The sequence below is a fragment of the Oenanthe melanoleuca genome, chromosome 4 (assembly GCF_029582105.1).
Source record: "Oenanthe melanoleuca isolate GR-GAL-2019-014 chromosome 4, OMel1.0, whole genome shotgun sequence".
Lineage (NCBI taxonomy): Eukaryota > Metazoa > Chordata > Aves > Passeriformes > Muscicapidae > Oenanthe > Oenanthe melanoleuca.
Genome location: NC_079337.1, coordinates 20,601,485 through 20,724,884, shown reverse-complemented (window position 1 = coordinate 20,724,884; position 123,400 = coordinate 20,601,485). Strand labels below are relative to the sequence as shown.

At 39.7% G+C, this 123,400-nt stretch overlaps 2 protein-coding genes across 3 annotated transcripts in view; both read left to right on the top strand.

The window, feature by feature from the left end:
• EIF4E (eukaryotic translation initiation factor 4E) overlaps window positions 1–13,913 on the top strand; it is a 19,977-nt gene extending 6,064 nt beyond the window's left edge. For both annotated transcript variants that reach the window (XM_056490941.1, XM_056490940.1), the window contains exons 2-7: window positions 2,948–3,054; window positions 4,670–4,765; window positions 6,717–6,780; window positions 8,614–8,727; window positions 11,172–11,311; window positions 13,180–13,913. In XM_056490941.1, the coding sequence (XP_056346916.1) occupies window positions 2,948–3,054; window positions 4,670–4,765; window positions 6,717–6,780; window positions 8,614–8,727; window positions 11,172–11,311; window positions 13,180–13,294 (636 nt within the window). In that variant the 3' untranslated portion in view covers window positions 13,295–13,913. The remainder of the gene's footprint in view (window positions 1–2,947; window positions 3,055–4,669; window positions 4,766–6,716; window positions 6,781–8,613; window positions 8,728–11,171; window positions 11,312–13,179) is intronic.
• Window positions 13,914–41,878: 27,965 nt separating this feature from the next.
• Window positions 41,879–123,047, top strand: TSPAN5 (tetraspanin 5). Its single transcript, XM_056490939.1, has 8 exons — window positions 41,879–41,962; window positions 99,279–99,329; window positions 109,845–109,991; window positions 111,804–111,974; window positions 113,831–113,956; window positions 116,976–117,023; window positions 117,173–117,289; window positions 117,811–123,047. The coding sequence occupies exons 1-8, from the start codon at window positions 41,882–41,884 to the stop codon at window positions 117,874–117,876; spliced, it is 807 nt and encodes a 268-aa protein (XP_056346914.1). The 5' UTR covers window positions 41,879–41,881; the 3' UTR covers window positions 117,877–123,047.
• Window positions 123,048–123,400: the final 353 nt, after the last annotated feature.

Here is a 123,400-nt window from a genome sequence, read left to right as displayed (position 1 = left end):
CAGAATAGTGAGATACAGGTAAGATGAAAGGAAATAGGAGCTGATAATGGTTAACAAGCCAACAATTAAAATGGTTCTTTTTCTGTTTTGCTTGATGGCTGTGGGAAATTGAAGAAAGTGAAAATTAGCTACTTTAGGCTTTTCTCTGAGACCAGCCAGAAATAATGTTTTTTAATAATAATTTCTACTTCCAACTTTACACCTGGGTAGCTATCCTTGATGAGGCAGCCTGGTGCCGAACAAAAAGTCGGTTCTGGTGTCACAGTTTTTGTGGGGGGAGTGACACAGTCCTGGGCCAAGGTCATAGTTAGCTGGGTCTTGGAACTGAGCTGTTGTTCTCTCTGCTTTGGACAGGAGCTTGAATAATGGTTAGTCAGAGTTTCATTAATGCCCTGTAGCTTTCAGAATATCTAAAGGGATTTAATATTGTGGTGGCTTAAGTAAAATGCTTGTGCTGAGTCAGATGTCTTCTGTTTGTCCAAAAATAGAATTTCATGTAGTTGTGTGAAGGATGATCATCAGTGTACCAGGCAGGTGTTGAGGCTCATTGCATTTTTCTTTTTGTCTGAATGTGCTACCTTAATTCTTCCTAATGTTGTCTTTCATTAGAAATTATGAAACAGTTTGGCCCTTCATGTGCTCAGTGGCTTTGTATTGATTCTTCCATTTTATGTAGTTGTGGTGATTTTGGGAGACTGACCAGGGAGCCCTTGGGATTAGGTCTTTGTATATTGAAAGCTAGTCACTGAGCAAACATGAGATTCTCAGCTGAAATTGTTTTTGGAAGATACTCTGCATCTGCATTCAACAAGAGTGAGTCTTTTTGATGTTAAAATTCCTAGTGTAATAGCATTTGTAAATCAGTTGTGAATATTAGATGTCACAACTGCAGAGTATTGTGACTGAAAGCAAGCTGTAGCACAAAACCGCGTTTTTTCAGAATATCAGCAGAATTTTTCTTGTAGAGTTACTGTATTTGCGCATAAACTTTTCTGAATTTTCTGTTCAGAAGCCCCTAAACGGGCCACACTTAATATTTACTTGTCTATGTTTGTTTCTTTGTAATATAATACAGATAATGTGAAGGAGGAAATATTAAAGTTCTTCGTGGGTGAATTCTACAGCTTTTGTGCACTGTCTGTCTTGAATTGTTCAGTGGGATGGTTTTGTGTGATTAAAGTTGAAGGATACAAAAAAAAAAAGTGGGGGTAACACTAGAAATTCTATTTCTAGATAGAATTTGAAGAACTTACTGAGATTTTTTTGAAGGTCTGCTTAGCTTTTTATAGTATTACACTGGAGGAGATGTGACAGATTGTTCAACAGTGTGTTTCTGTGGGTTTGTTAGTGATGATCCCTTTGGGGAATCCTCAGAAAGCATTTAGTTTTATTAAGAGAAAGGGAATTGTGCTATTGTACTGTGTAAATCAAAGCACTGGCCAAGTGTTCTTGTTAGATCTTGGCATTTCAGTCTCTTTGCTGTGAATGCAGGTGCATGTGAGTGTTCTTGAATGTCATGAGCTGTTTTTCTAGGTGGGCTATTAAACTAAAGCATACTTGATTTTTTTTCAACCATAAAGGAGTAACTTCTCTGATGTAAAACATATCATGCTAATAATGCTAAATATATTGATAACGAAAAAAAAGCCCTGTTAAGATGGATCTTTAGGTGTTATCCAGAAAGGTTTGCCAGCTTGGTTGTGAAGATTGAACAGTGTTACCACTTCAAATCCATTCCTTTTTTCAACAGCTTTGGTGTGATAAATGTATGTGGAAGCCTGCAGTAAACTGTTTTGTTAATTACATTACTTAACATTACTTAATTCAGTCCTATGTTAATTTGTTCTGTTAAAACCACAAAATTTAAATTAATTTTTAAATACTACTCTGTTGCCACATTTGGAAATGTCTAGAGTCTTTAAGTCTGCTGTAGTTAGCTTTTATTTATACTATTGAAGTGCTTTTTCTTTCATGGGGTCAGCTGTATAGGCATTTTTGTGCTAGCTTTTGGGTAGGAGCTACAGTCCTCACTCTGTGTTTTTGTAATATTCTAGCATGGATTGCAGATCAGGGAGGGATGGTGGTAACTGGCAGGGATACTTGGCCTCACAATAAAGCTTTGTATTCCCTGGTTTGAAGGAAAGGCATTAGAATTTCAAACCTGACACAGTGACTTCTCGAACTGAATGACAAGCCCGGGTGGATTTGCATGCAAAGAGAACATAATTTACTACTTCATGTTAAAGTATATTTAATGTTTCTAGAGCTGTCTCTATAAAGTTGAAAAAAGAACTCTTTAAATCAATCTAATACATACTAAACCAGTAAGTACATTTATTTCAGTTGGAAATTTGAGAGCTGATCTGTGTTTAAATTCTGCTGTTTTGTTCACGATAATGTTGCAAATAAAAAGATAACTACACACTGGCTTGGCTTCTAGCTGCTTGCAGTAGCTGATTTTAAGATCTAAGAACTTCAGTTTTATCTTCTATTTGTATAAATAGATGCTTTCCTAAATAACAGAGCCTGTACATCTGTTTCAAATGATGCTCTGTCAGACGCCAATACAAATAATTTTAATTCTGAAATTACTACTCTGAATTTATTGTAGACATGCACATAGATTGTTTATTTCTGAAATAGCACTCAAAAGCATTTCAGAATTAGACAAGTATGTATAGTAAACCATTTTGGAAACAAATTGCATGGGAAGCAAATCACTGAACAGCAGAATGTGAATTCCTGTAGTTAGTGTTTATTGTAGGGCCTGTTCAGATGTTGAAGAATAAAGGGGTACAAATTGTGTTTCTATGATGTGATTTGAGCCTCTAACCAAGATAAATTATAGAGACTCTTAGCTTTACCCTTTCTAAAGTAACTTCAGAGACTTAAATTACTTCAATAAAAATTGAGAAGGAATGTATTAATAACTCCTTTCTTCAAACAGGAAACCACTCCCAACCCCCAACCTACAGAAGAGGAGAAAACTGAGCCAGCACCTAGTCAGGAGGTTGCCAGCCCTGAACAGTATATTAAACATCCACTACAAAACAGGTAAATGCTACAGAAATGTGATTGTAGTTTTGCCAGGGATAGAAAAATGCCTGTGGCTTTACAGCTGTTACTGACCTTGCATTCTCTAGCAGTATTTTAGGAGTTCTGAAGTTAGTTCTTTTTAAGAGTTTTGCAGTGAAGTTGCAGAATAAGGAGACTCTGATCCAGATGTTAATATTCAGAGTCTTCTTCAGATAGTGTGTTAACAGAATCTGAAAATATTTGCAAGTTTTCAAAATGCAGCCAGGTGCTTTGAAGGAGCATGGCTTTGCTTTTAGTTGGAGGCAGGCAGAGCTTTTGTTGCTTATGTCTGGTGTATTTTAAGAGGCTGACACTGAGGTGAAGCTGATGCCAACTAGAACTGGAAAACCTTGCATTCTGCCTTGTACTTAGGTAAGTTAAGGTGTCAGTAAAATTATATTTCAAAGTTAGTGAAAAATTCATGCCCTCTTAACAGCTTCAAAAAGACCAGTTTGGAAGTAATTTTCTCTAAGTGAGCTGATGAGTTACTGTGAAATGCTCAGTACTTATTGTTGGGAGGTACCTTTTACCAAATGATACCTTACTCTTTTTCTAACTTTTGAGCAAGTGTGGAAAACAATGCTTCCCTGTGGTGCTATACTGCATGCATTCCATTTTCTTTGTTGTCTTTCAGCTTTCATCCTCCCTTCTTTCTTCTAAACCCCTTGATTAAATTGATGCTGACACTTCTTTACAAGTGTAGTGAGGCTATTACTGGAAAGGAGCAAACTTTTAAAACTAGATTTGCAATGTCAGTAAGGGTCTCAAAACAATAGATTGACACATAGTGACTTAAAGTTTTCTGCTGAGAGAAGATAAATCTAGTCTAGTTCTAACCTGGGTTATTTTAATACTACTGAAATGATCAGAGTGGAAGAAAAACCCCAACTATTTGATTAAATGCCTCATTAGGTATCCTCTTCCAGCATTTTAAATTGCTGCAGTGATGCTTTTTAGATTCAGAAAGAGCTTCTTTATGTGAAAGCTTCAATTTTGTCTTGTTACTTGTACTCGGCAGAGAGTTTTTTTCATTTAGTCTTGTCTTTATATAGGCTAATTTTAAAACTTGACACAACCAATTTTTGGGGTTTTGAGGTGGTTGTCATTAGTAAGCTTAATGCAGCTTCCATTTTAAAATTTATGCTTTCCTAGTATGTGAGTGCTTGGGAATCTTTCATGTCATGCATAGCTTTGGAGTGATACAATTTGCTTATGTAACCTTTACAAGGAAATTACTGGCCAGGGAGCCTAGTTTGAACAGTTGGTGTTGTTTTACATAATCAGTTGTTTGTGGTAGGGGATTGCAGTTTAGCAGTGACAGTAAGGCGAAACATCTGAGGTTTAGAGTCTTAAAAGAATTCCAAAGCTTTTTAAAATATTTACCTAATGGTTTGATAAAATCTGTCATGTTTCTTGTAACGAAAGGACAAACATTGTTGATTTTTAAAGAATTGATCACGTAGCTTATTGATGAAAATTGACCTCCATGCTCATAATATATTAAGGCTCGCAATTAGTTTGAATATAACAATGGAAATAATTGCATTTTTAATATACTTTAATTTCTAGATGTTTTTATTTTGTTCCCCTTTAGATGGGCACTCTGGTTTTTTAAAAATGACAAGAGCAAAACTTGGCAAGCAAATCTTCGTCTTATCTCAAAGTTCGATACTGTTGAAGATTTTTGGGCGTAAGTAAAGATTTTTCAATCTGCACAATAATTCTGGGATTTCTTGGCTTATATCCAAGTCAAAAAACCCATGAAGTATTCGGTTAACTGAAAATTCTTATGTTTAATCTGCAATGTTTGCAAAATTGAAGGTGAAGTCTTTTGAAGAAAATGTAAATGGAGAAGTTTCCTTTCAATGCATGTTGTCTTGTTGAAATACTACACTGCTTATATTCACATGTACGTGACAGACATGTAGAACATTTAATTTTTATCTCATATTAATATGAACCTGTAAATTCTGGTGGCCAACTGATTGCCACTTCCATGGCCCCACAACTTCCTCCTTGATTAAACTGACCACTGGCTCATGTCACATGTTCAAGTGTGCCTGAATCTGGAGTGTAGTACTTGAGATTCATGCAGATTAATGGCATCCTTGAAAAAAATTCATTAGAGGTTACAGAAGAAATTACCTCCATTCTGAGTTGAAGGTCTATGAGAGTGATTTGCCTTCAATAGCAATGCAAAGCCTTTGAATGTGGACCTGTGCTTCCTAAGCACTTGCTTCAGTCAAGATTTTGCCTGCCATAATGCTGAAACATGGAAGGAATGCAAGGGCTGTAAAATTGAAAAAAGTGCTTTATGTATTTGATCTTGGTGTTTCATGCTACATTGAGTTGGTAGGGTTCTTATTTTTGTTACATACTTTTTTTTGGGATGTGATCCCCATGGTGGGAGTTGGGGCCTGAGTGTAGTAATAGTACCCATCAGTGACCCATTGGCACCGGGAGGAAAAAATGCTTCAGCCTTTTCATGAACTTTATTGGTGCAGCCCTGGCAGGGGAATGGGATTCTGGGCTTGTAACCAGTTTGCCTTTCCTTCTGTGGGTGTCACTGCAAACTCTGGTTCGCTCAGATGAGTGGTTGGGGGTATGTGATGGGCAGCTGAATTGTTTGAAGCTCACTACTAAAGTTAAGTGTGAGTTTTTGAGCTTTTGTAACCTAGAGTGTCTTGGTAATTAAAAAGTGCTTAATCTAGATGTGTGCAGTGAAGGTATAAAATCAGCCACCAGCAGTTTAGTTACACCTCCTTTGTGGTTGGAGTGGGAAATAGGTGTGTTGTTCTGGGGAGAAAATTTCAGTGTCAAAGTAAACTTCAAAGAGGCAAAATGTTAAATTTGTAACTGGTGTTATAAATTCCTGTGCGTGACTTCTCAGTGTTAGAAAACATCATAGTAATCAGTTTTGTTTTTGATCCTGAACTGTGCCTCAGTATTAGTTAGTTTTGGGCTACAGTTTGCTATAATATGTCTAGTACTCTTTCTGAAGTCTGACTCTAACAGTGCAGGGGTGAAAAAACACATCTATCTCCTTGTTTGAGGAGGAGACACTGTGTTCTCCTTTGATTATTTTTCTGAGTGGCACACTTGTAAATTTAATTCTGAGTATATGTTTTCTCTATCATCTTGCATTTTGAGTCCTTAATTTGAATTATCAGGCCTACAGCAGTCATACCTAGAGTACTCTATCAAATAGCAAGGTTGAGCATTTCTCCTAAAAAATTCTCAGTGTGAGAGTAGCCCTAGAAATAGAAACAGTTACCTTATTTCATTAATGTATGGAATACATATGGACACTGAACCTGTTGCCATGAAAGCCCAGTGAGTTATGTTCCTAATAACTTTGAACTTCAGTTCTAAACCTTAGAACTAGTTTTAAAGAAGCATAGAAAATGTGTTTAAAAGCAATTATGGGGTTCTTACTCCATTCTGCTGCTTTAAGCCTAAACGATCTTAATACTGATACTTTTATATGGTTAAAAATACTTTAGAAATAGAATTGCTTCTGAAAAAACTTTTATTGCCCCTTAATTTTTGTGTTTTGTTTGGTCATATGTCTTAAATTCTTTAAGAATTTTGTACCTTAAAACAATGCTTAGTTTCTAATCCCGCTTTTTTCCTTCCAATAGTTTATACAACCATATTCAGCTCTCTAGTAATTTAATGCCTGGCTGTGACTACTCGCTCTTTAAGGTAGGCTTGCTAACATTTTGTTTTTATTAGTTAAGGATGTTCATGTATGGTTTCCTGACTAAGCAAGACACTGTCCAAATATTTCACTTAAGATGTTTAGGAACACGGTTGGGAATATCATAAAGGTGTTAATTTTTTTGAGGCAGTCCCAAATAGGTGCTGTCTGAAAATCAGGTTGTCACTACTTCTGAAATTGCAAGCACTTAAGCTTTAACATGTAGCACAGATAGATCTTAATCTGTGACTGTATTAGTCTTCATTCTACATTTGAGATGCTTGTGCAAGCAATTAAGTGTAAATTTTTCTAATGTGAAACATTTCACTTGATGTGAAATGAGTTAAAATGTCTGTGGGAGGCAGCAATGTTGCCAAGTATTCCTTATGGGTACTACTAGCCAGATGCACAGTACTCCTGTTATATTTTGTACTACCAGTTAAATGCTAAATTACTTATGCATGAAATAGAAAAGTGCACACAACATAGACAATTAGAACATGCTGAGGAAGTGTGCAGGCTAGCGAATAGGAAATGCTGATAGGAAAGTGTACATGAAAATATGCCTCAGCTGGGGTGGAGATAGGATTTAGCTTAGAGCCCCACTTCATAACCTTAATAGTATTTCTATCATCCAGTTTCCTTCTGGATTCCAGCACCTGAATAGTCCCTGAAGTGCTGGTATGTTGTTCCTCCTTTGCTCATAAAATGTAGCCACAGGCTGGGCCTCCTCAGCAGACTCTGCACTGTTTGTAGACCCAGCAGCTTTTTGTAGTGAAGAGGTGACACTGCTTGGGTTTGGGAAGGTTATGGTATTGTAGGTGACTGAGAAACCTTACCAGAATTTTAAGAAGCTGTAGGCCCTTCAGAGATTAGGATATCTATGGATAATGCTTGTATTTTTTGCATGAATCCTTAATTTGGTAGTAATTAACTTCATGAAGCAGGTATAGAATTGGCAGCTGTTTCAGGCTTTTAGGCTCTCTTACCGCTTGTCCTTCAGTTGTGACCTCTTAAGAGGTCCTCTTAAAGGTGATGAAGTAGTTTAAGCTCTGCAGCTGCCAGTGAGGGTGTTATATTTCAAGTGAGAAGACACCACTTTATCCTGCATGTTGATCACTTGGTTTTCACCCATAAGTTCTGTAGTGCAATTCTTAACAGAATTTCTTCATTTCATTTTTTAATGACTTTATACAGTGCAGCAGAGCTGGTTGATATGGGAGCAGTAGCTGACTGCTTTGCTGTACCAGCACATGCAGAATCATTTATTTCAGTGCAGGGTCACTGGCAAAATGTGAATAAGATCTTGTTTGGAAGGTGTATCTGGATTTTTTTTTTTTTTTTTTTTCTCCCCAACGATGAAAACCCTCTTATTTTCACCTTGTATGTGAAGGAAGTTGTTGAGAGACTGCCAAAGTTGTCTGTTTCAGTGAAAAAAATCATGCACACGTGAAGTACTTGGCTGATCTTGCACAGAGTGCAAGACATAAAATAAGGACTCCAGATAAAATTAGCAGCTGCATTCTGGTTTCATGCAGGGCAAAGCAAGTGGTTGTCTTTGCCTGTTGCCTCAGGGTTATTTTAATGTAATATGTAGCTAAGACTTTTGTTTTGCCTGGACTGTGATGCTTCTGTATAACTAAAAATTCATTATTAGTGTGTACTTGTTGTTTTGGAAGTTTGATATTGGTGTGAGACAGTATTTTTGGACATTCTTGTCTGTATCTTCAGCTGTATCCTTCTTTTTAACATACTGTTCCAGTTATCACTGGCCTTTTGGTGGCTCTTTAGGAAAAACAGAGATGGAGTCTGATTTAACTTGTGGCCTTTCTTTGCAGGATGGGATTGAGCCCATGTGGGAAGATGAAAAAAACAAGCGAGGAGGCCGATGGCTAATTACACTAAACAAGCAGCAGAGACGAAGTGACCTTGATCGCTTCTGGCTAGAGACAGTAAGCACCAGTGGCAGCTGAGAAGTGTTATGTTTGTGTGAAAATATATTTAACTGATTTGGTATTTGTGTGCTACACTGTTCTAACTTCTTGGCAGCAGTGTCCTGTAGGGTTTTATTGACAGGCTGTATTTGAAACATGTTTTTTCAATAGTGATCCTTCGTGTGGGTGTATGCTGCCTAATACTTCCTTGTAACAGGCAGCAACAGAGAGAGTTCTGCAGGACAGATAAAGCTTTTCCTGTGTAATGTACAGAACATTACTGTTGAACTACTGTGAAAATAATATATTGTCCTGAGTGCAGCTTGCTGATTCAATTGATAAAACAATTTGATCTACAAACACTTTTTTTAAAAAGCGAATAGTTTTCAAGTTTTGGCTTTATTGAACAAGATACATTGAAATTTTTTTCTATATTTATCTTAATGCTGGGATAGGCAATAATAGCACATTCATCCTGTATGTACACACCATAAAAATACTTTTTTTCCATAGCTGTTATCTCTCTGGAATAGAATTGAGTGGTAAATATATTTCTAGTGTGGATGGCAGTAAATGTATTAGAGAAATTGTTGTGTTGTCTAGGAACTGAGACAGAATAGCCTAAGACAGTCTAGTGCAGTTTAGGATTTAGGGACATGGATTGCAGACAGAACAATGCACAGCAGTCTTGGCAAATCTCTCTATCTTTCTGTCCTTGTTTTTGTGAGAGGCAAGGAGTATTGCACCCCTTTGAAAGGGAGAAATGGCCTTCAGAATCAAAGCAGAGGTGTCTAAGATGTCAGAATTTTCTGGATCTTTGTAGTTGTTGTAGTTGTGATTTGAAGAGAGTATTACAGTACTGGGCAGTGTGACTGCATATGAGCAAATTAACATCATGTTGCATGTACTTGGCATAATGCATGTGTGACTCCTGACTGCTCATAGCCATGACATATGGCTTGGAAACATGTAGATAAACTGTAAACTGAAGGCTAGAGGGCTCTGCTTTTTGCTTAGCAGTGAGCAATGGCACAGAGCCTAAATACCCAGGTGACTGTGATATGTGCCCTAAAACAACCCTGTCACCTCTAATTTCAGTAATTATATGCAACCAATTTTCTGCAATAGAAATCAAAGCCTTTATAACTCCCTTTTGGAACAAATTTTTATTACAATATAATAATCTTAACAGTAAACTAGACTTCATTTGAGAAGACTTTTTTCCCTGTTGTGCAACGTTCACGAGAAATGTACCCAAGTAGTGTTTATTAAGCATGGTAGTCATCTTTGCTTGTATGTGAACTAAGACAGTTGATATTTTGCATGTGTGTGTGGTTTGATCTTAACTGTTTATGGCTTGAATTACTCAGTGATTGTGAGCAGCCTGCAGTTGGGTGTAATGTTTAAAGCATGTCTAATTATATCTGATTTATTCATTAGCACTCTTTGTCCTTTTTGTATTTCCTCGAGTAAGCCAGCCCTTGTGGGTCTTATGGGTACTGGAAGACCTGCTTTGTTTGAAAAGTTACAAACATGTTGAATTTCCAAGTGTTATAAGTGATACCAGAAAACTGATATAACAGCAGTGTATTTAATATACTGTGGAAGTGAAGGAAATGAGTATCCATTTGCAGATTTAATGTGCAGAAAGAATTATTTTTTAATTCAACATAGTCTAGGTGAATCTGTCTCAAGCATAAAAAAAACACTATTTTTGAATATCAGGATTGCTTGCTTTCAAGTTGCAAGCTGAAGATTAAATACTACTTCCACAGCTAGCATGTTGTGCAGGGCTGTGACCCTGCTCAGTCTGATGTTCCTGGCTTATTCCAAACATCACTGCTAGAAACCTGGGAGGAAGAATCTTGTGTTATTTGTGCACTTGCATTGGTGCATTGTATTAAACCCTCCCGTTGAGGTCCACTTTAGAGTTTATGGAAATGCTGTGTCAATAGGAAGTAACACTTCATTGGATAGCACTATCTGGCTGTGGTCAGATTTACCTCTAAATTGATAAACTTCAGCATTGAAGTTAAACCTTATGTACGTGATGTGCAAATAGTCCTTAACAGGTTTTTCCTAGATAATGGATGGAAACACCTAAAATTTCAGATTGGTCCATCTGTATTAAGTATTCTCTAGAAAGAAGAATAGTGCTTTAATTCTTGTTTTGGATTGGGAAGATGGGGTGGAAGGCAGCAGTGTGGAAATGATCAGCTGTGTCAGAGCTTGCAGCAGGTGGCAGAGGAGGAGGAATGGAAAATTCAGAATGGAAGAAAGATGCCCTACTAGAGTATGCTTGCTTGTAAGATTTGAAAATTCGAGAAGGCACTGTAATAAATAGAAAATGATTGTTGTATGGCAAGTGGCTTTAGGCAGTAAAATGTGTTCCTCAGTCCTTGTGTACACTGAGTGTTTGCCTACAGATCAGGATTCTGACTGAACTGCTTTCTCTTTCACAGCTGCTGTGCCTTATTGGGGAGTCATTCGATGACTACAGTGATGATGTGTGTGGTGCTGTTGTTAATGTTAGAACTAAGGGTGATAAAATAGCAATATGGACAACTGAATGTGAAAACAGGGATGCTGTTACGCATATAGGGTAAGTAATGTGATCGGTGCCTCTACTGTGAGGTGTAACTGCATGTAAAGCCAGTTGGCTAGATACAGGAGGCATTTCAGGCAACTGGAGCCTGTGCAGGGCTGTATGCCCAGCTTAAGTAACTGTGCCAAATTGTGTTCAAGCCTTCATTTCAAAACTACAGTGGAGGTAGTGCAGCAGTACAGAGTAGTTACTAACACATGCCCATAGACAAATCTTGGCAAAAATTCTCATTTCACAATGAGACATTGTAATTAACAGCTATAGGTAATGTGCAATCTGTTCCAGCCTGCCAGTTTGTAAAGGTGAGTAGTCAGAGTAGAGCATTGGTAAGATTTTTTTCCAGGAAAGTGATGCTTGCAAATAAGATAGGAACAGAAAGGTGCTGTAAGTCTTAAGCTCAGAAGGATGTTCTTAAATTTGGAAAAAGAAAAAGAAGGCTGTACAGTGATGTGCTGTGAAACTCTACAGATGTTTTCCTACATTTTGCCTCTGTTTAGGTACAGATAAAGCATTGCTGAGATTTATGAACTATTTGACCTGTGTACTAGCATGATGTAGACTTTAAGTAATCAACAGTAGTTATCTCAGATTGAGTCTGTGCTTTGAAAAATGCATGTTCTGCTCTAGTGTGTAGCAAGTATTACTGATTACAGAGTTATTATTTGCACCAATATGTGATTACAATTACTAATTAGACAAGTATTTATTGGATTCTGTAGTACTGATGCTTTGAAATAACTTGCTGTTAAATTTATCATTGTAGGCCATTTACCTTATGCAAACCAATGAAAATACTTATCTTCCTGGCTTAGAGCATCTGTCTTAAGTCAAACTTGAACTGTCAGGCATAGCAGCTTACTTTTTTCACTTCCTGATGACTCGTTTGACACATGCCTTTTTTGGGCCTTTAAGAATTTGTGTCTGCCTTCTACTAACATTTTTATTATACAGTCATGTTTTCAGGCTTCAGGGGTAAGTGTTTAATAATAAACAAGCAAAACTATGATATTCATCTACTACTACCAGAATGTTGCAATAGACCTAGTAGGCATCAGACAGCATTTTAGAGTGGTCTTAACCATTCACTAAGGAGTTGACTCCTTTAGAGAACTGTGAAAAAGTTAAGATTTTTGCAAACTGATACAAGGACCAAGGTAAGTTATTTTGCCTGCTGGCTCCCATATTACCCTAACTCCAGACAGGAGTGGCCATTAGTGACTTGCATCTCATACTGCTACTTCTTTGTCTTGAGACATAAGATCCAAGCTGGTTTTTCTTAAAGCTTCGGTAGGGTAAGGTGCCTGTGACCATGTCTGTGGGGCTCTGCTTTCTATCAGTAGTTAAAGGAAAGACAGCAGCTCTCTGCAGCCACAATGTGTGGGGTGATTCAAATTGACTGTACCAGGGAATTGCTGTTTTTCTTTGGTTGAGGTGACTTTATCATCTCAGTAGTTCTGGAATTGTGAACCTTGACTTCTTCATAGGTGTTTTGTTTCTGTGTGTAGAAATGCAGCTTTCTGGTATTAATGATACTCACATGAATGCAATATAGAATCCCTGCATTTGCATTTATTTAGGCCTGTGCCTGTTAATTATTTTTTGCAAGAGCTTGTCCTATTATATGTGGTAAGTAATTTTACAGAACTGTAAGTGGGTTTGAGATGCAATACACTAGAAAAATCATATTTTCAAGTCCTGTATTCATATTTGAAAATTTTTTCTAAATAGGCAACTCTTTTTTTTTTTTTCTTTTTTTCTTTTTTTTTTTTTAATGGTATCCACATATCTTAAAAGCAAATGTACTGATACTATTTCCTTCCTAAGGACTTTGCTTATACTGTTGTTTTATTTCTTTTCCTCTCCAGGAGAGTATACAAGGAAAGATTAGGACTTCCTCCAAAGATAGTCATTGGTTATCAGTCCCATGCAGACACAGCTACTAAGAGCGGCTCCACCACTAAAAATAGGTTTGTTGTTTAAGACGACACCTTCTGAGTATTCTTTCATAGGAGACTGCGTCAAGCAATCGAGATTGGGAGCTGAACCAAAGCCTCTTCAAAAGCAGAGTGGACTACATTTAAATTTGATTTCCATCTAAATGTTGCTAAGATTTGTGAGAAGTCTCATTCGCCTTTGTCTTGTACTTCTATGTTCAATTTTTCTATTTTGGCTGAAGTAACAGTTACCAATTGGAATTTTAGTACACTTCACCCCCAAATCCATAAGTGTGTTTCTGGCCCACTCTGTAATAGCTTGGTAGAAACATTACTATTGCAAAAAATAATTTGTTTATCCACAGTATTCAGAAAAGAAGTTGCATTTCTGTACCTGCAGGAAATTACTCTGTTTTACATTTGTATTGTATGCAGTAAGATTTTGCTGGTTTGGAAAAAGAGTATGGTGCATACAGTTTTCTAGCAATTTTTTTATACAGCATCATCTTTGCTGTAACCTCTGCTGATGGCTGCTAGATTAATTTATTTGTTTTCCCTATTTGATAACATTAGTGATATTTTGATTTCAGTTGTTTTTGCTCATGTAACATTTGGTGAAGAATCTGGGAATATGACAAAGGTGGAATAAACGTTAATTTTGTGCATTCTTTGGTAATTTTTTGGTTTTTTTGTAACATCAGAGCTTTGCTACAGATTTATGCATTTCAGTCAAATCAGTGATCTTTTTTGTGTGATTTCCTGAACATAAATGTGGAATTTTTTTTTAATGTAACACCATAATTTACATTCCTTACTAGAAATAGTATGTCTGTTTTTGTATCTTATGCTGTATTTTAACACTTTGTATTACTTAGGTTATTTTGCTTTGGTTAAAATGGCTCAAGTAGAAAAGCGGTCCCATTCATACTAAGACAGTGTACAAAACTGTAAATAAAATGTGTACAGTGAATTGTCTTTTAGACAACTAGATTTGTCCTTTTATTTCTCCATCTATACAGCAAGTATTTGTACCTCTTGTGACAAGGCAGTCTCTACTGTGGCTTCTATTGTAGTGTCTTCCTAGAAAGATAAAGTCTGGAGCTATAGTCTGTTGAAACTGTTAATAAACCTATGAGATAGCACCCTAAATCAAAGTGGAATTCTATCAATGTGGCTACTGTTCTTTCTTAGTGGTTGGTCTAATTGATCATGGTTTGTGTTGTTTCTCTTTTGACTTCTGTTTTATGCCCAAGTAAGAATTTCAAGGGTACACAGAAAGCTGTTAAGTTTCAGGTAGCTACAGTAAAAGTGCTTTAGTGAGTGATTCTGCTCTAAGGATATAATACATAAAGTACAGGTAGAGCATACCAGAGACATGGCTACAAATAAAAGTGTGAGTATCTAGATAGCTTGCTATTACATGTCTGATTAATCGAAGCTGTGTTTCATTGTTTGAAAATTACTCCAGGAGAGCTCTAAGTCTACTTAGAAGTTCATAGAATGGAGGAGATTTTGAGGGTTGAGTTCACTTATTTTGGGCAAAAGATGAGAGACTTTTTCTTTCCACCTCTTAAAGCAGAGCATGCAGCAAAATCAGTGCTTTATTGCTGATTTCTTGCTTTTTTAAAGTGTGTGATGTACTTAAAGATCTTGCCAGGACTATGGAGCCTTTCTTCAGCTAAGTGTCAAGGCAGGTGCTTACTGTGGTTTTGATCTTTGTGATAACTTATTAAAGCAAGTTTAGTCACTGGCAGTGAAGCTTCAGTTGAATCTGCCTGATGAAGGCACTGAAGTGTCTGTGTGCTGAAATAGACTTGAACAGTCTTCTTGCACATTTGATCAGAAATGTGTCATAATGAGCATATCAGACTATGCCAAAAATGTCTGTATCATTATTGCAGCTGTTTAACAGAAACACCTAGAGATGACATCTCTATCTAAAGATACTATGCCTTCAGTATTGGTCATTAACCAGGATAGCTGGTGAATGTGGAGAGCGCTGTCGAGGCTGTTTGTGTGCTGGTTTCTGTGGATTCTTGTGCAACTAGTTGCCTGTCCTCATTCAGCAGGTGTGCAGAGCAAGTCAGGTTTGTTTAATAGGTTTATTGATAGCAAAATATAGCAGTCCATGCCTGTTTTCCAGGTTCAGCTAATCATCAGTAATGCTTGCATGCATGAGGCTGTGAAGATGAATCAGCCTCCTGAGTGGTGACTGTGTGTGTGTAATTTGGGAGCACGGTGGCCAGGCTCCCTCAAAGGAGTATCACTGGAAACAGTGATAGTGCTGCCCTTTTGTAAAGAGCACTGACTGAGTGCTGTTGTGAGAGCTACATAGTATTGGGTTTGCTCATTTCACTACAAGACTGACCAGAGTATTATTTAGGGTAGCAGCATTTTGTTCATCTAGAAAAGCAATTGATAGGTTTTTTTTGGTATAGCTTCAGATTTTTGAGCCTGGACCTATTGAAGCAGCCAGAAAATGTGCACTGTAGTATGAAAACTGCAGGCAGGTTAATTTGAGGCTCTTGCTGCTAACATAACAATTGCAGTGTTTCTAGAAGACTTGAGATTAGCTGGCATGGTTGCTTTATCAGACATACAGCCTATGCCTTTAATTCATTTTTAGAGGAAACAAATTACCTCGAACCTTGTTTTCTCCAGCTTGCAAGTCACTTTGTGCTGCATACTAATGTTCTTCTGATTATAATGGTGTAGTTTGTATTTGTGTGCTAAGGGAGAAAGCTGAGAGCTCTCCATTCTGCGTATTAATATAACAGCCACAGGCTCAGGAGAGGATAAAGCAGTAAATGTTGAAGTATCTTGTATTGATGCAGAATATTCAGTGTCATTAAACTCCCAGCTAAAGGGGTGGCTGTTGTCAATACATGATTTTAGTAAGCCTGAGAGGACTACAGAGTGAATGTCTAAAGCATCTTTTAGAAGTGGGGTTATGTGGTACAAAACCAGCAGAGCAAAGAAAGCAAAAATTGCTGTGTCAGAAGAGGTGTAAGAACGTGCCAAAATACAGCCTGTGAAGATGGGGCAACAGATGAGGAATATGTGTGAATTGTCAGTTTCTGGGTATAATGTTAAGTCTTGGGCTGTGCAATGCTTTTCATTGTCACTTCTGTTTGTCCTACTGCAATGTCATTGTCTTATGTATCAAGTTGTCTCTAGCTCAGGAAACTTTAATGTTACCCAAATTCTGGAAACTTGGAGTAGTGGCTTTTAGCCAAGCTTGGAGTGAGGATTCCTAATGGAATCTTTTCTTACTAAATTGCTTGGGAAAAGTACTCTGAACTCCATTCTGGAACTCTTACTAAATGCAAAAAAAACCCCTAAAACATTGCATTTTAGTCTCTGAAAGTGACGTGGATCTTCCCTTTGATATCTGACCTCCCACGTTTCCAAGAAGCTTTATTTTTGATTCTTGGCCTGATGGTTTTAAAACTAGTTTTTAAGAATATCCTGCACTCAAGTAACTGTCTACCAGACAGTTAAGCTTGATAGTTAAAACCATAAAGCTTTCAGGCTGCCTGGCACTTAACTTTTAGAAGACTTTGCCCTCTTAAAAAGTCAGTGGTTTCTGAAAAATTTTGTTGTGAATAGGTTTTACTTAGGTCTTAAAATATTTTTTTTATTAGTGCAGAATTTGTGCCTTTTCCTATTGGGCAAGAAACAGGCAAATGGAAATGGCATTACCAAGAAGGAAATAGGTATAACTATTTCATTTTGAGACATTTCATACCTGTCCATCTAAATTCTTTGGAGGGCAGAAGTGCAGAGTGCATTAGCAAGCAGTGTGGAACCAGTCCTGAGTAAGGCACCTGCTGCACCTCTCCTTCGTAGCTTCAGAGCTCAGGAGCTGGTCCATCCCAAAGCTTGCCCTTTTTGATCTCTTTGTGGGACACCCATTCACTGCAGTTGCTTGGATAGATTTTCTGCCTTTTAGCTCCTAGAAGTTCTGTATTCTGCCAGAATTTGTTTTCAGGTATCTGGCTCTGGCACTGCAGCAAAGCCTTTAAGCACTTAAATTCCTTCCCCTGTGATAAAAACCATGGTCACTTTTCCTCTTACCTGGTGGCTGCCAGTACTTTCCCAGAAGACTATGGGATTCCCTCCTAGCCTTTCTATTTTGAAATAAAGCAGGTTCTGATGTCCAGAGCTAAATGTGAATTATGGCTGTGCACATGATGGTTGTTATGCTTCCCAGCATTAACTTGTCATTTTGTGTGATGCCTTAAATGTAAAAAGATCCTAGCTGAAGTCTGTCTGTGGGGTATCACTTTGCCTGCTAACCAAACATAACTCAAATTTATTTTTTTTAATTCCCTGCTAGTACTGAGCATGTGACAAGCTTAGCTGTGAATTTGTGGGGTTTATGACTGCGTGGGGTTTGACTGCCTATGCTTTTCTTGTCTCCGATTTTCTAAATCCTGATGCTTTTCAAGCCTTACTAAAACATGTTTAATAAAGGGAAAAATTACACTGAGTCTAGTCACTGCTTTTTTAGTCACTGTGATACCGTGGAGAATTCCAGGTGTTGCTAAACCCAGATAAAGACCGTGTGTGACTTCTTTGGCATAATAATCTGCTTATGGGATTTCATTTTTTTTATCTCTAGCCATGTAAGTATGATAATAGTGAAAATGATACTTGAAAGTGTGTGTGAATATACCGTATATAAAGCAAAAATGACTCATCTATTTTTTCAAAGTAGAAAATTGTTTTGTTATTTCTAAAAGGTTTCTTTGACTTTCTGTAATGAATATTGGATTTTGCTTACAATAGTTAGTTTAGATCAATCTTTTTTCCTATGTTGTGCCTATTATTGTTATCAAAGAGTTGGAACCAACCTCATAGGTAAGGTTTGGCATTCTTTGAAGTAAAGCTAGTTTTTGAGCCTTATCTTCCTCCACATGTACAGGGTAGTTTATCCTAGTGCATCTTGCCCTGAGCCGTACAGATACGCAGAAAATATAATGGGAAATTGGAAGGTACTATTTTATTTCTGTAGTTTGAATGAAAATAAAGTTTCTGAGGAACTTATGTCTCAGCTTCTTGACTCTGTATGGGTTGTAGAAAAATGCAGATCAAACATAAATGAGTATGGAACTACTTTGAAACCTGTTTGCTGTTCAGTTTGTGTGAGAGTTTGTGTTGCTGGGGCTGCTGCAGCTCCCCCACACATCAGCCTGGTTCTAAGCAGAACTGGTGTAACATGATTGCAAAATCACTGCTCTTCCCTTGTTTACCAGAGTTTCTTCAGTAGGAAGGAGTAGCCTAAACACGGTGTAGCGGATCAACCGGCAGGAAAGTGCAGCTGAACCCTTAATGGGAGCTCTGGTCATGCCCCTGCAGTGACATCAAACAGCTGGAGACAGCGCCGGGACGTTGCAGGAGGGATTTGGTCTGCCTGTGCTGTCCAGTGGGGGCTTCAGGGCCAGAAAGAAACTGTGTAGGTGTCATCACTGCACAGCTGTGCACTTCAGTGCCAGAGAGGTTTTCTGATACAAGAGTAGATGTTTGTGGCTGTAAGTGGACCTCACTACACAGCATCAGTTCATATTGTGTGTTTGAAATGGGAGTGCTCCTGCACAGTGAGGAAATGGTGACTGCCAAAGTCCAGAGGGGGAGATGCTTCAAAGTTTCCCTGGGCCTGGAAAATTCGTCCTTCAGTATATTCACTAAAAGTGAGGGAGAAATTTGCAGGCTGATATGTGGGGACAGATGCATCCCAGATTGTTTGGGTAAAAAATGGAAAAAGCTTAGAAAGGTCCCTTAAGTGTTTGTTTCAGCAGTAGAGGTGTCTTCCTGTACCTGCCAGCTGGAGGGAGGGCAGGGGAAGGTGGGCATCTGAGGGCAGATCTGAGGTTTGATTATTTTTTTCTGCCTCAGGCCATGAGGGGCTTTCAAAGGTTGTTTGGGGAGAAATAAAAATTTGCAACTAGTTTCAAGCACTGACACTTTTATGGAATTTTAAGGTAAATTCCCCTTCAAGGTTCTGGTATTTCTTTATGGCTAAAGTAGCCTCAAACCATCAGTGCAACTTAAAGTTGGTGAGTGTGACAAGGCCATGTGACTGTCTCTTTTTGTCTTCGTTAAACTGGTGCTTTGCCAATGTTTTGTGGGGGTCATAACAATGGTGCAGAGTAGTCATAAGCTGTAACAGCAGTAACTATTCGAGTAACATGCTGGAAAAAAACGCTGTTTGGATATGGGTGACTTCTTAAACAATAGATGATTCTTTCACATTTGTGCGAAATGTGAAAATTATACTAAGGGAAAAATTGTATTTTGTAATGGATTTGATACTTTTCCTTGGCCATTGTTTCTCAGTAGAGGCAGTGCTCTCCAGCTATCCCTGCACAGCTGTGCACAGCTGTCTCATGGCAGCAGGAGCCATGGCATTGCTGAGGGGACATCTGAGGCAGTTCTCAGCAGCTGGGAGCTGCTTCTCTTTTCTGAGCTCGTGCTATGGCTGCTCGCAGTTATCTCCAGCAAGCTCCAGGACTGAGAGATGAGATTTTCACTTCTACCCTCCGACCTGATCTCCTCAAACTGCATTTCTGCAATGTGCAAACATGCTCCTGCTTCTGTGCACTTGATGTTGTAGCACTGACCCTGGCCCTTGTATGAATTTCAAGATGGGTATTCAAGTGAAATGCTAGGTGTTCTGCCAGAATGGGATTAATTCATTCTTTCTATGCTCTTGAGGCTACAACTTAATTGCACTAGAAGTAGCATGGTTTGGGATCACTTCTAGTTAAGTTACCTTGAGGCAACTCAGTCCTACTCATTATCTTTTAATTTTAGGGTTTTTCTAGGTTTGAATGACAGAGAACCAGCTCCTTGGAAATGCTGGAGTGTAGCATGCCTTTGTTTTAATACAGATAATCTTGAACTATGGCTTAGGTCTGCCTTCCTGTCCCCTAAAGGAATTTGCAGCAAAGTTGGCATGTGTCAGCAAGGGAATAAAATACCTTGGCAGTGTGAGGTGTTTGCAGTGAGATCATTTGCTGGTTGTCCTGTTGCCAAGTGCTGTGCCCTGCAGTGCTGGGTCCAGACTTTGTAAGGAGGTTTGTACAGGTCTTAACTATGTTTGAGAATACTTCTGTCTTAAAATCTTGGTTTCTTCCCTGTGTTGTGTCAGTTTTGAGAGGATTTATTTTTGTCACTTTATAACAGTTTCTGAGGATCTCCCCAGCATAGCTGAGTTGTGCTCAGTGGTAACTATTACTGACATTATTAACTATTTTATATATATGTAACTGTTATTGGAGTGCTAACATTTTCCAGCAGTTCTGGAGCACCATGCTGGTTAATGTACATGCATGTTGGCTGCAGCTGGGTTGGTTTGCTTGGAGTAGAAGAGAAAATAGATTCCTAGCTGCCTAGTGCATTTATTTAGAGTTAGTTTGAGGAGGTTTTTCCCAAAGCTGAGCCATAACCTTAAAATGGAGACTGCAGATAGTAAAGGCATTCTTTCAGTTTGCCTGTCAGTGAGAGGAGGTGGCCAGCAGCAGATAGAGGAGCATCCTCACAGGAATGTGCCAGAGGACAGTGAAACAATTACTCAAAAGCAGCTGAACTACTTGGGCATGAAACAGCTTCTCTTGGATCTAAAGTGGTCAACTCAAAATGCTGTTCATATCTGTAGGTTTTGTCCTAAACATTGTAATTCCTCCTTTGCAGCTGCTCTGTGAGGTCACTGCTGTGCACAGTTCTATTGATTACTTACCTTAATGCAGCATTTTTGGTCTTTCCAGTTCACCCTGTGCTGCTCCCTTACTAGTGGGCAGAAAGCAGAGCTTCTGAAAAAGTTTTGTTGGACAGGGCAGTGCATACTTTCCAGTTTGTAATCTGAGGTCTCCTTTGGGACAATTGACTGTAAAGGCCTTTTTACTGCAAAAGACAAAGTGGAGAAGAAATAAGCTTGCAGCTCTGTGCAGCAAATTCCCTGTGTAAAACATCAAGCAGACAAGAAAAGAAAGACTTTTGCTCTCTGGGCAGAGTTTGCTGTAGCATTGGTCCAATGTTCAGCTCAGGTGTTAGCAGAAGGCTCTGGGTGATGTGAAAGGAAGAAAGGCAGAGAAAAGTTTGTCACTTCCTGATAGTCTGCCCAAGTCCATCCTGGCCTTCATGTCTGTGTGGGGAGTGCTGGGGTAGAAAAAGCAATCACAGGGCTTCCCTACCTTTCTTCTATCTCTGTGATATTTTACAGAAAAGTAATTCAATTGAGTCTGAGGCCTTGTAGAAAGGGAAACAAGTCAGATAAGCTGCTACTTAAATCTTTTGTTTTGGTTGTCTAGTGAGACCTAATTGTTTGGGGTTTTTTACAAATTTCTGTGAACACTGAGGACTGAGTTCTTATTTTCCAGTAACTTCAGCCCTGTGGCATTTGTTATGTTCCATTCTTGCCACATTGTTCCCATGGAGAAAACAGTCATTGACAACTTGAAAAATTTAGTTTATTGGTTTGGGTTTTTTCCTTTCAGCAAAGTTTCTTTTTTGCTTTGTCGTTAAGCAACATGGGGACAATCTATCGTGGTCTAGATTTTGCTGCAGAGGCTCTAGAAAGAGTCAGGGAAAGGAATGTGTGGTTTAGGAATTTTGCCCTGGGAGAAGGAACTCCTCAATGACACAGAACTGGCAGATATTAGGAAAATCCAGCAGGATGATGTGCTTGCTTGGGCAGATGGTTTGCCAGACGCACAGAGAAGAACAACTCTAGTCCACCCAGACTGCAAACTCCCTGACTCCAGTGCCATCCTGGCTTTTATGCATCTTCTTTTCTGCTTTGTGCAAGGCTGTTCTGAGGGAATGTGGCCACATTTCCCTGCAGCAGGTTGTGGATCACACGTACAGAAGTGTTTGGGAGTGCTACCAGGTGTGTGTTTTATTTACAGATAGGCTCTGGAAAGGTTTGACAGCTGGGCCTGTTCCCACCTCCTTCCTGGATGAAATTATTGGATGCTGGCTCAAATACTTGCAAGTGTACATTTCCCAGGTGCTGGCTTCCAGCTGCCATCTGCCCTCAAGCAGCAATAAGGTGATTCTGTAAAAACTTCAAGCGGTGACACACGAGGAAGGAGACATTTGGCAATACAGCAGTAGGCAGCATATCCCAAATGGAGCTCCAGTAAAAAAACGACACAAACCAGCAGTGCCCTGCCATTTCCCAACAGCTGGTATTGTGTTTGCTATGTTTAGGATCACCTGAAAACACCTTCACTGTGTTTTCCTGTAAAGCTGCTCCTATCTGCCCCACCAAGAAGGACTTAACACATTTGGAAAAATCAATAGGCTTCTGCTGCAGGGGGCTGTGGCATGGGCTGGCTTTTGCAGTGAGCCTTGAGAGAGCTTATTTCTTTTATCTAGTGGCAATGAGATGTTCAAAAGGAAAATAACTGTTGCAGAAATTGTTCTTGTGCCTTGCCACAGTCCAAAGCTGGAAATGCCATAGTTAGAGCAGTTTTCTGTAGCTGTCTGGATTAAAGGTAGCTCATAAACCATGGTGGATATTTTTGCAAATGCTGATAGTTGTTTTCAGCATGCAGTTTGACCTTACTGTTGTTCTCCTTTCAGTGTAGGAGGATAAAAATGTAATCTATTTATTAATTCTAATCTATTACTATGAGTTGTGGTACAAGTAGGAAAAATGAATTATATGTAACTGTAACACTGAACTGGGCTGATAGGAACTTGTGTTCTGTAGACTCAAATATCACTAAATGGGATATGCTTTACTTGTCTCCATGTGGTAAAATCCAGGACCTGTTTATTCTCTGGAGGCAGTTTAAAACCCCAAAATTTCCTCAAATGCAGGAATTTCATTGCTGCTAGTAAAGCTTCAAAGATAGTTTATTACTTGGAGCATTCCATACAGAAAATTACTTTTCTGGCTCACTTGGGAACCAAGAGCTCTGCTGTTTGCCTTCCTTTGGCACATACTATATTTTCAGCCATACTTATTTTAAACCTGAGGCTGACAGCAAAGGTGTCCTACTGACTTGGTTAAATTATTGACTGAACTTTGTGTCCTGTTTCCAACAGTGGCCAGTGACAGATGATTAGGAAACAGTTTGAGGAGTGAAAGATCCATAGTGTGATTTTTCCTTTGAGACACCTTGTCCACTTTTGGCAAAAAACTGTGCACCTAAGACTGCTGTATTTAATATCTCCTAATTGATCTGCCTCCATTAAATTTAGTGAGTCCCTTTCTGAATGAATTTATAATATAGTTTTTTGAAGATGACACAGCAGTTGAATTTCCAGCACAGTAATGCATTGTGAGAAGGCATTTCCATTTGTGTCATAGTAGCTTTCCACAAAAAAAAAAATCAGATTGAGCATCCCCTTTCAATTCAATCTGGTGGCAGACATGTCAGAACTACCACTTAACAAAAGGGAGTGGAGATACCTTTGGTTTAGTTTTGTTTGGTTGTGTTTTTTTTAACTGTGCTCTCTGCCAGCCTTGTTTGCAGTTTAGCTTACATATTTTTTGTGGGTTTCATTTGTTGAGTACTGGAAGACTGGTTAACAACTTAATATCTTCCTAGGGCCATGCAAACCATACTGTGTTATAGTATGTAAATAAAAGTCTTGCAATTTAGCCATAAATACTATAAAAATAATGGAACTACAGAAGCCAAAAATCTGATTGCAAATTAAAAAAAAAGAGCAACTCTTGATAATTAGCACTTTTCCAAAGTAGTGTATGTGACCCTCTCCAATCACGGAGATCTGATCAGGGTTGTTTCAAATGCAAGCACCCTGATAATAGTTAAATCACTAAGTCCAGATGTCACTCGGCAGAGCTGTCTGTAGGTACTGTGTGATTTTCACTTTGCTGATGCTGTAAATCCTTTCAGTTAAAAGTAACCAAATGCAAATGGTGCATATTTGCAAAGGAACCTTCTCTGCCCGTGCTCTGGCCTCGTGTCTGTGTTTTCAAACAGCCCCATGATGACTCCAGGAGCCTCGTGACCTAATAAATGAAACAGCCAGAAACAAAGGCAGCCTAATCTCCTCACTCAGGCATTTTGCCACGGAAAGTCAGTGTTTGCTGGCTCAACACTGTCAAATAGGAGAGGCACTGGGAGAGAGGTGACTCATCATGGAAACTCATCTTTCTCTGTCACAGTGAGGGAGCTTTGTGCATTCCCTCTGCAGATCAGGACCCACAGCAGCCCGAGCAGTGGGACCCAGCTGTGGGGCACGAGCTGTATTTCCACGGGAGCATCTCCCTGGGTGAGCACGTGCCTGTCTCTTCCTGCTGCCTTCCAGAGTTCAGGCTCCCTCCTCCACCGAAAAAAAAAAAAAAAAAGCTTCACAGTCTTTTGAGGTAGCTACAGTAGCTCATTCTTTCAAAGCTGACCTTCAAGGGAATAAATTCTGTCAGCCAGATCCTACTTTGTGCTGCTTGAAGAAAGGCTGAAGTGAGAGAGATGTTTTGAGAAGATCCCGATTATTTTTTTTCTTTATTTTTTTATTCTGATTGTTCTTTATGTCCCAATTAAGATCCTGTCTATCCTGGATGACAGAATGGCTGACCTGGAAATGTAGAAGTATGAATTAACAGGAGCAAAACTTGGGTCTGCTTTAGAGGAAGGTTTTTGTGGCTTCTGTTTTTCATCCTTTGGTTATTTTAGAATAATTCATTCATGATGAAGCTTGCAAAAAGGAAGAAACTAACACTGATAAATACTAACATGTATAAAATCCTCACTCTCGTAGGTATTAATTTTAGGGAATTTTACCCATTACTGCAACCTGAATTTCACATTTCTAAATTTCTGAATTTCAGAGTTTTGATGTTGAGAGAGTCTGTGTCTGCAAAGGAGTAAAAGCCTGACCTTGATGATATTGCTACAACTGTTCTGTGTAGAACTGTGGATTTTTCTCTGCCAAAGAAATGTCTTATTAGATTTGGTGCATTATGTTGCCTCCTGAAAAATATAACTCCTTTCTAGACAAATTTAGTTGAAGATGAAAATACTCTTAAAACTAGTAGTGCATTATTTGTATACAAGTTCTAGCAGTAAAGGAAGTTTGAACATCCCTCATCTTACCTCCATAAAATTAACTTTCATGCGTCTCTACTGTAATTTATTAATAACAAAATTCTTATTTATTACGCTTGCAACAATATCAGCCAGTCCACATAATAGCTTCTTGAAGATACATTTTTTACAGTTTGAGAGTAAGAGGATACAAATCTTTCAAGAACTGATTGAAGATAAGCTGAAGTAATAGAGAATTCCAACTATAACTTACTTTCCTTTGAAAAAATATGGAGGGGGAGGAGATAGCAAGATTTACAGCTACATCAAGTTTGCATTTTTTTTTTAAGCCCTCAGATGTAACTGAGGTAACTGTTATGGACCTTGATGCAATGCACAGGCTGTGTTTGGTGCCTTTATCTCACACGAAGTTTCTGAGGAGGTCTGTAATGCAGCTGTAAGCTCTGCACAGGAGTGAGCAGCTCGGTGTGAACACCGGGTGTCGGTGCTGCTGCTGAGTCACGCTGACAGCTCAGCCTGGGCAGCTTTAATCAAGGTTCAAAGTGGAACAGGGCGTCTCTGAGCGTTGAGGGAAGACCAAGGAAGTCCTGCAGGCACTGCTGGTGCTCAGTTTGCTTCTTGCTGAACCTGCTGTGCCAGCCTCTGGGCTGACAGTAAGGGAAAGAACGTGGCTGCTGATCCTCAGGTTTCTGGTACTGTAATTGGGGCTTTGACTCATTGCAGAACATCATCTTAAAGCAGTTGGAACAGTTCCTTTGCTGTCAGATGTCACCAGGGGTGTAAAGAAATTTTCAATGACTTCAGGGATGGTGCTCAAAGTGTGACTTTATAATTTACCTTAGATGTGATTAGGCACTCTTGCAGTGGAGGCTGCCACCACTGTGGTAGGCTGTGGGAATATTTATGAAATACTATTTACATGTGAGTTAACTGTGAATGGATGAACAAACTTTCTTCTTGTAACCAGTTGGGTTCAAACTCCATCATACACATGGAAAAACCAATGGAAAAGGGAATCTTATGACAAAAATGCTTTCTCTCCCAATCAGCTATTTGTGGTATCTGCCACAGGATCTCCTTTTGAAAATGTCTATCTACCATAGAAAATGGTACCATGGAAAAGTTGCACAATGACAGAGCTTCTTTGTCATCAGGTGGGTTTATGCCAGGGGCAAGGATGTACTTCCTGTTCTCAGGTTTTATGGACACACACTTGGTGGGGAAAAAAATAAGATGTTATTTGTATGTGACAGTTCATATCCTGTCACGGACTATTTGTCCTTTCAGTATGAGTCACACTGGTCTAAGCACTGCAAGATGCCAATCAGTTGTTTCATTTTTTCAGTTGTTACAAATAAGGCTGGCTTGCTCCCTCGCCTACCTTGCACTAGTTCTCTTGCTTTAGATGGCATAAATGAAGAACACTCCTTTTCTCACAGCCAAAGACAAAGCCCAAAGTGCACGTGGCTCCTCCAGCTCTGGTTTGCAGCTGCTGTCAGTTATTTTGTCAAAGTTCAGTTTTCAAACGCACCTATCTGCCTGACACTGGGAGGCTTCCCTTTGCATTTATTAATTGGATCTGACTTTAGATTTATTTACCACTAGGCTTGTTTTACTGTTCCAAGTAAGGGCCAGCCTCTTCCTAGAGCAGAATGTGTGCTATTTGTCAGAAAGAGACAGCTTTAAGGCTGCCAGATAACCTGACCAGCCTGCTCCTCGTAAACAATTTTGTGGGCTTTGCTGAGAATGATAAAGCAACTGCACTAGAGCTGATTGGAAGATGCTGATATCTGTAGGGGAGCAGACCAGTACTGCTCCAGCATAGTCATGAAGAAAAGCACTTTCAAGCTTATGAACATTTATAACCTCTTGTTTCTGATGATGGCACCCATTTGAGGTTTTTCTGCTGTCAGAGTGTGCCATCAAGCCCCAGATGCTCATTGTCTTGTTCTCGTCAAACTCCCTGCTTTGGTTCACAGGCCCACAAGAAACTCTCTGTGTTTCTTTTCAACAAACTAAACAATTACAAACCCCTTCCAGCCCAATCTGGGTGATGCTGATCAAAGTGTGACTCATATAGATCTTGCCTGTATTAGACAAGGTGTCTGCCCCTAGAATGAGACAGCTGGATCCACAGAACTGCTGGTTAACTCTCCTCAGTCTGTACGTGAAATTGATTTTAAGCCTTGCAGGATTAATATAAGATTTTCCAGCTAGGGATTATAGACCTATGAGGACATGCAGGTGCCATTTTGCTAGTTATAAATTGTATTGTAGATTAAATTCTAAGGGATTTGGGTATTTTAAGAGTGTCATTCACCCCTGCACAGGTAGGGCAAATTTATCTGGTATGCATCTGTGATGAAAAAAAAACCTGAGAAAGAAGAGTGGGTTTGTTACAATGACAGCAATAGAGAAGTGATAGCTTTAGGTCAAGCCTGTCAGGTTTCACCTCTGCAAGGAGGGTAAGGAGTGAAACACCTTAAGCCTTCCTGCAAACCATACAAATAGAAAAACAAAGACTACAAAGCAGATGAGGGTGAAGGGAGAATCCAGGTTTAAGGAGGAGATGGCTCTCCTCCCTTACAGAAGCACTGGGTCTGCTGCAAATATTTGCTGTGATGAAGCATGGGAAAGCATAAAAGCAGTCAGAAAATCTGAGTATTTGCACCTGCAGAAAGAGAGAAGGGGAATGAGAGTGCAGATCTTGCTCTTCTTTCTCTGTTGCCAGAGGGCCAAGACAGGTAATGGTTGTGGGTGAAGCTGCTACCTTCCCCTCTCCCCAGGGCATGTGGGCAACTCAGAAGCCTTCCTGCATTGCTTTCATTTTGGTGCAGGTCTGCACCTTGCACCAAATTCTTTTGGAGATCCATGGACTGTTATTGCCTGCCCTTATCTTTCCATGTGTAAATTTTGCAGCAGAAATGGATCAGTTTTGCTTGATGTGACTTTGCTGTCTGCTGCCTTTAAATCAGCTTCAACTGCTACGAGACTCAGGTGGTGGCAGCTGGGAGACTGCTTAGCTTCAAGCATGGCTGGAGTTACTCTGTGACCTGAAGAAAAAGGTGACTTCATTTTATACTCTGGGTGGCAGAATGCCATGCATTAAGGGCAATGAAAAACAGGTATGTGGGAGGAAGCCCTTACTCAGTTAATACACCTAAATGTGAAGAAAGAGGATTTGATGTCAAAGTACATCTGTTGCCCATGGTTTGATGCAGACAGCATGACATGTATTGCTAAATCTTTGTTCCAGCTGCCACAGACACCTAAGTTTCCATGATTTTTCATTGGCTGCTGCTTTTGAAATTTACTGCTTCTGACATGGAGAAATATTTTTTTCAAAGTGTGAGTGAGCCTGCAAGATGAGGATGTTGATAGCACAGAGCTGACCATGCTCTACTGAAAGCTGTAGTCCAGCAGAATTTCAGCTTCTGGTTGCAATGGTAGTTAGAAAGAAAGAGGATCAAATTGGACAGCTCTCACCAAGTCCTCTGATTTGCAATTTCTGAAAAGATTCTTGTCTTAATCTATTCTTCTTTGCCATATAAAGGAAAACATATATATTTTTTCCTTTGTGTTTAGAGAGCAGGCATGGATTAGGCTTACTAAGCAATAATTGGCTTTTCACTAGTTTAAAATTAACTAAAACAAAACTAGTCTTTTTTCTCTCAGCTGGTGACAGTAGGGGACAGAGGGTGACTGGAGGAGGTGGCTCAGGCTTTAGTGACACTGTGAAGAGAGGTGTGACCTGCAGCACCTGCTGTCTATTGCCAGACATATGGTGCCACATCCACTCTGGATGAGTTTTCCTGGCCTATCTTCCCACCTGCCAGGATGGCTGTATGAGAGAGGTGAAGTCTGCATTGTGTGGGGAGGTGTTATCCTGGTGGTGATGGGAATGCATGTCCTAGGGCTGGAGGAGCACAAGAAACAGCAGGTGTCCTATCCTACTGTCCACCACCCTCAACCTGTTCCCCTAAAGAGAATGTCCTCCCCTCTCCCACTCTGTTCTGACAGTGAAACATTAGAGTTGTAACTAAAACAGGTATGTGGGGGATTTAAAACCCCTGCCCCTTGCAGTGGGTAAGGACACCAAGAGCTGCCTTCTCTTTCTCTGCTCTCTCACCATCATGCTGAGAGCTTCAGTGTTTGTGATGGAGGATGCTGTACTGTATCTAGACTGAGTATTCCTTGGCCTGTGGGTAGGGATGTCACCCACCCCATCAGGGTGGTCCCATGCAGCCTGGCCTTGAACGAGGCCTCCCAGGAACAGGGCATCCACAGCAGCTCTGGGCAGCCTCTTCCAGCGCCTCAGCACCCTCTCAGTAAAGAACTTCTTCCTACTATCTAATTTAAATCTCTCTTCCTTTAGTTTAAAACTGTTCTCCATTTCCATTATGTGCCCATGTTCCTGTTACATGACCTGAACCTTTTGTCCCTCTAGCTCTGTGTGGCCATGTTTGTATCCCTGCCAATGGGCTTCACATGCCAGCATAAGGAGGCTGAAGCCTCCAAGTTCCCCAACATAGCTGCTTTGTGGGGCTGAGGATGTTTGGTTTTACTTTATCTTCTCTAATTAAGTTGCTTTATTTTGATTTAGTGTTTAAGTGTGGTCAACATGCCCATTAATCTGGAACTGCACAGCGTATGTAACTTCAGTGTGTATCATCAAGCTGGGTTTTGATTTTTTTTTTTTTTTTTTTTTTTTTTTTTTTTTTTTTTTTTTGGCAGAACAGCAGCCAAAGTTTTTCCTTTTTTCACTATTGAGCAATTGGGCCAATGACCTCCTCCTGAAATCACAGCCGTGATCCATTTTCTGTGTTAAAGCAGCAAAAGTGTAATAGTTCACAGCATAACACAGAGCTGTGCCTAGCAGGCAACACTTCCCATTTTCAGTTTCTTCTGTTGGCCAAGTCATGCTGGGAGATGCAACTTAAGGCTGAAAAACCTCCACAGGGTGTGCAAGGCCTGTCTCTTTGTCAAGCATCTTTCCATCACCTCTTACACAGCACTGAATTGGAGAAGGCTGTTTTCCTTTTCTAGCATTAGGGGGAGCATGGCTGTTAAGAGAGAGGCTACATGATCGGAATAAAAAGCAAAACTCACAAACTGAAAAAACAAGTTCTGAGCCTTATGAGTCCAGTTTAAACCCTGTACTTACATAATGGCCTGTTTATAATCCTTGTGCCACCAGTAACAAAGCTTCTGCAGGCACTGAAGATTGAAGGGCTTTACTGTCAGACACTAGGCAAAGAGGAGGAGTAGAAATGGACAGCCTGATAATTTTGCAGTCCCCTAGGAAGAAGCAAATGAAACTGGGTGGGATTAGCAATTGTTGAAACCTTGTTTGGCATTCTGGAGGCCTTGTTAACAATAATGTTACAATAGCTATTCAGGAATGCTATTGTACCACCGAGGCTGTCTCTGAGAAGTTGCATTTTCTAAACTATAATTCCTTGGTTTAGCTTCCACGGGTGTCATTGCTGACTGTACACGGGACCTTGGATACAAGGGAGAATATTCTCTTGTTCTAAGCCCTTGGCTCTGCAAATTAGTTTAGTTTTGTACTTTGGTCAAAACATTGCCCAATAAGTTGTGTGGTAAAACCTCTCCACCCCCAGCCAAAATCCCCAAACTCTTACTGAGTTTCTCAGAGCTGAGGTTTCACATGTGGGCTCAAAGTTCATAGACTTACGTAATTCCTCTGCTTTTACCTCTGCTGGCTTGTGCTTGCTTCCTCCACTCATGGAAAGTACCTTATTGATCAGTTCCCTTTAAACCCCTAAGGATACTTCCTGCCAACTCAGTGAGCAAGGCTGCCAGCATCAGTGCCTGTCTGCACAAAAGGTACCAGATAATGACATTTAGGCCAAATGTTCTATCAAGGGTATTTTACTTCATTTGCTTTTCCACAATTTAGCACCTCCTTTAATCATTGCATCTCAAGCTACTCCATTCTGCTCACATTCTATTTTCTTCTTTAGGAAAAATACCAATGTTAGTAATACTAAGAGAATCAAGAACAAAGTGTTTAAGGAGAGGGATTTCTTCCAAGGGAAAAGTTTGGGATGCCCAAAGCAGGTGTGCCTGGGTGCCAAACAATGGTACTGGTAGCTGCAGAAAGACTATACAAGGAGGACAAAGTGTAACTGGTACATGTGGATCCTTCCTCAGTAGTATTACCCAAGAGGAACTTTTTATGAGACCTATAGTGTTTGCGGTGCATCCAGAAGTCAGAGAAGGAGAAGAGGGAGAGAGCTGGAAAGAGTCTAAAGAGGAAACAATCCTTGGAACGGCAAGGAAGAAGGCCAGAAAGAAAAAACCTTTGTAGGTTGCTCTATGAAGGGCACAAAAGCAACTCCTGTGCCCCAGAGCAACAGTGCCATGAAAGTTACAACAGAAATCACCAATGGGAAAGGACGTTCTTCTTCAGCCCATTTTTTCTCTTTTTAAAATTTAGTTCAAAAGGATGGCAGGAGCATGAGGCAAAGTGTTATTTGTGCAGCAGGGAAGAGACACCTATGAGGACATCTGTTTTAAGGAGCTGCTTCAAAAATAACCACAGGAGAGGAGTGTGTTTGCAGAGTGCAGCAGGTGACCTGCAGAGTAGTGGAAAGTGGAACAGCAGGGGTGTCCCGAGTGGAGAGAGCCCCAAATGTCTCCAGGATTGTGTATATTTGTACTCATCACCAAACCACCCCAACCTGCCCCCAGTGGGTGTTTTACAAATTGAAGGAGGTGCTGTTTCCATGTTTTCTGCCCCAAAACTTTGATCTTTTCTGTTGCTCTCCTTCTTGACCCTTTAAGTCAGCAGCTTTTAAATTTCACTTTCAAGTCTTTAAAAAATAACCCTGTTTCAATCAATCTCCAAAACATATGGCAAGGGAATGCAGATTTGGGTACTACTCTATCCCAGAGATGAGGTCTTTTTCACCAGTAGAAGAAAGGAAAAGCAGACTGTCAGATTTTGGAGCAGGATGCTCATATCCAGCATTCTGCCCTGGCCTATTTACTGCTGACTAGAGGAACAGGCAGCAAACTTGGCCACTGATTTACTGAGATGCTTTAAGGAAGTCCATTACACTTTACCTATTTCTTCAGCTTTCCAGTGGGTAAAACAGAGAAGTGAGAAGTACAACTTTTATCCTCGTTTTCTTTCTAAAGTCTGTGGTTTCAGACAGCTCTGAAAGTGTTGTGGTGTAGGAGTCAATGCAAATATCAAGTGTGATCCATTAGTGAAATGAAAATGGCAAAGCCAGATGGCATGAGGCATCCCACTGGGGAACACAATGTTTCAGGCACCAGGCAGTTAATTTCTCCTGTTAGCCAGGTAAGAGAGCATGTTTGGAAAGGCCAAATGAGCATTATTGCTCATTGGGAGAGTCGCCCTTTCCATGGCCAAATACTCCTTAGAACAGAACTTTATCAAAACATGCATGATGAATTTGCATCTCTGTTTTCTAGTGTTACACTGGAAAAGCAATAGCAAGTACCACTTCAAAGTAGCAACCAGATGTTTCCTCCCTGCTTTTTTTAGCTATCCACTGTGAGTAACAGAAACCTTTCACAAAGAGAAGTGAGGGTTTGAGATATAGTAGCTGATACCACTCTAGGAGGACACAGCTGTATTTCTTTTCTACACTAGTGGCTGTCAGCAAGTAACACTTAGCTGACTTTGGCTGTCCACTACCTCAAGGGAAGCATTATCCTCTGTGCTCCCTCCAGTACTGTGTTTTCTGATAAAGAACAACTGTTTCTTCTAAAATCAGTTTATGCTGCAGTAACTACTTGGAACAAAGCTTTGGTTTCAGTTATACAAATTCTCACAGCAGAAAGTTAACTATTTGGAGTTTCACAGAATTATTCCAGATCCACCTGGCTATGCCTGGTATAACAATGACTACACTTTGGCCAGTGTTTGGAAGCTGATTACAACCTGCAACGTAGCTTCATATGTTTGTAAACCAACAAAGGGTTGTGCTTTGGATAAAATTTGATATTTCAAAAGTGTTGAGTAGCAGTCAAGTTAGCTAGTCAAATGAGTTCACCAATGGTCATTTCATATCCAGACTGCTTACACCATCCCACTGGATATCTCTTTTCAGTGCCCAAGCAAGTTGCCAACTAGGCCCTGTAGTACTTGCATCTGATTGCTTTCAAGGAGACTTGGTCTTCTAGGCATTGATTACACTTTTGCAGTGGGAGCTTTGCCATATTGGGCTGAATTCTGAGAGGTATTCAGGCATTGTTTCATTTTTAAACTTTCCTTGAAGTATTTAATATTTTGATGTCTCTTCTGTCTTTGCCAAAGTTAAGTTTCTTCTATAATTTTCTATTCACATAGAAGATATGAAACAGTTCACTCTCAAAAAGCTTAAGGCTGTTTCATTCCAGTTTGGACCCAGCATAGGGCCTCTCTTTGTGTAGTCATTTGATTGCATCATCCTTGTTTCAAATGTGACAATTTGGGTTAAACCTTTCTTTTCCACGTGTGAAGTGGGACATAAGTGCATTGCACAATTTGGTTGTGCATATCCACTGGACATGCTGCTCTCTGCTACGGGATTATGGAAAACTGACCAAATTTTTCTCTGCTGCTGTACAGATGCAGGCAGGGTAGCAAATATAAGCTCACTAGGACAAAGATGTATTCTGAAAGAGAAGGCAGGCATGTGTAAACAGATGTTCTTTATTGTGCAGAACTTACTGAGTGCAGGCTCTTCCTTGTCCACCCAGCCAAAGCTGCCCTTGTGTTTGATGTGGTCACTAATCCTGCCACTCTTTCTCCCAGTTTTGCTGCAGGGTCCTATACACCTTGGTTTGCTCCCTAAATGTCTCACTGCCGATTCCTGAGCCAACCAAAATCTGCACAATGTCCCTTTGTCTGGAGCACCCCGGAGCCCTGAGATGCAACATCCCTCTGGAAGGCAGACACCAGCAGGCTGCACAGCAGGGTAATTTACCACTAGATGGCTGGACCTCCTTTTTGTCCAAAAAAGCTCTTGCTTTTGTTCCCAGCTTTTGTTCCCAGCTCAGTGACCGTGCTTAGCCCAGAACAGTGACCATTGTAAGTTTTCTACCCGCCCACTTTGAACATTTTTAAACAGCTGATGCTTTTAGCAGATTTACCTTCGTGATGAACAGTTCAAACTTCTGAAAAGTGCTGAAACAGCTGTGGTGGTATCTAAGAAAATTAGCTTTTTGCGTTTTTGCAAGACAAAAAGGAAAAGCTCCCTAGTCCTGTTCTCGGGGTTTTTTTTTTCATTCTGTGTATAATACAATTTTCACTGAGTCTTATTTCGTAGGTGTATGCATAAGTGGGACACATTTAACAGTCCATCACTCAGACTGGAATACAGCATCACAGTGTCCTGAATAGTCACAGCCACGTACTTTGATCTACTGAATTTGGTGATATAAAATCTGTAAAACTTTTTCTGACATCAATGTCACTGTGATTAGGGGAAGCAATGTAGTTTCTTTAAGAAAAGTTATTTTGCCCACATATCTTCAAAAAATTAATACCTCTGGATGAAAAATGTCAACTTTCCTGATGATTGCAAACTGATACATTATAAAAGAGCAAGAAAGCCCACTTCATAAGCAAGAATTCTCCTGCCAGAAAGTAGACAAGAGGAAAAGAATCTGTTTCTTGAAGATACCACTTTTTTCCCCTTATCAGTCTCTTCACATTTTCAGCTCTGTTACTTGTATTTACTGGATTCACATTGTGTGTCTATAGATGTATTTGTATCCTGAGTTCAAAACAAGAGTAAGGTATGTTTTAAAATTAAAATTATTTTAGCTGTTTTGCTGTCACAGCACTGGCTTGCCACTTGCAGGAACAAGGAGGAGTCCCTGCTTTCAAGGTAATATGATGTAAAATATCAAACCTAGAAATCTTAGGCACTTTAACACCTTTGTGGGAGCCTGAAGATGTGTCTAAAGCTGATGATACATGAAATAGTAAAATGGGGATTAATCTAGAAATAGTTCTGGGGTGGTTTTTCTTTTCTAAGTAGCAGTCTTTCACAGTTTAATTTTCTTAAAGCACTATAACAGAAAAAAAAAAAAAGCTGATGGTTTAACTAGTGTGGTGGAAGAGCAGGAAATTAAAATGAACTCCACCCATCAAGACTCACAGAGAAACACAGGTAGTGAAGCATACAGCAAATGATGAGCTCCTGAATAAATAGACTTCAAAAGTAATTGTTCAACCCAACAAAAATATTAGTGGCTATTCTGTTCTCATCTGCAAGAAGGTTTCTGATTTTGTTAATGCAACAGAAGAGAGTAAGAAAGATATGGAAATTTCCATTTAGTGGACTTGCAAACAAGTAAATTGTAAATTTTTTAAGGTGCTTCCTTTTTACAGGTGCCTGAAGGGTAACATGTGCAGATTATTTATGAAGAAAAACCTCACACTTGGAAGTAGTCCAGAAACAAAGTACTACTTGATCCTGTCACAAGCAGAATGTTGTTACTGAGCACAGAATGTCAGATGTAGTATAATCACAGGCATTGTGTATTCCTCCTATGACACTTTGGGAAGCAAAAAGCCATGCTTTGTAATCACTCTAGTAGTGCTATTTTACGCCTTTTGGGAATGTTTAAATAAACTTACTTTATTTACCTTGTTCCTAAGCAGGTCCACTGATATAAGCTATACAGAATACTATTGTAAAATACCTTTTCACTGGTGCTGTTACAAGTGCTATATATGCTGTGGCAGCTCTGCATGACATAGGAGAAATCAGAAGTGTCAATACCAAAGGTAAAGGAAACTGGTATCTTTGATCCAGGTATGTGGTAGCTGTCACTGGATGTGAAAAGAGAAGGTGGGTTTGAAGAACCAGACACAAAATTGTGAGGAAATCAGCTTAAATGTATCACCAACCTTCCTCTGGGATTATCAGCTCACTTGCACAGTCCTAATAAACTGCTAGAGGCCCTGCATGCACCCTGTTGTGTAGTCTGACAGACAGGAGACACCAATGTCACAGCAGAGATGGCAGCATTTTTGTCAGTGCTCTTTCTATAGCTCAGATGAGCAAGCCTGTTCCCCACAGAGGGTAGGAGGTGGATCCCTGCAGCCAGGCTGCACTTCATATCTGGGCCCTCCTTCAGCAGGTGCTGATCCCCTTGTGCAACTCACTGAATCAAAAAGCAATGAAAAAAACGTTGACTGGATTTGAAATCAGAGTTTTTTGCACAGTCTGCTTTTTCCAGTCTGCTCTCAGCAAGACAATTAAGATCCTGCCTGCACAGAGGTCTGGGGGCTGAACTCCTGACCAAGCTGGCCAAACAGGTATTCCAATGCCTTTTAGCTCAATTATTGGCCAGGCCACAGTGGAAAACTCTAGAAGCTGGGCTCTGAGATTAATTGCTCTGCTAGCCTCCCTTCCTACCACTCTGGCAGCAACTTAAAGCCTACAACAGCCAGATTTGCAGTCATGCACTCTCATCCCACCACCTGCTTGCACTCCCTGACCTTCTGACAGGTTTACAGATGTTCCTGGAAAGCGGTGCCAGAATGATTCCTGAGGGATTGTTCTTGCACTAAACCCTGATCCAGGCTCCCAGAAGAAACAAAAATTTTCATGGGGAGGATGGGAGAAGCTCAGGTGGTTTAGGCCCGAGGAAAGGAAACCTTTGAAGAGAAACATTCTCCAAGATTACTTAAAATGGTGGATTTTCAGAAAATCTTATCACCATTGAAAACATACTCAGAGGAAATTGTCACTCTCCTGAGTGATATGACAAACACTGTAAATTAAACCTCTGAGCTGAGTGTGTCCTGTATTGTCTGATGAAGAATGACTGAAAGCAACTCAGAGGGCCTTGAAAAACCTAATGGACCTTAACAAGATCATATGGTGTTCTGTTAAAGGATAAACACCACTTATCCTTTTGGAGAGAGCATTGTCAAGAATTATACCTGAACCTTCAGGTATATGCAAGCAATAGTCCATGTTTGGAAAGTGAGAAACCTCCTACTTTGCAGAGGTTGTCCAGTGCTTTTAGCAATACAAAGTGAAAAAGATAAATTTGGCACTTACTGGAGTTTATATCTATTTTAACGACCATGGTTCAGTAGCACCAGTAATGGAAGGGGAGGTGACTACCCACACTGATAACAGTTATCCCTTATTTAGGACTGCAACTCTGTGTCTTTTTTTGTAGAATAATGCATATGTTCTATCTCATTAAATCCTGTCGCTGTCGTGCCCATAAAATGGTTGTAAGAACTACTTCATAATTAATGCCCTTTGGAGCCAGTTTGGTTGTTTGAGTGCTTGGAACCACACCCGTGTGACAGTGAGCTATGGACCAGGTATGTGATATACTCCTGCTTCACTGCTGTATAGACTTGTCAGGGGATAATCCCTGATAAGAAAGAGCTCTGTAACAGCCCCAGAGCAGGGGCTTGCTGAGGCACAGCACCCACCACAGAAACAGAGGCGTGTGCCAGGATGTTTGCCCCGAGCAGCAGCGCGGTGCAGCCGCAGCCCCGACCCGGCCGCTCTTGGCGCTGCCCGCACAGCCGCGGGCAGGAAGCGTGCCACCACTCCCACCCCTTCCTCTCACAAGCAGCACATGCAGCAGCTCGAGGTGCCTGACACAAAGAAATAAAGGCTCGGACACACGTTGCCTTGAGAAAATAAAATCAGACAGGATGCAACTGGTTATTGGTTGTTACTTGGCATGCCTTAGCTTCAGTTTCTGGCCTGTAAGCCTGTAGATGTACAGACACGCTTCGTGCTTTGTGAGTCATCCTAACAACAACGCTGTTGTTATCACATTATAATGATGTTGGGTTGGTCCTGCGAGATGATATTATTATCCAGTATTGAGAGCTAAGTTTCAGATGAAAAAGCAGCACAATACTCACCAGTGTAACAGTAATTAGTCAGTACTTGCACTTGTTACTCTTGAGGGAAGCTGAAGTCATGTTCACATCTGGGGCAGAGCATGTACTTCCACCAAGGCCAATACAACTTGTATTACTACCCGAGTTTAGTTCTATGAAATTCTTATCTCAGAATTCTTTCTAAACCTAAACAATGTCCCCTCATCACTGCTCACACTTTTGCTAAGCAGAAAACAAAGTTTTTTATGGTTGCAAAACTAGAAAATGAACCCAAATGGCATTATGAGCTAGTATGTTATTTAGATTTAAAAATATTCTGAGGTAAATAATACCTCTGACTCTAAAAATCTTGCCTGTGAAAAAGCTCCATGGTTTCCCCATGGAAAATGACTGCTATCCTATGAATTCCCACTAAAATGAAGTGTCTAGGAAACAACTAGACTTATGGACACAGACACTGAACTTTTCTTAGACCACAGCTCTTTATCTGAGTGCATGGGGCACGAGGTGAGATTAGCAATGGAATAACTCACAGAACTACGGCCTTCACTGTGCTGCTCTGCCATTTCTCTTCTTGAGTCACTCCTGCTTGCATTTATTTTTTCCTAGAAAATGTCAAAGAATTCATAGATCAAAAAACAGGAGCTGATACAAAGACAGAGGTACTGGATCTAAGGAATGATTGATTTGAGGAATTGGGTTGAGGACTCTTTACTTGGTGGGAAGTAAGAATTTCAGACTTCACAACTATACCTCTTTTAAGACATGAATTTCTCAAACTTGCCACACTTATTACTATTAGAGTTATATCTGCGTCTTAGAGATAGGAAGTAGATTTAGTCACTCAGATGGGACTTTTTCTCAATGTCAGTAGCAAATCAAAGCATTCCTGGTGTTATGAAGCACTGTGCTGCTAGAACCAGCTTTGTCATTGAAATACCGCCCATTAGTACTCCCGTGCCTTGTCAGATGAATTATGAACTGATGGAATTTGAATAACTGTCTTGCACTTCTGCAAGAAAAGGTAATATTGCTCCTGCTTAGTATTGCCTGAGGCTTTAGTGCCAAAACATCACAGTAGAATTCAGTGTTGACTGGTAACTAACAGTGAATTTAAAGTGCTGTTGGAGTCATCTTGCTCAGCTTCCAGGCCTAGGTGGCCAGAGCATGTAAGAAGCAATCCACAAGAGATGGCACAAAGCCGAAGGACAGGGATTTTTTTTATCCCTGTTTGTTTAGGACAGGAGGCAAAATGTGTTTGCAAAGCAGAGAGGCTGCTGCAGGTGCAGAAAGCTCTGCTACAGCTGGCATTCTAAATGATCAATTACCTACACCAAAGCTGTTCTGCTGCCTTTGCTATCTGCTTGCTTATTTCACACAAAGTGAATTAAAAGAGCAGGGCTCTGTGTTCAATACCCTCTTCAAGTGGGCAATCTAACCCTTAAAACCAGACATCCTTAAGCTGATCAGATGATGGGACAATATGAAACACTTTTGGCTCTAAGAGGACACTCATAATACTATGCTTATAATATTGGCAATCATAATACTATGCTCAATTGAGAAAGCAAGAGAACTCGTAATATGATGTTATAAATGATGTAGGTTGCACTTCTTTTTGAGTTGTTGGGAATAAATGGATTGCTAGGTAAAACATCTGATATTGTTACTGAATTTATCATAATAAATATTTCTCTGCAATATTTTGCTCCTACCTGTGAAGAATTAAAATGCTAAAGGGTTTCAATGTGTGATGTTAGGAGCATATTATGACAGTAATATTATAAATGTTTATACCAGTTGTCACCAATATTTGAAGCCCCTTGTAAAAACAGCACCGTAATATAGTACATTATTACCATGTAATGGTGATGTGCCTTTATCCATTGCACTGTATCCAGAACATGTATATTACTAATTATTCACCCTTTTCTACCCTCTTCCCATGGATGATCTTGCAAAATCAGTGTTAATAATAGACACAGAGATAACATTCATGTAATAAAATATACAGTGGTGGTTAAAGTGTAGAGATGCATTGCATTAATTTCTCATTTACCAAAAACATTGCTTATTTTCATGGATCCATTTCAGCAGATGCTTTTTCTTCTCATCATCTACCAGATGCAACAGACAAATAGTTCTCTTTGCTCTCAAAAAAGACTCACAACAAGGCCCCATAACTGATATGATGTGATCTTGAATCAAGATTCTTCCATAGTTCTATTGGCATCATTCGTCTGAAGTGTTACCTTGCAATCCTGTAGAGATAGGAAATGCATTTTATTATAAAGAAATTTCCAACTATTGAATCAAAAGTTATACTTGCAGAATCGCATAAGCACAAAATCAGTTAGGTTGGAAAGGACCTCCAGGACTGAGTCCAACTTTAACCAATCCCAACCTAGTCAAGCAGATCGTGGCACTAAGTGCCACATCCAGTTTTTCCTTAAATACCCCCAGGGGTGGTGACTCTGCCACCTCCCTGGGCAGCCTGTTCTAATGTTTACCAACCCTTTTTGTGAAGGAATCCCTCCTAATGTCCAGCTTAAACCTCCCTGGCACAGCTTGAGGCCGTTTCCTCTCACCCTGTTCCTTTTCAGGGAGCTATAGAGTGGTAAGGTCACTCCTGAGCCTCCTCTTCTCCAGCCTCTGTCTTAGAGCTGGACCAGGAAACTTTGAAGGCTTGATCCACTGAAATGACGACATCTTCCAGCAAAGAAAACCTATTAATGACGCTGTTAATGCCAGACCATGAGCACTCTGAATCAGCATAGGAATACAACTAAGCCACATAACTTTATAGCTGTCAGGCTCAATATAAACTCGGGAGATGTTAAAATATAAACCCTAGCAATCACTGTAAAATGGGTCCCCATGTGTTCCTGCGCGTGTGGCGCACACGATTCATGGGGGAGGCGATCTGGCGGCGCCCATTGAGAACAACCTGCACGGTGCGACTGCGGTCTTGCTCCTCCTCATTCCCGCAGCCAGCCTAGAAGCGGCGCTGCCCTCGCGGCAGCTCTCCCGCTGCGGAGCGGCGCTCTCCGTGCCAGGCAGGGACACTCCTGGCAGTCTCGGCGTTCCCGGGCCGTGCCACCCCGGAGGGACGGGAGCTGAAGGGATCGCGGGCCGGAGCCCCTCAGCCTGGCACGCCCGGCGCGGGCGGAGCCTCGGGGCCGCTCCCGCCCCGCCCCCTCGCGCGGCCGGATTGGCGGGGAGCGCTGCCAATCACGCCGCGGGGCGGGGCGGGGCGCGAGCGGCGGCCCTTGGCGCTGAGGGGGAGCGCGGCTCCGGCCTCTGCCCGGGCCGATCCTGCCCCGGCGGCGTCTTTCCCGGCGGCCGCCCCACTCTTTGCCACTCTCTCCTGCCTCCCGCCGCGAGCAGCCGGGGCCTCCTCCATGCGGGAGAAGAGGAGGAGGAGGAGGAGGTGGGAGCTGCTCGCCGGCCATCCCCGGCGCCCGGCAAGTCGGAGCCGAGCCGCCGCCGCGCCGCTCCTGCCGCATCTCCCCGCGGCGCGGAGCCGGCCCTGAGCTCTGCCCGCCGCGCCGCCCCCGGACCCCTCCTCATACCCTTGCACCCACCCTCCTTCTAGTCTTCCCAGACCCCTCCTCCTAGTCTTCTTCCTTTTTGTTTGTTTGTTTGGTTGGGTTTTTGTAATTCTCCCCCTTCCCCCCCTCCCCCTTTGGTTCTCACCCTGGCTGCGAGCAAAGCGTCTTCATGAGCGCAGAGGATGTCCGGAAAGCACTACAAGGGGCCTGAAGTCAGTTGTTGCATCAAATATTTCATCTTCGGCTTCAATGTCATTTTCTGGGTAAGTGGGGCCGGTTTCGTGTCTTCCTCCTCCTCCTCCCCGGCCGCCGCCGCTCCGGGCTGGGCTCGGCCAGCGGTGACCGGGACGTGTGACAGCCCGCCTGAGGCCGCGGGCTTTGGATGGGCTGCGAGGCCGGGGGTGCCTCCTGCCCGACCGCCCCGGGCAGCCCTTCTCCGGGCAAGTTGTCCTGCTGCATTCCTCCACCTCCCGAGGGTGCCGGTTCTCTTACCCTTCCGGCTCCCCTAATTGCTTTTGTTGTTAGTACGAAGCGGATTTCGTGCCTTCTTTCCCCCTCCCCGTCTTTTCCTTTTTTCCTCCGCTTTGTGGTGGGAGAGGAAGGGAGCAACCAGGCACCCAGGCCTGGAGAACGAATTGATCTGCATGTTTTCACACTGCCATCCCTGTTAGGTGGAAATAATAGAAAGAATCGCGGCTCAGGTTCTCTGCACGGTGCTGTTTAATGATTTCACGATGATGAAGTTATGTATGGCATAGGTTTATTATGATTAGCTGTTAACATATAGTAGTAGTAGCTGTAATAGGATGGAGGAGGGGGAAACGGTATTTCCAGCCATCCCTAAAGTGCAAGCCCGTAGGAGGCCTGTTTGGGCATTTGTTGGGATTCCTGGCTGCGCTGCTTGATCTGCCTGCACAGTATCTTGTTGCACCATTCCCCACCGGCTGTGGAGTAGGCAGAACTGTACAGTGAAATGTAACCTGCCTGTAACAGTACTTCTAGCATCTTCTCAATGTGTTGGATTTGAAAGAGAAGCAGCTCTTTTTGGATGTTCATGCCAGATTTCATAACTACAGAGGGGGAGGTGGGGAAGGGCTTGAGCATTCTCATACACGTGTGAGTGATGAGGTCTTCTCACGGCACACAATGTAAAAGTCAGGTGAAGACTCTTCCGTGCACAGTTCTGCTTTTTACATGAGGTGTTCCACAGAGCAGTGAGAAACCTGCACAAGCCCAGCTTCACAGAATATTCTGACTTGGAAGGACCTACCAGGATTACTGTGTCCAGCTCTGGCTCAAACCCAGATAGTGTGGGTGTGTTTTTGAGGGCCTTTGGAAGCAAGTTGAGTACATATCCGGTAGAGTGGCTTGTTTGGACTAGAAAGGAGAATTGGGAAAAAACCCCCAACACCACCTAGAAGGTTATGGAGGAAGGTACGGAAGAACAGAGAAGAGAAACCTTTTGAGCAGTGCTGAGCTCCTGATTGCTCCCTTGGGGAGAGCAGAGGTCAGTGGTTACATGGACAGCTGGTATCCACAGCTAACCTCAGGTCTTTGTTCCTGGAAAATAAACGTATCTGAAGAAGATAATTTGAAAGGATGGGGGTTTTGATAAAGTCCACTTTTATACTGTATTACCTTTTCTTAAACAAGAAGATATGCTCCCAGAGTGAAGCTGACTGTGGCTTTGTGTCACTGTTTACTTGGCACCGGACCGACCCCTGCAGATGAGCGGTAGCAAGCTTTGTAGTGCTCTGACCCTACCGAGCTGTTGTGATTGTGCTCTTGGCTCAGTTTTCGGTGGTCGAGTTTGCCATGGTTCTTTGCCCTCGTCTGTTTCTTTGTTTTGATTCACATGTTGCATATGTGAACACAGATATTTTTCAGCAGGGAACAAGTAGATTGAGGAACACTTGTGTGCTGTGTCCTTGGATTGAGAGAGGGAGATTATGGTGGAGTATAGATAACCATGTTAACTTGCTCCTTCAGACACTGTCAGTGTCTCAGAAGCTCTATATCCTGTAGTTTCTTTCATTTTATTCTCTGAAGGTGAACATGTGGATGGTGCAAGTGGGGAAGTGGTTATGTTTTAGGCTTTCTGTAACCTGTGTTTCTGAGGCTGATGGAGTATAGCTTCTGCCTGATGGCAGGTATGCCTGTGTTGTAACTGAACGAGCCAAAGGCTTTATACTGCTGGAATGCTGATCTGAAACCCTGGAAAAATACAATTGTGTATCGCCCATCTGCCACGTGCTTGATGTGAGGCCCTTGCTTGCAGATTTCCTCTTTTGCAAAACTCTAATTGTCTCATTTGTGTTCCTGGCTAAATTTCTTGAAATGCATGAAGATCAAGGACTTTAGTAATTTCTTTAGAATATCGTAATCTCTTAATGAGAAAGCCTGCATTTATTACCGTGTCTTTCATGATTTGGAGTGAAAACATAGGTAGACACTCTTGTTGAATACAGGTTAATGTTGATTTTACTGAAGTAGTAGCAAACTCTTCAATAACTGGGCCGGAAAAGCTGTAAATGAAAATTGCAAATTTGGTTGATTGTTTACAGAAAGTGATAATGAAAAATAGCCACTAATGTAGTCATTGTAAATAAATTGAAATGATGAAGAGGTCATCATATTAAACACATGGCACTTTTCCAGGATCTTGCAAACAGGGAGCACACCTTGTTAGGCCTTCTATCTGAGCGTTATTGTATAGTGGTTTTAACACAATCTTTTAAAATGTTAATGTAAACTAAGAAAATATCTATATTCTGCATCATAAAACAATGGACTAAAAATAAAGAGCACTGAGTTGGAAGAGTAATGATTTTGACAAGAAAATTGTCAGTACTTTGAATAGAGGAATATTATACATCTGCTGAAATTATGCAGGGGAATGATTGTACTTGCTACTTAAACTGAAGTTATTGCAAAAAATCTGAGGCTTTAAATACCACAGATTAGGGGCAAAATAAATGGCCAGACCTTTTTGTCTTTTTTTTGTTTTGTACTGGTCAGGTATTTCACACCTTAAAAACCACAACAGAATTATTAGGGTACTGAATATGGGAAAGTGGCACTTCAATGCTCTGTGTGTAGTTGTGACTAAAAGTGACAGAATGCTTTTTAGGAGGTAGTTCTCAGGCTTGCACAACCCCAGGTAATGCATTCTTGCCTAAATATGGGTTTCATACTGTTGGAAGACATTATTATCTGCCAAGTCTATACATAATCAATGTTCTAGATATATTTGCAGGCTTAATTTCTTTTGGCAATTCAGTGTTAAAGTTGGTAGATGCTCTGGAAATGTTTGTTCAGAAAAGCTTATTTTATGAGACTACTATGCTGTTGTGGAAAAGGAAAGCTCATTAGGCAGTCACCAAAGCAATATTTAGGAACAAAGAACTAACAGGTACAACTGCATCAGAATGTAAAGCTGGAAGTCAGTAGTGTTTCCCTTTGCTGTTCTGCCAGTTCTGAAGCACCACTTGCTCTATGTGCCACCTTTCCCAGCCGGCAGCTGCTGCAGTGGACACTGCTTTTTCATGAGCTGTCCTGCTCTTGTCTCAGCAAAGCTGTAATATGAGGTAACTGAGAACACTTTTCTGTACTCAAAGCAAGCAAACAAACAATGCCTCCTTCCCACTTTGGCTTCCATGTCGAATGATGTCAAGGTGCGGTGCAGGAGGTCAAAGCAGCCAGCCCTGCTTCACCAAAGGCAAGAACTGCTTCCCCCTCTTTCCCCCTTATCTTAGGAAGACAGTTTTAGGCTGACTTTTAGTTCCAATAAATGTTTTTAATTGTTCTCTGTGCTTTTTCATACTTGATGGAAATGGTGGATGTAGGTATACTATTGTTAAAGTCTAAATTTCAATCCACACTTGATTCCACTAGTACTGGTCTAATTGGAAGGATGTATAAAAAGCACTGACACCTCAGAAACTTTTACTTTAGCTGGTGATTCACTCTGAGTTATGAACTATGCTGCAGTTATGATACATCAGCATGTTACGAATCATAACTTGTGTTTTAATTTTCTTGGCATCTGCTATATTCGATGGCAACCATATGGGGATCTAGGTAGTCTTCTGGATTACAGAAAGGTAGCAGAAAGAAAATAAAGTTATGTAAGTGTGTTACAGGAAAAGTGTTGGACAAGTGCACTGACCTTTAAAGGACAACCAATAGATTGCTTATTAAATTTTTTACATTGTTGATAGTTTGTTTTTCAAAGGGGGAGAGGATAATTCTCTGATGTCAGCTGGTTTTCAGATATCCACAAGGAAGTTTTGATTTTATCATTTTTCTCTTGCCACAGTGTTTAAAAAAACCCCAAACAAATCAATGTGAAGCTTATTCCGTGCAATTTTGAAATGCCTTCTGCAGCATTTGATCTTTAAATATTTGCATTGAGAGAATGTCCTTGCGATGGAAGTGGAAGTGGAAGCATTCTGTTAATTTCCTTCCCCTCCCCTTTTTATGATCAAATGACTTTTATTTTACATTTCTTCATAGCACAGGTGAAGCTGTGAAGAAGTACTCCACTGGTTTGTAACAGTGAAAGGCAGGGGTGTATATATCGATGAAATAGATGCATTATTGTAAGGTTCGCATTCCTGAATTCCTCAGTCCCTCTTTCTGCAGATGTAGCCTCAGTCTTTCAAATGCATATAAAAATTTAGTAACTGCCGGCTTTGGGGCACTTGCTTCAGACCTGTAGAGGCCATTCTTAGAATAAAAATTTTCCTTCCCTTGTGTTCCCTCACAACTTTGTGGTAGCCTGAATCATTGGTAATATAAAAAGAAATAGTAGAGGAACATGGGAGAAGCTATTTCCTTTCTCATAAATATTTGTTTTGCCAAAATTGGGTGTTTATAAATGTGCAACTTTTTAAGTTATTTGATGTTTCTAGTTTCCCAAAGATTATAGAAGCATAAGGGAACTAGAACTAGGGAAAACCCATTGTGATTGTGTGACTTATCTTGTTTGATGTCAGTGTGCTTCAAGAGAATATTATTGGAACTATCATGTGCAGCTTATATACACTTTCGTTCTGTGTTAAAGATGAATTTAGTAAATATATTTACCAGTCTTCCACCTTGCTTAAATTGTCACAGTACGTTTTTTCTGGTGGCACATCTATCTCAAAGTATGAAGAGTCAATTTTGAATTTTCAGTGTCCCAATCAGAGAAAAGCTGATCCATGTGAATGCACCCAGACCACAGGCATCCCCAAAAGAATACTTCTGTGAGTGAAACATCTTATGAATATTTGTGTGTGTGAAAAGAAGTTAGCACTGGTCCTAATCCCATTGCCCTTGTTGGATGTTGATAATATTTCCATAATAAAGGTGACAAATTTATGTTCTGCAACACTGTATTTGAAGGTGGACATGCTACCTTAATTCTAATAAGGCAACCTTTGCACTGTGAACTTTTCGGTGTATGTATTAGTATGTAGATATTCAATTTTAGTGTATGATGTAATGGGTGTGTAGGGAAGGCATGAGCTGTTCCAGGGAGGAAAGGCTTTTTTTTTCTAAATGGGAACCCAGAGGACATGTTCTTGTAAAGAAACAAAAAAATTACATAGGAGGTGCAGCTGATATAGGGTAATATTCAGATGGAAAATGAGGGAGAGAGAGTTGTTTTGGAGAGGGGTGAGGGGGTTCAGGGTTTTTGGTTTTTTTTTGTAGTTGTTTTTGTATGGAGAGTAGTAAGAAGAAAAATGTAAGGAACTTTTCTATTCTCTGCAGTGGATAGGAGTTTGAAAGTATGTATGTAATCTGTTATTTAAGAACACTTTCTAAAACCTAATTCTATAGATTACAATAATCCTGATGTACTTCTTAGTGAAGTTTAATTTATTCTTTATTCCTTAAACTCTGTAAGATGCAAGTTAATGATTAGTAGAGGATGAGAAACTTGAGCTTACGGTTAGTGAAATATCACTTCCTTTTTTTTTTTTTTTTTTTGAGTCCCATTCCTATAAATAGACATTTTGAAGTCGATGTTGAAAAATAAATATAAACTGGTTTTGGCACCAGGGCTGCTACAAGTTATACATTTGGAGCAAGAAGCTGATGTGTTGTTAAGTGCTTGGGCTAAATACTTCAGCAGTTCATACTCCATTAACCAAAAGCAGTAACCTGTGAAGATTTGCTATGAGCATTTAGTATGTAATGTTTTGCTTTCAATTAAAACTGGAAGAGAGAAAATATTTTTGACCCAAAAAAATCACTTGATCTAATTCTACCAGTTAGGAAATGCTGGTCTTAAATATAGTTCTGTAGGGGAGTCTTGTTTTGCCCAAAATATGCAGGACGCTTCTCAAATGCGTGGCTGGTAGCCTGTCAACAGGACTGTAATTGTTTTATTGATGTAGACAGGAGAGCAAGAAGCTGAACAGCTCATGAAGTAACCCAGCTCTGTTAGAGATGACCCAGTAGTCACTGTCAGCATGAGCCATAAAAGTGTCTTCCAGTATGGTAGTATTTTAAACTTTTTCATATCTGACTTCTTCCATTAGCTTGAATTTTATAGTGACTTTACTCATGTACAGTTTGTCTGTTTCTCATTAAAAATTAGCAAATATTGTTACAATGCAGTAAATAATTAAAACAAAAAAAAGTTTATCCAATTTTTAATGAATGTACTGAATTGCACTTCATGACCGTTTCATGGTGCAAAATCCACCAATACATTAGGCCTTAAATCAGTAAAGAATGATCTGTTTCTATTTTATTGTACTGTCATATGAATTTAGAAAACATCCCTTTTTTTTTTGATTGTGCTGGTGCTCCTGCTCAGAATATTCTGCCTTGTGAGGTTAGGCCTCAGAATACAGTTGCTGGATGAGTCTCCTGAAAAGGTTTACGGTTTTTGACGTACTTTGAGTTAGATGCACAAGAGAAATACTGAGAAGATGTTTTCAAGAGGTCAAAACAACAAACTGCTTCACTGGTAACTTCAGAAAATCAGAGAACTTTGGCAAAAGTTTAGAGCAGCATTCACTCAACATAAAACACAAAGCATTGACTTAGCCCATTCAACTTAGCAACTCCAAGTCTGTCCAATTTTAAGTTACTCAAAACTCTGAGAAGAGAGAGTTAGGTGAAGAAAGGAAGAGAGGAAGACAGAAAAGATATAGAAAAGAACACATATAGCTACCCCACCTGGTTCTAGTTGTGTTAAGCTGAGACAAATTCCAAGAGGAGGTAGGGTCGAGACTGTGCTTGCCTCATGCTTCAGTTTAGTACCCTCTGGCTTTCCTGGGCCCTTCCCCCAGGTTGGACTTAAGGTCATCTGGCCACTCTGGGGCTCCAGGGCTGGGGTGTGGAGCATTGCCTGTGCTGTGGCAAGGACTGGTGGCCGCCGTGTGGTTGGGGTACAGGCCCACAGGGGGATGTGTGTGTACAGAGTGGGACATTGCCTCTCCAGAGCAAGGTCTGACCTACCTATTCTCCCACACATGCATCCAAAGTACTTTGAGCCAGCAGTCCTTCCAGTCTCTCACATGTGGTTCTCAGTGGATACAGATTTTCCCTGATTTCAGCAGTATTTTGTGCAGGTGTAAGAGTTGGTGTGGGTGGATTTCACTGTTGGCACAGTGTTCAGTGTAGCTGCTTCTGTAACGTACACAGAGATCTAGAGCAGTTCAGCCTTCTCCGTATGCTGGCATTTAAAAATGTCACTAGCACACTGAGGCTTGCAGTTAGGGGTGCTTGATTTGGTATCAAACTCTGACTCAGTGTGATCTCATATAACCTCCAGATGGCCTGACTTGCAGAGATGCTAAAAACAGCCAGATCTACTCCTTTAGCTTTATAAACTAAATGAGGCTGTAGCAGTATTTATTTTAATACACATCAGTCTCTACATCAGATTCTTCAGCTGATGTTTCAGCTTTCCAGTCACTTTCCTCTGGACAGCATTTAGAATAAGTATTTCATCACACAGAGAAGATCTTATGAATGAACTGTCAATTTTGCACAGAACTGGGAAAAATCAATATGTCTCTTCAAGGCTTTGAAAATCCCTCTGCTTCTAGTGAAGACTCTGTTACATCAAATCATATCGAAAACCATTTCAAGCAACATTCCTGATGTGTAGTGACAGAACAGCTTTTTTCCTTTTGCAGCAAAGCAAAGAAATATTATGAAAACACTTTGTGTACTTATTCTCTACCTGTTGCCTCCTGGTTTTTCCCGACGACAAAACTTCTTACAGGGAAAAAACAACCAAAGAATTATAGGAACTTTTATTTAAATAAGTTCTCTTTCTCCTCAATAAGCAAGTAACATTATTTCTAGAAGTATTTAGACCTTCTTTGTGGTATTAAATTTAAAAAAAGCATTAAAAGAAGACTAGATGTCTTTAGATATGTGCAATATTTTGGATTCATAGAGACTTCTGTTTTGCTCACCTTATCCATGCGATATTGATGGATTATAACTTGAGTATGTCTGCTGTCACTGCTCTAGTAGGCTGCTGTTAGAGGGTGCTGAGTATGGAATAAGTAGTACTGCAAGGATGCTCACAGTGACTCGGCCTGTGGGGTGTTTCCTAGTGTTAATAGATTATGTTTGATGAGAGTCCAGCTTTATTTGTGTTGATTTAGGGGCTAATCTTACATGACATGAAACATTATTTTGTGTCAGGTTTTTCTCTGTGTCAAGAGGGCAGGTTCTGTCAGTTGAGCTCCAGTGCCCCAAGCAAGGGTGCAGCAGCACTGTGTGTGGGATGTCACCCCAAGCAGATCCACCTGGTGCCTGTCATTTTGGCCGAGCCTGCACCACAGGTTCTCCCTGTTGGATACTTTAGCTTTGCTTACCCATGTAGGGCACATAACCTTGTGAGGCTGGGTTCTCTGTGCTTTCCTCTCACTGAACTGCATCTCTTCTGCTACATTCTGTTTTCCATTGGGCTGTGATTTAAAAGTCTTGTGATTTAAAAAGCTTGAAGGGAGTTCCTTCTATGTGCTGTAAATGGTTTTTATATAGGAGCAGAGGCACTGAGGAACAAAGTTCCCAGATAATGTATGGCAAGGGTTTTGTTTCTTTGTGCTGTGCTTCATTTAACTATGTCACCTTGTGGAAGATGTCTCTGCAATGCCATGTGATGGAAGTGTTTCAGACTGGAGCATGGAGTTTGGAAATGGTGACATTTTAAAGCAGTGGGTCCTCCCAGGTAATGAGAAGGGTTGCCAAGTATCCCGGGCACCTCCCAGCTGGGGTATTTTACTGTGCACAGAGCAAGGGTTTCAGATATTTTAATTTAAATTTTTGCTGTTTAAATATAAAACTGAAAGATTGCCTGCTCCATGTGGGTAGAAGCATTTTAGAAATTGTCTTCCTGACTGCCAGTTCACATGGGTATATGCCTAAAGGAATATGTGTGGTTTTTAGTCAGTCCAATAATAGTTAAATATATAATTAAAATAATTAAAAAAGAAGAGGTAAGTCTTGTAAAATTAAAATTGCTCTTTCCCAAGAAGTTATCCAATTAATTTCTAGATGAAGATTCATCCATCTGGCTTGTGAAGACTATAAAATATGTATATATATAAATATAAAGTATGTATGATTGCAGTTAAGAAATAACTAAGGTCCAGATTTTAATTAATATTGCTTCATATTGCAACCATGCTCTTGTTTCATTTTCCTTCTGTGGCCATTAAGGCGTGATGTGAACTGCTGGCTAACCCTGTTTTTTTTTAAATTTCTGGATGCCTAGGAGGACCAAACAGGGTCCTATTGCAGGGTTACTTGCCACTTTGGTTTTGGGAACCTTTTGGGATTGTTTTTTGTGTTGTCTTGCAAATTCTGATATCAAAATGAGAGCAGAAGGCTGCAAACAGCTGAGGCTGGTACAAGAGTGCAGAGCCAAATGTGTTAATGCAGCTTCAGTGGACTGCCAGCAGTCAGGTACTAGATCTGGCTGAGAACTTTCTCATCTGGGTCAATTTCTATTGATTTGCTGTTTGATTCCAGGGATGAAGTGTGGGAAGGTGGTAGGACCAGCTCTTCCTTTCCCTGCATAGATCAACTTAAAGTGATTGTACAGGCATGGCCTGTTTCAGCTCTAAGTAAAGTGATTTTGGAGTATGGAGTACACAGAGGTGTAAGGCACGGTGCTGGGTGAATAGTTAGCTCACTCCAGTGAGCACTAATGTAATGTTATGTAAGTGCTACTCCTCTGGTGAACTTTGTTTTGAAAGAGTTATGGTGGTTGTCTGTTTGCTCCTGCTTGCTCTGTAACGTTAGAGAAACAAAAAGCAGTGATTGTCTTCCAAGGTTATTGTGATGTGAACTTAATTTGAACTTCAGTGCACATCATTTACCTCTCTGGTTTCTTTTCCTTCCCATAAATGTTATTCAAAACACTGTGCCACTCACTCTAAAAGTGCTAAACCTTGTTGGAGCAGCCTGCTACATGTGGTGGCAAATGACCTCTCTGAGAGTTTGCCATGATTATCCATTCCCAAGTAGTGTCCCTTCTGGTGGCTTGTTGCGTACAGAAGGTTTGTATGCATTTAGTGCTAGAGATACATTTATGTGTATATATATATATGTAAAACACTATGCATGCATATACATGTATACACACACGTGTAAATACATAATATGTACACAAAATAGTGCAGTACTTAAAAAATTAATTCTGATTTGCTAGAGCAGAAGTCTATTAACATTTGTACTTAAAAGGAGGACTTGAAGGGATTGAAAACCCGTCTAACTGCTGTTGCAGCAGAGAAGAACTTTTGCTTCCTCTGACTGTATTCTACTGCTCTGCTCCTGCTGGGAGCTCTGGTGTGATCACAAGTAGTGTTCCTACTTCAGCTGTGGGGCTGGGTGTGGTTTGAAAACATTGCTTTATTTTCTTTCTTTGTTTTGAAGATAGGCAAAACCACTGCCTGGGTAGTCAGAAAGGTTAGCGGTGATATTGGAATCAATGTTTTATTCTGCAGAAACTTTTTCATGCAAATAAGTGTGTTTGACTCAGGAACATAAACCAGTTACATTTTTATATGGTTTATATCCTTGTTGGCTTCTGCTTTCCTGCATTTTTCCTAAACCACTCTCATACCTGTGGGAGAGGAAGTAGCTCCTGAGTGGATGCAACTAATAACATTGCATATTGCAGAAAACCAATCCAAATCCTGATGAGACTGACACTAAAACGTTTGTGCCACTGTAGGAGGTGAATGAACTGTGACTCCCATCTGGCCATTTTAGTTGGTTTGAATACTCTTCTCTGCCCTATGGATTCATGATCCTATCAGCTGTCCTGCAGTGGGGCTGACATCTGACTGAGAAAAAAGAACAGCTGTGGGCTGTAGCTTTTATCTTCGACTTCCCCATCCCAGAAATAGGGGTGTGTGTGTAGGATTTCTAGTGAACTCTCTATCATTTGGTATTTCATATATTGTTTTAGATGTCATGCCTGTTAAATGACAGTGATGAAGTACTCCACTTACTTGTGGTTTTCATGTCAATAGCAGCTCACTACTGCCTGGAGAAATTACCATGCCTTTTGTAAATATCCTATTCTTGTTGGTTTTGCCCTCCTTTCAGTTTGTGCTCTACTCCAGCTTGGAGAGGCTGTTCTCTCTGTTCCCTTCTCCAAGGAAGCCCTTTCTGTGGCTCTCCATGTATCTGTTTCTGTTCTTACACCTGAGGAAAGCTCACAGGAGCCTCTGCATAGTCCCTGTCATGCTGCAAGAGAAGCAGTTTGTGGGCTCTGTTACTGGAGTCCAGCCACATGACCACAGGAAAGTGGGAAGGAGAAGTAAAACTCCAACCCTGGCTGGTTTTTGTACCATTTTATGAGATGCTTGTTTCTGTTTGACAAAGAGGTTTGTTCATAAGCACGTGTGCCCCTTTCAGGGTAATGTGCAAGCATCTCCTTGTGAAACAGCAAGGCTTATATTAGTGCAAGACCTCCCAAATAACACTTGTTATTGTGTCAGACTGTAAGTCTGGTGAATATCAAAGCTGTGCACACAGCTCTCTGGCTCTGATGTGAAGATTTTCACATTTCACAACAGTTCTTTAGAAATCGCTGCAGGACTGAGCCATGTAGAATTGAGTGAGGTAGAATGGATGAGGCTATTTTAGAGCATGTGCACAGGTATTTGAGGGATGTGCTGTCTTGTTTTTCCACCACGTGGAAGTCCTGCTGCTGTTGAAGCACAGGATCTCAATGATGTTTTGAGGCTGGAGTACAGGACTGAAATTTAAATAGGCTGGTGATTGTTGCTGCTGTATGAGTTAGAAACATACTGTAAAGTCGTAAGTACTTTATGCTGAGAGTTGATGGGACTCCTTTTTTGTATCTTTGGTGTTGTATCAGAGCTCCAATGAGTATTGCTGTTCAAATCTTCTTAGTGTACTAGGGTCACATTTTCATTTATGCTAAAAGGCTGCCTTGTTCCTATCTGCCATTATAACATGTCCTTAAAATGACTGCAGATGATATTTATGGAGCAGGGTAGAACATCTACGGTGTAGCTTTTGTGTTATCAAAATTGCTCAAGTGAGCAGAATTAGACTCCTAGCTTGAGGAGTTTGAAGGACTTCATAGGATGGAAGGATGGACTTTGCGTTGTGGGTGTGACTGGACTTCTGTACAAGTGATGGTGAGAAGAGAAACCTCTAATTTTCACAGAACAAGGAGGAATGGAATACATGCATTTGTTCATAAAGCAGAAAGTGTTTAAGAAAGTAGGCTTATAAAAGTGAGAGGGTAGTCATATTTTGTCTGGAAATAGATCTCCCTTGTTTTTTTTTCCCCATCTTTCTTTCTGGGAAGATACTTTTCTGCAGTTATTGTTATCAAAGGGCCATTCTTGTCATTGTTTCACTCAGTTTTGTTAGTAGAATTTTAGTTGAAAAACTTTCTGTCTTGGAAAAACAAACACAAAGGCAAACCAAAGCAAACATCCATAAAGTTGTTTCAGAATTCACAGAAAACAAACTGTGGATCAATTATTCAGTGCTTTCCCTCTCCCCCATCCACTTCCTGATGTGTTATTAATTTTGCATGGGCTCCCTGCTTAGCCCTTCATGCACTTAGAGTATAGAGTGCAAAGGCTTTCAGCAGTGTAAATGGCTGGGCACTTACTACGACCCTCTGCATGAGAGCAGATACTGTTGACTTCAGTGGGAATCACTTGTTGGCAGATGCATAATTGTTTTCCAAACAATGTAGGTTTAAAAAAAAAAAAAAAAGGGAGGATGTGTGAGAAAGCCCAGTGAGGTTCCCCAACTGAAACACTGAAAAGTCCTTCAAAAGGAGCTGGAGCAGTTACTTCAGTTGCCTAAGTAGTTAAGACCTGGCAAAAAGGGTGATAGAGTGGTCTATCGAAAAACTCTGGCAGAGAACAGTTGGCCATACCAGGCAGTGTTCCTGCTCATTTGTGTTTCAGAGTAAGCGTCTCTCCTGGCCATCCATTACATGGTAACTTCCTGCAGCAACAGGAGCTCTGTGAGACTCTAATACTTGGAACGGTGAGTGAACTTAGCTGATGAAGGACACAGAGTTCATCCTCAGCAAGCAGTTGTGGCTGTGTTCTCTCTAATTGCAGAATAGTGGTGTGCTTGTAGGAAATAGCTTTACATGTGCTGAAATATGTGCATAAAACAGTGGTGTCTGCAGGCTATGTGCCTTGCTACCAGTCTGGGCACCAAGCTGGTTACTGCTGTCATTCTTTATAAGTAGTGATTCCCAGCACTTCATTGAGTACTGATTCCTGCTTTTGCCAGTCATGTACATAACAACAGCAACTTCATAATGCCTCTGTGTCTGAGGGAGCTGCTAATGCCCAGCTCTAAAGCACCACTACTGACGTGCTCTACCACATAAAAAATCTCCACATTAGTGGCATCTGAACTTTGACAGCAGCTTAGGCTAAAAGCTTCTGTTTGAAATATGTTCTATTACTGCTAATGCTGTCTTATCAAGTAAGCTAGTGTGTCAGATAGAAGAATTTCTGTAAACAAAGCGTAAAAGAAGGTGTGTATATAAATCATGCCTGAAAATCAATTTACATCTGAATGGGGACTGAACATCTAGGTCTAGTTTTGTTTATGCTTTGGTGATGGATAGAGAAAAAGTAAAAACAGTGTCTCTAAGTGCAGAACTTGATGAATATTGCATTTATTTCCTACTACTGGATTGTTTCAGCATTTCGTAGTAAGGCAATATGAGTAGGTAGTTGTAGTTTGTGCTAGTACCGATGGTTTCAATACTGTTAAAGGTAAACAACAACAACCACCTTTCTTTGCCCTTAGGGAAGGCTTTAAAGAAATGTGACACTGATTCTTATTGATGGCTTAAAAAAAAAAAGTCAAGGTTAACAATCCCTGATTTTAGATTCATCATCCTACCAAGTGGGATGATGAACTTTAGGCTGTTGCACAGAATCCTTGGACTGCTACAATGTCACATACCTAAACATGAAACATTAACCTCCAGAGCCAAAAATTACTCCAAGGTTTTTGAGGAGAGTGCTGAGCCTTGCCTTTTGACCACATTCAATGTGAGGGAGTTCCCTAGGGGGAAGAATCTTGCTTTTATTTTTCCCTGTAGTGTGTGAAGAAACAGTATAGCAATGCATATTCAGTTCTTAATAAATAAGTTGAAGTGTTAATGATAAAGTGAAAAAAATGTTTCGTTAAAGATCCTGTAATCTGGATTTCTGTAACCTTTGTTTGGATTAACAATTTAAATACCTAGAATAGGTTTATTTGTTTGTTTTGAAATATGTTTGGCTGTGTTTTGTATGGTGTGAAAGGTGTGAATAAAGGGCATTTTTGAATAATCTTTAATTTCTGCCTGGGGTATCATACAGTCCAAAGGTAGTTTGGAGTTTTGATGGTTTTGCCCCAGAGGGCATTTGAAGACGGTGTCCTTGCCAGCTAAACCAACTTAAAGCCTGTGTAAGATATGGCTTCATGGAGCACCAGGAGGCTGGTGAAGAGTGACATGGGAGGAGAACAACTTCCCTCGGGGAGGATGTGACTGGGCGAACCATTTTGCTACTGAAACACCAGACTGGTTTACCTGCCTTGACTCAAAGTAGAGTATTTTTTCTGAGTGGTGCCTATGTCAAAAACATCAACTCTGCAACTAGTATTTGGCATAATCAATAATTTCTATGGACAGACCAAATCTGGAAAAAAAAAATTCCTACTGTACACTGAGCAATGTTCCTTGGGAATATTCATCTTAATTAGCTCAAGTCTATGGATACGTTGTCATTTCCATATTGTTTTCAAAGTCTGATACCTTTGATCAACCCCAGGCTGAGTTAGGAAAGCCTGAGGTATGAAAGGAATGTTGAAATATGCAGAGCTACAGTTACTACAGAAGTTATGGAAATGAAACCATTAATACTGGTCTAGTATGACCCAGTAGAAGTTTCTCTGGAGTTTGTACAGTTTCTACTGTACTTTGCTGAAGGGTAATAAAGGTGAGGCTTTTTTCTTTCTCCCATAAATTGTTGGGATGAATGTATATAGTGAGAATTTTTCTTTCTCGCTTAACCTTCGATAATGCCAGCAGTTTGTACTTCATGGTCTGTAAATTGTTACAAAATTTCAGAATGGATTCTCAGTGCTCACAATGAGAGTAGGGTGAGATTGATGTATTTGTTGTTTGTGCAGTGTTCCTAACAAATTATAAACATCACTAAAGTAACTGGAAGCAAAAGGAGTAAATCCTCCTAAGTTTCAAAGGTTACTATTGGAAGTAATTTTGTGAGCTTATTAATGGTAGCCCTGCAACTTTCAAGAAATTGTTACTTTAATGAAAATGTATCTCATTAAAACTGTTTTAAATTCAGACACATTCACTATTAATCAGTTCCCTTAATAGGTGTATTTTGCATTTAAAATAAAAGGGAATGTTCTTGGATAGGACGTAAGAATGAAAACTTGCACAGGGCTAGACAGAAAATTGTTTTGAAGCTTTTATGTGTGATATACTGTGAGGTGTTTTAGTCTTTTTCTCTCTCATATTAGGCTTGGATTAAGCATGTCCTCATATAGAAAATAACTAAAATAAGGTGTCAGTACTAAGGAGTACCTCAACCTTTTAAAATATGCAGTTAAGAGGGTATACCTGTGATCATGCTGGACCTGGCAATAGGTCTGTTTAAGGTAAATATTCTCAGAAAGTGGCCAGTGGTAGAGAGCTGGTGGGAAGTGTAAGAAACAAGACAGGTACATAGTGATAAATCTTAGGGAATACACTCTGAATCCCTGCCTTTCAGATCCAGAATTAGTATCTTTGTACTTGGTATCACTATATGATTTTTTCTTTGTGAATTTATCTGCTTGATCGTTGAATTTCTAATTTTCTGAAGTGAGTGACATCCACTTGTTAGCTGTACCTTTTTTTCCATTAGTATTGGCTTACTTTGGAAGAGGTGGAGTTCCAACAGGCATCTTATAAAGCATTCTGCAGCTTGGAGTCAATTAACTTTCATGTTCATCTGCTTAGCTTCTGTGAAACCACAATGAAAACCCTGCATTTGAAGAATGTAGCTTGAAATACCTTTTATCTGCTCCCTGCTGTACCCTGCCCCTGGCTTTTCCACATAATACCATTAAGAAACAAATTTTGGACACCTTCCTTTTCAGTGGTTCAGGTGGTTGAATTACAAATGTAGGAGGCGTGTAAAGTCAAGTGAGTGTACCAGTCCAAGGCAACTACAGCTGGATGTCACAGATGAAAAAGCTTGCTGCTGGGAAGAGGAGCTTTAAGTTTCCATATGGTGACCTAGTTGGATCTCTACACAGCTCCTCCAGTTACAATGAAATAACCACTTTCAGCCCGGGCCATATTGTAAGTAAGACATACAGTTGGTACTTTTTTATGTAGGATTGCAATTCCTTGCAGGTGTGTCCTTTTTCAACTTCTGTTTCCCATGCTTCACAAAAGAAAGAAACATGCAAGCCTCAACTCCCAGAATTATTTAATTTTGTCATTGATTACAGTACATTCTTATAAAGTAATAAAACAATATACAGAACACGAGTATTCTGTGATGGGCCAGGTGAATCTGAAGGGTGTTCTCAGGCAGACACCAGACTATACCTTCCTTTGTTTACTATTTTGGAAGATTCCATTAATTTAATTCCATTAAAAGGTCAAATGTAGCACTTAACCTGTTATTTTGGAAGGACGGTATAAAGTTCTTTGCTTGTCTGGGCCCCGAGAAAGCTCCTAAGCAAGTGTGAGGCTTATGGGCTGTGCTGTCTAGGCTGTGTCTGAAGCAGAGATCATTGTTGTGCTGAGAGTACAACCCTGAGGGGCTGCAAAAGGTAAATCAGTGGCCAGGCAGGAGAGTGGTGTTATTGGTGCTGTAGACATATGGAAGGTTGTGTTGCATCCTAAGAAAATGTGTTAATCAAGGCAAGTTTATAAAAGTCATCTCACCTTATACCACAGCTTTGGACATCTGATAAATGAAATGTGAGACTTTTCTTGTTTATTTGCGTAGCAGTCCTGGGAAGGAAGGAAGAATGTGTCGTGGATGACGAGTAGTATTGACTGCCTGACAAAGAAAGAGGCAAGAGAGCAACATAAACTCAATGGCATGATCATATCCTTTAAAGCTAGGTGACCATACAGAGACTGACTTCAGATTTAAGCTAGTTTACTAGGCTTGAGAATAAGAAAAAAAGTAGCTTACAGAGATCCAAGACTTTTTGTTTTACTTAAAAATAATAAATGAGTGCTTATAAATGCCTTTGGAAATTCTTGTTCCCAGGGCTCAGGTGCATGATCTGATCCCCTTGGGAACTGGATTTCCAGGTGAAGAATTAGTCTTGTTGCTGTAGGAAACCTAAAAAAAAAGAAAAAGCCCTGAGGAAACAGTTTGATAGCTGTTCATCTTGAAATCTATTTTATTTGCTTAATGGGGATCTATTTTGGAAGTACTTCAATGAAAAGTTGGACAATGGAACAAAACACTTTAAGGCTTAGCATTTAAGTGTGTATTACTTCGATTGGTTTGTTTGGTTTTCTTAAGTTTTTAGATGTGTGTTTTTTTTGTGGGAGGTGGGTGGTTTTGGGGTTTTGTCTGGTTATATGTATGTGAAGTACTTGGATTAATTCCTGTTTTCTTGGCAGCAACAGAGTTGTTCCCTCTCTGCCCTATCCTTGTTGCTCACTGTATGACTGTGTTCTGTATTGTGCCTTGATCTTGCATATGGTGGATTCTATTGAATGAGAAGTAAACCCATCTTGCAAATTGAAGCTAGCTATAGGCTAGCTTTACTTCCAAAAGTGTAATTGCTAGAAAACTGTGTGTTTTTCTAGCATTAATAAAATTGAGTGTGGGCAGTGTTATGTTATTGTGTTTACATATATATGTATATATATATATATATATATATATATATGTATACACACACACACACATATACAGGTATACTTGTTTGCGTGTATGTTTTAGCTCTTTTTCCTTGTTCTGTTTTTCACTTCTGCTCCATACCAATACTGCTGAAGCTCATATAAGAGGACAGCTTTTGCTCTTGCCAGCCAGAATCTGTTTTTGCAGTGAGGGGTCCCTGCTGGGGAAGCCTTTCTTTTCCTGCTCTTTCTTCTCTCCTCAGGGTAGCAGGCATAAGGACTGCCCTCCCGTCTGCTCCACTGACAGCCGCGCCTTCTCCGCTCCGACTGCAGCAGCTGCTGCTCCTCAGCCTGACTGAGAGAGCATAAATTAAAATACAAAGGTCTCCTGTGGCCACTCTTGGCTGGCAGTGCAATGGCACATCAGACCTTCCTACATCATCTTCACTTTACTTTCTTCTTTTTCTCAAGAATTTCCTCTACATTTGTCTCAGTCACAGTCTTTTGCCACTGTGCTCAATAGAAGCAGCAATCCAGTAACTCTAAATGTTTGATGTACTTGTGTCACTGGAGTAGTTTGCAGAGAAAAGAATCAGTTATGTGGGTTTCACCAAAAACTCAAGTCTTTCTGCTTTTTATACTGCCTGGGGAGGTGGACTGTTTGTGTGCTTTTCATGGCTGCTGAAGATCCAGGGCTAATTCCTGTTCTCATCTCCCCATAAAGTTAGTGGGAGTGTTAGAAACAGCAGAACCATTGTGCTGCCATTGTGTGTGTGTGACTGAGGGCACAGCAGTAAGCACAAGTGTTTTCTCTAGTGGGCTTTTGTTGTTTCGTGCCCTGGTGTCTTACAATGCTCATATTGGGGGTCTTAACCCCAGAGGGCTGAGAATAGGGAAAGGGAGCTACTTAGTGCGGGGATGGAATCCCATGCCACAAAACTGGCTATGTGGAATTCCTGACCCAGCTGGGTTGTGGGTTTTTTATTTTTTTTTTTTTTTTTTTTTTGTGAGGGAATTGTTTTGTTTTTCCCTGTGCTTGTCTGACATAGCAGATTTTTTTGGCTCAGTGTGCTTAAAATATGAGGATTATTCATTGTAGGTGGTAAGTAATGAGGGATGATGATTATTTTTAATTGCTTTATTAACTAACTTTGTCTTCTTCCCCTGCTTTTTCCGGCCTTAGACCCTGCAGGCTGGTTTGTCTTATAGGGCATTTGGCTTATCCCAATGGCACTGAATATTCTTCTTATAAAGTGCTCACACTTTTGCTAGTCTTCTTATCTGTCTTATCTATTTCAGTCAGAGTCTGAATTCCAACACCTTTATGGGAAAAAAATTAAACTGACTAATATTTTATGTGTTTGTTTTTTATTTTTGTAACTCTTCTTGAAATATCTTTTTTCCTTTTTTCTTTTCTTCCCCACGATGGAATGCAATGTTAAACTTGCATCCTCTTGTGTTGTAGCTTCTGTCATGTTGGCTTTGTCTTCAGGGCATTGTCAGGATTGGAAGGCAGCCCTAAGGAAAAGCATTTCAGTAAATGATTCATTTCCAGTCCCAAAAATCATGTAAGAAATGAGAACCTGCTCTTTTTTATTTCCGTTTATATAATTGTCAGCCACTCCTCAATGCAAATTTGTTTGTGTCCTCTGCTCATTTTATCCACTGCTCTTTGGCTTATGGATGTGGAGGTTCTCCATGATTTGTGCAGTGACTCAGTTGTTTCTCTTTAATGTAGATATCTTTTGGCTTCAAATGCAAGGCTCTGCAATAATGAATGTTACAGGCTGAATATCATTTTGTCATACTTAATATTTCACATTGTGAAAGCCTAAAAGCAAAAAATGCCTAAGCTTAGAATCTCTTTATCCACAGTTGTGTTACATTTAAAATGTCTCAATTTCTATAATTGATTTGGAGGGAGGGAAGTATCAGGACTTGCTCATGCTGTTCCTTTTATCATGCTGATTAGGCAAGTGAAAGCTACTGTGGTGGCTGGGCAAGAGGAAAACATTGTGCAAGTCAACTGTTAAATGAAAGCATGTTCATTTGAACAGGTGATAAAAATTTGTGTGTCCTTTTTCTTCAGTGAGTTCCATGCTAGTAGCAAGTCCAGAGGAAAAGCTGGCATCCTGTATTTCAATGTCACATACAGCAGGATGAGTGGGACAGCAAGTGGCTATGCAGCATGCACACTGAGTGGCAGAGGATTTCTGTAGCTGTTGGTAACTCTGCCCTGTAACTCCACCCCAGCTGGTACAAACAACAGTTTGGGATGTGAACATGCCAGCCAGGGCTTGCATTGAGTAAACTGGGCTCTGTTATCTGCTCTTCTGGAGAGCTGTTGTAACAGCAGTTTGACTCTTCCTTTCTTTTTTGTCCTCCTTTTTATCTTAAACACTGAGTTTCTACAGGAGGAGAATGAGAAGAATTCTGTGCGTTGATTTGATGTTTGTCTGCTCAATACTGATCAGTTCAAGAGTGTCTTGATACAAAGAGTCCAGGGTGTGGTGACATTACCCAAGAAGTTTGCTAAGGACATGTGAAATTAATTACAGGAATTTTGCTGTTCCTGTCAGCTGATGGTGCTCACTTTTTATTTTTTCTTTTTTTTTTTTGTTCTGAAACGGTGTCATCCTTGAATATGTCTTTGTGAATCACTGTCATTTTGACTTGCTTGGGTTCAGAAGATTGATTTTTGTGTAAAGCTCCTCCCTGTCCTTTCCTGGCTGATTAAATAAATAACATTTTTCTGAACTTTTGGCATATCTTTGTGTTTGTGTTATCCTTTAAAGGGGAGGAAGAGAACCGAGAAGCATATCTATATCCTCTTCTTATTTAATCCCATAACTAAGAAATGGACATGAAGAGTTCACAAGGGCACTTTTGATGTCTGTGCTGCTCTCTTCTGCAGGAAGAAGAATAAACAAATCAGAGCAGTAGCTGAAGTACTTGGTAGACTGTAATTGTCTACTGTTGCACTGTGATTTGTGAAGATTGTAGAAGCAATATAAGTAGCACTGATGATGATTTCTTTTTTTCAGGCAGTGTTCTTTCCACCCTCAGTTATAACCAGTGCTCTTTAATTACAGCTCCCTGTCTAATATGAGCTCAAGAGGCTCAGTGTCAGAGAGGGAGGGTGGAGCTACAGTGTAGAATTCATTGGCCTGGCACTGGTGTGATTCAGCTGACAGCTTTTATGCTTGCTGGCATGGCCCTTGCACAACATAAGATACTTTGTTCGTTTGTTAGTGTTGTGCTGGGCAATTGCAATGCTTTCAAGCAGGCTGATCATGAGATTTTGAGTTTTTTGACACTTGGTTGGGGTTGACTGCCCATGGGTATGTACTGCTATGGGTACTGTAATAGTATAAATAGCTGTGCTTCTTGTTCTGACCAAATATATTGAAATGCCATTTCAAGTGTTAACAGTGAAGAGCACATTGGTAAGAAGAATGAAGCATGCAGCTGTTGGGTTGTTTTCTTTTTTGACACTGACCTGCTTAATCTTCCCAGGACCTTCCATTTTTTCATGGAAGCTTGGGAAACAACTGCTGATAGATTACCTTGAGGACACTGAAAAAGTATTGTTCAAAAGGGTAATTCGTTCTGTTCTGTTTCCTCCACTTCCTGCAGCAGTGAGGCTTGGCCTGGTTTCTGTGTTAAGAAGCCAGTTACTCTGATTGGGTCCCTCCTATAGGCTAATAGACAAACACAAACTTGCCCAGGATTTGGTAATGTTTTGGACTGAAATAATAGGCTTTGGTTTGGTGTGGCTTGCTGTTGGCAGTGCTTTGGTCAGAATTTGGTAGGCTGTGCAGATAGCTGGCTAGTTATAATACTCTTGCATTAAGAATATTTATTTTGTCATTAAGACAACATATATGTTCATGCTATAAGTAAAGTCTTTTCTTGCAGATCTTGTGTTTGTTCCTAAAAGACCCTGTACTTCAGAGGTGCCTGTGGAAAATCAGGGATCATTTAGTTTAGAACAGTTACTGAAAAACTACTCCTGTACTCCAGAATATAATGAGTTGTGGATTCTTTGCTCCATTGAGTGAAATATGACTGGTGTGACCTACTTTATTTGCATATTTAACATACTGGATACTTTTTGTTAGTGGTTGGGGTTTTTATTGTGGATTTTTTTTTTTTTTTGCTTGTTTCCTAGGAAACAAATGCCCTGGTATACTAGAGAACAGCTATTGTATGGAGGCTGCTGCCTGTCTGAGCATTGTTCTTTTGTAGGTGGAAGGCTTTAAAGAGGAAAGAACTGGAGTTTTCAAAAAGGTCTTTATTAACTGAAATAGCACAAGGATGTGTTTCAGACTGCTGTGCAACTCCTCAATGTATTTTTTTTTCTCAGTAGGAAGTACCTGTGTTGTAATGGCTTTTCTAGTAAGAGTGCTGTATATGTTCCCATTGAAGACATGCCAAAAGAAACAGAATGAGTAACTAATAAATGGTTGTTCTTGTCATCCTTACTTGTGGACACTTCTAAAAGTGTTTTGTTTTGCATTACCTGGCATGGAAACAATAATGCAGAATTTGGCATTAGAGTAGATTTCAGGAAGTAGTATTTTTATTGGTGGAGCAGGTAAAGAGAAGAGGGGTGGGAAACCTTTTAAATGTAAAAATTGCCTCAAGTTTGTTTTGCTGCTGACTTTTTTATTTTTTAGCCCAAATGTTTATTGTTGCAATGTTTAAAAAGTAGATGTGGTTGCTGCAATGTTAAATTTGGAGCTGTAATGGTGGAATGGTGTTAGGATTGGTAATTCTGAATGTTGCTAAGTGGCTTACAAAAGCTGGCTCACTGCTTGAATTGTTTGGTGAGCTAATGAGTAGTTAGGAGAGTGTTGAGTTTTGAGAATACTGAGCACATTGGAGGAGAAGGAATAAGGGGGCATCTCTGAGCTTTTGGTAGTGTGTGACAAATAAAGCTGGGTTCTTAGCTTTGAAAGTACTGCCCAGTTCCCCTTCAGTCTTTCTATGCTGATTTCAAAAACTCAGGTATAAGACCAATGCTCAGTGGTGCAGGTAACTTACAGCTGCATCTCTGGGAATCTGTGTCTTATTCTGCTGCTTGAACTGAGTGTGCAGCATGCTGTGCCAGTCTCAATACAGGCAACATGGTGCCTGAGTTGTGTGCTGCAAGGGCTTGGTGCTTGTTATTCTGATAATTTTCTTTTTTTGTCCACAGCACTTTGAGAAGTGAATAGTGGCAGGATAAGGAAACCCAGAAATCCACGTAGTTCTGCAGTTCCTTGTCAGGGCTTTATTTTGTGCTGCCTTTATCCAGCCCCTTGCTGAGGGAAGGACATGTCGCTGGCATAGCAGCATATAATCATAAGCTGCCTAGAAAGGGGAGCAAAATAAGGGGATGTACTGGGGAGTGGAGCTTGTTTGTTTGCAAGAGCTTGAGGTCTGAGATTCAACAGGTAATTCTGTCAATATTTGACACTAGTGGGGATATAATGCATACTTCTTGCCTTCTGTAAGGGTTAAAGCTTTCGAAAAGCTAAGTATCCTTTAATAATAAACTGCAGTGAAGACCCCTGCTTAAGTGTGGTGTTTTTGTTTGTTTTGTAATTTAAAAATTGAAGACTTCAAAGTAAGACTTCAGTGCAAGAACTGGGGGTGAAAGGAGAGTGAAGCATGATGAAACTATGTCCCTAAGTACCACATCTATCCTATATTTTGTGGTCAATTCCTGCAATGGAGCATATTTTGTGAAGGAAAAGACATGAGGATTTTTCTTACGAGAAAGCTCTTTTTGGGGTTAGAGGGAGGTTCAGATTCTGTGTGGTGAGTTCTGCAAATGGATCAGATAGTGATTTCCCCAGGTGGTTAGTCACTTATCCATGTAGCTTATCCAGCGGTTTTGCATAGTGGAAAGAAGATAAGTGAGTGACATTGCTGTGGATGTTTAATACCAACATCAGCTGCTGTTCATGAGTACCTGTTTCTACTTGTGCTTGGTCAAAAAGATGACTGACTGCTAGTAATAAAAGATTTTACTGAGTTTTTTCAGATTTTTTTTCATTACTTTTTATTGAAGGACTTGGGTGTACATTATGCAACTGCATCTCTTCACTCCTTACCAGTAAAATTGATCAAAGTAAATCCAGATCTGAAGACACAAGCATTGTTTAACAATCTCTCCAAGTAATTGTGGAAACAGCTGTATGTGATGTGATCTGGACCTCCTGCAAGAGCTGTGTGCCAGTGGAACTGCTGATTTTCATTTCTGACTTTGTGTGCATAAAATAAGACTTTCTCAACAGACTCAGTAATAGGCAAACAGTTTCAACACAAAACGTAAAAGAACCCTAGTTCTCACACAGTTAAGACATCTAAAGTAGATTTTTCACCTCTAAGGTCTAGAGAGAGGAAGAGATAAAAACGGATCTAGGTGTCATAGATTTCTTGAAGTAGCAACTGAACTGTCCCTTTGTCTGATAAATATTCAGCACATGAATGAATAAACAATTTCATGAGTGGTTGCTGCTTAGCTTGCTCTGTTCCCCCAGTGGTGGTGGGAGAGTCTTAGGGAGAACTCTGTGCCTGACTATTCAGTTATTAACCCTCATGGATGCAGCAACTAAAACTGCATGAAATGGAGAGCCAAGCATCTAGGAGGGAAGGTCTTGTAATTTCAGCTGGGATTAAGGCCTGTGATCAGTGACCGTGGCAAATTTTGCAACATGCCATGTTAATTTAACCATGAAGAGTCCCTGTTCTCTGAGTACATTAGTGAACACTGTTACAAACTGTTTTCTTTGAAAATGCTGAATGCCCTTCCCTCTCCAAACCCAGTGCTTACCTCTTGTTGCCTTTCTCATGGTCACTTTGAGAGAAGATGGAAGGACATTCTGGTGAGCCAAGTGGCAATTGCAAATAGGGCTGTAACTTCTGTCTCTGCATTAAGCGTTCCCATCTGTTGGATCTTCAATACTTCTCTCATTTCACTTAGTGTAGTTTTTCTGGATAGTTCATGTCATGCACATTTATTGCTGCTCTTAGAGCACGTATACGCAAGTATAAAACCTCTGAACTGTGGTGTCTTTGAGGTACTTGTGTAAAGCAATATTTGAAAGTACACAAAGTAAATGCAAAGTAAAGGCATGCTCTGCTGTGGAACAATTAAATGTGCCAGTTAGGGCAAGATCTCAAGTGTTGTAGAAAATACATGTGGAAATGTTTTAAGAGTTCTTTACATCACTAGGGCAGCTGATTATTGTTATTGAAATCTCTTTTCACAATGAAAGCTTAAAACTTGTAGAGGAGTTGTCCTTGTATGTTAGCATCATCCCACTGTTCCGCAATGCAGTGTAAATCTCAAAGCAACGCTGAAGCAGCATTAGGGTGCTTCACTCTTACAGGAAAGTTATTATTTCATTTAGTTTCACTATGCTTTTCCTTATATTTAATGATATGAGCATGGGAAATTTTCTTTTTTTTTCTTTTAGTAAAGAAATTTAGATTTGAAAATCTGGGGTGGATGTGTACATAAGGAAGCAGTCACTCCAATTATCATTCTGCGTTGTTGGTTATATTACAGGATGATTTCCCAGGGCTTTTCCTTCTGTTTGTTACGTACTGTAGCTTGATAAGGAGAACCATAATGGACTTCTGTGGGCTCCTTCCTTGAACTGTATTTGTAGCCTGCAACATCGAGGACCATGAAGATGCCAACTGGACACTTAGAAATGTAGGAAAGGATATTGGAACATAATCACACTGAGTTTTATAAATCTGCTAAGATTACTCAGTACGGCTAAAATTAGCTTTTGCCTAAGGTTTTGGAAACCAGGTGCTCTGAGGAAGTGAAACTGGTGACCAGCTAAGAGAGCAGTGTCAAGTAGTGGCTACAGCTGTCCCAGGTTGATGTCAGCTGGCACTGGTGATGTGGGAATGTATGCTCACAACAGCTGTAGTGTTACTGGGGTCCCTTGGTGTGGAGTGAATTGCATGTGTCAGTGCCTGCTGGGAAAGATCACTTTCCTTACTGGTTCCTTCTATGGTATTGAAGGACATAGTGGTGATAGGAGAAGCAGAAGATAAGGACTCTGCTCTAGTGTGCTAGTTCTTTTTGTTTTTTTCAGCACTGGTGACTCATATGCTGATCAAAACTTTAGTTCTGCTGGGTGCTGTATGTGCAAAATTAATGCTTGAGTTTTACATCTAGATCATTGTCAAGCATGTTCTAGTGGCTGCAGAACTTGCAGATCAGCAAGACAGTAGTGACACATCTACTCTTTTAATTCAAAGTACTTGATTATTAGGACTCTAAGTTTCAAATCTTTGTATGGTAATACTGCTTTTTTTCCTGATGCTTCCAGTTACATTCAGTAACTTCTCACAGAACAAAATAGAAAATCCTGTCCACTTTGATCATGCTTAGTTTGTTTTGAGAAGCATCCTTTCAGAAAAATTTTGGTGAGTTTTAGCTCTGCTATACGAAGTGGCAGTCTTAGAGGCAGATTCTCCATCTGCTGGCAGGCGACATTGTTAATTGTACTGGTGTCACTGTTGGTTTGACAGCTCTTTCACAGCTGAAATGGTGAAATTATATAGGTTGCAAATGTAATGTTCTTATGTCTTGTTTTGTTTCCTTTGAAAATGTCATAATTCATAGTTCCAGTTTAGAGAACAGCTAAAGTAGTATCTTGAGGAGGAAGCAACCTCTGTGCCAAGGTGCAGGGGGAATGAGCATTGGAGGGAAGATCTGAGACTTAAGAACTGTTGCTGATAAAAGGTTACTTGCATGGGCACAGGCCAAACCCTGCCAGAAAGCACATCAGTGTGTGCCAACATATTCCTGGAAAGGAAATTGGAATCAACTATAAGAGAATGTAGTGGAGGTTCTCTGTGATGTTGTCAGTTTTCTTCTTGCAGGCTAAATGCAATGGTCCAGTGGATTTTAAATGGTAGGAGCTTAAAAAGATTTCTTTTGCGTGCAGATGTCAAACATCGAGCGGTTATCACAAGTTTATTGAAGATTGTTTTTAATGAGAATATTAAATCTGTTATGCTTCGGTTGCTTTTTAACTACCTGTAGTTGAGGCTTGTCCTCACTTTTTTTCCTCTCCATTTATTGCAAGTTGCTCACTGCAGGACTTCATAATCATTTTTACTCTCAAGTAAATTGCTGTATATTAGAAGTTATACAGTGAGGTTTATTTTATTCCTTGCTTCATTCCAGTGTATCACCAGTTCTCAGACCACGTAAACCTCTGCATTTCAGAATTCTTATGCAACCTGCTTTAACCTTTTTTTAAATGCAACTGGCATTTTTACCTAAAACCTTAGAAATAGAGTTGAGTTATTAATCTGCATAGTAGTAAGTGTGATTTGGGTTATTTAGACCTGAAATTTTTGGGGTATCTTTTTTAGGATTACACTAGTGTGTGATTTTTCTTTTTCTTTTGCTTTCGCAGTGGCTAGTGCATGCATACTGCATGGAATAGGACAGGAAGGTTCTCTTACTTTTAGACCAGATTCTCCTCAGCAGAATTGCAGGGAAGAGGGAATTGGTGTTTTGCATTTGCTGCAGTGTGATTTACTTTATTGACACTTTATAGCCATGATCATGATTTAGGCACATGAACATTGCCAAGAGAGAGGTCATGTGGCTGCTGTGCTGCCCTTTCACTTTTATTGGCTCTTGGTGCCACCCCAGCCTACGGGTGGGACCAGACAATCATTGTGTTCTACCTGCACTTTGGATGTGGGGTGGTTCGTGTTCATCTGTGTTCCCTCATTCTCTTCTAGTGCTTCCTTAATTAGCTGAGAACACTGCATTCCTGCCCTTTTCCTAGGGATATGCTTTTCCTATAAGGAAATTAAATGAAATGCAACCCTATGCTCCTGAAGCAGCAGATGGAAAACTTCCTGTTACAGAGATTTTTTGCAGTTAGCTGATCCATAAATTTGAGTTTCTCTTCAGAGAAACTCAACTGTTGCCCTTACTAGCCACTCCTAGCTGCTCATGCTTTCAGCAGAGCTCAAAGAAAGAAGCAGCAGTGCTGGGAAGGGTAATGTGATGGAACTTGTTTTTCATATTCAAGAGCAGCAGAGCTACCTGCATATGAAAAGGCTTTTACAGTGAATGGGTTTTTCTCATCAGCTGGAGTAAGACTTTATCTTAACATTTTCTCACGGAAGCTGTACTTCTGAGTTTGCAAGAAGTTGCTTTATTGTGTGAGATATATTTGCACTGATGATATTGAAAGCCTATTTTACATAACAGTATAATAATAAATTTAAGTGAATGCTTTTAAAACCTTTCACAGGAGCTGAGATTCAACACTATAATTTTTTCTTGGGTTGTGTTTCAAAGAAATTATTTTCTACCTTCTTTGTGTAATCTGTAGGGAAACAAAGCAATTTAAAGATTGACAAACAGAGACTTATCAAAATACATCTGTAGTAGCTAGTGATAAATAATTTTTTTAACAATGGATTTGTTGCTGAATCGAAGTATTGTTCCCTGGTATTCAGTTACTTGAGCTGATTTTAGTGATATACTAGAAATATTGCTGTGCTCCAGTCCTGTGCTTATTGATCAAGTTGGAGTGTCTTAGTCCTGAGATGGAGCTTTTAATACAGAAGTCATGCAGCATCCATTTCCTTATTGTCTTGAGTGGAGCTGCCCCAAGCTGACAGTCCTCAAGCTTGCAGCTGCTTTGCTGTGTTGTACTAATGCTGGCTGGGGAGAGGCAGCAGGCAGGGAAATAGGCTTTCCCAAGGGGAGGTTAATTTAAAATACTTCAGAAATTGCACATTTCCAGAAAGGGATTAACATGGGGAAGCTTAGCAAAGGTGTTTGAAGAAAGTGTCCCAGTTTGCAGATGATGTCTCTGTGTTTTTGTGTGTGGAGGTTTTTTGCCTTGAAACTGAGCAGATCATGGCAGGTGGAATTATTTTAGCTTTTAGGCTACAGAATGGTAAAATCTTTGAAATATCTGCTTAGTGCAGTTCTTAAGATGTAACACTGTGGAGCAGTGCTGGATGTGCAGTTATTTCCACTGTCCACTCCCCAGCTTCAATACTATTGATGGAATCATAAACACTTAATATATAATCAGTTTGGATGAAGAAACCCTGCCTTGGTTAATTTGCCATTAGGTATTTTAAAGAGCTCTAACCAGATAATGATGAAGGTTGAGGAGAATTAAAAAAAACTTTTTCCACAACTTTTGCCTTTCACTTTTCTCACTATTTATGTGGTGAGGCCAAACATTTATAAGCTTATTTGCATCTGGAAGGACAGAAAGAATGTTTGCTACCCAGCTTGATGTTTGACACAGCAAGACTTGCTGGCCTGAGCAGTAAGTGTGGAGTGAGCACTCTGTGGGCCTGTGGCACATTGTGCCCAGTCACAGAAACTGATGTGTTTCGGGTCCATCAGGCTTGGAAGGAAAGCAGTGCAGGTGGGACCTTGCTCAGCCACCTGTGACAGGCTCAGGGCCCAGGCAGCTCCTGCTCTGGCCTTGGGCTATGCTCTGCTAATTTTCTTTTGTTCCTGCAGAACAAAAATGGCCTGAGTGCTGTTCCTTCTCAACTGAGTGGAGTGCTACTTTTAAAAATACTAATCACAGAATTAGTGAGTGGAAGGGACCTACTAAGAATCATGGAGCTCTGCTCTTAAGTGGATGGTCTACATGGGGATGGAACCCACAAGCTTATCAGACCACCTGTGTGGCTACACAAAGTGCTGCTTAGCTCTCAGTTCTGAAGCTGGTGACTTGTGACAGTAATTCTTCCCAGTAGTGGCTAGCATGTGTGGATCTGTAGAAAATACCTTTTGCAGATCTTACCTAAAGGCTCCAGTCTTTGACTGTTGTTTCTTCTCATTTAGATAATTTTGGTGTATTACACATGTTTTGTTTAAAGTCTTGTAGCCAACTTTCTGTAGGAGGCTCAAATTTGCAGGACTTGTTATCAGTTCCAACATGTTAATGGTTCAAGTATAGTGCCAAATCAACAGTTTGTTCAATTTCTAAGTAGGATTATTTTATATCTGGCAGTTTTTTGTAATTGCCAGTCATTCTACAATTTTTTTAAAAATGAAACCAGATTACTTTGGTTGTCCAGTTCCTGAAGTTATTGCTCCTTCTGTGAGCACTTGGAAAGAGAGACGACCCACTTCAGCTAAGTGTGTTGTAACTGTCCTGGTGGCTATGACAAATTGTATTAACTCCTCTGTACTTAAGGGAAAGTTGAAATGGAAACATAGATTTGATGCAAAGGGCTGGCTTTATTTGGTAAAATGTGTTTTGGTTTAAACTTTCACTTGTTTTCAGCACACTGTTAGCTTGAGGTTTTGATGCATAGTTGTTTCTGAGGGCTCTTGAGTTGAGAGCCTTTACAGGTATGGGTAAAGTATTTTGTTTCATGTTTTATATTGTATGTAGTTTGCTTCTGGAGAGCAAAGCTTGGTCTTCCATGAAGTTCCTCGATTCAGCAGCTAATTTTGTTTTGCCTTATTTTGAGTTTGTTGGGTTTTATTTGTTAGGGTTTTTTGTGTTTTTTGTTATACTGATATCTCAAAATAGCAAGGCTTATTTGTGACTAGCCAGCATAATTTGTGACTACTTGGAACTAATTTTTGAGGGGGAGGAGGAATGTATTGGGTTTTGCAAAGTCTTGGTCCTGTACCATGGCCTACCAGTGAACCGAAAGATGGCATTGCTATGTAACGATTCTTGTTCCACTACTCTTCAAACTTCCTGACCTCTTGTCAAGAACACAGGGAAAGTAAGGTGCTAAATGAGTTATCCCCTCCTCCTTCCTCTGTAATAATTCTGAAGCCCTTTGGCCCACATGTGCAATATATATTGGAAAGAAAATGAATATATACCATTGATCCTATCCAAATACATTATCCGAAAGGAGCCTGCTGCAGAGGACCCTGTTTTATTGACAGGAACTCTTTAAGCAATTCAATTTCTGAGTTGTCCTCTTCCTGAACTTGAAAGATGAGGGAAAAATAAAAAAGCTAAGAATAACTGAAATATCCCTTAGTATTCATATCCTAGCTCTGTTGCCAAAGGAAAGCTGCAGCAAAGCAAGAGGCTAAGCTATGTATGATGAGTTAATGCAACCCCTGAGTTACCCTTAAGTTATTAGTTGAGCATGGGAGGAGGAGGCCTGGCTTTCCAAAGGAACTGCTAGCAGAGCACTACTTGATATTTGGCTCTGACATATTCCCAGTGATATGAATAGACTTATGTTGCAGCACGTAAGCAGGATGAGAATGTGAGTCTACTGCAGCAGTTGGTGAAAACAACATATGTTTAATTTTATGAAGACTTAAAGACAGATGGTGTCCCATAGAATAATTATATAACAGCCAAAATTCCCTTACCAAATCTTTTTATAATAGCTGTGATAATTACTCATAAATAGCCAGTCATTTTGGTATTTTTCTGTTACATTAATAGTACAGAGATCTAGTTTAGCCCCTCTTAAACTCTTGGGTGAATTTGTTCTTTAGTCTGGGTTATTTTTTCACTTGTCATTTCTAGTCTTCCCTTGTTTTTGACAAAAGGCCCAAGTGATGTGTGCTTCTGTCCAATCAAGTGAAATAAATCTGAAACTGTCACCTTTCCCTTACATCTCTTTTAGGCTTTTCTCTCTGCCTTCATGGACTCTGTGTTTTACTCCTCCCAGTCTCTGTCCAAAGAGCTTAAAGTTCCTATAAGAAATTGGTTACTGCATGTTCCCCTGTAGTCAGCCTTGGAGGAATGGATTATAGAATTAAGATATGTTTTCTGGGAACTGCTGGCTTTCATCCAATATTTTATACCCATTTCTTTAGCTGTTATCTTGGATGTTTCCTGAGTGATTCTTGAGTGGACTGGGAAGTTGTGTATATTGCTGGAAAAGGGTTGTTAGAAATGGGTATGAGCTGGGCAACTACTTTTGAGGCATCAAGGTAACAGCTTTTGAAGCAGCAGTGGCCCAGATTGATCTGACATCAAGATGAACTGCCTGCTAGCCAAGGACAGTTGCCTTTTGATGAGGATTTTAAGGAAAGGATTTAACAAACAATGTCCTTTCTTACCTCTCTAAGTCTAAGCCTTTCAATACCCAGTAGCTCATAACCCATCTGCTTTCTGTATCCAAAGGGCAATTTGCCAGATCTTTGTAAGCCACAGGTCACTCCTTGACTGGCATAATCTTGGGGGATGGAGTAGAGAAAAGGTTTTTTTCCTAGCCCATCGCCTGTACATGTTTGTGCTGATTTCTGCTTTTTCTGGCAAAGGTAGTATGCAGGACAATAATTCAAATACAGGTCATGTTAAGTAGGTTGGCCTAGATTAGGGAGATGTTAAACTTTGAGGGAATTCTGCTAACACAACATTTTAAATAATGCCATCCAAAAGTAGAAGCATATATGGACCAGTAGCCAGTTTGTCTGCAAAATGTGGTTCTTAATTAAAGGCCTCTTTGTGTGAGGCTATATCCCTGCTTCCCCCAAAGGAAGCCTTCCTTTGCTAGTCATGGACCTTTAGCAATCAAAACAGATGAGGGTTTGAAGAACTAATTATAGGAAATACAGCAGCAGAACTACTTCAATAAATGCCGCTGCAGTTTCTCAGCTGGAGAAGTACTAATAGTTATTTCCTTTGGGACACAACACTTTATTCTCAGTAGTAGTTGCAAGTCTGGCCCTTGACAGTTCTACTTGAGTAAGTTACAAGAAATTCCTCATAGCAAGAGCAATGCAGGACTGCAAAGCAGTGGAGGCTGCTTGTGTTAGCCAGGTCATCACTGTGAAAATGAGTGTGCCTGATGTCCCCCTATGCACCACAATACTTCCTTTCATGCTGTGTTACAGCAGCATCAGTCCTAAACAAATATCCTACAGCAGCGAGCTGGAAGCTGAGCAGAGGCTTCTGCTTGCTGAGGCTGTATCTGTCCAGGCAAGGATCCTGGAAAACTGGGCATTCACATGTGAAAGCAGATGGGGAAAATATTTGGGAGTTTTGGGGTGTAGGAGAAGAGAGTCTTTGCTAACCTTTGCATGTTACCAAATGAAGCCATTTCCAATACTAATAAATTAAGGAAAAACCTCCCTTTCTAAGGTCAACCAACTTCCTGAGAATCTATAAATACAGAGATACAAATCTGTTAATATATAACCAATGTCTTATTTTTTTTACTTTTATTTATTTTTAGGGGAAAACATTCTCCTAAGTTTCTTGTTTCAACATGGAATTATTTGTTTGGCTGATAATGTGGTTAATTTAATCTGTGTCTTCAGAAGATATTCAAATCAGATTCAGCCCATGACTCAGACAAATTGTGAAATTAAACAGGACAATGTCTTCAGCATCTTAAACAAGTTTCCAAGCAGTTAGACTCTTGATTACTCTGTGGAGATAACTTTCATGATTTTCCCTCCAAAAATCCAGTGATTTTTTGGTCTGGATGTTGTAAGGACCCTTGCAGAACAGTTAAATGCTTTATTTTCAAGGTCTAACATGGTTTTTGCTTCAAAACGTTGAAAATGTCCTTTCACATTGTGTATTTACATTATACTGAATGTGTCATTTGGTGTGGGATGTCCCTTGGGTCAGTCAGGAAATAGCTGTTACAGCTATTTCCTCTCCCAACTCCATGTGCACCCCCAGCCTCCTCACTGGTGGGGTGGGATGAGTAGAAGAGGCCTTGATTGTGCAAGTGCTGCTCAGCAGGAATGAAAGCATTGCTGTGTTATCAATGCTGTTTACAGCACAAATCCAAAATATGGATGCTAACTACTGTGAAGACAATTGACTCCATCCCAGCCAAAACCAGCATGCTGATAGAAATGAGGACTGCGTGCAAAAGAGGGGGACTAGGGGATAAAGCAGTGAAATGTTGCAAATAAAGTTTATTGCTAATATTGGTGTTTATGTGGTCCTTAAAAATTACTATATTCAGTTTATTCTTTTGGGGGGAATGGCTGAAGAGAGTTAGAATTTGATGTTACTATTATACTGATGAATGTGACAGTTGCCAGCATTTTGCCACAGAATATTCTCTCAGATTTCTTCAATTGGTGCAGCTTCTTTGCCTCTTTTAGCAGTAGGAGTAAGATCTTAAAATAATAATCTGTGCTACTACAAGTACAAACCACACTAATGTTTTATCTGTTCTAGACCATGGTATTGTGTGGAAGGTACAAGGTTCATGAGAAAAAGCTTATAAGCAGCAGTTAGTTGGTATGTGATTTACACACCATGAAAATCCATTTAACTGTTTTAGGCCTTAAGTGCCTATGATTCTAAAGTGGATCTATTGTCTGTCACAGTCGGAGGATGGAGGCACTTAGGTCCTCAGCAAGATGCTAGTTTGGAGGAGTGAATTAATTCCCTTTCCAACCTGGGAATAAAGAAATGTAGGATTGTCAGATTTCTCCAAGTGATCATTTGCAGCATGTATGAAGTCTTTTATATTGACCTGTAATATATGACTTTAAACAATAGCACTGAGAGTGTTGAGGTGTAAGGGATTATTATCCTTAGTGTGTACTAACAGATCTGGAGTTTACATTAGTGTCTTTAGTTTGCAATTTTTCACTCAAAACCTTTCAGTACATTCAACTTGTTCTTGTCCTAGAAGAAAAAGCTTTCAGCTCAAAAGCAAAGAATGTATTCATTGAAGGCGTGGGACATGGGGTGAGACAAGGCAACATAATTACAGTGACAGCTTGTAAATTGTCTGTACTAGCTTTAGTTACGTCTTGTTTTTACAAGTTTTTCTTCTTTTTGCAGTATATTTGCCTTTCTGGAAATTTTAACACCACCTTGTAACCTGTTTCTTGAATCTCAGATGAAGAAAAGATTTGAAGCCAGATCAGCTTCTCTTATTGATACTTGACAACCAAAAATTGCTAATAGTTTGTTTTGATTGAGGTCTTTGGGGAAAGCTTATTCATGTTGAGGTTGAGAACAAATCACCCCAGTGTGCAGAGTAGCTAAAATACCAGAAAAAGGGATGTTGAGCTAAGCAAGGGGTTTTAATGAATTCATATGTGAAAGAAAGAGCATAGAAGAAACATGAGTGAAGACAGGCAGAGGGTATGTGCAGACATCCTTGGGCACTAGGGGTGCTATCCAGCAGGCCAAAGCCTGGTTGCAGTTCAGACTGCCTTGGAACATTAAAAATTGCTAAGAAGGGCCTCTACAAGTATACCAGTAGCAAAAGAAAGTTCTTTGAAAAGACAAGTGTGTTATTGAATAAGGAGACAGCTTAATAATGGGAAAACTCAAGTACTCAATGTTTTTGGCTCAAGAAGGCAATAGAATAGGGACTTACCAGAGAAGCTGATGTGTTCTGCTGTCCTCCTATTAAAGCTTTACTTGATATCTTGTCTGACTAATCTTTGATTAAATATCAGCCTATTGCTGTTTCTGTTGTGAACAGAGAATACAGGTTATTCCTTTTACTCTTATGCAGTGGTTAGCGACAGTTTGCTGTCCTTTGTGTTATAAATAAATATTCTAAGCCTTTTGGGATTTTTTAGGCCAACAGTTACTGCTTTTCTTTCTTAGGTACTCTAAGCAGTCCATGTCTTTGTAGAAGTTAAGTGCCTAAAACTAGATGTAACATGCAGCTAAGCTTTACAGGGACTAAACAGAACATAAGGATTACTGTCTACATTTTGTAGGATATATGGCTTCAATTTTACTCCTCTATGGAGGAGGGCTTTTGTGTAGTGGCTTTTTCTTAAAAACCTAGACTTCACCTCAACTTAGAATTGACCGTAGCTCTTTAAAACACTATTTTTAGTCTTTTTAATGATGCCCACTCAGTAAGGAAGTAGTGTGACTGGATTTGCCAGAGAAGCACATAGTTATGGTGGCTGAAATTACAGCAGTGCTTTGGTGTTGCTGTTGGAGAGAGGAAAAGGATGGAAGTGGGGGATCATCCTGAGAAGTCTACATGCTATATGTGTGTATGTCTATGTAGCTGGGGTCTGGAAGTCTGGGCAGAGTTTACTTGCACTGAGAGTCTTAACAAGCATCAGCCATTTGAATAATCCTGTATTAGATCCTATTCTGTGAGGAGCTGCCACATGCTTCTCTCTGCATTGCACTTCTGCACTTGGCTGTGTTAGCTTTTGAGTAGCTCCTTGTATGTTGCCTCTGCTGAATGGATGGTTTCATTCTGTCTAGGTCTCTGGACTTGGTTAAAATCTACATGATGTCTCATTCTGACTGCTATAGGAAGACCTATTAAATATGCTCTTTTCTTTTATCCTGTTGGTAAGAAAAATGTTGAATGATACAGAATAGGCACCTGGAAATTACTTTTTGTCTCCTTCCATTTTGATGGGGAGATATTAGTGATTATTTGCTTACTTAGCCTATTCTCCCCATTCTCACTGTTGTGTCCTAGTAGATTCACCTAAGACTACTTACCCAAACTTGATAATAAAAGCCTCTTAATTCAAATTCCTTCAACATACTCAAGGCTAGTTAGTCTTGTTGGAGGTAATGGGACCCAGAACAGACACCAGAGAACTTGTGAGTGGATATTGCTGTTAAAATAAGGTTTTTACTTTGTATGTTGATGTTAATCAAAATAATTTCAACAGCACAATGCACAGCTGCAGTCTCAGTGTCCCCTGGGAAACGTTTTTGATCTAAATGCAGTGGGTGTCATTAAGAGCACTTGAAGTGCACAGGGGAAGTGCAGTCTTTTGGCATGAAGTAATAATAGTCTTCCCAATACAGAATCACAGAATCGTTTGTTTTGGAAGGGACCTTAAAGATCATCTGATTCCCTGTGGTGTCCTCCATGGGCAGGGACACTATTTGTCAGGTTGCTATTTTCTAAACAATAGAGAGACAATTGCCAGCCTTTTTTTTTTGGTTGTTGTTGTTTGTCCTTCTCTGAATGGAGGAAAAGAAACTTCCATTCATTATTTGATTTGCTTCAGAGTCATTATTAATTTTGGAAATTGGTGAATGTGTGAGTTAATGGCTACTCAGTGGCCTTTCCAAGTGGAGCTGGGCTTGGCAGAAGTTTGCCTTAATACAATGCAAACATGACTGGTCATCAGGAGCCTGTGTTTTCATTCTGTAGACTGTAAAGTAGCAACAACAGCTTAAAATCCTTTTCCCACCGATACCTAAAAGTATTTTAAAGGATGCCCTCATGAGACCCCACCTGGAGTACTGCACCCAGCTCTAGGGTCCTCTGCACAGGAAGGACATAGAGCTGTTGGAGTGAGTCTAGAGGAGGCCATGAATGTGGATGAGAGGAATGGAGCTCCTGTGCTGACAGTCTGAGAGCTGGGGCTGCTCAGCCTGGGGAAGGGGTGGACTCTGGGGACAACTTCCAGCACCTTCCAGTACTTAAAGATGGCCTACGGGAAAGCTGAGGACAAACATTTTAGGAATTCCTGTTACGATAGAACAAAGGATAATGTTTTCAAACTGAAGAGGCTATATTTGAATTAGATGTAAGGAAGAAGGTTTTTGCAAGACTGTGGTAAAACACTGAAGTGGTTCTATGATTTGAGGAGATGCTACCTTGTGAAGCTTTCAAGCTGTTAAGAGTTCTGTGTTGTTTCATGCCTGATATGCTGTTGTGGTTTAACCTCAGCCGCCAACTGAGCGCCGCACAGCTGCTCACTCGCTTAACTACTCTGCCAATTTTGATGTAGACTTTACTTTGTCTTGTCATTGCTGACAGTCTGTGGGAAGAAATAAAAGTATTTGAGCAGAGTCAACATTTTGGATGAAAACATGAACGTCCTAGAAATCCTTCTATTTGTAAGTGTAACTTACTTTTTTCTTATTAAATCAAACAAAACACTCTATCCCAGCAAAAACATAAAAATAAGCTAAAGTAACCCAGCTTTCAACATAAAGAGTCCAAGAACATTCCAATTTGAAATTATCCTTTAAACACTTTTGGGGCTGCATAGCAAGTATTCAGTTGAAATTACATTAAATTAGTAGTAGTCACTTAAAGTTTATAATTCATATGGAAAACTCTAGATAGATCTGTTTTGCAGTCTTCATTGCTAATAACAGTGTCAGGGAACATTAAAGAATGAACATTTTGTCACTGAGCAGCAAACTTATGTCATGTTTCAGCGCATGAGATGGTTATTACATGGGGTTTGGATTTTTTTTGTTTCTCTGGAGGAGCTGATTAAATCTGGTTGTTGCCTAAAGGCATATTGGAACAAGTTTCTGTTCTTGTTTCTTAGGGTTTCTGTTTGTTTTTAAATAATCTAATGCAGTGAATGCAATCTGCAGTGCAAATGAAATGGAAGAAATCTGCTCTCACAAAACAAGTGTTTTGTTCCAAGCCTCTTTTCATAGGGGAATTTCTCATTTTCTGAGAACTGGGTGGACATGCAAAACAGATGAGGAATTTTGGAAATGGCAAAATAGCAGGTAGCTAGTACTGCCCACAGAGAGAAATGTTATCACAATTTTGGTTTTCTTTTATTTTCATGTTGTTAGTATCTTTTCATTGACTTGCCTGGGGTCCATCTGTGATTTTGGCCACTACCAACTTGGTGTTTCCTGAATTGTGTTTGTGATGTCCTAGAGTGGCAAAAATATCACAAGGGACAGGTTTCAATCTGGTCAGCAATTCATATTATTCTGGCAAGGGCAAGGACATGCAGCGTGTAGCAAACAAGCTTAGTGCCCTTGCTCTCTTAGGATTCTCTGTGGCATTATTAGACTTAATTATGTTGATCCCAAATGCACTTTAATTAGGACAGCCAAGGAGAAAATGGACTAGACAGCACAAGTCACATGAACCCCATCTATCCTGCTTTTTACTTTCTTAGCTTTATTTTTCTTTTCTTCCTTCTTTGACACTAAATCTTTTAATGGAAAAAAAAAGTGTTTGGCTTTGTCACACAAGGTAATTGCATCTTTTAAAGTATAGCTGCCCTGCTGTGACTAAAAGGTACCAAAACAGCCTTTAATATCCTGGTGCTGATGAAAATTTGCCAGGTGGGAATGGTTGATAAAGCTGCTCTTAGATTTCTTCTATACTGACGTTTATGACAGGCCACTAGAAAACATGGGTGTCTGCATTTCTCTTGTGCCTCCTCTGGGATTTTTCTAGATATTTTTATCAAATGTCCATAGAGCTATTCCTTTATATCTACATTTAATCTCGCTTTTCCCTCTCTTTCCTTTCTTCAGACTTCAGATGTATCAAATAGTGGATTTGTAACCCACTGTAATAATGTATGGTCAAAACCGGTGAGTGATGACAGTATTGCTAAAATGAAGCCTTTGCTAAATGCTTTTTCACATGCTGTGTTCTTTCTTGTGTGTTCAGTACGTTAAAGTGGAAGTGAACCAGCAATAATCTGTCATGATCCCCCAAATTCAGTCTCGTTTAATTGAACAATAAGAAACCAATGTTTCATCAACACTTTACCCTTCCTGAGCCTGAGAAACTACTGGGGTTTTTTGCTTATACAACAGGGATAGCATTGTGTTCAACCATCAGCTTTGAGACAGGCCTTGTCCTGAAGAATTCAGTCTATTTGGACGAGACAAAAGATGATAAGGAAAACTGAGGCACGGAAGGGACGTGACCTGTGTGGGGTCTTGCTGCAGGTCAATGGCAAAACCATGGTGAGAACTCGGGTGCTGTAGCAGCTGTCTCATTGCTGGGTCAGCCCCTGCTCACTGTGAGCAGCCACTTCCCAGGCACTCCTGATAATCAGCTTGTAACGTGTGCACTGCAGGTCAAGCTGCTCAATAACTCTGGTGGTAGTGCTGTCATCTGTTCTTTCAGTTCATAGTCTGATTTATAGCTTCAGGTCTCTCACTCTTGTTTCTAAACTTCTTCATTAATTCCAAGACTAGTTTGGAATGAGAAAATGTTAATTTCTAGAAGTATCTTGCACCAGATTATAATAAGCAGGTCATTAAGCTGTCATGGTCTATCGTGTCTGTGGGACTTGAGAGACCTTTAATCAGCAGATTATTGACACTACATGGCAAACAGTCTGGTATGTAAATAGAAGTTCATGACCTTAAGAACTGCTAATAAAAGGTCTCCATTCAGGTTACTACTGCTAAAAAAGAGGAAAGTCTAAATATGTTTTTGAAGTTGTTTTTATATTAAGATTAGTGAAAGGTAAAGAGCATGGTGTCTTGTAGTTCAGGCCCAAGGCTATTTATCAGTAACTGTAACATTGCACTGCTGCTAATGTTCAATTTTGCTAGGCATGCAACAGTTTCTGTATGTTGTGTTGTAATCCTCTTTTTTGGTGATTTTTGTCTTGGGAAGTTATTTCAAGTTCCTTTGGCATAAGGATTTAAGCAGCATGAGTGTAGTTTTAGGCATTTGTTTGTTTTATGGTAGTAAACTCTCATGCTTTTTTTATGTACAGTATAAACACTGTACAAAAGTTGTTGTTTAACTCATTGTGTCTTTGCATATGTAAAACTGTTTAGCTCTCAGTTTGTAATGTGTTAGATGGTCTTAAACAGAAAACAGAGAATCTTCCTCTATACATCAAGGCAAAATGCATTTTCCTTTTCAGCCCTCTCCAAATTAAAGGTGTAAGAGCATCTAAACTAGAAACCTTTCAGAGCCCTTCTCTGAAAACAGCTGTGTGGTTGCCCCTGCCCCAAGCTCAGTGCTCTGGGCCCAAGTAGGTTGTGATAAACACACCAGACCTATGCTCTGTGTGAAGTGCAGTAGCTTTGGTGCAGAATGCAAGTACAGATGGCCACAGTTACTTTAGGTCTCCTGGAATCTCCATTGCAGTCTCTTGTCCTTATACAGTTGCCCTTTCCTGTATTTCTTATCACAGTGCAAATTAAAACTAATGATGGAAAAAAACCAGTTCTCAAAAACAAGCTGCAGCCTTAGTCCTGGGTGTCTGTAACTGACCATGGAAAGTGAATAAACCCAACAGAACTGACCATGCTCCTTTATGCTAAATAAATTCTGTTACTGAGGATTTACATGAGAAATTAATAATAGCTGAAAGTTCATTCTTCTCATATTGTTTGGACTTCCTGCAATTATACTGTCTGTGTTGCTCTTATTTTGGAGGAAAATATGTTTACAGTTAATTGGCCTAATCCCCAGTTAACTGAATTTGGTAGAAAGATCAAATTTTAATAAAGAAAACATTAAAAATTTAAATGAATAAGTATTTTGGATATTGCATAAAGCATTTTAAATGTTAAGTTGAACATGGGACTACAAAAAAAGGCTTGCTTTTACTACTTCTTTCAGCCAAAAAATATCAATTAGATCCTGTACTCTGTCTTAGTGGTTTTGTCTTTCATGTAAGTTTTACCAGAATCTTAATTGAAGATCTGTAAAAAGGCTTTACCAGTTTCAGTGGTAGAATAAAAACAATGGTATAGAATGAAATATATATTAAATATTAGGTGTTAGATTTCTCAGGAGAAATACTACACTCGTTAGGTGTATTTCTGTGACTTCTAAAATACAGTAAAAGAGCTCATTGCCCTAACTTGGAGCTGGTTTCTTTTTATCTCTGCTGCAATGGTATCAATCTCAATCTATTGCTCCCAATTACTCTTTGATTAAAAAAACCCCATACTATACAATTTCACTGGTGTGCCCTATTTTTTTGTAATTTGATATAAGAATATACAATATTCATTCAGTAATAATTCAGTGGGGAATTCCCCTTGCTAATTGAATAAACACTTCTCGATCCTTTTTGTTCAAGTTGCAGCTTTGCTTCTGTGGAATGGGATTGAACAATTGATAGGAAAAGTCAATGGAAATGCATTTATCTGTGCTGCAGGACACATGGCTTGTTCAAAGAAGACTCACTGAAAAGTAGATCAGCTGTCTTGTGTAAAAACTGCTGACTCTGAGTTCATACACATGCTTCTAGCAAAGCTCTTGCTCTTGTGTAAGTGGAGAGGTGATGGGGACATGAGGCTGCTTTTGTATAAACATCTTTTTGGCAGCTCTTTTGCAGTAGAAGAATAAAAGTGGTGACAGCTCTTGGGGTGAAAGAAATTTTACTTTCATAGGGATTTTTTTTTCTATGCAAAATCAGTAGCAATGGCCTTATGCAAAAGTATTAAAAATAGGTGTCTGTCTACAATTGGACTGATAAAAATGATACATTTTAGTTAGAAGGTGTTCCTCAATGCCTTTTCCTGAAGGCATAACAGGGATAGATGACTTCTGGTTAGGCTATATCACCTGATAAGATGTCAATGTTACAGGTTTTTTATTTTTTTTACAGTGAATCAAATAAGTTTCTAAGTGCGCATTCAGATTAAAAAATCTAAAATGAGAATTTTCATGCAAGGATGCATTTAAAACAAAAATATTCTAAATCACCAGGTTGGACTGTCCTGCATTGATTACTTACTCAGACTAGTGAAGTGCACTGGCTCTGAAAATGAAGCACAGCCAAGATACTGCTTTGGGACTGGCAGATGTCTGTGCAGGACTCAGGGCAGATTATTGAGCTCAGCTCACCTCCTCAGCTTTTACAAACAGATATTGTATTTTTCAGGGTTCCTTTATTCATTTTCCGGTTTTGTTTTGCAAGTTATGGCGGGGTGGTATGTTAATTTTCATTATGAAATGAGGTTTTTGCAATTGAAGACTTACCTGTGTGCTTACGACACAGCTCACCATACTGTGCATTGTACGTGCTGAGAATAGCAGGAGTTTTGGTGTAATTCCAAGGGGATTTCTTCACATGGGCAATTTTCAGCATCATTGAACACAGGAATGAAAATCTCAATTCATAAGATTAACTGCAGAATAATTATTAGGAAGGACTCAGAGCCACACTCTCCAAAGAAAAGAAAAGAAAAATGGGAAGGATAGGAGTGTTTGAGATCCAGGTAGTATTTTTGTTAGTGTCTGATCATATTTTGTCTTTTAAAGCTAGAAATATATTCTGATCAATATGAAAAGATAATATTATTGTAAAAATGTATCAAAGTTTTGATTTTGCATTTACTAGTATCTCTCATTACTCTAGGAGACCGTGCATTGTGGCAGAGATCTTTTGTCCAAAATTTGAAATGCTTGCTTGAAGGCAGTGTACACGTACGTGTATTTGGGGTGATTTTATCAGCTGTCTTACGCCTGCCTTGTGTGCACCTGGAATACTGGAGTGGCTGGATTACTCAGAAAGCCCTCGGTGACAGGATTTGGAAGAGTGAATTAAGTAGAAAGTATAAGTCAGAGCTTAAGCTGAGCTCTTAATTGCACCGCTTCTGTCAGTGGAGCTTGACCCACAGAGTAGTTGTCTCCTTACTTTGGTGCAAACTTCCAGTCTTTTCGTTCTTGGCTTATGGGAAGGCTGCATAGAAATACAGGGAAGTAGCCAAAAAAGACTCCTGTGCATAGGACACAGTATGAGGCACTTAAGGTCTTTGGTTTTGCTCCCAGTTATTGCTGATTCGTATAGCAGAAATAGGAAGGTGTTACACTGATTAGTGAAATTTGCTGAGAAAAAATGGATGTATTCTGTAAGCATGTATGAATATTTTAGGACTCAAACTAGTTGAAGATATTTAATATTTACTGGGAGCCAAGAATTAAAGGAATCCTTCAATTGAAAAGAATGGAATCTGTGTTTGTGGAACCTCTTTTTTCTTCTCCTGGGAATCTGTGATCTGTAAGATGCCTTAATTTTGCAAGGGAATAACCATTTAAAAAATAGGGAGAATACAAGAATACAGGTAGCTATTCTCATATGAAGAGGTAAAAAAATTTCTTTTGTAAGAGTGATCACATGCAATTTTAAGGAACAGAAAATCTGGTAAAGCTGGTGGACACTCATTAAATATTTTCTTTCTAAAATAAAAATATATTTTAAGAGGAGATGAAGCAGGTGGCTCCAAAGACAGTGGTACTATTTTTAACCTTCTAATTCTGTGATGAGAATTAATAGCAGTAGAATTAAAGAGGGTCCCCGTTATTTTTGGTCCACTCCTCAGTTTTAACTACACGTTTGGTAATAAGTCAGGCACTGTAATTATTATGGAGAGAATTTTCAAAAGCTTCTAGTAGTTCTTGGCTACTGTTGAAGCCAAAAGGGAAACTGGAGGGAATTGTGCCACAGTTTGGTATATTTGTATATCCTGATTGTTGTGCCTCTTTTGCCTGGAGAGCTAAAACAGTGCAATTTTTTCAAACATAAAAAAAAAATTAGTGGTATTTCATGCCATTATATAGATAATAGATGCAGTGTCTTATGGGGACAGACAGCTCAGCCAGCAGCCAGATCTAATCTCTCTTAGTCACTGGAACGCTGTGGAGTGTGGGCTTTCTCCTTCTGCTGCCTGTTTCGCAGCTCCAGCCTCCACATGGCCTCATGGATGATCAGAAGCTTTCTTTATGCAGAAATGTGATTATGTTGGTTGAGAGTGCAGGGGCTTGTGCATGCTACAAACTGGGGCTGGTGAGTTCCTGTAGCACAGCTTCAAACATCCGTATCCTGTAGGAATTGTGTAGGAGAAGCAGGAGTAGGAGCTCCAAGCAAGTCGGTGATAGACCATACTAACAGTGCAGAAAACTATGGATGGATTTATTGTCCTGCATTGTTACATAAAAATCACATATATTGACTGTAATGGCAGGCAGGGCAGCAACCCCTCTGCTTAATTTGGGGCATATAATTTCAACTCATAGAGGGTTTTTCCTTCTGCTCTGCCTGACGCAAGAGCTGGTAGTGCTAATTACCGGATTAAGTGAAGGAGAGACAAAAAGCAATCGGTGCTATCTCTGTCTTCACACACTCTGTTCCCCTTGCTCTCTCTTTTTAATGCCCTAAGGGTGCCTGCTATAGAGTCTAATTGCTTGATTTGGTGCATCGAGAGAGAGGATGTGACACGCCACCCTGCACTTGTTTGTGCACCCATTTGGCAGTGACAGAAACCAAGCAGAGGTCATGTGAGGGCAGCCAGAAGAGCGTGGCCGTGCCGGGAACGCAGTTCCACTACACTGGGCTCTTTTCATGCCTTCTGTGTGAATAGAGGTCAGTGCTGTACCAAATGTCATGGAATTGAGTGGTGATTTTATGCAGGCACATCTAAATGGGGTGGACTGAGGAACCCCATCCCACGCTGGAAACAGTGTGTTGTTCTTTCATGGCAGGTGGAAAGGGCTAGCTGTGGCTGGTTGATGAATGAGAGTGACTTCGGAGCAAAGCAAAAATTACAGGCCTGATCCTAGAAAACCCTCTTATTTACTGTTTGTGTGACACAAGTTTGATGATTTACTAGGGAGATGAGGAGATTAGCAGACACAGAAGGAGCTGTTGAAGACATGTCCCTTAATGAAAAAACCCTGTCACTCTGAGGAGTTAGGAGGTGTAATCTTGTATGCTTCTGTTTGTGTGTTTGCATTCAAGTCTACACTCTGGGCTGCCTTGTCTCCCCAGCATTGATTAGGTTGCAGTGTAGTTAATGAAGGTGCAGTTTTATGCTGACATGCCCAGCCTCTTATGAAGTGTTACAGGCCCATGTACAAAAATCCTGAGAAGCCAGTTTCATTGGTGAGTGTTCATGGGGTGCAGTGGGGTCTCCTATGGGAGCTGTAATCCGTATGCTTTTACTCCTACAGTTGGGCACTGCCAGTGACAGTGTGACACTCGAAAGAAGAGCCCACGAACATTTGGTGGGCTGTACAGGTGGTGTTGGCCATTGTACATCTTTGCAGAAAGAATGCAAGTGAGAGAAACTTATAGAAAGCAGTTACATTCTTTCTGAGAATGTTTTATTAAATGTCAAGTATTTTCACTTTCTGTATTCCATCAACTTGCTAGCTCACAGATTGATGCATGCAATTTCAAGGCTGTCTTCTGTTGTGCTTCCAGTGAATAAATTTTCAGCTTATAGCAGATATTTTCTTAGTCTTTAAGTATATGACACTGTGTTTGGATTGTTAGGTTTTATTCCATCTGTATGTCCCATATGTTCAGCCCTCCTACTGTTTCAATTTGTTTGTGGTCACCTTTCTTCACTATCTGAGGGAAAGGACATGAGTCGCTGGAAAGGCTTCTTGCTAATAGCTCCACATTCATGGTCACAGCTGGTACAGCTGTGTGTTGTTGAAGCCCTCTGCTCTTACCTTGTCTCTGGGAAGCCCAGTACAGGGTTAATTGCAGTGTTTGTGCAGCAGGGAAGGACCAGATTGAAAGGTCTCTTTCTGTTTCCTGATGTTTCAACTCAAATAAAGAAATATCTAAAAGTATGCAAGTACCATTAAAGGAAAACAATTCTTGCTTTGAAAGGTTTCTAATGTCCTTGTAGTGGATGAACAACAGCACAGGTTAATGGGGAAATTTTCTAGCCTGAAGTGTTTTGAAATGGAAGAGAAGGCAGGCAGAGCATTCTGGACTTTTCTGAGCATGTTTGTCAATATACTAATAGTTCCAGTTGCTTCAAAGAGCATCAGTAAATGGAATTATTGAAAAAACAGGAAAAATGTGTTTGATATTGCTTTTCCTTGCTCAGTTAAACTTTATTTTGTTCTGTTTGCATTTACTTCTCAAATTTAGAATCAACTTCCAAATATACTTGCTCTTAAACAAAAGCAAGGCTGAAAAGCAGGAGAAGCTATCTTAAGAGCAGTTTCCTTTCCAAACGCTTCTCTGGGAAAACATGCCTTTCAAGTTGAATCCTTTCCTGTTGCTTGTGTTTGTCAGTTCATGGCTGAAAAGTGAAGTTCTGACACTATTAACTTTGGTAAAACTTAAACAATATTTTTCAGATAAGGGAAAAAACCAAATAAGTTGTTTTTCTGTGTAGTGTTGTGCTTGCACTTTTTTGTTGCAAAATGTTTATTTTCTCTTCTAGCATGGATTGAAGTTGCTGTGTAGGCAGAGAGAGGTGTCAAGATTGATTTAGCAGTTTGATGCTGTGCGTGTTCTCCTTTATGCTCAAGTTTTTACCCTTCCTCTACCAGGGTACCCTCTTGACATTGGTGTTTTTAGCAGGAATTAATTGTCTCCAGTTAGCAGCTGAGATAGACCTTCTTTGCTGTATAAAAGCATTGTTAGAGTTACCTGTTAGCTAATGTATAGGTTTATCTGTAGTGCGGAGTTGTACTTCTTTAGAACATGAAAGCAAAGTCTTGGCTGGTGCTTTTGCCCTTGTTTCTATCACAAGTTTGTTAGAACACACATTTCTTGATCTCTGTCTACCCTTGATCAGGAGGCTTTCTGAGCCCCTCAGTCTGATGGCGATCTGCCTGCCCTAACACATTGCTATTGTGTAATGTCCCAAAGCATGACTATTCCAAGATTCTGTGGGATTCTTAATGACAGTGTTCTAGAAAATTGTATTATCTTCCAATTGATCAAGCCAAGCCTAGTGGGTTTGCCTGGAAGGCTGGAGTTGAGAGTCTGTGGATTGCAGATTTCCCTTTTGAGATTCTGTGCAGAGTGACTGTTCCGTGAGAAACAGCTGAAGTTTTTAAATGAATTTTACTGCTGGCACTCAATAGTAAAAAATAAATGCTTTCTTTTATTCACTTTTATAATAGTGTCCAGCTGGGCATGGAAACTTACCCAGTATTCATATTTTTATAATTAAATGACTGCTTTGTGCTGCTCATATACCTGGGGCTGAGCAGAAAGAAAGAAAGAAACTTTTCCTACGAGGAGTAGCAGTTGCTACTAAGTAAGTTGAAGTGGTGGGTGAATGCATGAAGTCAAACCAAATCCAGTCCTCTGTGCACAGTTGTTGGGAATTTTTTTGCTGGAATGTTGTTTTGAAAAAGTGGTGGGCAAAGGCTGTCTGCAAAAGCACAGCTTTGCAGCACAAGGGTCTTAGTCACTTGCTTTTTATAGGTTTTCTCTCAGGGAGCCATCTGTATATACTACAATTACATCTCCAGATCCCTCAAAGCCATTTTCTAGTCCTTGTTTTACTGCTAGGTATTGGTGGAGGAATCAGCTATTAGGGTTTGTGCAAACAGTAAGTATGCTAGTGGATTCATCAGGAGCTATAGTTTATGGAGATAATGTAGTTCAAAGTGGGAATGAAATTGGGAGTAAAAGTTGAACTTGCAAACAAATGAGCATTTTATGTGATGTAGGTGATGCTGCTCATACTGTTGGCTAAGCTGAAATTATGTGAGAAGAGTAGGCTCTGTCATAGTGAACTGGAAATCTTCCATTGTAGTTCTGTTTTTTCAATGCATTTATTCTTTAAGCAAGTTTAACCCTGAAATTAAATTGGGGTGGTAGTGTTGTATCTTCAGCACAAGTCCATCAAAGGTGTCAGCAGCAAAGCCATCCCAGGCTGCTGTGTCTCGTTAAGTAGTTGTGATCTGAAGGGGCATCTTTGCAGAAGTGAAGAGGATTTTGTTTGCGGGTTTAGTTGAGCCTCCAACACCTCATTTGAGAATGACAAATAATAGAGGTGCTTTTTGGTGCTGTCTGCAAACCAAAGGGTCAGCAGTCTGCTTCATTTAGACAAGCAGCTGTTTTATAGCTGCCTTTTTAAACTTTTTTTTTCCTACTGCCAAATTGTGGAACTTTCGCCCAGGAACAAACCCCTCAGGTAAACAGCACTGTGACCATTTGTTACCGCCAATTTGTTCCATGTGGCTTGTGTTTGAAAAGAAATTCAAATCATAGTTTTGTTTACTTTGCCCCTGTGAAATGTGCTATTGCAGAAAGAACAGATTGATGTCAATCCCTGTATATTTTACTTTTATTGGAAAATAGAAAGATGTCATATAGTATAAATATAGATACTAAAGCATGGGTTAATGTTGACATAATTAAAAATATAGCTTAATTTGGTGAATAGTCTCAATCTATGTACAGTAATCTCTAGAATTAGTAAGAAGCAACACACTTCAAGACAAAATGCAGAGCTGAATTGCCTTTTGGAAAAGAATTTTTCAAAATTCTGGTTACCAGACCTCTTGTGTCTCTGGAAGCTGCATTCAGAAATCCATAGAACTATTTCTAATGCATAGTCTGAATTGTTTACTTCTCGGCAGTTAGTGTAACATGCGGGGAATGTTGGTATTGCTAAAAATGCTACTCTGTTCAAAAACATTTCCCTCTCTTGCAATGACTGTAGAGTGCAAAGTGGTGAATAATTTTGGTCAGTATTTACACAACATGTGTCTTGTAATTTGGCTTTGTGCATTTGGATTGCTGATAGCAATTGTGTGTGGGTATTAGATAATAATTTGGATACCTGCCTATTTAGCATTTGGCTTTATTTTTTCCCCCCCTACATCTCTCTGAAAAACCAAGTTGAGGTTCTGCTTTTATTTATGTTGACAAAGTACTGCTGGCCTCTGTACATCTTGGAGCACCTTTGTAAAGTGAAGTGTTGCTAAGCTGTCAACTCTTGATAAACCTACCACTGCCCTTCTGGTGTCTGCTTCTCTCTTGCATCACCCCACACTCAGTGCTGTAGCTATTGGAAGTTGATTTATTTCATGTACTAAGATATGCCATACATTTGGGCATTTGCCGTTAGAGAATTTATAACTCTGAGTCAGATTTGATCAAGGGAGAAGTGTGATAACGATACAAGCACATCATATCACCTGAACCTGGTTTTTGGCATGTTATTAAATTACATTGACTCACTTTGTACCTTTTTAAGCTATGATTTCTTCATATGTGTGGTACCAGTTTCTTTGCAAATGGTTTTGAATATCTTACTGTGGGGGACTCAAGAAAGAGAACCAGGAATAAACATTTAGTGGAGGAAAGAGGCAATAGAGATATTGAGGAAGTTGCTAGGAAAAGTTCTGTGTACATTTGCATTTTGGGGGTGTGTTCACTGCCTGCTGCTCACTCTTTTCTGTGCTTTTTTTTTTTTTTCTCTCTTTTTTTTTTTTTTTTTTTTTTTTTTTTTTTTTAAGTAGAAGGAGAGCAAAGTTAAATTGTTTGAAATTGTTTGGCTTGAGTTTTTCTGTAAAGCTGGTGGTGTTCACTTGCATCTCTGTCCAGACTGCTTCAGTCTTCTCATTCCTCCCTCATCCTCCACATCTGTTTGCTTCTTTGCAAAGTGAAGAGAACGAATCTCTGACATTTGAATCTCCTATGAAACAGCCTGGGATGTGGCAGCTTGTGTAGCTGGGATAGAAGATATTGGGACTCCCTCTCTGTAGTGTGCAGGCACAGCTAGGAGCTGAGACTACTTTCCCAAAAGGAAATGCTGAGCATTCAGAGAATCCTGCTGCATTGACAAGCCAACCTGTTTGTGTTTCCTGGCTCTGCACTCTTGATGTTCTCAGCTGTTCAATCAATTGTGTAGGCAATGTAATTGCCCATTTGTTACTGCGGAAAAAGACTAGCTCAGATTTTTTCTGTTTGGTGTATCAAATGCCCGAATTGGATGTTACAGCTTTACTGCTTGCAACTGAAATAAGTGAGCTCTTGTGTATCAGTTTCCTAATGAGGCTTTAATGTATTCTTTTTTTTTTTTTTTTGGGGGGGGTGGGGGGGGGGTTGTGGGTGTGGAGTTATTTTTCAAAATTTTAATGGAACAGTGGCTTCAGCAAAAAACATGAAGACTCATGGTGGGGATGGACCTGAATAGTCTGAAAGAAGTTTGGGATGAATAAGACTGGCACAACAATAGGCAGAAGACAGTCAGAAGAGGTCTAGCTGCCCTCAGGGGTTGGAAGCTGCTAACTCTGGGCAGCAAAACTGACCTGGAAAATTACCCATTTGCAGTTCTGCTTTCAAACCTTTTTCTTTCACCCTGGATTGAAGCAAAACTTGCTTTATTTGCCCTTATACCTCATCTTACGCCTGTCTTATAAAAGTCTTCTCATTCTGGCATATGTCTTCCCATTGTCAAACTGCATAAGAGAAATGATGAGTGTCATGACAGAGGATGTCAAATTCAGGTTTAGGGATTTTTCCCCAATTATTTTATTAAAATAATTTTCTTCTGCATGTGTTTGTATTTTAAGCCCATACTGTTTATATATGCTGCTACAGCACCACTTACATAAGTTTTGAAGGTTTTGCAAATAGAAACTGACTTCAGTCATGGATGCTTCAGTGAAGAGGACTGAGCTAGAAATGGGATGGTATTGATGAGAACAAGGATGTGTAGCACTTACAGTAGTTCAGAAGTGAAGGCAGGGAAAAGATCCTTGAAAAGGTGTGTACAGCAGATTTTCAGTCTTTCTGCAATATCTTTTGGGCTCAAGGAGAGTAGAGAAAGAGTGTGGTGAAACAAATTCCAGTAGAGAGTAGAAAGAAGAGAAAGGATGGGATCTATGTGAGATGAGTGTACCAAAGTGACTGCAAATGGAGATATTTGTTATTTCATCTCTAGGCTTTTTGAATGTTTCTGTGTGGTAGTGGTGGGGTATTTACCTTAATGGTCTTTGATTTTTGTAAAAGGGGGAAAAAGGTACTAGTTTTAGGGAATAAGCTAGATCTCACAGAAACAAAAATGTTGAAATCCCAAAAGCTTTTATTGAAGAATTTTACAAAGTGACTGATACGTTGAAGTTTTTTATCCTTTAAAATAAATTTGCTCCAAATGAAGTATTTTCTTTAGGCATCAGGACCTGAGTTTGAAGAGCCTCAGTGTGCATTTGAAAAGAGTTAAATTTATTTTGTCTAGGCTTGAGAGGAGTTGTTTGAAAGTTGGAGCAAGGGAAATAGGGCATAATTCATTCTCCTTTTTGTATTTTCCAGAATATCAGTTTCTGTGGACAAGAGGAGAGGGACTTCAGGCTTAAGGAACTCTTGCTCCAAGCTGATTGGCAGTGCATACAATTGCACCATCAGAAAGCAATAAAATAAATATGTAGGGCAACAGTAACAGAAAGCAGATGTCTTGCTTTTACAATTAAAGAACTGGAAAAAAGAGTAAGAAGCTGATGGCAATTTAATCTGCATTGGGGGAAGTATATATATCTCGCTTTCTTGTCAGACAAAATGGAAAACCCCATACTGGTGAAAACAAAACATACATTAACAGCCATGGTGTCTTGCTCTGAAAATTGGGGTCATGCTTAAAGGATCCTGCAAGATGGAGCAGGCAGCTTTTCTGTTGTGTTCTCACGTCTGTTTTTCTCCTTTGGATTATTCTCTAAAAATCAGTCTCTGATTTAGTTGAGAAAAATGTGTGGAAACTGGGAAATCTTTTTTTCTTTTATTTTTTTTAAATTCCACATGTGTGGGTTTTGTGTCAGGAGGGAAAAGATTTTACCAAGATGGTTATCTGTGAAATATAGTTTAATGTTTTTTAGAGACTGCACATAAAATGGAAGTAGGTTTGACATCTTGTATTCTGTCTGAGTGTCGCCATGAACTAAAATGGTAATTAGGTGCCTACGCAACATCTTCATCACTAACTTCATCACATCAGCACCTTTATTCACTGACTGTAGTACATGGAGTTTTCTTGCTGCTGATCTCAAGGCAAACAAGAAATGGGTTTAGAAGAAAACACTCTTGGTAAACATTAGCATAGATGTGTGAATGTATAGGTGTGCTTTGAGCAGTTTGCCTCTCCTTTCATCAGCACGCTTTTTTAGTCATGTGAAAATGAAATGCTTTAACAATTTATGTTGAGAATGGAAAAGTCATTGAAACTGGGGCATATGGAAAAAGAAATAAGAGCAGACTTCTGGTACTTCCTTGAATGTGATACTGGTCCGAGTGAAAGCTGTAGAGTTGAGAGGATGTCCTATCTGTTCTGCTTGAGAGAATGCTAAGTGACATATTTTAAGCAGAGTACACATCAGTGGCATGAAGGAGAGAAGACGACTGTGTGAAACTTCATTTTGATTTCTACTTTGGTGCTCTTTCTCTGTCAGAGCTACTTAAAAACAAACAAGTGACAAAATTAACAACTAAATCCTTTTTTGACAAACAAAAACTGACACACACATTAAGCTCATTTTCTGCCCTGGCTTAAAAAGGAAAAGAACTTATTTGTCATAAAATACTTTTAAAAAGCAGTGAGTATTGCAGCTAAAATAACTTTGAGTGAGACTGAGCACAGACTGCTGCAGAGGAAGTTCTTTGAGAAAAATTGTCCATTTGGGGTTTTGGAGTTCAGTTAGCAACTTGTCAGCACTGCTTTTATGTGTGTGCCAAGCTCAGGAGCCATGTGTTTTCCTGACTGTATTTCAGGATGTGAAATGCTGTACTTCATGTCGTCCTGATCACCACTGTGCTGTTGGTAAATTATTGTACCTTGTGTTCTGTGCTGCTTGAATCACAGCAGGAAGTCTTGCTCAGTGAATAACCTACAGCATACTGGTGTGGAGGAAACAGCGAAGTGCCCATAGGAATCCTGCACATGCACAAAGTTCTTGTGGCACCTCGAGGGAAGGGAGTTTTTCACATTACTAAGATACAGGACTTAAATACACCCATCCCAGCCTCCCCTGCCCCAACAAACCAGAAGAGCTCTAGCCAGAAAGCTCTAGTTCTGAACTCCAATAGTTTTGGCAGTCTTAGGCTGGTGTGTTTGTGTTGCCACACGGAAGGTGAAATCAGGTGCCTGCACAAGACTTCCACCTCTCACAAGTATTTAATGTAACCACACTTGAATGTACACTGGTTTATGCATGTGGCACATTAGCCAGCCTCCTACTGCTTGGCCTGCAACTGTTGTCCTTTGGCTGAAAATTGGTGCCAAGTTATTTGAGAATGTCAGCTGAGATGAAAAATTCCCTGTGTTAAGTAATGGCTGGTCACTCAACGATTAAGTGCCTGTCAAAGGTTTTCTGGTCTTTTTGTTAGTGTTTGCCCCAATAGCCTTTCAGCGCAATGCTGTGCTGTGTGATGCTGCATCCCTACCAAAGAAGAATAATTTTCCTCTATGCAGGCAAGACTGAGAATAAAATACGTACAGCTTGAAATGCTGGTCAATTCACTTTGGGAAAACAGCATGTGAATTTCACAAGCAGAGTAACAGTAGGTACGGCTACACCTTCTACTTTAAAATACATTTATTCTTTATAGAAGAGAAATGTGAAAACATTTGGGTTTATTTATGAATAGAAAACTTATGGCTGGGAAAATACTGCTATGCAAGTTCTTTTTTTTGTAAGGCTAATGCTCCAGAGAAATGTTTTAATATTCTCCTGAAAATTATTATATAACAAAGGAAAGAAAAAAAGTAAATCAAGATTTTGCGTGCTCTACAGCAGTGACCGTTTATAGTTAGACCAGATGGTTTTATTAAATGTCTGTGGAGAATTGAGGCTTTTTCTCTGTAAAGTGTTTTGTTGATAATGAGGTAAACTTCCACCTTTTTATTGCTCACTGAAATTGCTTCTAATTCTAGGCTATGCAGGAGTTTCTTTCATAATTGTCAAGAAAATCCAAAGTTAATCCTGGTGAGAGGTGTAAGTCTTCTCATGAACATCTGTGTTCTTCCAGTGGGGGCTATGGAGAGGATTCCTGTTTGCTTTGTCCCCATAGCAGGCTGTGTTTGTGCAAATGTGGGTCTTTCCCATGGTGTGACTGTAGGGGCTTAGGTGAGTGGTCTGCCTACCTCTGTATTTTGTCTCAAGTAGAGCAAGTAAAGTTTCTCTAAGGCAAGAGGCATTTAACCAACAAAACATGCATGCAGCAATCTTTTCCCAGTCAATGTCAGTGTAAAAACTTCCTGAGCCAGAAGCTGCATCAGAATCACATTTCAATAGCTATGGGCCATCTGTTAATTATCTAATTTTTTTTTTCTGAATTCCATTAAGCTTTTTATTTCCACAGCATTCTATGATAGAGAGTACATGATTCCATTCCGAATCTTTTTTCTCCTAATGGATCTTGCTTGTTGTTCCTCATCTATTCTTCCTCATCTGCTCAAAAAAGCATTTCTGATTTAGGATATGGAGTGGACTGAGCAGCATGTAATTCTCTCATCCCTTTGAAAATTCTGAGAACTGAGTTTTCTGTTTTTTTTTCTTGACACAAGCTAAACAACCTTGTTTTTTAGGTGCATCAGTTTAGCACAGTACAGTCTGATCACCCCGTCTGTAAACGGGGTTGAGCTCAGCCTGGCTTTGAGATCTGTGTAGTTTACTTTAAGTCACCTTTTGAAACCCATGAGGTAATCTTAGCCTTAAGTCTCAAGTTCTGGTGAAGGATCAGGACACTTGACTGGATTAAATTTATATAAAGTCAGTGGAGCTGCAGCTGATACATATGAATGTAAAGTTACATTCATATGCGCTGATCAGATAGTTCCATTCTAGTTTTCCATGCTTGTTCTGTTCAAAACCATATTAACCTATTCACAAAACATAATGTTTTGTGCCCCTTTACAAATAACAATTTGCCACTTTCAAATGTAACTTATGAATTTTTATAATATATAGCTTCCCCCCTCCGTTCCTTCAACTGTAGTGCCTTTGGCTGTGTAAGAAAGAAGGAAAGGAGCCTGTTGCTGCAAAAAAGAGCTGCATTTGTCTGAGAGAGATCTGGAAACTTGAACAGCTTTATCTCAAGTTTCAAATAATCACTGGAGTCAGGAAGATTGCACGCAATCTTCTGGCAAGCTTTATAGCCATAAAAAAAGCAGTCATCTTGATCCAGGTAAGATGACATTTTTTTGGCTTTTTTGTGGTGTATCACAAGAGGCTGTACTGACTTTCTTAAATCCACGTCTTCTACTTTATAAATAATTAAGGCTGTTGAAATAAGACTTTCTTGACCAGCAGTCCTGCTTTCCATCTAAGAAAAATTTCAATTTATCTTCTGTTAAAATACAGCCAAGCCTGCAACAGTTTTCTTTGAAGAAAGGACTTCTAGTGTTGTTTAAATTTACAGTCGTGACTCTTTAAGTCAGAAAAGAAAAGTTTCATTCCTAGTATGTATGGTCCTTTGATAGCTGGCACAGCATACTTGGAGGAGAAAGTTACAGAAATGCAAGGGGAGTTTGGGAACTTCAGGGTATTGTATCAAGCATATTCTGCTTGATAATGGGTTATGCTTTGCAGATATCCTTGTAATAAAAGCTAAAATTGTCCCTTCAAAAAAAGTGCATGTGAGGAAGGAAAAGTGCTTGTTTCTTTGTTTAAAACTGTTGAAATCACTTCTGGGAAAGGTTTTAAAGTTTATATTCCTGCCTCCTCCCACTTTTCAACAGAAAAACACTTTGGTTCTGTTTGCAAAAGAAAAATCATTAGAATTCTTCACTGTTTACACAGATCTTAAGAAGAAAGGGTATTTATGTGCCAGAATAAGTCTGTACACTGCAGTGTGGAGAAGTGACAAAGAAAACCAGTTTTATGTTTTAGCAACATTCTTTTACATGCCCTGAAACTACAGTGGAAATAGTTTTCTTTTTAATTGGCACTTTTATGCAAGTTGGACAGATGGACATTTAGAGATGTGCTGAGACATCTATTAAATGTTTTTAAAATATTTTCTGTGATTGATGTGTATCATGCCAAATATGCAATAATGCTGCTGGGAGATGGAGTGCTTATTCTGCCTGTTTTATTTGTGTCACTGATCATTAGTGTAGCTTTTGTATGGAATCCCTGTAGATTTGGAGGGCAATGATGCATTTTAAATTATTCAGTGAAATAGAGAATGCCGGGACACAAAAGCAAAAATGATACTCCCTTTTTCATCATGGAGAAGACTTGTTGTGTTGGGTGCTGTTGAGTCCCTTGGAGGAGAAAGAGAATGGAACTTCCCTTATGAAACAGTCAGTATGAGAAAAGTTATCAAATGTTAGCTGCAGGGCTTTTAAAAATTCTTAGTCTTTCAGACCAGTCATATTTTTGGGTTTTTTCCCTCAGAAATTATTGGTTATTTTATGTGGACAGCATTGCTAATACTGATAATGTGTATTTAGGATTTTTAAAAATAATTTTCTCACTGGGAGAGCGCTGTGAGGACAGTTGCTTTGTGCAGGCAGTGGTGATGCAGTGGTAAAATACCAAACAGAATTGTTGACTGTGGAGTTTGCTTTGAGTCCTACAAACTCAAAAAGAACCTTGCTTGCTCGGTACTTATAAAGTGACACCTATTGCACCTACTGTTCCTGTGTGGGACAGCCTGACTGAGTTGTGCAAGTTTTAAATTCTTCAACTTAAAGTAATTGAATTGTAAAATAAACCAGATACATACTGTAAAACTCTCACTGAGTGCCCCTCAGTCCTAATAAAATTATTATCCAACAGAGAGGATGAGTCAATATGTATCTTTAAAAGAACCCAACAGACAAAAGCCACCACAAATTTCTAATTCCTCTTTTTTTTTTTTTTTTTTCATTTTCCTTTAGTTCCTTGGCATAGCATTTCTTGGGATTGGATTGTGGGCATGGAATGAAAAGGTAAGTTGAATATAGCATCAAACTTTGTTTTTCCTCTTTATCTATCATTTTTCTGAAACAGTATTATTGCAACAGTAATATGCTGCATATTTTGTGTTCACACACCGTTGCTGCTGAAACAAAATCAAGCATCTCTCTCAAATAAAATCTTAGCTTGGGTCACTTAGAGGACCATCGTTGGAATCTTTCCCAAGAATACCTTTGCAAGAAATGGTGGCTGACACTTGTCCATAAAATGACTGTTTCAGTGCTTCCACCTTCAGACTGCAGCTCAGATACCAGTTGGCCCTGCTGGGGCAGTATGGGCAGTGAGTGTCCAGGAATGGAGGGGGAACATACATGCCTTAAAAGGCAGCTTCCTGAAAAATACCCAACTAGGCTTTGCCTTAGCATAGCATGTTAATTGCTGTTCCTCTTAAAAACAAACCCAAAAATTGAAAATCAAGATGAACCTTGAGCTTTGAAATGGGAAGTATGTGTGTGTGTGTGTGGGGTGAGCGGGCAGGAAAAGAGAAATCATTTCTGAACCAGAGCCTAATTTCAAGTTTGCTTGCCGCAGAAATGGGGAAGAAGATAAAATGTCAAGGCATAATTTACAAAACAAGCCAGTATGTCTTGGGTTACTGGATGAAGAGTTTGGCTTGCTAAAAGACAACAGCTGAAATTAAAGCCAGTATTTCCTTTTCTTTTTTTTTAAGAGATTTGAAAATAATAAAAACTGGCTGTTAACAATGGTGCTGTGTTGTTCAGTTAGATAATTGTTTTTTCTTCTTTTAATGGAAAACACTGAGTAAGTTATAAATTGATCTTCACTTAAGGCATAATAAGTGGTGCTTGCAGCAGAAAAATAACACATTTGGAAACTCTGGAGTTCTGCCTTTAAAAAATTCAGGATAAATTTTGAGTTTTTAACTTACATTGTAATTGCTCTGTGTGTGTGCCTTGGATGTAGATTTTTACAAACAGTAATGGGATGTTAATTACCACACATTGTATACACCTATGTATATTTACATGCCATATGATGCTGATGTTGGATAGCTCAGATAGTCTTAGAAAGAGGTGGTGTGACTTTTTTTATTCAGCAAAGATGTAAAAACTTTTTATTTAATACTCATGAACATACTCTCAGAGCTTGTAGCTATGTCTAAGCCCCAAAGAACTGCATTTTTTGGGAGTGGCTTTGTAGAAGACATTTGAAAATTTTTGTATCATTACAGTAGGTAACACAAATGATTCCTCTTTATTGTGAATGAGCAGGTAAAGGGAAAACAACTGTAGTGTTTGAAGTCTAAAGTACATTGGTCTTAACATCTCGAAGGTGCTCTAGTGGAATCCTGGTTTGCTGTATTTTCTGTATGGGAAAGCATGTACCCTTTCTTAGGGAAAATGCATTCAGTTCATAATTGCTAGAAGTCAAAGCTCTTGTTTTTATTTGAGATTTGGACATCTGTTATCAAGTCATCTTAAACCATTTTTAATCAAATTCTGAATGTGGGAGAAAATGCCATGTTGTTTTAAGACAAGCAAGAAAAACCCACCACGGTTTAATATGCATTACCTCAGGCTGCATATTGTAGGATTTTTAGTTTTCTTTTTTAATTAACAAGTAAAATAAAATACTGTTTATTGGTTTAAAGCACAGGGTTTTCCTTGAAAAATGGTCATCTTGCTTCTTGGACTGTTTTATTCTGCAGTGCTTAGTATGGAGTGTTTTAGTTAATAATTGTAACAATCAAAATGCTGTGTAGGTATAGCTGAACTACAGAGCTCTTTGCACAGACAAATTTAAGTTTTGTAGAAAAATATGAAAAATTTTACTTGTGTCAAAATAATTTGAGTTCTTTATTTCACTCAGCTCTTTAGAGGACAGGCAGTGGTCAAAAGGTGCTGTCAGCAGGATCAAGTTGCAGGTCATAGGCCCTGTATTATTTAGTGGGGGGGGGCAGATCAGTTAGATCCCAGATGGAGTTTTTCTTACTGCTGATGAGGAGTTGAAGATGAAAGCCAAGGAAGTGAAGCCCAGGGCTTGAGAGATCTGTAACATAACTGAAAAGCACTTCTCTGGGTAGGCTGCTGCTTGCCTGAGGCTAGGATGGATATCCCTTAGGCATTGTGGGCTGTTGTAATGGTACGCTGTATGACAACAAAGCAGCTTGTCAGAGAAGGACCTGGGGTCCTGGTGTACACAAAGTCATACCACAAGCCAGCACTGTGCCCTTGTGACAAAGAAGGCGAATGTGTCCTGGGCTGTACTAGGAGTTGCCAAGAAGTTGAGGGAGGGAATTCTTCCCCTCTATTCAGCACTGGTGAGGCCACACCTGGGCCAGTTCTGGGCTCCCCAGTCCAGGAGGGATGCTGACATACTGGAGAATTCAGCAAAGGACTGAATAGATGATTAAGGTACTGGAGCTTCTTTCCTAAAAGGAAAGGCTGAGAGAGCTAAGACTGTTTAGTCCAGAGAAGAATAGGCTCAGTGAATCTTAATTTATAGAAATACCTGTAGGAATAATGCAAAAAGAATGGAGCCAGGCTGTTTTCAGTGGTGCCCAGTAACAAAGGCAATGGGCACAAAATGAAACACAAGGTGGTATTTCCCTTGAACATCAAGGAACACCTTTTTTTTTTTATAATGTGAGGATGGCCAAATACTGGCACAGTTTGCCCAGAGGTGATTTGAATTAAATCTCTGTCTGTGCAGATTTTTCCAAAGCAATCAGGACATGGTTCTATACAGCCAGAGCTAGGTGGTCAGATGACCTCAGCCATTCTGTGAAGACTTACTGCTGTCCCAATTAATTTGACTTTATCAAACTTCAACTTGACACTGCTGTTCTGTAATGTGTAAATTTTTAAGGGATTTTTACAGGAGCAGGTCTTCAGGACTCCTACTGCAAACTTCATTTGGTGATGGGGAGGATTTTGATTAACTTCTGTTTTGAATTGTGTGGCTTTATATTCAGCGGTGTGGTTTTATAGCCTGGCCATGAACTTGGATATACTTTTGTTGCTTCACAGAATCTTTTCAATGTAAAAAGATAGTGTTCCAGGCCACATTAAAACTGCAGGATGTAAAAAAATAATCCAGACTTTACAGGAGTCCTGTGGCTGCTGGTTAAAACCAGTTTGGGACAGATTTGTGGACTTGGTGCCGGGTTTTTCTTTTTTTGCTAAGTTGGCTTGAATTCTCCCCTTTAAACTTTCTTGAGAAGAAGAAAAGCACAATATCCAGTCTTGTGGCCTTTCTTAGGGCCTTTGCAGGGAGGCAAAAGAGCTCATTTGTCAAGTAGGCAATAGAATTGGCTTGACAGCCAGTCAGCCAGCCCTAAACAAAAGCTGGGCAATTAGCATTCTGAGCCATGAACCTGAAAGAGAGCTGGGGGTGGGGGCAATAAATCTGGGCATGAATAAAGCTATCTATACATGGTGGTACTGTATAGCTTACAGTCCCACAGTGTTTTCAGGCATGCCAGGCTTGGGCTTGTACCATTAAATAGTTCATCCATGGCAGCTGATTTTCACCCTCCTCCTGCAACAGTGATGTGAACATTGTTAACATACAAAGGGTCTGTGCAAAACCTCAGTAACTTAGAGCACTTCTGCTCAGCAGCAGGGGAAAAATGTTTATATTTAATTGTTTTTCTTAACCACTTCAAGTTATGTCTTCTGTTGACTCTTTAAAAATAAACTAGACTTGTACAAAATGTCTATTTCCCTCCGTGGTTGTATATATCAGATATTGTGATCTTAAGGCTGTGGTGTGATACCAGTAGATGCTTGGGAAAATAAGCTTCCTGGCTACCTGCAGAAGATTTATATTCAAGAGTAGTGAGCTTGTCATGAATTGCTTTTATATCTTCTGAGACCTTTGAGATTGTCCATGGAGAGGGACTTAGAAGGAAAGCACTGTGGTTCTGGTGCTGATGCTCCTAACTCTTGAGCAGGAGGTAGCAAAAATAAGAGATACTAAAGTAGGGAAGAAATCTTTGAAATTTTGTTGGTTGAAATTAGTTTGTATATAAAGTTGACTGAAATTAAGAGGGAGAAGTGGAAGAAGCTGACTGTGTGCAGAGTTTGGCTTCTCAGCTTTTCCAGTTAAATCAGCATAGCAGTAAGTTGCTTCAGCTCAGAAGTCAAGTTGTGTGCAGTTTGGATTACCAGTGTGGTACCTCATAGTATTAGTGAGCAGGAGCTCTAAATCTGGATATGAAGTTTTGAGATAGACTTTGACTTGTCTAAGGTGATTTAGGTCTGCTCTGGTGGTCTCGGACAAGCTGAACTCTGTACATGGAAACAATCAAAATTTGTCAGATCAAATCTGTCTCTCCTTGCCCCAAAGTGCAAATTAAAGTTGTTTTCAAGAAAAAAACAAAAACATCTCATTTCTCTGATTGCCCCAGTGAGTGGCAGACATCAGGAAGGAGCAATACACTAGTCACTCCATAATTGTTGTGCGTACATGTCTATCACACAGTTCTTCTAAAAATTATTGCCAGCAAGGAAACTGCACATATCCTGTGTTCCTTATAGGTAGAAGGATACCCAAAGCCTCTGTTTTGCCTCTCAGACAGGGCTATGCATGGATTTTATAGGACTGGAGAACAAAGGAGAGGATCCACTATTACACTTCATTTAAATTTCAGTACATGAAGATGCATAATCTAAACAGGCAGGCTCTTAAATGATTTACTAGTGTTCTGATGCTTTATAGTCATTAATCCTGAAAAGTCTAAAAATCTGTATCTTGTATGTATTTATGCCAGTTATTCACCTATTGAACTCTGCTTTGTCAGGACAAGAAAGTTAGACTAGTTCTCCTCCATTAGACACTTGAAAAATAAAGTTCTGCTATTACTGTTTGCTGTGGGAAATGCAAAGCCAACAAAAGTCAAGGAAATGAGATTTGTAAACATCCCCCACCTAGTTTCTTGCTTGCAGAGACAAAATTCTGGAGTAGAATTAATTTGGCATGTTTCAATGAGTATTGTTCTGTTCCCTGTGTTGATTCAGATGCACAGTGTGGAGGAATCGCTTGGAGTTTGACTAACAAAGCAGAGAGACATTTTTCTGTTTTAAAATAATGCATTTGAAAATACTTGTATTTACCATTACCTCCCAGATGTTACTTTGCCAGCGATACTAAGTCCTGCAGACAAGCAGCATGAAAAGGCTAAACCTCTGTTTGCAAAAATGGATGTTTCAGAAGATCTTTTATTGATATATCTTTTTCTGATCTTCTGCGTATCTTGGGTGTATGGTGGGGTTTTTTTCATAGTTTGGTTGATTTTGTTTGTTTTGTTTTTGTTTTGTCCTCCCAGTAATGAGGTATTGCAACAGACAAGGTTTTTTTTTTTTCTCATCTTGGAGGAAATGGAAAATAAAAAATAGCGGATTTGTCTCATCCTCCTCTAGTTTTGAGAACTCTCCTTTTATATGCATCCTGTGGGCCAAACTCCATATACACTCACTGTATCACCTCTTTGTTTCTTAGGCTGATGATTCTTCTAAGTTGTCTCTGGCTCATTATGCCTTGAATTTTCATTACTGGGTCAGCTTTTCAAAATTGCTGCTGCCTGTAGTGTTTTCAGTTGGAGCCATTCTCTCTTGTCCTGCAGTTTGCTACTGTGCCTGTTACAGCAGCAGCTGATCTGGAAATGTCTGTGGTTTGTTAGTGCACTTGTGACTCCCTTAGGAACCCAGGAATGCATCAGATTTTGTAGGTGTGACAACACTGGGTCACTGCTCCAGCCGAGATGCATGTCTGGTTTTGGACTCAGCCTGTGAGGGCTGTTACTACTAAATGTAGGCAGTGGGGGACCAACAGTAGAGGAAGTGGTGTTGAAGATCCAGCCTACACATTGCAAGTTTTGAAAGGTTTTTGAGTTCTTTTCTACCTAGTTCTAGTGTGATCTTGTGGACTGAATACCTGCTAGTTGTTGGAGCATGAGTTGTGTTCCAGGGACACATCTCCATTTTTAAGTAATCCAGTCAGTGTGCTCTGAGACTGTTCCTCGTGTGAACTGAAGCACAGCTTGTGTGTGATCACTTCAAAAGGACTGCTGGATCTGACCTGAAATATTAATGTAGATGTACACCAAAGGCAGGAGCTGGAGTCAGGGGTCTGTCTCTGGAAAGTAGTACAAGCTGTTCTGGTGATCTTAAAGTGTACAAGATGGCAAAGGGGAGAGGTGTACACCCTTACTGCTTTTGTATGCAGCCGTTGCTTCCTTATTCTTTATTACTGGGATAAAGGCAAGCTACTGTGCAGCTATAACATCAGGAGTGGCATTCATGAGCTCCTGTGTTCAAGCCCATCATTTTCTCTTTGCCTTGTTCTCCCTTAAGCTATACATGTGATCCTGCTTGTTGTGTGGAGGGCTCTGGCCATGAGGAAAACATGACATGACAACAGAGGACCTGTCAGGCATCTCTCAAGGCTTTTTTTTCTACCTGTGCTCACATACCCAGGAGGAAAAGACTCCAGTTCTGCAGGAGTTTTTGTTGTGCTTGGCTTGGTTGTCTTAAATTTCTTGGTTGGTGGAATGCACCCGTGTGTTGAAGAAAAGAGCCAGGTCTTAACCATTTAATTTGATTTCTCCTGAATTTGGGGTAGAAATGTGGGTTCAGTCTTTCCTGTTCCATCCATGCATCATTGTACCTTAATGATCGAAGTACATTTCACAAAAAAAGGAACAGTTTTTTCACAACTTTTCTGTTACTTATTAGTTCACTCACGGATGATGCTTTTGTTTTGCTACACCAAATAAGTTTTGCCTTGCGTTGGATTAAAATACTAAATAGTGGCTCATGGATTGTAATGTACAATAGACTGTGGAGGGTGGAGGAACAGAGCAAACAGATGAGCTGGAGATCAGCCAGGGAACATGTCCTGCTGGCTCTCCTTGTGGGACTACAGCAGAGCCCTGGATTGTTACCATAGTGAGATGTGAATTACTTGAACACGTAGTTTTGTAAAAACCAAGCATTTCTTGCCAAATACAGATTACACACATGCCTAAACTACCAAGAAAGTGATGTACATATACCTCAAAAATAACCATACCTCAAGACAAGAATGCATCCAGAGAAAAAAATTGCCCCTCCTTTTAAATGTTAAAAGTATCAGAGTACTCGCAATGGTTTAACAGTCGTGGTTGTGGTGGGCAACTGTAGTAGTGTTGCTGAGGAAAAATACTTTGCATTTGTAGAAAGCCTTAAAGTATTTACAAGTGGTTTGTTTAGGTCTTGCATTGATGCATGAGAGAAGTAGACAGTCACCGTATATCCATGGCTGACTGCTGAGCCTGAGGATTCAGAGCACATTGTGGAGTGTGCCGTGTTGGAATATGAGATTACTGATCCTCTGCTCAAGCACCTCTGGAAATGTTTCTTTCTGCTTTTGGCTAAAGATGGGTTGAGGACAGAATTGGTCACTACCAGATGTTTGTACATCTGTGTCAAACTTTTCCCAGCAGTAGCTGTTGAAGCCAAAAAATACTTGATATTGTGGTAGTAGGTGTTATAAGCATTATAGAAACTTGTAGTGGATAGGAAGAGTATGTACCTAGAGGACTGTACATTTAGATTTTCTTAACAATATAAAGTGAGATATTATTCCCCAGTTGTTTCCCTGCTGCTTGAAGCAAGATACGGTTTTCTTCAGGGTATGGCACTGCTGCATTTACAGAGAGCGTATTTGTAAGTGTCCAGAGTACAAGACTGGAAAATTGTATTGTAAGCAGTAATCTTCTATCAGACTACTTCTGTGTGTCTAGAGCTGTAATCACAGAGCATTGTCTGTGTTTCTCATTCCCACTGCTAGCTATTGTTTTATTGACAAAGCCTCTCTGAAGATTGTGTATCCTGAGATGTCTCTCCAGAATACTGATAACTTGCGGTTCATATACCGAGAGCATACGGAGTACAAACGAGAATTAAGCAGTATGTGCTTTGCATTGTCAGGATGTGCTATTTGGGCTTTATCCAAGCTAGGCTTATGATTGCCATATGTGGACTAGCAACAGATGCACATAAAGGTGCTTTCCAAGGACAGCAAACAATGGCAGATAAAGCCCATGTTGTTCTATGCAGTTTGTGTTGGATCACAGCTACCCTGAGGAGTGGCCAGCCAACATGTGGCATTACAGACTGCTAAGAGCCTGGCAGTTCTAGAAAATCCAGTAAAGGGAAAAAGGGCAGGGTTGGAAAAACAGTATAAAACTGGCTCAATTAATTTTATTGCCATCAAATTTAATGTGACTGTGACAAAATGCAAAGTGGTTCTTACTACCACTTTTGTATTATGACTGTTTATTACTGTTAACAGTATTGTCCAGAAATATAAGCTGAATTTTATTTGGATTTCTTTTCATTTGAATTTTACTACTTTCATATGGAAAGAAGTTGATTTAGCACATTAATTTGCTTTGAGTTTTTTTGTTGATTTATTTGGGTTTGTTTACTTTGTTTTTAAAGAAAGACAAGGTATCTTATGGAGAGAGACTTAAATCTTCATATTATTTTGATTTTTAAAAAAGTAAATACAAATAAAAACAAAGGTAACATCCTTTCTTCAGTGACTAGATTTTTTTCACTCTACTATACCACAGTTCATTAATTCCAAAATTGGCTAATGTTACAAGAAAAGAGTAGTAGTGTTTGCTTTAGGGCAGAATTTATTCTTATCTTATGGCAACTATTTAAACATTAAAGGACTTAAAAACTTTGCGAAGAAATAATTTTAGTAGTTGTTTTTCCCCTTGAGGCAGAGCTCATGCTTCTTGACTTGTGAAGAGTCAAGGCTTTGATTTTTACAAAGGTTTCATGTTGTTGGATTATCCTGTTTATATTGCTTGTTATTCTTAGTCAGCAAGTTGGCTTGGAGTATTTTTCTATGACAAATATAATGAAACAGAAGTAGTGGAAAAACTTTTGCACAAGTTGATGTAAATGTTAATGACAGGTAAGTGTTCATTTCATCTTGGTGCGTATCGTATCCTCACTGAGATGGTACCAGAAAAAAGGGACAGGCCAGCTGCTCTGCTTTGATTGCAGTGCTGGCTTTGAGATGTGTTACATTGTTCCTAACATCTCGTTTTGCTTTTTTAATGAATGACAGTAAGGCTAGTACTGTATGTGATGTAGGAGGAAAGTGATGAATGTGATTTTTTTAAATTTTTTTTTTCATCCCTCTCAGGCAGTAGCCTTCTTTAGTAGAAGGGAAAAGAATATACTCCGAGAATGTTATTCATGCTGCTGGATTATTGTTTGTACTTTAGGATTGAGTTGTAGTCAGATTTTTCTTTGGGTTTTAAGGAGCTTTAGGTGTAGAGATCTCCGTTGCTGCTTCTCAAGCCACAGCATTATGCAGGAATTAGAGGAAGCAGTAGTCCAAAGCACTCAGCCTGGGTTCAGACTTCTGTGAGAAAACACAGCAGTGTGCTTTGCATGGACCTACAGTACTGGGGAGGGGAATGAAGAAATAGTGACACTTCAGCATTTTTTTTTCTGCCGAAAAGCCTTAGGAAACTGTAATTGTTCCTGTGCAAACTCACTGGAATAGGGTAAACTTTGTACTTGCTTCATGATATGACCCATCTGTTCAACATCAGCCAAGCTCTGCTAAAATGTGTGCAGAAAATTAAAATAGTTCCTCAGGATTACTGGTGTCATAACCCAAGCTTTGCTTCCAAGGCAAAAATGGCATTACAAGCAGACTGTGTTGACTGTCATATATAAAACACAGCATATGTGGTTTAACATATGATAGGTCTACCCTAAGTTAGTGTAAGCCATGTCCCAAGACAAGTCCTTTAAATTGTCTTTCATCCTACTAGCTGACTTGGATATTTTCAAATTTTTTTTGCTAACTGATTAGTCAGTAGCCATATTTTATTTCTAGAATGAGGTTTTTGCACTGTAGCTGCCTGAAGCTGAATTGACCAGATACGTAGTTTGTCAAAATTAGTTGAAATTCTTTTTGTTAAAAATTTTTTGTTGCAATATGCTGCAACCTAGGAGCTCACTTTTAATTTCTGACAATTGCTGTAAATACGGAGAATAAATGCTAAATTCAAGGTGGTTTTGTTGCTTTTAACTGTTTTTTCTATATAACATGTAACCATGTGTTTACATAGATGATATATATGATACATAAAATGCATCTCAGCATGGGTAATAAGAGTGAGTTGAGTTTTGTTCAAATATCTGTTCTGAGTTTCTGGCAGACTACTACTTATAGCTACATAAGCAGATGATGCCCTGTGGATTTCTCACAGAGAATTCTTCAAGAACATTTTGTTACTCATGCACATGTTGGTTCAGAAATATTGCACATTATTGCACTTTTTATCTCTTTTTGGATACAAAGATTTTCTTAATTGTGTTTTCTTGCTGTATTGCAGAACATTTATTTTGCTGTACCCTTCTTCCTTTTTAAGAAGAGAGATGCAGGCAGAATTTGTACAACAGAAAGCTGAACATTCTTTTTATCCCTTGGCATTGTCTCTTTCTCAGGGAGTGCTGTCCAATATCTCCTCCATCACTGACCTGGGAGGCTTTGATCCTGTTTGGCTCTTCCTAGTGGTAGGAGGAGTTATGTTCATTTTGGGATTTGCAGGATGCATTGGAGCTTTACGAGAAAATACGTTTCTTCTCAAATTCGTAAGTATCTTTTGCAGCTGTGACATTCTTCATTTATGTAGCATGCCATGTTGTCTGTTCTGTTTAACTGTGTGAAGTTTGTAAAATGTGTTTTGGAGAGGAAGGTGTTTTCCAGTGTCAGAGTGCCAGGAAAGCACTTAGCTTTTAACACGTTACAGATCTTCAGTTTCTGGTGCTTACTGGCTGTGTTTTTTTTAAAGCTCAAAACTATTGGTGGTAAGAATCATATAATGGAAGTACTGCTTTTCATATGTATGTGGCCTAACGTTTTGCTTCCGTATCACAAAAAGAGAGATGTCTTGTGAGAATCTGCATGTTGATCTCGGAGTCCATAACAAGCTGCCTATGAAATATGAGGGGTGTTAGATGCAGCAGTGAATGTGACCCATGTGACTTCTGCTGTGCAGGGGCCCCTCATGGTACAGAGGACTAAACGCTGTTACAGTACCCTCAGTCTGGCTGATATCTTCAATCCATGTCATTCAGCTGATTGGAAAAGGCTTCATTGCTTTCAGTGCTAGGGCCTGAGAAGGACAAGGGGAGGAGAAAATGTCCAGGATGCGGATAGAAAATTGAGGTTTTCTTGAATTCTGGGCTGAATTGTTGGGTAGGGACTGAGCTGCTGGTATACAGATGTACCTCAGAATGCAAAGCTTGTTTAGCTACATAGCCAGGTTCAGTGTTTTGAAAGACTGTCACTTTTGAAAATGAGGGTAACACTATCATGTTCACTTCTAGATAAATTGATGTTTTATAGTAAAGAAGATTCTTTTCTCCACCACTCCCATTTCCAGAGATGGGCACAGCCTGTGGACACAGTTGTATCTTCATAACCATTAACTGTTAATGTGTACATGAAAAAGCTTCCAGTGAAATAGCTGCCTCCAAGTGACACATTTGGCTCCCACAGACATGTTGTATGAGGGGAGGAGGCAATTGAGAGTCACAGTTCTCAAGGCATTTATAAAGCAGCTTGTAACACTTCTTTTTTTTCTTCTTTCTTGCTTCTCTTAGCTTGCCTAAAATGAACCCATCTGCTGTACCAGAAATAGCTTCCTATACAGCAGCTGCAGGAGAAATTAAAAATGTATCTGAACACACACAGAGAGCATATTAAAATGAAACTCAAAGGCACAGTTGCAAAGGGGATGGACTTCCAGTATACCAGGAACCCTGTGTGGTTTAAAGCAGTGTTGACTCAGTGGAAATGCTTAGGGAAAGTGGCAGATCATTAGTAATGCCTTTGGCATCCATTGCATTTGCATTAATCATAGCAGCCTCATTTAGTTTTAATGTGGATGTGAGTCATTTCATAGACATTCCGCTCCGACTTAGTCATTAATTAATTTCTGCTGTTACCAATTTCTGCTTTGTCTGCTTAGGCAAAGCTTTGCCAGTGAGAGGATCTAAAGCAAAAGTCACGTAGAAAGCATTTTACTGGCACTGTTGGTTGTTTATGCCTTCTAAAATGTAAGTGCCTATGTAGAAATTGAAGATGGTTTTTCAAGGGCCCTGCATGTGGTGATGACTACCTGTGTCTTGAAATTTACAGTGAATTCTCTTGTCTCTCTTTGAAAATCTAAGTGAACGTCCAAGATTTGTTAGCATTTTTGTTATTCATTAGAATAGAATTAAGATTTCTGTGCTACAGCCCCAATAAAAATGGGTTTTAATTTAAAATTTCCTATGTGCCAAAATGGCTTGAACTTACATTGAAATAGATAAAGCCTTATCACTAGATATAATTGTGAGCTTTGAAAAAGTTTAAGTTATAAAGGAAAATAATTTTAGCCTTTTTTGTTTCCTTCATAGTTCTCTGTATTTCTTGGAATTATTTTTTTCTTGGAGCTCACTGCTGGTGTTCTAGCATTTGTTTTCAAAGACTGGATAAAGGACCAGCTGTATTTCTTTATAAACAACAACATCAGAGCATACCGAGATGACATTGATTTACAAAACCTCATAGACTTCACACAGGAATATGTAAGTTGGACTATGTTTATTTTTTGGTAAAGCTTACTTTTAAGAAATACCTTCTCTTACTTTTTACTTTCCATCTTTCTTCAAGGAGCAACAGAAATATTCTAGCATATAATGCTTTTGAATATATCTATGCTTGTTTTTATAGAACTTCTGCAAACATACAGCACCTGTGTAAAATGGTTTTATTGATGTGTGACTGAGTAAAACAAGATTGAGAGCTGGGGTGACTCTTCTTGAGGACTTAGAGATAGTGTGTCAAATGCACCGAGATAATATATTTGCTGTAGAAGCTATCACATCTGTTTAAGAAATTACTCTTTTTCTAAGCTTTTTTTGGTCCTAATAAATGTTGGTGTAGTTCTAGCAACATTAGAAGTGCTGCAGCACACTGCAGAGTGGCAGAGGTACTTAGTTGGTCCAAATGAAGCTACAATGCTAATTCTTCTGAATTAGACTTAACGGAATTAGCCTAATGAGGTGAGTGACTTGTAGAGTTCTTGCAGGACATCTCTAAGTGATGCCACGTCTGCACTTGGGAGGGGAGGATGAAGCCAGTGGTGCGCCTGTTTGTGCAGGCTAAGATCTGTATTTTTCAGTGTATGTAAAGAAGTCTTGCACTGACTTTTGCACACAAAATCTGCCAGTACCTTTCCTCTCCAGTACTCAGTTCTGGCCTGTGTTGATGAAGTCCTCTTTGAATCTGGCACTGTGTGGCTAACATGGCTAAGTGTTGGTTGAATTAATGTTTACTGGTTTTTGTACGTTCTGTTGTTAAAATAGTTAGAAGGCTTCTTTGTGCCTGGGGGAAAAATGGTAAGTAACAGGATGTAGATCCTTGCACTGTTTTGAATCTTTTGCAAGAAGGTCAGAGGTCACTTACAAACTGAAAGTAGGGTCCATTGTATGCAGCCAAAGGCTACGGTCCAATTTTGCAGTGAATTCCTAAAGCTTTCTCTCCTAATGGGATTATCAGCAGATAAGCCAGGGGCAGCATCAGTTGTGAGAGTGAGTTACTTCTTCATCCAGTAGAGATAGTGCATGAAGACAACATGTCAGGTATTGAAAAGAAAACTGCTACATCTAGAAAGAGAGAATGACTATTCAAATGCTTTTAAAAATGTGGTTAGTTTGGTTTGTGTAGATTTTTTTTTTTAAGTTGACATAGATGGGTTCATTGGTCTATATCCTTAAATGCTGTAAACCATCAGTGCTTTACTGTTCTCCAGTCTGTTCTTTGTATGTTCAGCAAAAGGCATCAGTTCCTCGTGTGTTCAACATGCTTTGCCAGAGACTAAGCCTGCCTTTGGCAGATTTACTCTTTGAAGGATTCAGTAAATGTGTGATGGTTGTAAGAGGTACAGCCCGGAAAAGTTCCCCCAAACTGGCAAAAAAAGTTGCTGTACCAGTGGAGCCCTTGGAGCTTGTTTTGTTGAAAACCCAGGGTTCATTAGACTGGACAGAACATTGTACTTTTGGCCCTCAGGCCTGAGCTTGTGAGCCTGTGCAACTCTGTTATTGTGTAGACTTATCAACTCACCCACGGGTTTCTCTCCAGAGAGCAGCATAGCAGGGTGTGAGCATAACTTTAATCATATGATAACTTTGGAACAACTTACACATTTAGAATGGTATTTAAAAAAAAAAAAAAAGACAAAAATCCCCAACCAAAGAAAAAAAAGCCAGTTTCAATAAAAGCAGTGGGAGTCTCGGGTTTTGTTTTGAAAGCTAGAGGGAAACTGGCAGTAGTGATGCATGTTACTAATGCTGAGATTTTCATTCTGAAATTTAAGAAGCTCTTCTTTTTTTTTTTTTTTTGTTTTGTTTTGTTTTGTTTTGTTTTGTTTTGTTTGTTCTAGTGGCAGTGCTGTGGAGCTTTTGGAGCCGATGACTGGAACCTGAATATTTACTTCAATTGTACAGATTCCAATGCGAGTCGAGAGCGCTGTGGTGTGCCATTCTCTTGCTGTACTAAAGACCCTGCTGTAAGTGGCAGTCTAGAGGGTATGATGGGTCTGCTGTTCCAAACATAAATAACTATTCAAGATTTTCCTTTTTTATTTCTGGAAATTTAGCCTAATTATTAACTTCTCACCAACCTGTATTTTTTTTTGTTCTTGCAGCTCAGCTTAACCACTAACTTTTCTGCAGTCATAAGATAACTTAAGTCTTCATTGTTTGTGGCTTTAATGAGAAAGAGAGAGCCACGGGCTTGGCTGAACATACATATTAATTTTAGCAAGTATTAAAAAGAGAAGCACTTAATGAGTTGAAGCATGTGAGCTTTCGGTTGAAATTCATCAGAACAGGAACCCTTAAGATCAGGCACTTTAGAGAAGGTATTATTCATTATTTAATGCAGTGTCCTGGGGCTGCAGCTAGTTTGACCCACTTTGTGCCAGGTATCGTAAGGAATGACAGTCTATGCTCTGAGGAACTGACATGTTTACATTAGAATCCTGAGTTGGGTATGGGTGCATTTACATATGCTTTTTTTACATTTAAAATTACTGTGTGTCCTACAGTCGCCTGAAATTAGACTTGAAAGGTCAGAAATCATTTGTGGGAACAGTTTTTTGGCAAATTTTCATGTCTTTTAAAATATTTATAGTTCTGGATCATCAAGTGGAAAATGTTGGACCCATGCATTGCTAATGGATATGATAAAGAAGGCTAAAGCATAAAGTGAAAAGTGAAGTGTAGAGAATCAGTTCACTAATAGTGAAAGGCTTGGAACAGGGATGGGTATGTGCATGGAAGCTGTTACGTGCCTAGCACTGTATACATTTGACTTTATATAGCTTGAAAGAAGCTGGCTTTGAGTGCTTGTATTATCTAGCAATTCAGCTGTGGCTTTGTCTCCACCTGGAATGATTTAGAGTTCCTTTAATGTATTAGTCTAGCACAGACTGAAGTTAGGCAAGTTGCCAAAAGGCACCTCAGGTGCTTCCTGCCTTGCCAATAATGTAATGCAGTTGCTACTCCTGGCATCCAGTTGCTGCTGTCCCCCTCTCCTGATAAGGCACTGCCTCTTGGCACAGGCTGGTTCTGGTTCCTTTGCAGTGAATGTGTCTTCACAGTAGTTTGAATTTTTCTCAAACGTAGCTGAAAATGTTTTAACATCCCATTAAAACAAAATGTGGGTTAGGCTCAAACATTATCTTATGCTTAGGATTCCCTCTGCTGTTTGCCTATCTGCCCACCTAGCCACACAGAGGTCATCACAACCCAGTTTTAAAAATATAGTAGTTATAAAACCTAACCAGTGACAGCAGTACAAGGTAATCCTATAAATACATAATCCATCCTAATGTTCTCTCTCTCTGTTGTGTAAATGGATGTGCACTTTGGTAGGGTGTGATGCAGCAACCAGAAATTTAAAGATAAATCTCGTTCACTGTAAGGAAACAACAACCTTACTGGCCTTTAAAAACTGAAAACATTAGAAGTCATGCATACAAGTAAAATAATTGTAACCAAGCTGCGATTGGTTCAATTGCAGGTTTATTCTGTGGGAAAGCAAATTTGTCTCTTTTAGAATTAGGTTTCAGTGTTGGACTGAAACAGTTACATGGATGCCTTATTGCTTTTAGTTTCACTTGAATCAGGAAGTGCTTAGTTTAAGGCAGGCTAAAGTAAGTTTCTTGAAACAAATTTGAGCTGCTGTAGTTCACTTTGATGCAGTTATGGAGGTTGAAGTGTTCCAAATTCCTGTACAGGTAACTCTAGAAAACTTTTTTTATTTCCATTGCATTTTTCATACCTTCTTTTTGGTTAACAAATTCTAACGCTAAAGGCAGAAGGCATTAAAGATGAAGCAAGTAGGTATTTAGTACTAGGAAGAAAACTTAAAATCCCTCTATCAGAATCTTAGGTGCTTTTATATCCTTGTAGTCTGTGGCACTTCGATTCTGGAACAGAGGCATTCATCTGATTAGGAGACACAAATTGCTAGAATTTTGAAGGTCCATTAAGGGAATCCAGTTTGGGCAGCTGACAGAATGCGACCTGTTGGACTTCCTGCAAAGTGAGGAAACAGAGGAGCTTTCCTTGCTGATAGGAGATACTTTTTTCCATATGGCTGCTTTTTAGAATCCATTTCTTCACTGCTTGCCTTTCTCACCACAATTTGATTAAATTGTGGTATTTGGTACACCTAGCTAAGATTGGCTGATTTTATCACTTTCTTAAGTAGTCCTTCTTCTGCTCACTGTCGTTATATGATAAGCCAATAACTTAATATTTTGTAGCCATTGTGGCTGATGCTAAAAGTTTCATGCTTCATTTTATTACCATGAAATAATTGTGTACGAAGTAAAACTATAGCTTCAGCTGCCAATGGGAAGCACTTGTTCGCGAGGGAAAGTTTGCCAGAGCCCATTTTATTACCTGTGCTTTGGGAGTACTAAAGGAAAGGGAGTAGGAAAAAAATCCTCCTTTCCCATTGGTATCAAGCTCCTATAAGAAAGAACAGGCAGTAAGAACACATTACCTCATCTGTTCTTTTTTCTTTCAGGTTTTTGGAAAGGAACTGTACTATTTCTAGAGACATTCTCAGAACTTGCAGCTTCTGCAACAGACCTAACTGCCCCTTATCACCTCTTCATTCTGCACAGACTGAACCCTAGAAATGACAACTTCTGGCATATTTTTTAGTACAGACAAAATCATCTCAGGAGGAGGTTCTTTCACTTAACATAGATGCTCCTCAGTCCCTTTACTTTACTAAATGCCTGTATCTGGAACATGGAGTTCACCCAGGTGGAGGGCTGGTTTTCCCAGCTTGCTGACTTGAGAGAGAAAAATTTTTTGACTGTGTGCTCTTGTTTGCTGCAAATAAGTAAAAGTGCAGAGTGGAGGAAGGTGTATTTATTAAAGCAACATGCTAACTAAAATTTGGGTGATTGTCTTATTACATACAGGACCAACTCCAGAGAGTTGGGAGAAGAAGGTGTTTGGGAGACATTTTAAAGACTTTCTCTCTTTTCTCTCTCTTTTCTCTAGGAAGATGTTATTAATACTCAGTGTGGCTACGATGCAAGGCAAAAACCAGTAAGCATTTTTTTTTTTTTTTTTTTTTAATTCCCCATTCTTAATGTGGTATGTTAAGGGTCTGAATCCTTATTGCAAGAGGAGATTATTCTACTGATGGTGTAGTTGAATGTAATTATCTCTGTTTTCTTCTGTCTTCTCCTTGGCAGGAAGTTGATCAGCAGATTGTTATCTACACTAAAGGCTGTGTCCCTCAGTTTGAGAAATGGTTGCAGGACAACCTTACCATAGTTGCTGGTATATTCATTGGGATAGCATTACTTCAGGTAAACATCATGTTCCCTGGAATGAGTTGCACAGAGGAATAATAGATAATGTGAACTTATGAGGGGAGAGACTGTATATGAGAATGGGAAATGAAGAGCCAGTTGCCTGTTTGTGGGTTTTAGCAGTGGGAACTAAATGTATGAGACTTTCTTTGTGTTAAGGAATATTTAATTTTTATCTACAGGGATGCATTTTTTTCTTTTCAACTCTCAGCAGGTTGAAACTAACACTGTTAGATAAAGCTTATGTAGAGACTTTCAAGCCTGTACAGACCTAGTGTTTCCAGTGGTGCTTAAATGAGCAGCAGAGAGCCTTTAGGCTGTAAATTAACTGGAACCTGGTCCCACCATAAAAATACTGGGTTACAGGGTTTCTGCAATATTCTTACTTTTTCTAACACTTCCTGTTAATTTCTACCTCTTGTTTTTTTTCATATCTGAGTTCTGTATGACCTAATGAGTTTGCCTGTGTGAAAAGAGTTGTCCAATGCTTCAAATGAATAAACTGTTGTCTCTTCCAGATATTTGGGATATGCTTAGCCCAGAATTTGGTTAGTGACATTGAGGCTGTCAGAGCCAGCTGGTAAAACTGCTGAAGTAACCACAAGAAGACACTGGACAACCGAAACCCTCTGAAACCTCCAGTGTGTCACTCCGACACCAAGCTGTATGGACATGGGTGACAGGGAAGCCTTCTCTCCCAAGTAGTCTCAAGTCTAAGTTCCTGATATTGCAGTGAACTTGTGTTTTTTTTGGGGTGGGGGAGAGAAGAGTGGGCTATTGAAAATCTGCTGCTCACTGACATTTTTTTTCTTCTAAACCACCACTTTGAAAGCTGTTGAGCCGTGAATCTCTACTGTATTCTTGATTTTGAGTAACAAGTGGACACTTTTTTAAATTGGTGTATTCAGTAAGACAGAGGTGCATTGTTGTAGTCTGTGGATATGCTGTTTATTCTTCATGTCATGAGCTCTTTGATAGCTGCCAAATATTCCTGAGATGGTCTATCTCCTCACCACTCTGTAAAGGAACAATCTTCTTGTTTTCACAGCTAAACATAGCTACATGCCTAAACCCATGAAGCAGGAAGCAACTTTCTATGCATCTATTGTACAGTAAAATAAATTGTTTTTAAAACAAGGGAAATTTTTTTTAATGCAAGCTTCCAACTATCTCCCTGTAGTACTTTAAGGTTGGAATCAGCAGAAGGGAGAATTGCTTAATTTTGTCAAGATATTTCTTCCTTCTTCACCCTTGTATGAAGGGGAAGGAGTTTTATATTTGACAAACAAGGGTTGCTGCCATACCTTTGGATATCAGTCTCTTAAGGCGAGGATGGGATATAACTGTATAAATGTATGAAAGCAGTGTGGATGTTGGGTCCAAGTGAAGAATAATATTCAAAGAATGAATTATATATTAACTTAAAAAAAAATCAAAACTTATGTATCTGATATAGCAAAATCTTTTGTTTCTCTGAAATTTAGTGCAACCTATTGTATTTATCTCACTAATATTAATGCTTTGACATACTCATGTGAAGCTTGTTTCTTTGGTCTGTTCCTGGTTGGGGCTTATGTCTTTCTTTATTTCTTTTTCTTTTCTTTAATTCATTTTACTTGCATGAGCTGTGGAATAAGAATCTGTGACACTCCAGTGCTTTAAATATGTGAATATGTTTTAATGCAGTCTAATCCAAACTTATTTATTGATAAATGCATGTGATTATGGAAAGATAATATCCCATTCTCTTGGAAATTGGAGAGAACAGTTTTTGCCGGAGTAAATACTTACCTCCTGTGAATGAATCCATGCTATGGAGATGTGTCTCCCTTTCTTGCTCTAAAGGTAACAAAGAACTTTCTTCAAGCAACAGAATAGAAGTCTTTAAATAGAAGCATTTCTTAGGATCAGCTAAGATAGACTCTTTTGAATTGGACACAAGAGAGCAGAATGTGGAAAAAAGCACAAATAGTGGAAGAAGACTTAGATCAGGCTCCATCCAGCTTAGCGCTTTTGATTTTTTCTTCTTCACTAATAACAGTGAATTTAAAAGACCTGACCATGGCTTGGGTAGTTTATTGCACTTTGTATAAATTTAGAGTGTTTTATGACACTTCTTAGTATCTCTGTACCAGTCCTGAAAGCTGCTTTGGTCAGACAGTGGCAAAGGGTATGTAGCACTTCTTTGTAAGAACATAACATCTTTCCAAGTTGAGTTTCCTAAAACAGGAGCTATATGGAGTAGAAGAGACGAACACATTGTTTTCAAAGCTTTCCTGTTCTGGGGGATAGATAGAAGGCTGATCTGATAATTTGTTAAGACACTTTTTGGTCCTATGACTCTTAAATGAGTATATGTACCCTTGCGCATTTTGCCTTTATGTGTTTTATTTGGCCGTGGTTTTTCTCCCCTCTGAAGGCTGGTGATGGGCACGCCGGGGCTTCACAGATGCCTCAGACCCATTGTCCTCCCATCTTTGAGCATTACCTCATCCTTTTCTGGTTAAGTCCCACTGACTGGCTCTGAATCAGGCAGCCTCCATATCCCTTGGTATCTGCTGTTAAAGGCCGGCCATGACTCAAGAGTATTTTTTAAAGCCTTGCAAAACAATTAAAATTCATTTTCTTTAATAAAGTTGGTTCCACCTCAGCATAGTGTTATGTTTTTCTTAGCCATTCCTTGACTTGAGGAGTTACTAGTAGTTTTCCCCCAGAAGGACATACCATTTTGCCTGACAGTGGCAGGACAGAAAGATCATCAGCACCAGTGTTGCTGTACTGTGACAAAATGGTGCAGGGAGGAATCAGGGAAGTGGGGTTGAGGAAATAACGCCTCCAACAAAGAACCTTGATTGTGACTCTGGACTTTGGTTTGGAGATAAAACAAAAAGCCTAATTACAGAAACACTCCTTGTTGCCACTGATCTTGAATGCTGCTGTTGCTGCTCTTGAGTTTCTGAAGATAGCTTCATTCTTCTACTTGAATCTCTGCAGTTGTACTGTATTGGCCTTCTGTCTTGTCACGCTGTTCTCTGAGTTCCAGTCTGCTGGCTCTGCTCTTGGCAGGGTCAGACTGATAGCAGGGTAAATGCTCCAAAGCTGAGCGATTCTTGTTCTCACAACTTGCACGTCTACACAAAAATGTGCAACACTTCTGCTGATCATCCCAGAATGACTGACTGTTCTTACAAAAACCACTAAACTTACTTTTCTAGAGCTCGTCTTTATTGCTGCGGACGTTGATCCTTCTCCCTCCCTCATTCCCAAGAGATACTTATTTACTAATTTTTGCATTGTTTGATGGATATGCACTGAATATTTAGGATTAGCTGTCTATGTTACACATTTAAATCCCCATTTTTTTTGTCTACAGATCAGGTAAGATGTCCTAGAAATGTCCCATCAATTGCTACTCAGCAGCTTAGGTGTCCAGTTTGGAAAGCTTGTGGGAGGCCTTGGAAGTCATTGTATTGTTGTCAGAGCCTGCCAAATACAAACAAACTTTCTTCCAGGAAACTTTGAAAAGTTCACATGAGCTGCAACTAAAGCACAACTGCTGGCTACATGGGCTCAGTGTCTAAAGCAATAAGATGTGATAGGCACTAGGACTCCATAGCAATTTCTAGCCTGCCTGGTGTGGTGGTGGGGTAGATGTGAGTTCAGAGATCAGTGTAATTATCTTTAATGTGCAGTAGTTGTTCAGAAATTTGTTGTCAAGCTTACAGAGTGGGAAACAGCTCTGTTTGCTGGGTGATTCCTGTGGAGCAGTGGCAATGCTAACAAGGACTCTGGTAGCTCAGCAGCAGCACTGGCTTTAAAGCTATTTCCATATATCCCATTGAGCCCTGCCAGAGGGCATCACAGTCCTTGTTCCTCTGCTTTCTAAATACCCTCTGTATTCACAGGCCTTTCTGTTGTTTGGATTTGGGTTTTTTTTGATTAATAGCCTAATGGACAAATGTTTGATTCATCTTTTTGTTCTGTTTTGGTAGCAGTAGGGTCTCTTTGCTTAAAATCTATAATTTTGATTGTGCCCCTTAGAGTTTGAAGCTGTGGGGGTGCTTGCTTAAGTGTACTCTGTCCCGAAAGCCTTCTTCTCTCCCCTCTGAGAGAGATGCTCATTGTAGTTCTGGTGTGTAAATAGTGTTTGAAATGTAAATAGTAGCATGCAGATTAAATGATTCTTGCACATGACTGCTTTTCACCCTGAAAGTGTTTATTATGGAGAGGAAAGGGGACCACCAGGAGAGTTTGCTGGTGAGTCCCGAGTGGTTGTCTGGGCTGTCCCTTGCCCCAGTGGAGCAGCAGGAGCGCCTTGGCTGCCCACACTTGTGTGTCTGCCCAGTGGGTGGGTGGCTGCACCTGCAGAAAGTGGAGCCCTGGCCATTCCTTTGGGCCCTGGTTAGTGGCAGGGCCTCCCTTGCCTTTTCCCTTTGCTGCTTGGCGTTAGAACAGCATTAGACTGTAAAGTGGAGAGTCGGTGGCAGCACCTCCTACCAGTTAGGGGAGGTTGCCATCACTTGTGGCAGGACTAAACATGGTGCTATAAGAACTGTCCTGGACGTCAATATGTGTTTTTACTACTTTAGAGATGCCCTTGTTAAAATTGGTTTTGGTTAATATGGTTGGTTACGAGAGAAACTGTTGTCTGAATTTTTGATTTTGTTTCCCTTCTTGCTGTGTATGTCTTTTGGGTGCATTGAAATAGCAGTTCTGCAAATACCTAGGAAGGAGATTAGACCTCAAAAGGCATCAAGCACTGCTGAATGTTCCAGTTCCTCCCAGTTTTGTTTTTTCTCTGAATCTTTTTCAGATACATGTAAGAGGTGATGAAACTGTCTAAAACAAATGAAATAATACTACCCTGATCCATTAGCTACCAAATTTTGCCCCTTGAAAGAAACAAAAGAAGTAAAAAAACATCTGTCTCCCTTAACAGGCAGTATATGAAAAAGTGTTGTACTACTAGCGTGCACGAGGCAGCACTGCTAGCTGTCTTTTGTGTTTTGGCAATATAAGTGTATTAATAAAAATCTCCACCTGTATGTGTGTTCATGTTCACACTGTGTACATAGAGCTAGACCTTGAGCTCTGGGGAGATTGGGATGTGGGTTTGTGACTCAGAGCTGTTCCTCATACTTATATTCCAGATTAGTTCCAGCTGAATCTTTCTCCCTGGTTCATCTGAAGGTGTACAGCAAGGTGTCAATATTTACCCTTTGTGTATCATTCCTTTTTATACGAATGTATTCTCTTGTGTTCCTTTTTTATCAGTTGTAAAATTGATTGTAAAAGCCAACTACACTTACCAATTGAAAGTATTGCTATAACAGAACTGCATGCCCAGTAGTTTGACTTGAGCTTTAGTTTTCTGATTTCAGACTGGTTCCCTTCAATTTAGGAGAAAAGCATAGATCTGGTGCATAATGTATTACTTGTCATCTTTAGCGTTAGACTGTGGTATTGTATCACATGCTGATCTCAATGGATGTAACTGGAGTCTACTTAGGAAGTTAATGCAACTTCCTGGTTATTCATTTTAAGCTATTGAAAATGGTCTTGGTCATGCTACTTGTGTTCTTGGGTTTTTGTTTTTTAATAGAGGCATTTTTTAGGAATGTTTTAATACACTTATGATGGACAATACAATAGTTTTAATAGTCGTGCAGTATTCTGTATTTACTTGAAGTAAATCATTTTATATGCAATTTGTTAGATAATTACAATTTTATAAATAAAATTGTGTGAAATATGATGTTGTGAATGTGTATGTACTCTTGATGTAGTGCTTAATATTAACAATGGAAAGATACATTCATTTAAAGTTCCTCCTGGAAAAGATCCCTACCTCCTTTCCTCCAAACTAACAGGGGAAATAAATCCCCATCTCTCATATGTATTGTAGAATACTGTGTTCTGATTAAATCACAAAACATGCTCATGCCACCAAAGGCTGCCCTTAGGTGAATAATAAGCTAAGACGTAAAAAACATGTCCCCATATGAAGAGATCCCTTATTTGCTGTCATCTGTTGTTGAAGTCTCTGCCTAATGAACGTGCTCTGCTTCTTTTCAACAGGTTGCTGATGTTCCTCAGGCTGCAGTGGCT

What these genes read in the sequence shown, in the direction of transcription:
- TSPAN5 (XM_056490939.1), top strand. Translation starts at nt 41,882, where the DNA reads ATGTCCGGAAAGCACTACAAGGGGCCTGAAGTCAGTTGTTGCATCAAA. An exon ending in ATACGTTTCTTCTCAAATTC is followed by an intron (nt 109,992 to 111,803) that starts GTAAGTATCTTT and finishes TTTCCTTCATAG; the next exon opens with TTCTCTGTATTTCTTGGAAT. An exon ending in TTGGGATAGCATTACTTCAG is followed by an intron (nt 117,290 to 117,810) that starts GTAAACATCATG and finishes TGTCTCTTCCAG; the next exon opens with ATATTTGGGATATGCTTAGC.